General features: G+C 40.6%; 4 protein-coding genes across 5 annotated transcripts; 2 read left to right on the forward strand and 2 right to left on the reverse strand.

Annotated features, from left to right (window-relative positions):
- Positions 1-7,442: 7,442 nt before the first annotated feature.
- On the reverse strand, positions 7,443-42,155 carry plcxd3 (phosphatidylinositol-specific phospholipase C, X domain containing 3). The gene is made up of 6 exons (XM_079686433.1): positions 41,880-42,155; positions 17,995-18,251; positions 17,625-17,798; positions 16,297-16,472; positions 11,091-11,192; positions 7,443-9,927 (listed from the first exon to the last, which is right to left on the reverse strand). The coding sequence occupies exons 1-6, from the start codon at positions 41,980-41,982 to the stop codon at positions 9,771-9,773; spliced, it is 969 nt and encodes a 322-aa protein (XP_079542559.1). The 5' UTR covers positions 41,983-42,155; the 3' UTR covers positions 7,443-9,770.
- Positions 42,156-44,043: 1,888 nt separating this feature from the next.
- Positions 44,044-83,859, reverse strand: oxct1a (3-oxoacid CoA transferase 1a). The gene is made up of 17 exons (XM_079686431.1): positions 83,588-83,859; positions 81,973-82,081; positions 81,387-81,477; positions 77,146-77,281; positions 76,912-77,061; positions 75,940-76,046; positions 73,871-73,931; positions 61,147-61,254; positions 60,719-60,833; positions 60,144-60,238; positions 59,450-59,498; positions 58,910-58,982; positions 57,529-57,604; positions 51,708-51,797; positions 50,767-50,847; positions 44,795-44,896; positions 44,044-44,697 (listed from the first exon to the last, which is right to left on the reverse strand). Exons 1-17 carry the CDS (start codon positions 83,690-83,692, stop codon positions 44,662-44,664), a joined length of 1,584 nt encoding a protein of 527 aa, XP_079542557.1. The 5' UTR covers positions 83,693-83,859; the 3' UTR covers positions 44,044-44,661.
- A 153-nt stretch (positions 83,860-84,012) lies between these two features.
- rimoc1 (rab7a interacting mon1-ccz1 complex subunit 1) lies at positions 84,013-88,018 on the forward strand. Of its 2 annotated transcripts, XM_079686434.1 has the most exons (6): positions 84,013-84,248; positions 84,918-85,027; positions 86,511-86,657; positions 86,864-86,995; positions 87,158-87,272; positions 87,361-88,018. In XM_079686434.1, exons 1-6 carry the CDS (start codon positions 84,155-84,157, stop codon positions 87,594-87,596), a joined length of 834 nt encoding a protein of 277 aa, XP_079542560.1. In that variant the 5' UTR covers positions 84,013-84,154; the 3' UTR covers positions 87,597-88,018. The 2 variants fall into 2 exon arrangements, with proteins under 2 accessions (XP_079542560.1, XP_079542561.1); XM_079686435.1 differs by lacking the exon at positions 86,511-86,657.
- A 154-nt stretch (positions 88,019-88,172) lies between these two features.
- Positions 88,173-92,521, forward strand: fbxo4 (F-box protein 4). Its single transcript, XM_079686432.1, has 7 exons — positions 88,173-88,773; positions 89,611-89,885; positions 89,978-90,198; positions 90,674-90,749; positions 90,860-91,032; positions 91,119-91,345; positions 91,452-92,521. The coding sequence occupies exons 1-7, from the start codon at positions 88,609-88,611 to the stop codon at positions 91,542-91,544; spliced, it is 1,230 nt and encodes a 409-aa protein (XP_079542558.1). The 5' UTR covers positions 88,173-88,608; the 3' UTR covers positions 91,545-92,521.
- The last annotated feature ends 10,906 nt before the right edge of the window (positions 92,522-103,427 follow it).

A 103,427-nucleotide genomic window follows, 5' to 3' on the forward strand; every position in this document is an offset into this window, starting at 1 on the left:
TGTTAATTAACATGCTTATTAGCAGTATATTGGCTCTTTATTAGTCATTATAAAACACTTATTAATGCCTTATTCTACATGAACATATTCTACAAGTAATAGGCCATTAGTTGAGAGTTTTTCCTCAATAACCCTCTAATTGGTGCTTATTTATTGCAAGTAAGGAAGTTGTTTGGTCTTAATATGCCCTGCTCAATATGGGCCTAATAAGGCAGTAGTACCACAAGAATAGTAATTCTCCCATAATAACACTTAACAAATATGATCTATCCTTATGTAACAAGACATGCAACTACAGTATAAGTGTTAATTAAGTCTAAATAATTCAAAATGAGGTATTTATATCTAAGAACGTGTTACCTATTTTAAAGTGAAGTATTGTTCATAACCAATAAGCTATTAGTTTGACTCTAATTGACCTGAACAGGTTCCCTATTCTAAAGTTGCCTCCTCTTCACACTTTGTAAATACATTATAGCACACAACTACTGAAATGAACGTCAACCGTATGAACAAAGTAGGCACACGTTGAAATATCTGTTTTTATTAATGAACCACTAAAGAGAGGTTCAGATACCAAAACATGTGAAGTTTCTCCAAGGCTGAGAACACATATGCAGCCTGTATACTTCATAATAAAAACTGATTTTTAACAGAGTTTATCTATTTGTGATCATACTGTGTGACCTGCTTGTATGTACTTACACAATAGGTGTACTGTTCTCTCTATGTGTTGTACTGTCTCAGTGTGAACAAAGATTAAACAGCCAGCCAAACTCTTTTGAGAGCCAGGGAATGAGCAGCCATGCTCCTTTATTGAATTATTTGCAGTCCACTGACATTCAAACGGAGTGAAACTATAAAAAAAGAAGATACAAGGCCCGGTTCTACAGGGGTGCATAAGGGTGCATTGCACCCTCAGTTGAGTCGTTATGCACCCTCATTTGAAAAATTAACAGTGACATCTTTTTTTTTTAAAGTGAAGGGGTTGAATAACATTGTCTGCTGCATTTATTTGGTCAATTTAAACGGTAAATAACGTTATTATGTCAGATGCGCGTGGCGCTGCGCGTTCCTCATCTGCAAGGTGCTTACACAGCAGTCAATGATGGACATCATAAAATGGTTAAAACAACCAGCTATCATAGCCAGCAGTAACACTGCATCTACTGCAGGTAATAACAGTTCAGATCATGGGGACATTACGTTACCCGCGGCCACTTTTGTGGACAGTCCTCCCGCCCGACTCGCCGGCTTTGCCCGCCTCGCCCACGGAGGCGGAGCAGCCGCAGCCGTCTTCGTTGCCCTAGACACCACCACCCCTCAGTGGCCCGCAAGTGCCAGAGGATCTCGGCAAAACAGAGCCTGCCCAGGTATATTTAAAAAGTACCCAACTCTCCTGTACAGTGGGGTAAAGCGCTCATTTTGCAGCTCATGGTTTCAAAACAGAGATTGGCTGGAATATTCATGTAAAAAAAGATGCCATCTTCTGCTATGCATGTAGACATTTCGGTCTTAAAAGGGTAGTGATTTGTAAAATATCCATAAAGATATTGTGTTTACAGTTCTGTTTCATATGGATGTTGAGATGTATCCATAGATCTCTTCATTTTGCTCTCAAAGTGCACCAGATTGATGCTTTTAACTTCAATATTTAAAAACATATTTTAAAAATTATAATATTTCTGAAATCTTCCCGGGGGAGCATGCCCCCGGACCCCCCTAGAGGAGGTGAGGATCCCCCTAGTGCAGGGGTCTGCAACCTTTTTGACCAAAAGAGCCATTTTGCTCCTTTTTCCAAAACATTTTTTTGTCTGGAGCCGCAAAACATATTTCATAGCTAATAAAGTTGTATTTATTGTTATGTCAGACAAAAACTACAGTTTTTTTTGCATTTATTAGGCTATTTATTACATTATATAAAACTGTTAACCTCTAATAAGAAACAAAAAACTCCTATAAGGAGAATTAAAAAATAATACACAGGCCTACCTTAAAATAAATTAAAAACACAGCACTTGGGGAGTCCTCTGCACATTTGAAGGAAACATTTTTTTTTAAATGGGCCCACTTTGAAATAAATAAAACATATAGCTGCACCCTAAAAAGAGTTAAAGGTAGGGTTGGTAAGAATGGAGAAACCAGCTTGAGTGCGCTAGAATTTGAAAATACACAACCGGAACAAATATGCCTCTTCCTTCAGACTTTCTTACAGAGTCCCTCCTCCAACATACACGAACGTTCATCATCAATGAGGCCACGAGATAAATTTGTGCACAGATCGAAGGCTGACAGGCAGTTAGGCCATCCAGTTATTTTAGCCGGGCCAGCTAAAATGATTGGTCGTACTTATTACAGCGCTACGGCTTCCAGAGATTAATTTTAGTATGTATTTATTGTCAAAGCATTTAATATATTCATTGCTATCGGGACGTTAAGAACATTCCATGGAATATAACAAAAAGTGTTTTCTGAAATAAATTACATACCCCATTGAATTATGACTGAAGATCGTCAGCTGTCTTCCTCTCCCGTGTTGTTCTTCAATGCGTAAAGGCTGCAGCACAACTTCTCTCTACATATCAAACATACCGGTAAACAAGCATCGTTTACTGTGAAAGCATATAACTCTGTCCACACAGAATTAAATCCTGTGTTCCTCCGGTACTTTTCTTTGATTTATCCATAGTTCGCTCATCGAGCCGGGGGTCAGGTTATTCGCCTCCAAGAAATCTAATTAAAACCGTTTTGTTTTTTATTTATGTGTCACAGTATCACCTCAAAATACAAGATATGAAACATTTTCAACCATGCAACAAAATATAAATAGTCCTACAAATACTTTTATTTTATTCCCTTCTTATTTTTGTCTAAACTCAAGGGAGCCAGAGCAGAGGGCTTAAAGGGCCGCATGCGGCTGGGCCGCGGGTTGCCGACCCCTGCCCTAGTGTGTTAGGTCCACTCCCCACTTATAAAAATAGCACTTTACCACTAATCTCTCTCTAATCTCAGATGCACCGTGACCCTGAGTCATTTTTTTCTGGAACCGGGCCTGAGCATATCCCTCCGAAATGTGGTCGTAGACTTTACCGATGATTTAGAATTGATTGAAACTCCAGAGTCAACGTAAGAGCTATAAAGACACAAAAATAACAAATACATTTCGGCCCAATCCGTATTAGAATCACTTTAGCATAGTACCAAAAGTTAGAACAGACAGCAAAGCTACAAAACAGCTTATAAACGAATTAGGACACAACCTACAATTTTATATAAATACCAACCTTGTGCCTCTTCGGGGGTTGCTAACATTTAAACATACACTTTATTCTTTACTTTCTCCGTCTTTATATGTAGAAGATATTTATTTTCGCCGTCATGTTGTTTCCATAACAACAACAACTTCCTGTCAACAGCGTAAACTCGCCTTCAAAATAAAAGCATCTAAATAAAACAGGAAATTAACCTAAATTACATTTAAGACGTATATAAAACTGCAACGAAAGCAACACAAACAATGCAACATCCCCTTCAGTCTCACAGAACACAAATGGGGTTATTTAGACTATCTGTGCAATAAGCATTGTTACGTTCCCTACTGGACTAGGGGAACCAAAGGGAAGTAACAAAATACAAAACAACCGGGCAAGAGAAAAAAGGAGAGGAAAACGGTTTGTGAAGCCACAAGATGGTCTTTTAATTAATCAAAGAAAAAGGGCTCACCAGCCAACTGGCAAAGTAAACTAAGATAAACTAGAACAACTTTCTTCCAACAGGAGCACGTAACAATAGGAAACATTAGGACTAGTCTACTGCGGGCGGTGTCCGTCAAACGAAAAACCTAGAGCAAATCAGGAACTGAGAATTTAGTCCAACTTCCTTTTCAATCATACTCTCTCACACTCATAACTATTCTTATATACACATCCCATCATTCAGTTTTATACACAAACCTATAGTCATTCATATAAGCTATTATTCGGCCTTTCATTCACTGCTAATCTGTTTTACGACTATTGTTATTAACATGAAATACTATTCCCTCTTACATAGGTTATTATTCTGTCTTACATAGGCCTACATTGTTTACCGATTACACACATACTACTATCCTCTTTCGCATACACTATTATAATGTAGGCCTATATAACGATAGTGGTGTGTGTACGAGAGTATGATGGTGCCTTTACATTTTGTTTTTGTGTGTGAGAGAGAATAGTTATTTATGTATGATAGTAAATGAAGGAAGGAATGACAGTATGTTAAATACGGTATGATACTTTGTGTGAAAGAGTCTGGTGGTGTACATGTGAGATTCTGATATTGTTTGTAAGACCAAGTATGAGTTGTGAGCTAGACGGCCTCTCATATCAAGACAATGGTACTTGCGTACCATGCTGCGAATGGTTCTGGCCCTTCCTACATCCAGGACATGGTTAAACCATACACTCCAGCACGTGCACTCCGCTCTGCATCAGCCAAACGGCTCGCTGCACCCGCACTGCGAGGGGGACCCAAGTTCCCGTCAGCAAAAACACGTGGGTTTGCTATCCTGGCTCCAAAATGGTGGAATGAGCTCCCCATTGACATCAGGACAGCAGAAAGCTTACACATCTTCCGGCGCAGACTGAAAACTAATCTCTTTCGACTCCACTTCGAGCGATAGAATTACTAACAAAGCACTTGTATACTAATAAAGGACTGGCTTATCTAAAGCCAGTTGAGTAGCACTTGAAATGTTTGGCTCTATGAAACCTGATGTACTTATATGATTCTGTTTTCTTCAAGTTTGTATCTTCTTGTTCGAATGCACTTATTGTACGTCGCTTTGGATAAAAGCGTCAGCTAAATTAAATGTAATGTAATGTAATTGTCTGTTAATAACGTACTGACAAAAAGAATAATTACAACTCCCAGTTTCCCCTCTGCCCCTGATAATGACTCCAACTGTGTTGTTGACTTTGTTTAATTTTCTGTGTCCCAGCCTGTTATGTTGCTTTTTATGTCTCTAACTTGAAAATTGTATTTTGTGGTGAAGCTTCTCATCCGACAAGAGCCACCTGTTGTGTCGTGTAGCCCCCATCACTAGACACTGGAGTGGCTGGTGAATAAACTCTTCCTCCTCCTCACACTCCAAACTTTTCTAAAGCTTTGCATCTCGTTACTGCCCTTGTTTAAACCGTCTGAATGCCATCATCCATCTCTACCTCCCACACATCTTCCTCCTCGTTATCTGTGTGTTTGCCTGTGTGTGTGTGTTTGCCTGTGTGTGTGTGTGTGTGTGTGTGTGTGTGTGTGTGTGTGTGTGTGTGTGTGTGTGTATGTGTGTGTGTGTGTGTGTGTGTGTGTGTGTGTGTGTGTGTGTGTGTGTGTGTGTGTGTGTGTGTGTTTCAGAGTGACAGAGATAGTTTGAAAGACACAAACATGCACACACGCTTAGGCACACAATAAATATGGGCATTTGCATTTTTTTCATTCCTCCATTGAATGACTGTTTCAATCAAATCCAAAGTGTATTAGTGCCGCTGCACTTTCCCTTGGACAGCCTTAATAATGACATGTAGTCCATTAGGAAACGGAATAAGGCACATCAATATAGAAACAAAATACAACGCACATGACAAGAAAATGTAAAGAAATATCACATCATGATCAAAATTATCTACAGGAAGAAATCATGATTTACGACTTTTCCTTCGCATAACTACTTCGATGTGCAGCTAGTTTATGTGTACCACCATAACACTGAAGTTGTATTAGGCAGCTCGCAGATGTACTGTACAGAATATTATGGTGGCATGATGTCAATAAGCCCTGTGTTTATACGCAGTAGCGTGGCGTGGGGAAAAAATTAGGGGAAGCCAATAATACGTCCTTTCTTTTGGGGTTGGGGGGGGGGGGGGGTGGTCAATGTAATAACGTAACCAGATGAGTGATTACAGCGCCCGGTATCATTTTACACACATTTGTATCATACAGATGCAGGACTTACACACGCCTGTTATCTGACCGATAGGTCCGCGCGCACTCTCCAGCCGAAACTCTAATAAGCATTCATTCACAAACTAAATCAGGAGACCTTTAAGGTTTTACGTCTGATTCGCTCCTTTGTTCCTCGCTGTACACAGCTCCAGTTTGGGCATTGGCCTGTCATCAGATTGTATTTGTTGTTGCTGCTGCAGCGGAAGTTTAGTCCAATTATTTTTGATGAAATACTCCAAATCTCCACCCTCCATAATTGCTCTTGCTTCAGTTGCTTGCTACTTTCTAACTGCGGTGAGAGTGGTGCAGTGACGCTATCTATCTTCTATCGATTAGATTTATGATTCGAAAATTATAAAAGTAGGGTAGACATGTGGATATTATCCGACTGAACAAAACGTGCATTTACCTAACAGGTTCGTTTTCCACTGACCTTTTTTCGAGCTATTTTCCAAAATCCTATGGAGAAATCCCATTGCTATTTTGTCGAGGGAAACCGAGCGCAGCTTACTTCCGCTTTTTGGGACGCGTCACTGCACCCCTAAGTTGATGCGATTTGATTGGATTGTGAGGCAAGGGAAGCCAGCCGCCTCTGGCTTCCCTTGCCATGGCCCTGACCAATCACAGGTTGGCAGGGGCATGACGTAAGCCTCATCTGATTGGTCAATCCCTCCATTTCTTTTCACCAAGGGAAGCAAATTTCGGCTGGCCTCCTCTCGCAACAGAGAGTGCAATCTGCTGTTTCACCATAACATCTAGAGGGGCGCTGTTTCAATATTTGTCAAATACTCAATGAGAATGGGGGAGAGACGGGCCGGCAGCAACACACAACAAAGAATTTCCGAAACTAAACGAAGTGTTTTTATTTATTTATCAAAATTATAACTAAAATCCGAAAAAACAGGGGAAGCTTGGCTTCCCTTGGCCTCCAGGAGAAAACGCCACTGTTTATACGTGTAAAACAACATTTCCATTCAGTGATTTGTTTGAGCATCTGCATGGTTATCGCGTGAGATCCTTGACAGAAGGTCAGAATAACTCAACAAAATACTTTTTTTTTAATCTACAGTGAGATACTCACAAATAATAGGCCACTCTTCACTGAGCATTTCTGTTTCCTCTCCATGAGCAACACCTGGCAGCAGGAGGACAGATGTTGAATAACAAAGCAGTCTGAGCAAGGTCACCCTGGGTGCCGCTTCCCACCCACCTCCATCCTCATCACCCTGGAAACTGGATGATTTTAGGATGCTTTTCTGCGCAGATAGGCAATGAAGCACGGTTATGTTCGATTAAAAGCCACACATCTACTTTAGAATTAGAGTACTGTCATTTGGTGATTGAATTCAATCACAATTGTATTATAATGGCTTTAATAATGATTTTGTTTGTCAAGCGTCTAACCAACCAATCAACACTCAGCAAGCCAGTAAATGGTCATAAAATGATACTCCACATCGTCAATCTTTAGGCAGAGAAGCTTTATTTGATTTGCCGTTTTCACTGAGAACAGAGTCACTTTTGAATAAAAGCTTTTGATTTTAACAACAGCAAAGGACTCGTTAGACACCAGAACATAAAGGCAATGACAACAGTTTGGACCAGGGAAGACACAAATGTCCGTACAACACAATTGAAGCCTTTTCAAGTTGGAAAATGTGTGTTGCTTTATTCTTAATCTGTATGGAGTAGTGGAAGTGCAACATTTAAAAAGTAATTGTTTTCTGTGTAACTAAGATGCACCCATGCTCTGGAGAACAATAATGCAGAAAATAACAGAGCTAAACAACAATAGGTAAATGTAGAACTGTTTGGTTCATGCACAAATCTGGAAAAAAAAAAGAAGTTTTTATATAGTATGATAGCTTAGTTTAGGTCAAAGTTAAGAAGTTATTAGCAATGATTTTGCAATACTTTAAAGAATTTGCAATTTAACGGCAGGATACTATTTGCAATTACAGTATGTACAGACTTATTTTCACAATATAAAACATTTTAACATGAAAACACACTGAAGTAAAGAAGTACTATTTAAACTCTAAAACTGGAACTCAGCTCCACATTGAAGCATACAATACAAAAAGGACTTTCTAGCTGGGACTCAGTCTCTCGATCACATGTACTTTTTAGAAATGGCACAGTTACTCACATGACATACATTCACAAATCCAAAGAGTTGAGTTTTCTGTTTTGGTTGTGCATTATCAAACTAGTAACAGTGTCCTGACAGAATACATTCTCAGCAGAAAGCGCAACACTGATCATAGGCTGTGTGGATGTTTGACTTGTATGTGATTGTTTTCATGCATAATGTGTAAAACCTCGCAATAAAAATATTATTTTTATCTTTCTGGGTGCAATTTCAAGGTATTTTTCCATCTTAGTAAAATACTGCAAGTTAAATATTGAAAGCAATTCAAGACAAATGAAACATAATGGTGTGCTAAATGATATAGCACAAAACAGATGATTCAGTAACATTCAGAAACATGAAACACCTAATTAGGTAGACATCAAAGAGTTACAGCTAGATATTAAACCAAACATTGATTGTGTTATTTAACAAGTGTCAATAGACACTGATGTGGCATCAAGACCCCCTGACTCCGTGAATCCTTTTCTGACTTCAAATGAATCTTGACTCTGAGTTAGAGTCAATAAACCTTATCACATGTTATTATGAAAGGAACAACACTGTGATACATTGTATGATGACTCACATATACTGCACTACAGCAGTAATTAAAGGTGCACACACAGACAGCGGATGAAAGCTCATACCCAGATTTACTGTATTTTTATACTTGGCTATCACGACTCAGCACCCACCACGAAATGCCATAAATATGTCATGTTGGATTCCTTACTGTTAGAGGTGACTAGTAACATAGAAAGCATTACTAGCTATCTTAAATACATATTTTTTTAAGTCACCTTGCACAATGACATGTTACAATTATTGTTTGGTTTTGATGCACCATATGTAAAGTACACATGTTGTGAAAGGGACTTTTTTCTTGGCTGACAAAGCTTCACTCTCGTTCTCTATTTCTCTGTGTTTATTAATTAGTGAAACATGACTTACGAAGTCAAAAAATGGTGTCTGATCAATGTCAAGGCTGCAAGCTTATTTCAGATGAAACTAAAAGAAAAAAGCCAATGTGAGATAACTGCTGAGGAAACATAAAAAAGGTTGCTTTCTTTTCTAACACTTAAAATAATTCTGCTGTGTAGGCCTATATGCTTTTCAGAAACACTCGCAGTGATCTGACTTAGAATGCTTATTGTAAAAATAACGTCTACAAATGTAGTGGTTTAAGTTTCTCAACACCAATTTCTGCAAAAAAAACTTTTACTAGAATAAAACAAATTATGTACCAATACATTTAGCAGAATTTTGAAATGCTGAGAGCAATCTACCCCAGGTGAAGTGCTTTGCCTGAAAACAGTGCATTTAATCAGTGGAGAACACTGTTCTTTTTTATAGCACAGTAAGTAAAGAACATCTCACTTGAAAAAACTATTTTGATCCCCAATATAGGAAACAAACAAAACCTCTTTCTCTTTGTGCTCCAACCAAACACCATTGTTGTTCCTCCCAATCCCAACTTCCCTTACCTCAACGTCCTTCTGTCAATTGAGCTCGCACACCACTATAGCCCTAAATAAATTCAAAGGAGCAGTGCAGCTCCCCTCCTGAAATAAATGCCAAAGAGAGAAGAGTGAGAGCACAGACAAAGCCTCTAGTGATAGTGGTGACTGTGCTCCCTAACGCCCACTGTGGGCTCTCAGGTGGCGTAATCATCCTCGTCGTCCAGGTGATAGTTGAGGGTGATGACAGCGCTGATGAATTCTCCAAGCTCTACAAAGTCAGCTGTGATAATGTTGATGCCACTCTCCCCGGGTCTCTGTGACCTGATCCACTGCATCATGGCTGGTAAGGCCCTGGGAGGACGCATGAAAACACACACAGGCACACGTTAGGAGAAAGAGGAAGAGGGGGAAACAAAGTCACAAAAGATAAAGAGAGGGAGTGAAGAAGGGATGATTCTCGGTTGGCTGGTTGAACACGGAGAGGGAAACGCTGTGATAAAAGATCTCTGTGACGCAGCATGGGATGTCTGTGAGCCAGAAAGCAGCTGTGAGGATGACACTTGCTGGACATGATCATGTGTGCCGTGCACCAGGGGGAGGGTGTTACTCCTGCAGATGCCTCACCCAGCTTTCTGCGCTACAAAATTCACCAGATGTCTCCTCCCAACCCGCTCGCTTTCTTTGCTCTGTCTGTGTGGCTAAAGGAATAGATGACATTTTGAAGGATGCCTACATCAAAGTAACCTAATGCCTGGTGAGAATGACTTATAGTGGAGTTATCAAATTAATAATTCATGCCCGGGAAACTGGTGGCTCTGCTGCTGAGGCTTTTAACAAACTTGTGACATTAAGATAAAAATGATATACACACAGACCCCCTTATAAATCAGAAAAAGACAACTTTAACAAGAACTGAGAAGAGGCAGTTTAGAAAGAGGGAGGAGGTGGTAAAGAAGCATCGCCTTAGGTTTGTGGCAGCTGTCTGTTCAAAAAAAATCAAATGAGGTCAATGTCAAACGTAGAAAGCAACACGCCAATGGATTATTAAATTATATGATGACTCAAATATGAGTCACAGTTATGTGAGTGTGTGTACACATGTATGCGCCTGAGGTGTTGCTTGATGTTTGGTTGCCTGTGTATAAATTGAATATTTGTATGTGTTGCTTACCCTGCATCTAATTCAATCCTAGTGCTGTATAACACATAATTGTCTCTCTTTCTGTCATATATCAGTTGCACACCTATTATGATATACTTTTCCTATTCCATATTTTAGACAATAAACACAACTGTGTTCACGTTTTTTCTGCCGCACAATCCCCTACTCCACACTGTGTCTCATGCAAACATCATAAAAATGCCCACACAATTAATTTATGAATCTAGTCTAATTTCCATTCTCTGACTTATCATTTCATCACATACGTCATCATTGTTAGAGCTTTATGTTTTGTTATGTTTATTTTTTGTGATATTTCACCACTAAAGAAACATAGAAACATCGTCCACACCTTTCTGTGATTGTCTCTCTCAGTCCGCTCGCCATGCCCTTCATCACGGTGCTGGCCTTCGGTGTCAGGACCACCTGGGAGACAAAGAAGGTCCCCTTCCTCCTGCAAAAGACACATCAAGTATTTACAATGTATTTTGGATTTATTTGACCTTTTGTGTAGTTTTGTAGTTTTACGTGAAGCCCCTTATGAGATCAGCAGCAGAGAGGTGCTGCTGTGCATAAATAAATAAAACATTTATTTTCTTTAGATTAAAGGTACATTTGAGAAACCGGCTCGAGATCGCTAGAATTTGAAAATACACGACCGGAGAAAATCTGCCACTTCCTTATAGAGCCCCTCCTCCAACACACACGAACGCGCCCATGACCAATCAACATACTCTCACTCCATAATCGTCCAGGAGCGACGTTTGGTCAGGGTCCCGTGGCGTGCAGTTGTGACGCTCCTAGGCTCCTTCAGCTTCATAAAGGGACGCAAATAGCTTTCAACTGATTGCAATGTATTCCCATCTGCTGCGGGATTTGACGCTCATGGAAGCACGGCATTCGTTTGTGTCGGCTGCCCTTAAATGTGAGAAAATGTGAGCGTCCATTCCCATTGGATAACGGAGAATTGTACACCCGGAAGTAAGTATTCCCCTTACTGTCGATTGATTTTACCGTGATATCTGCACTACTCATCGACTAAAAAACACCAGATTATCCTTGTTAATTACACAACATTGATTGGTTTAAATTGTGTGCAATGCTTTTGTATTTTTTCCCTTCGATTCGGAGAAACAAATATTTTTTCGGAGTAAAAAATCCCCAGCTATCGTTTAGGACTACACCATCTGCTCTGTTTGACAAACCCCGTGATTAGTTCTCAAGCTCTGTGATTGGTTGACCTCCAACTGCATTCCATATGAAAAAAAACCTTTCGTAAAAGATAAAATCATACTTTATTCAGCAGGTGCTTGCTTTACTCTTTGAAAGTCATCACATGAATGCTTTGTAATAAATGGTTTGGCTGCATTAAATATATTACACATCTGTCGTAGTTCTTTATTTTATTTATCTACAGAGATCGGGCTCAGAATAGACCGTGAACTATTCTATTACCGTTCAGTTTGAATTTCACAATACAGTTAGTAGTAATATTTTGTTTTGATATTATTGTTTTTTATTAACTACTAGACCGCTGGGTCATGTTAAGACCATATTTTCTGTGTTACTGTGGGTTTTTTCCATCGCTTTTGTGTTAAAAATATCAAAACAATAACTAAATATATCCGTCATAAACTAAACCAGAAACAGAAGTATATTTTATTTTGTTAACACTGTAAACTTGACAGCTTTTTAACCCAAACCACCTACTGGTTAAAGCACGTTATTACACGTTTAGAGTAATGCAATGCAGGTAGATTGTGCTACCTGCTTGAAATGGGATGGAACCACAGCAGAATGTCCAAAACTGGATTTGAACGGGTCCACCGCGTCGTCCCCTCCCCCACCCCGTCCCCAGAACTACACATGCTGGCTATTGTGTTTCGCAACATGTTCTCTATCTATGGCACGTCTCTACTGGGAGTTGTAGTTTTAAAAGACGTTTTCGTATTTCCCATAATAAGAAGTTACTAGTATTAAACTGTGTACATCCCTGGAGGTTTAGGGGATAGGAAACACTCAAATTTAAAACATATAATTAATAAATGGGTGAAAATTGCTTGTGACCATAATGGGCAGCATTAATATATATACCCACATGCCAGCTATGTCAGAAGAGCTTTTATTTACCAGCTGGTCTTATGTTTGTGACCCCTCCTGTTGTTAATTGATAACATTACATTACATTAATTGATAAGCCTGAAACATGTACTTGTCAAGGTTCAGAGGCACATTTTGCAAATATGGCAGTAGCCATCGATCATCTTAAGATAAGATTTATTGATCCCAAGTTGGAAACATTTGCGTTACATCAGCATGTGTAGCAGTTGTAAATATGCAGTGGTGTTTATTTGTAAATCATTTAGTATAATCACACAAATTCTGTGTTTTATATTTAATAATTCTGTGTTCTTTATTTATTGATTGTTCAATACCTGACAAGGCCGGAGATGAAATATCTATATACATCCTATAAGAGTATAGTATAATATCAGTTAAAATAAGTGCTTCAACATAGTTAACATTGTTGTAATGCACTATTGAGGAACCTGCGACCCAAGTTTTTCATTCATTGCATAACTACACCGTTTGTGTATATATGTCAATAAACCTTAGAAAATCTTGAAATCTTGAAAGAGATGTATAAAATAGTCATTATATACAGTCTTTAATTAACTATTAGTAGAGAATAACGAGTAATGAATATACTTTATAGGGATCCTATTAATATCTAATAATAAAAATAATGAAATTCAATAACATGCTTTAACCACCAGGTGTCCCTTTATATCAGCAGTGAACCTTTATGGTGTAAATACAGCCTATCTACCAATTTGATCAAATATAAAAGTCAGCCGAATTAGTGTTGATCCTGCAAGGAGACGTATTGTGTGAAAATAAATGTAAGTGTTTGTTGTTTAATTGCTGATATATTTATGATCCACGTCACGTTTTCAGTGTTGGCGGCAGTTCCTCATGTTTGTCTAGAAGTCTTCTCATCAGGGCTCTATAAATAGAGAACTACGGCAGATACAGATCTGTATGTAATATTTAATGCAGCCGAACCGTGTATTACAATGCCGTTATGTGATGACTTTCAAAGAGAAAAGCAAGCACACTCGGAATAAAGTATTATTATTTTTTTTTTTAATGTTTTCGGTCTGTTTCCGGTATTTGTTAATGACGATGTGATGTGAGATGTGAGACTGAAATTGCACAGGGGAAAATAACGTATCTTTAGATGCGGATTTTGTTAAACTAATACGTTTGCGCTGTGGACCAACACTATACATTGACGGGGAAAGGGGTAGCAATAAAGATAACACCATTAAACAGTTACACAACATAACAGAAATAATATCGATAGCAGCGTCCCTAGCCACCACCTTGGTAACAATGAAAACGTTCTATGGACGCAATTTCCTGAAGTAATCTTCGTAATAACTAGCAAACTAAAGATCATGTACATCCACTGCACACATAATCTGAAATAACAACTCATATTTCTCGCATCAAATGACATCAAAATGCATTTTAATGGCCAAACTAACTTTAAAATAGGCATTTTCCACCGAGAATAAAACGAAGTTCGGCCATGTTTTTTTTTTCTGCAGGGAGAAATTTGAAGATCACGTGACATAGATGCCAGCCATTGGAATGAATGGTAGACCCTCCAGAAAAACGCGGGCAAAAATCCTTGATTATGCGGGCTAAAATACTTGATTATGCGGGCTAAAATCCTTGATTATGCGATTAAACATGCGGGGTTTTTATGTGATTTTATGCGGTGAAATTGCGGGAAGTTGCGAAATATGCGGAAAGTTGCGAAATATGCTAAATATGCGGGAAAAAAACAAACAATTTTTTTAATATTGGGCTGTCTTATTTATTCTCTCTCACACACAACCTGCCACACATTCAATGTTTATTTATTGTAAAAGCAATTGGGCTATTTTAATCTCACACACACACACTCTCCAACACACAGTTACACAGGGTGCAGAATAGTTTCCTCCCACCTTTTGCCCGGTCTTTAGTAGAAATGTTCGTCGGTGAATGAGATGGATTAGATTTTTTAATCTTGGTGTTTTCTCTATCGTGTGGGCTCCACACGTTCACTCTATACAGTGTTGTTTACATTCTGTGATGACGTCAACACGAGTCAACTTTTTTTCCCCTCAACTTTGTGTGGAAAAATGCGGGGATTATGCGGTCTTTTGATAAATATGCGGCCTTTTAAAAATCTGCGCCATTTTGCTGATTTAGCGGTAAATTCTGTGATCACAGAATCGCGTTTTTCTGGAGGGTCTAGAATGGGGTTTGTCAAACAGAGCAGATGGTGTAGTGCTAAACGATAGCTGGGGATTCTGGGTAGTGTAGTGTCTTCTGCCATCCTTTACTCCGAAAAAATATTTGTTTCTCCGAATCGAAGGGGAAAAATACAAAAGCATTGCACACAATTTAAACCAATCAATGTTGTGTAATTAACAAGGATAATCTGGTGTTTTTTAGTCGATGAGTAGTGCAGATATCACTGTAAAATCAATCGACAGCAAGGGGAATACTTACTTCCGGGTGTACAATTCTCCGTTATCCAATGGGAATGGACGCTCACATTGCCTTTAAGGGCAGCCGACACAAACGAATGCCGTGCTTCCATGAGCGTCAAATCTCGCAGCAGATGGGAATACATTGCAATCAGTTGAAAGCTATTTGCGTCCCTTTATGAAGCCGAAGGAGCCTAGGAGCGTCACAACTGCACGCCACGGGACCCTGACCAAACGTCGCTCCTGGACGATTATGGAGTGAGAGTGTGTTGGACCAATGAGGGCACGAGATAAGTTTGTGCACAGATGGAAGGCTGACAGTTAGGTAGGCCATCCAGTTATTTTAGCCGGGTCGGCTAAAATGATTGGTCGTACTTTTTACAGTATTACGGCTTCCACAGATGACATTTTATTATTGATTTTTTGTCAAAAGCACTTAAGATATTCATTGCAAATTTATACCAGCTTCTAAGAACATGTTAGCCCATTACTGTCAGCAGTTTCATTTAATAGCACAGTATGTAATTGTCTACCACTAGGGCTCTCTTATCAAAACATTTAAAAAAGAGAGGGTTTGATGGAGTTCATTACTGTCATTAAGGACAGCTCTTCCTGGTTAGGATTATTGTATTGTTCATGGTTGAGGCGATTTCTAATTTCTAAAACACGAAAACTAGGTGATTAAAACAGGTAAGATCACTGAACAAAGCAGTTTGATAGTGGTCCTCAGATGCTTCTCTGTGGAGCTCCTGGACACCTGTTGTCTCTGTGGAAAACATATGTTTAGAGCGGGCTTCAAGCTGAGTAGCCAGTGATGTTTGCTCAGCCTGTTTCTCTGATAACTTAAAACCCACCTAAAGCCAAATCATTTTCCCAGGTTTCAAAACAAATAGAACCCAAATAGGTAAAAACACTGAGTCACATAGAGCTCCTCAAAGGTTTGCAGAAGTTCCTCCCATTTAACGTCATGCATTAGGATGCCCTCTTAGTGTAATAAAGGTAAAGGCTGACCTCCGATCAGTAACTGACGCCTGGAGAAACTGAATCAGCTTCTCTGGGTCGGTGGTGTTGGCCCATGGGGAGGGCATCATCTGCCCGGGCCACAGGAAGGGCACCTCGAGGGCCATGGGGTGATGGTAGAAGACCAGCACCTGGTACTCCTTCTCCCATAGATACTGCAGAGACACCTGGGATGGAGGCATGTATTCAGCGCAGCAGGAGGTATATAAAGAGCGGGCATTTTGAGATTCGAAGAAAAGAAGAAAATATGATGGGATAAGTTATTGTAAACACATAAGAGCAACTTCTGTGCTGAGTGACATTTAAAACAGGTAGCTAAGATGTACCTGGAAGTTTTTTAGAAAGCTTTGTGTTCATTTAAAAGAAGCAAATAAAATAAGTGGATATAATTGCCTGATGTGATGCCTATTTCTGCAACGCTGTTCAATATTCAGTGTTGATTGTTCAGAAATTGTATTTCAGACGACAACTGCTATTTTATGTCTAATCAGAGTGTATTGCTTAATACTAAAATGACTAAAGAGAACTGGTGGAGTTACAGGCTATTCAAGAGGAAAACGTATTATGAAAACATTTCTCAGAATTACTGAGACTGAAACCTGCCAGAATTGAAATATTCCAAAAAAGATAAATGTTACACGTTGGTGCAGTTCTACTTGTAGTTTCTGTTTTATTAATTAAAGAAGGAAAACATTCAACTTTTTTGCACAATATTATAGTGTAAACCACAATATTGTATAAGCATTGCTTTAGTTGCAGTACTTTTACAGTGTATGATAATGAAAGAATAAAAAAACTCAGAGAAAAGCCCTAGTTAGACATTACCTATTCAACTTCTATGCAAAAGGGAATATGTGGAAAAACATGATAATACTCATTCTGTTTCACAAGAGATCAAAACACAATGATCACGGCTATGCAAGGCTGATAAAACAAGCGTTTTGAACACACACACTCTCAGACCCCGCCCCCACACCCACACACATACACAAAACACACACTGACAATAACAATATGTGCCTACTTTTTATTTCTCTTAATCAAGAATGGCTGAGGTAAAAAAAGAAGCATAGTTTTGTTCAGCTTCTAGGTCACTTAATTGCTTTAAGTCCTACTCAATACAATACAATAGAAAAGGGCTTTATTGGCATGACTACATTTTGAACATTAATGCCAAAGCATTCTGCACAAGGAGTTATAAAAGAACAAAGACTAAAAAGAAACACTAAACATAAATGTCAACAATACATGTGGCACAACAGGAAAACACAAAACATGATTCACTGTGAAGTGTCTAGTGTATCTGAATAGGACAGTACCTCCTGAGCGAAGATGACCGGGCAGAGTTTGTCTCCGAACACCTCTCTTAACATGGACACCAGTTTTTCATGGTGCATGTTCTGCACGCCGTAGAAGTGGTTAAAATCCAGGAACACAACCTCTCTGGCATGAGCTGACAGGAAACCGCTGATCTGCTCTAGACCTTCTCGGACCTAAAAGACACAAATATGAACAACACAGGTATTAACAATTTATTTTAACACATAATGAGATTAAATATAGGCACTTGTTGATAAAACTCACATTAATATGCTGCCAAATACACAGATATGTACAAACATTACTTAGCAGCCACATGCATTGGAAAAATATTCATCGCATTAGAAAACTTCAGAGTTGTATGCTGACCGTGGCGCTGAATAGCCCGTGGGCGAAGAACAGCTCGTTGTCAGGGTCACGGGGCTTGGTGGAGATGCGCAGGTCAAAGAAGCGGACCCCAGCCTCCAGTTGGCTCGTGAAGTTCATGGTCTGTGTAGCCAACCACTTTCTCATTAGCTTCTTGGCCACCGTGCCAAAAACAGACACAAAGTTCTGCACAGTGTCCGGCTGCTCGGGGCCAACTGGAGACGCCTCGTCAATGTAAAAACTAAAGGAATCATGGGAACCTGGAGGAGACACAAACATGAGTCTTAATGCAGGTTTTCAACACAACAGGTTTTGTTTCTGTGCTGACACAGCTTTGAGAGTGAGGTCAAAGCTGAAAAATATCCCGGTACCATGGCAACAACACTGACTGAGAATAATAGCATTTTACGTCGTAAAGTTATGAAATTGTATGACTTGAAAAGTTGTGCTCATATGCTCTTATTTATTCATCCAGACCAGAGATCCGAGAGCTTTGATTATTAGGATTTTTTCTTTAGCTTTCAGAGCATTATTCTCTATAGTGAATATAAAGTGCAATTGTCTGTGTTTACCTTTTGTTTTGTCAGTTGGTGTTGTCATTGGTCTTTTTCCAACCACACAGATCAATTACTTAAAACACAATAATCATATATTGAGTCTTACCGGTTTGTCCAACTATCATGTTGTTACCAAATATTTTAACAACATCTTGTGGTCTTCCTCAGTAGATTAAGTAGTCGTATTCATTTTATGTAGAGAAAATCTTTTGCTAGATCTGTTGCCGGTTTTTTGCTCTGCCTCTGTAAGTAATATGCCTTTAGAATCCAGTCTTGTCTCATCCTTAATGACTAAATTTGCAATTTCCTATCCTTGGTGATCTTCTAGTCCCCACAGTAAGGCTAATTTCCTTCAGAATTGCAAAGGTATATTATATTTTCTTGTAGATTATAGGATACCCTTTCATACTGTAGATCTTGACAAAACACTAACACCCAAGTAATTGCTTTTTGCAGGTGTTTTTTTACACACAATTTCAAATCTTATTTCAGACCAATGTTTTTTCAAAAGTCACTTTCAGTATGATCTGAACGTTTTAAAGCATTTTCAATAAATAGGATAATATATTGCAGGGACAAAGAAAGAAAAATAACTAATTCTGGCTTTGACTCATGTTTCTCAGTTAGATCACAGCAGTTTCATCAAATCTGAATAAATAAAGGCCACTTGGCTTTAGACGCAACTTGGGTTGACCTCTATCAAACATATAAGTGAACTACTGCTTGTATACTGCTTGTCTGGGCTTTGATCAAACTGACCTACCATAACATCTCAAATATTCATAAATGTATTTCTTATGCAGAAAGTAGTCCTGATGAAAGTTGTAGCTTATACTAAGAAACTGAGAACATAAATGCTGATACATATTTAAAATGTAATTTCTCAGTGGCCTGAGCATCACAAACACATTTCCATTTACTGCCATGGTTTTGGAGTGGATTCAGACATGCCAGGGGTAAGATATCTCATATGAATACATATATATAAATGTACTAAGCCATTGATCACAAATCTCATTCTAATTTTATTGTCCGGCTAATATAATTGTTATACTGGGAGCTGCATCAAAAGAATAATCCAAGATCCTATCCCGTTACTGGCAGTAAAATAACACTTGACGGATTGTGAAGGTCTGTCAATGTATTGATGCTTTCCTAGGTGACACTTAAGCATTGCCTTGCAATCGATGCATGGTGAATTCTGCTAGTGAGGTCTCAAGGTCATGTGTCCTCTATGTCTGTTTGAAAATAAGATAAGAGTAAGAGTGTGTTTATGTGGGTTTATGCACATTGTATGCAAATTAGGCTGACAGTAATTATGTTATATGCCTCCTGCTCTAATCACTGGACTTGATTTTTCATCGACTTTTGGTCTCCTCATCGCTCAATCATAACAAATACACCCTCCTCCACCAACACACACAGGCACGCAGGCATGCACAGACAGAGCCTGGATTGACCTTCAGCTATTATCCAGTGCCAGGTCTATGCAGAGGGCCCAGAGAATGACTATAAGCAGGATAGACAGCTAAATCCTAGGGCGGGGGGAAGGAAATAACATCCCTGCAGGCTGATAGTAGCAACAGGGTCACATCGAAACATAGTATGACCTTAACCAGTCACAGCCGCTCGATAGGCTGCAACTACAGAGAAAGATTATTCTTTTGCTTTAAAGGTAATGCAACATAATGTAATAATAATCACACAATTGTTTTCTTCATTTTCCAACCAAATATGCTCCATTCATTGAATAAAATGGTTACAATTACGATGTCTTAAAGCCCAAGGCGGTATTTTTTATTTGCTTTTTTAGTCTAAACAGTCCAAAATGTAAAATAATTGAAAAATTGTTCCATTATCTAGATAGTCACTGGATCAACGATTTGTGAGAACATCCATGTCAATAGTGAAAATGCAAAGAATATGACAAAATACCTATAACAATGGTGCTGAGCTTGCATGTGAACTTTAGGAACTTGTCTTTCCCATAAATCAGCAAAATAATGATATTACAGGGGTGAAGAAGAAAGTGGAAAGAGACAATGAGCCTGACTGCAGAAGAGAAACAGAAAAAGGCTGAAACAAGCAGAGATGATTATAAGACAATTATTTGATGATGATGATGATGATGATGTTGATGATGATGATGATGATGATGATGATGATGATGATGATGATGATGATGATGATGATGATGATGATGATGATGATGATGTCGATGATGTTGATGATGTCGATGATGATGATCTTTTAGATTTGAGCTGTCTCTATTGTGTCATTTTGTCTGAATGAAAACAGCACATTGAAGAAAACCGCTGGTGGTTTACGCCCATTTCATGACGATTCATTATTGCTCCCCATGGACTCTATTTTAGAATGGAAAGAGGAGAGGAGTGGGGAGTAAATGAGAAAATGACTATATACCAAAAGTTGCTGTGCTCATGATTCCCCATTTTCTCTCCACTACATTTTCCATGTGTGGTTCTTTACACAAACTTGCTGCAGGCGTGTAACGTTCATGTAGTGCCTGCAAAATATGAAAAATGTGTTACCGTAATACCTCAATTGGAGAGTTTTAATCTTGTACGATTGTAGAGTAAAAGTGTTGTTGTTTCACCCTGTCTCACACCTCTTCCATTTTGTTAGAGTAGCAATGCGCACAAAGCATATATTTCACATGAGGCTCTATTATCTGACTTTTTGAATCAAGATAAATGTTCTCCTGCTGGAAAACTCAATTACCTGCCACTGTTCAAGCCAAAGCAGCCTGTGGAGAATCCAAACCTAATCATTTCTGCCTACTTCTGAGATATTTTCACAAAAGATTAAGTCAAGCAACTTTTAAAATTGAAAAGGTGTGTAATGAGCATCAGTAAACCACCAGGCTTTGCTGTCAGTTATACAATCCAGAGAACAGTGTAAGCAGATTGATATCCAAGCTATTTTAACACTAGAACCGCCAGAGGTCGCCGTATACCTAAAACCGCCAACGGGTAAAATGTACCCGCTATCGATTTTTAAGGTACAATGTTCTTTTATTTATCATACAGAACAGTGAGTTTTGATCGCATAGGGATGAAACGTATACCAATAGAATCTGTGGACTCTCAGCTTTAAATATGATATAGTTTGTGCAGATAGCATGAAGTATAACATATCGCTACCAGTGCGGATTTAAACGCTTGGTGTTAGACTTGTGTTTTGTTCAGGTACAAATCTCTCTCTCTCTCGATCTATATATAACTATCTATCTGTAATCTTCTGTTCTATGGACATATAATTGTCTACATAAACAGACGACGTGGACTACTTCTCTCATTCCGAGTGTCCATCTTTATTCAATAGGCACGTAACATGCACACATGCATGCGTGAGCTCAGTCATCCAAGATCTTGTATTCTCCAAGATGTTACACTATAAGTATCCATCTGTCTCTCTCTCTCTCTCTCTCTCTCTCTCTCTCTGTCTCAATATATCTATCTATCTCTCTAATAAGGAAACGCAGTAGACAAAAGGCGTTGCTAGCAACACGTCATGTTTACGCTGCATTTTCTATGAGGTAAATATTACCCGCTGGCGGATATAGGTATACATTTTTTCAATCTGACTTCATATTGACCATTTTTAACAACATAGGGTGCTACATAACACACTTTCAGAAAAAGTCACAGACTGGGAGACTTTAATATTTTATTGAAAAAAATCAAAAAATCTAATCAAACAGCTGCGGGTAAAATGTACCCGTTGGCGGTTCTAGTGTTAAAGTCTTTGTCTAAAGTCATGAAGCACCTGGTCAAGCACGAAGGCTTTGGCAAACCAACCATTACAGAAATAGCTTTACTTTTCCTGCCTCCTTATAAATCTGCTTTATTTACTGGGACAAATACTCTCTTTCTTTGTCTTTCTCATGACCAAAATATTTTCCATCCGTTGTATTTTTTGAATTTTTACATCTTCTGTTTATCAATGGCTTTTAAGCTGTCTGATTTCCTTGCCTCCAAGCATCTCGGTGCCCTACCAGTGTTTATCCTGGCATCTGATATCATCCATCCTCCCTTTTCAGCGGCTTAAGTGGCAGCACAATTGTCAAGGGACTGATCGACCGATTTACAGCTGAAAGTGCTGGGTCTGTCGTTCCCTCTGCCCTGAGGGAGCAAAGCAAGACTGAGGAGGCCTATCTTGCAATGGATTTGTACTTATTGCCTGCGAACCATCTTAATATAATACAATTGCCCTGATCCTTTATCTCTGGCCTATACGCTATTCATTAATTTCCTCCACTAAAGCCATAAGCTATACAGTCAGCCATTGAAGAGGATGGCTCCCTTGAGCCTTCTCATGTGAATCTGATACTTTTAGGTCTATTTGGGCATTTTTCTGTGAGGTATCTAATCCGTACCATTGTTTATATTGACATAGAAACAAATCGCTCTGTGCTTGTAAAATTTGCCAACACATTCATTTAAATATCCCCCCACCCAAGGTGGATGTGGATTTTTCGATGACCCAAATACTGGAGAGTAAATGTAAACATTTTGGCCTGTTAACATAGGCAGAGCTTAGTTAATTGATATACATAACATAGACCTGGAGTAATCTAAATGTACATTTACTGTAGTGATTGTGCACACTTGTGGGAAGCGATACATGCACGTTCCAGTAAGTATATTGGTTTTGTATTGAACTGATACTGAAAATCCAAATATATCTGGCAACACACCTTTGCTGACCACCTCAGGCAGACTGCAGCCTGCAGCACTCACCCAGAAGATCTAACAATAGCCACACTGATCATCTTTGGGAAAGGAAAAGTTCTCCATGCCTCTTTCCCTCCTTCTCCACCTTTATTGAACACCATCTTTAATCTGCCATCACTCCCTCTTGCTTTCCTCTTATGCTCATTGCCTTACCCTTTGCCACATTAGAAATAGAGAAGAACTGGCTCATCTAACTAGTAGTCTCCATAGGTGTCATGTCTCAGAAACTTATCATGAAAGGCTATTCTTTATATTAGTTTTGTCATGTCCCTTTGTTCTGTGCCCTCTGTCTTATTGTAATAAGTATTCCTCCTCTCATTTCAGAACTCCATGCTCCCCGCCCCTATGTGTCTCCTGTGTTTGTGATTAGTTTCCCCGCCCTGATTGTTTCCACCTGTTCCCCTCACCTTGGGTATATATTGTGTTAGCCCTCACCTGTCCAGTGCCAGTTCGTTTCTTATTCATGACCACGTTCAAGCCTGCTCCATGGTCGTATCCCGTTTTCTCATGCTCACGATTATTGCATTTAGTTTTTCCTCGGAAGAGTGATTTTCTGTTTCTTGTTTTTGTTCCTGTGTAACTTCCAGTAAAGTCTTTATTTCTGAATACCACCCGAGTCTGAGTCTGAGTTGTGCATTTGAATTCATGCCTCAGAGTTCACCCCTTGACAATAGGTGGGCACAGAGTGATGCAAATGTGGTATGTGGGGCCAAACATGGAGAATTTAGTTATTTCTAAAAGCAACCCTGTTTTACCTTCCAAACAAAGTGGCTCTGACTAGCAGAGGACCATCTGTATCTGTAATCTGTAATATGTAAAATCAATTTGTTTTATAGCCCAACATCACAAATTAGCATCTGGGGGTTAACCTGTTAAGCCCCAAGCCTGTTTTTCAGGCCTCAGGCTTGAAAATGACATTTCCAGAATAAATTACCATAACTTCACTTCTAAAAGGGGTAAATTAATTATCTTTTTTCTCAAAGCAATAATAAACCTGTGAGTTGGATGTAGAAAAGTCAGAATCAATATAGAATTGTTTCATTTTAAAGTAAATTCAGATTGAACATAGTAAAAAAAAAAAACATTACTTATAGTGAAAACCACCCTTGAATGATGGGATAGTAGACTAAAAGCTTTAGGAATCCAAACTATAACATAATAAGTCAACACGTTCTCACTCCCAACACGTCACATGTTGACGGTTGGTCAGGGCCCCTCCCCGTCACGGAATTACGGACAGGGTACCCCTTGAGAGTCAGTTTTCAACGGGCAGGGCGTCCCATTGACTTGCATAAAGCTCCCTGAACATTGGTAATAGACGAGTTGAGATCGCGGCGAAATGCTGTCCGCAGATCCATTCTCACAGCATTTATCAACATTTTTCTTACTCAATATCAAACCACACTTATTGTTTTTACTTCTCTATTTTAATTGAATAATGTAGGACTTTTGTTGCTGTCAGTTAGGGGGAGAGTAGGGTATCTGTATCTGTATTGTTTCATCGTTTTTTCCTTCTAATTTTGTATTATTTTCTAAACCACAAACTGTTATTTACTCAATAACACATAATTATCCTTGTGTTTATTTATTTGTTTGATTAATAAACACAAGTTGGAGTCCGTCAGGACCGAGGGTCGGAGCAGCTCATAGTAGTTGCTTTAGAGAATTTTACACCCGGAAGTAAGTATTATCTCCGCTTCGCTTGACAAACCCCGTGATAGTCCTCAAGCTCTGTGATTGGACGTTTGAGTGTGCGCCGAGGGTTATGCCGAGAGTCGAACAACACTTTGAAATGGGATGGAACCACGGCAGACTGTCCAAAACTGGATTTGAACGGGTCCACCCCGTCGCCCCCTCCCCCAACCCGTCCCCAGAACTACGCATGCTGGCTATTGTGTGTTTTGCAACATGCTCTATGGCACGTCTCTACTGGGAATTGTAGTTTTAAAAGACGTTTTCGTATTTCCCATAATAAGAAGTTGCCAGTGTTAAACTGTGTACATCCCTGGAGGTTTAGGGGATAGGAAACACTCAAATTTAAAACATAATAAATGGGTGAAAATTGCTTGTGCCCATAATGGGCAGCATTAATATATACCCACATGACAGCTAAGGTCAGAAGAGCTTTATTTAACAGCTGGCCTTATGTCTCTGACCCCTCCAGTTGTTAATTGATAAGCCTGAAAAATGCACTTGTCAAGGTTCAGAGGCAAATATGGCAGTAGCCATCGATCATCTTAAGATAAGATATACTTTATTGATCCTAAGTTGGAAACATTTGCATTACATCAGCATATGTAATAGTTGTAAATATGCAGTGGTGTTTATTTGTAAATCATTTAGTATAATCACACAAATTCTGTGTTTTATATTTAATAATTCTGTGTTCTTTATTTATTGAATATTCAATACCTGACAAGGTCGGAGATGAAAAACTTGGGTCGCAGGTTCCTCAACAGTGCATTACAAGACATCTATCAATATGTGTGTATACCTCCACCATTAAACTGTCGTATTCTGCACATTTATTTTACTATCTACATACATCTTATAAGAGTATAATACATATGTATAATATCAGTTAAAATAAGTGCTTAAACATACAATAGTTAACATTGCAGGAAAGCAATATATTAGTACTTTGTCAGGCTTAATATTTATACCCCCAAAGCTTTTTTCTTACTCAAAGTAAGACCTTAACTTAAAGTATTCTTTAATGTTTAAATAAAGCCTTATTAGTTTGTCTGTTTGTGTCTCCTATTAATATCTAATAATAAAAATAATACATTTCAATAACTTGCTTTAACCACCTGTGTCCCTTTCTATCAGCTGTACACCGTTATGGTGTAAATATACCAATATACAGATTGGATCAAATATAAAAGTCAGCCGAATTAGTATTGATACTGCAAGGAGACTTATATTGTGAAGAGAAATTGAAGATTTTGTTTAATTGATATATTTATGATCCACGTCACATATTCAGTTTCAGCGGCAGTTCTTCCTATTTGTCTAGAGGTCTTCTCACCAGGGCTCTATAAATAGGAAACTACGGCAGATATGTAATATTTAATGCAGCCGAACCGTGTATTACAATGCCGTTATGTGATGACCTCTAAAGAGAAAAGCAAGCAAACTCGGAATAAGTATTATTATTTTTTTTTTTAAATGTTTTCTGATTTCACATCAACAGGAAGTCTGGTTAACTAAAATGTTTGTGCGGAACAATACCCCAACCCATAGATCCGTGGGTGAATAATGTCAATCACCACATTACACACATCCGTTCACATTAAATTTAAATTTGCATTAAAATATTTCGTGAGGCCTTCTAAAATGTTTTAAAAATATAATTAGGGTTGTATTTTACTGTTTGTTGTTTATGTGCCTCCCAGCGGCAGAGCGTCACTGGCGGCCGGCTCCATCGCTGACTGTGTTCACGAGCTGCAACTCAGCCACCCCGATGCACCGGCAATAGTGCTCGGGGACATGAACCAATGTCGCCTAGAGACTGTGCTACCTGGGTTCCAACAGTATGTTAAGGATCACACCAGAAAAGACAATATCCTGGACAAATGCTTCGTAAATGTTAAAGGACCCTATGTGACTAATTGTAGACCACCAATACTGAACTCTGATCATAATGTTGTGAATATGATACCAGTGTATAAGACCAAACTGAAGAGAAGTAAACCGGAAAAGAAAGTAATAAGGACATGGACAAATGAAAGTAGGGAACAGTTGAAAGCCTGTTTTGATTGGACAGATTGGGACATTTTTCAGGAAGGTTCACTAGATGAAATAACTACTGTTACCAATGACTATATTAACTTCTGTGTAGAACTAGTTGTTTCCACTAAAGAAATACAAATCTATCCAAATAATAAATCTTATGTGACTAAGGACATTAAAACCGTTATAAATACCAGGAAAATAGCTTTCAAAAACAAAGACTATGGAGCACTTAAACAGACAGAGAAAGAACTGAAAGTCAAATTGAGGGAATCAAAACTGGCACACAGAGAGCTTTTGGAAAATGCTTTTAAAGCCAAAAACCCCCAAAAGGTATGGGACACCATGAAAACCATGACAGGAATGTCCTCCTCAGCTAAACCTATTGTGACAAACAATGAATTTTGTTTAGCTAACGAACTAAACACGTTCTTTACCCGTTTTGAGTCACTGGATAATTCTGCGTAGTGTACTGAAATGCTCGAAACTATAATACCTGCTTCCTCTGACAAAATTACCATCATTGTCGAAGATGTCAGAAAAACATTTCAGTGCACCAACACCAAGAAAGCGGCTGAGCCAGATGGGTGCAGCGGTTTTCTGCTGAAAAACGTTGCTACTGAGCTGGCTCCAGTGTGGCAACCCATCTTTCAGGCTTCTATTGAAATGCACACCATCCCTCTGTCATGGAAAACTTCACACATCAAACCGCTACCCAAAATTCCATGCCCAAAAGAACATAAGGACTACAGACCAATAGCCCTCACCTCAGTGATTATGAAATCACTAGAAAGAATTCTGCTCCGATTTCTTATCAGTACAACACAAGACAAACTGGATCCATACCAATTTGCCTATAAACAAGGGTGCGGTACGGAAGATGCTGTGGCCACTCTGGTTCACATCATCACTAAACATTTAGACAAACGCAACACCTATGCAAGAGCCCTCTTCCTTGACTTCTCATCAGCATTCAACACAATACAAGCAGACATCTTGGTGTCAAAAATGGCTAAAATGGAAGTAAATCCGTACCTGATTTACTGGTATGCTGCTTTCCTCACTAGTAGAGAGCAACTTGTGAAGGTTAACAAAACCCTATCATCTGCCATCACAACCAATGTAGGGGCCCCCCAGGGCTGTGTGAGTTCAGCTGTGCTCTTTACTCTACACTGATGATTGTCGTATCAACACACAAAATCAAGTCATCATTAAGTACTCTGATGATACTGCAATAATATCTCTGCTAAGTAATACAGACGACCCTGAGCTGCACCAACAGGCTGTAAATCAGGTCGTTGAGTGGACTGATAACAATGCTCTTGAGATCAACACCAAGAAAACTGAGGAAATCATTTTTGGCTCACCATCTGACTCCTATAGAGTCCCCATTGTCATCCATACAGATGACATCAAGCAGGGAGTTTCATACAAATACTTTGGTGTAATGATTGACCATCTGCTGTCATGGAAGGATCACATTGAATATCTGTGCAAAAGGACAAAACAAAGAATTTATTTTCTCCGCCTTCTTAGGTCTTTTGGGGCGAGCAGAGAAATTCTTCTGTTGTTCTTTACATCTGTGATCATGTTTATTCTGCAGTACTGCAATACTACCTGATACAAATGTTTGTCAGCAGCATTAAAATCAAAACTGCTCCACCTGTTAAAAATCTGCTCAAAGATTGTTGGTCAACCCTGTCAGAGACTCAGCCTATCATAACAACCTAGTGAGGCTGTCCAACAACATCATCTCTGACCCAAACCATGTTCTGAACAGTGAATATGAACTGCTACCATCTAATCGGAGATACAGGGTCCCACGATTCAATAAAGTCAGACCGAAGCACTCCTTTGTGCATCAGTCAATCCTCACAGTAAATACAGAGCTAAATCCCAGATCAAATGCATGCTGAAGGCTCTTGAGCATGTTTTCTCTCACTGATTGTGCTGTTACGTTAAATGTTTGTTGTTTGTGTTTCATGTATTGGTTCTGGATACTTGTCTGTTGATGTTGGACATGGAGCTGCTGTGACGCAAGTCAAATTTCAGACTTGATCTGACAAATAAAGTATTATCGTATCGTATCGTATTGTAGTTGAAGAGTTTGTAAAGGACAACAGCACGTCCATTAATTCCATTAATGTAGCCTTTGTTTCTGCTAAAAGTAGCCTTTGTTTCTGCTAAAAGAGGTGTGGACCAGCTGGGGCAAAAAGAAAATTGGCGAAATCGAGTGTGACTATTAAAAAATAAATAATTATTATATTAATATTGACAATAACAACCGACCGTCGAGGAGCGTTCTCATGGCGTCTATTGTCAACGCTATGGTAGGTCTATGAAGGTCTATGGGACGCCCTACCCGTTGAAAACTGACTCTCAAGGGGTACCCTGTCCGTAATAGAGTGACGGGGAGGGGCCCTGACTGTCCGTCAACGTGTGACGGGTTGGGAGTGAGAATGTGTTGAATAAGTACCCTGTATCAAGATTATGCAAAACAAGTGACATTAGACCCTTTTAGAGAGGTTTAGCAAAACAAAAAAAATACCTTTGGTGTCATTCGGGTGGATTTGGGTGTATTTGCCGTTTCTTTGGAACCCGTTGGTCGACTTTGGTGATTGACACCATCCCTCCCCCTGTAATGGCCTCCCATTCTAATTAAATAAATAATCTTATTTTAAGATGTATTCTTTTAAAGGCACTGTTTCCAATCCATTCCGAACTCCCAGAAAAATCCAACCGTGATTAGGGATGTCCCACTCTTTCATTTTCATTTCATTTCATCGTTTATTTAGCAGGGACAATGCACATTAATGAACACTTAAAACAAAAAAATGCAAATAATGTAAATATGCCGGATTTTAGCTTGGAGCTAATTTCCATCCGCAGTCCCTCACATAAAACATTTAAGAACATGACAATTATACGGAGCCTATAAAGGGACATGGAAAAAAAAAAAAAGGGAGAGAGAAAAAAAATAAAGTCAGGAAAACGGATTCGTTTCTCATGCGCACGAGAAACAAATCCGTTTTCCTGACTTTATTTTTTGAGAAAGTTACCGATGCACCAAGGAGGAAGTGGGAAACACAGACAACCATTTCATTGCAGACTGTTATGTTTACGTGGGGAAATGACAGAGCATACATTATTTGAGATAGACTATATTTTGAATTCAGACTTAATTTTATGGACAGTTCGGCCAGGGGTCTAGAGCTATTGGTTTAAGCACCGGATCGGCAAAACAGGAGAGTCTGTAAACCAGTCTGCTTTGATCTATGAATTCATGTCCGTGACTCGCAGAGTACCTTCTTCCCCCGCAGCTGTTTTATAGGGAAACAAACACTCAGAACACACACACAGAGCGGACTGCCCCCCCCCCCCCCCCAACGATGCCCCCCCTTCCTTTAGAGGCTCCGTATTTACTGAACATCATGCATACTGTTTTTTTTTTACGTTTAACTGTAAGCAAAGGTTGTTCAGCCAGTGTTGAACCTTGTCCAATGCATTAGAGAGACAATATGAAATTATTTCAGTGTTTTTCCCGTGTATAAAGATGTCCGCATCATCGGCATACATTGGCACATTCAACTCAGGACATACATAAGGCAAGTCATTTATGTACAGGGAAAAAAGTCCAAGGTCCAAGAATGGAACCTTGTGGAACCCCAACAGGGTTGACGAGGTAGGGCGATTTGGCACCGTTGACCAGAACACACTGTTCTGTTCGATAAGTAGAACTTTAGCCAATGTATAGAAACTGCAGAACAATTGAAATAAGTCAGCTTTGTAAGGAGCACTTTGTGATCAACAGTGTCAGATGCCTTTCTGAGATCAAGGAAGACAGCACCTACATATGGGCTCGTGTCCAACATATATTTAACCTTTTCCACAAAGACACAGTTAGCTGTCTCAGTGGAGTGGTGAGCACGGAAACCAAACTGCATTGGGTGGAGTCGAGCGAAACCTTTGCCTAAATGTTTGGTGATTAGTTTTGACACCCATTTCTCAACTATCTTAGAGACACAGGGGAGGAAGCTGATAGGTCTATAATTGGACATCATTGCCTTATCCCCAGATTTAAAGATCCGTGTCACCGTAGTCACCTTCCAGGATGATGGAACTTCCCTCGTGCTGATGCTGGTGTCGAAATCATATGCATCCCTAGCCTTAGAACCTCTTAACCCTGAGATTATATTTTTTACCTCAACCTCTGTGATTTCCTCCAGGTCAAAAACGGGTGTGTATCCACACCTGGGCTAGGTGAAACCTCAGATGGGGGGAAGAACTTTGTAATGTCCAGAGCACTATTTATGAAATACTCATTGAGAGAGCTGGCCAACACTGCAGGGTTTTTTATCAGGGCATCATTGATTTTTTAATTCTAGTACATTATTTTCCTGTTTGGTATATGTTTACCTAATAGTTTATTTAAAGGTCCCATGTCATGGCCATTTCTACTGATCATAATTCCATTGTTGAGGTTTACTAAAATAGATTTATATCGTGCAATTTTCCAAACTCACATTGGTTTCTCATAAAGCATCTCTGTATAGTATGTATATTCACTCTCTGTCCTAAACGGTTACTCGTGAACTACAACAACAGTTGTAGTTCCCCCCCTCCCTGTGAGCCCAGTGGTCGCCTGCAAGACAGTGAAACATAGCTAAACCCAGCCTGAAACCAGCCCGAAACCAGCCCGAAACCAGCCCGAGCACACACACACACACACCCGCAGCCTGGCTGGGAGTTTGTGTGTGTGCTCACACACAGACTCACAGCCTCGCCGTGTCCCGCCGTCTCAGGCGGAGAAATCCGCAGAGCTGCAGCTGAGAAAATATTGAGTGTATATGAGTTACGTCACTATACCCAAATAGTATTTGGCAAATACGTCACTGTACCCAGGAAGAAAAAGAGAAATCTCCAACGAGGCATTTTGGGGCAGTATAGACAGGTCTTTTCTATGTTAGAGTTTTACACGCTACAGGGTGTACTTTGAGCGTTTGTGACTCAGCAGACCGTTTACATGCATAAAAAGCTACATAACACAAAAAGGGACGGGTAATAACCAGAAAAGCATGACATGGGACCTTTAAGGTTTGCCAAACTTTGTTACAGTTACACCTTTACACAATTATATTGATGAAAAAGTTAGCTTTTGCCTGTCTTATTGTTTGTGTTACCTTGTTACGAGCATGAGTGAATTTCTGTCTATCAGTGGAAAGTCCGGATTTCAAGCTCTGCTTCAATAGTTGGTCTCTAGATTTAATTAGATTCCTGCATTGTAGATTCAGCCAGGGAAGATGATGTTATATCTCTCACAGGCTCCACCCTCTACTGGACTATATGGGTACTACCTTATCATGCAAGCATTCACCTACTGAGACTTCTATAGACGTAGCCGGCCCCGGGGCGGTCCTACCTGAATGCGTGCGCATCTCACCGTATAAAAGGAGGCCTCGCCTCCTGACCGTCATCCCTTTCTCTTCAGCGAGACTGAGCAAGACTTGAAAGAGAAAGAGATCGATTGAACAAACATGGAACCACTCCTAGAGCACCGAACCTGCCCGACATGCCCTAGCCTGATTGCAGGGGCTGACCCGCACCGCCTGTGCTTCCAGTGCCTGGGGCCGAACCACGCCGAAGAGGGCCTAGGCCAGTCGCCGGCCTGTAATGCCTGCCGCATGATCCCGCAGCTAAGCCGCCGTAATCGTGGCGAGCATTTCCGGGTGAAGCTCGGCCTGCAGGTGGAGGTGGAGGATCAGGACCTCGAGGTGGTCGACATGGATGATCTCGATGAGGTTCCATTCGAGTTCACCCTCCCGAGGGGCCGGGTGGTCGCATTCGCGGAGGGGGAGGACACCTCGTTGTCCGACACCTTCGTTTCCGGCGGCCAGGAGGGTCCAGCACACAGGTCTGCGCGTCTGGACTTCCCGGCGGTGATGACCCTGGGGGCGGAGCGTGTGGGCTTACCGCTCACCCCACCGCTGCCACCGAGGCCTGTAAGCCGCCTTGGGCAGGGTTTTCACAGCCCGGTGCTTCCGGCGCAGCCGGCCTTCGTCTCGGCCTCGTTGCCAGATATCTGGCAGTGTGTGGAAGCGACGTGGCGGCGGCCATTGAGGAAGAAGGCCCCAGTAGCAGCCATGACGGGTGTCATCAGGGTGCAGGGCCGCTCGGTGTGCCCCCCCTCGATGAAAGCCTGGCGGCCCATCTGCTTCCGCATGCAGCTGCTGGTTGGGCGGAGGGGAAGGAACCACTGCCCCCGCCGCGGGACCGAGACACCCTGGAATATTTAGACAAAATGTTCAGGCTCGGTGCACAGATGGCGGCTGCGGCCAATAATTTTGGCGTGTTGGTCGTCTCCTTGATTACCCCTCAAGCAGATGCCCCCGCCTTCCCGCCTCAGGACGGGAGCAATTATCCAGATTGCTGCATAGGTAAGATGAACAATCTGATCCATGGAGTGGCCGCCGCAGCGGGGCGGGTGATGTCCTTGGCCACAGTGGCGTCGCATCACATGTGGCTAGGACTCATCGCCCTACCCAAGAAGGACCGAGAGGATCTCCTTGGAGCCCCGGTGTCCACGGAAGGGCTCTTTGGATCGATAACCTCGGTCACCCAGCGCCTAGAGGAGGAGAGAGTGCATGCTACCGCTGGCTCCTCCTCAGCAATAGACTTTAGTTGACGAGTGGCAATAACTGTCCTTACCAGCAGGCAGCGGTAGTGTGTATTCGTCATTCAAAAGAAGCAACAGCTGGAAGACAGACTATACACCGAGAGAAGAAGAACAGGCATAGGCGGCGCGTGACGCTCATGTTTGGGAAGGCTAAATAACTTGTTTTACCTGACGCTGCCCGCCTCCTGCGCGTCTATAGAAAAGAGATCAACTCAGTGAAACCGCCTGCTGACCAATCAGAGCTCAGTGTGAGGAGTTTAAATCTATCAAGTCATATCACAGGATAAAGGAAATACATTTTAAACTGACGATGCAGAGAAGACGCCGACGTGTCGCACCATATAATATCATAATATATCACATTTCCTTACCTGAGTCAGCTTCTCGAGCAGTATCTGGCCGTGCATCACCTACATTGTCACATAGGCTACTGAATGCAGAAGTATTATTTTAAGCAACACATTAAGTTGACTAAACACTCAACTCAAATGTAATTAAAGTCAGATCCACTCGTGTCTTGGATGGGGCAGTGATATCATAAAACTGTTGTACGCTTTCAAACACTCGGTAGTTATTTTTTAACCAGTTGTTCTATATTCACCTTGCAGGTGCAACTATGTAGCTTGTATCCTGGATTATATGTTTAAGTCATGGATGTTTAAAGTTCATATTTGTCTAATATTAGTTTACTTTTCATTAATGAAGTATGACGCTGCGCTGTCCCTATTTGTGATTGGTCAAATGTTGCTAACCCCGCCCCTTTCACGTGAACGCGCTCTCAGCTGGAGAGAGAAACCCTGGCTTGATTTACCGACTTGATAACCAGCGTCATAGGACCGCTTAGCGAGATCTCGTTTGTTAGGGTTAGTATTAGATAACTCAAACATATGGGTATGTTGAACTGGCTTCGTAGTACAGGGCAGAGGTGGCTGCATAGCAGCGCTAATGTCAAAGACACAAACATTATACATTATATTTTTATTTTACCAGGGTGCAGTGACACAAATATTTGGGAAGGCTTAGCCTTCCCTAGCCTACTGTACCCGCCGCCCCTGAGAACAGGCCGCGTGATATGAACAAACAACAAATAGCGTCTGGGTTCCATTTTCACTCTCTCTCGTCGATCGAAAACATGTAAACATAAAAAAGAAACTCATGCGGCCAGGTGAGATGAAAATGAAAAAGATTAACCGTCTGTGTGTGCCTTCTTAATAGTTTGTTTTGGTCCCTCATTTCCGCTTCGCTTCTCATGCACTTACTCGCTAAGCTGAACAGCCAATCAGAGGGATTTCTTTGTCCCGACTTTCTTTGGCCTCCCGCGGCCGATTCAACATGCGGGAGGTGTGAAAATGTGCCGTAAAGAGACGACCGGGCAGGACACACCAACCTGAGTAGGGCGCCGCGAAGGCCTCTGACTCCCAAAATCGGGTTGGTGTGTAGCGGCCTTTAGGGAGGTAGCTAGTGGGCATGCACTGATGAGAGTGATAAACCGCAGGAAGTGCTATCAGGGCGCGATGCGGGTATAGGGGCATTATGGCCGGTGTATTACTGTATTACAGGGAACACACTACGCCTAGAGTAAAGACTCCGATGAATGCGCTTTACCGTAGTGGTAAAGGGAACATTATGGTGGAGTGCGCGGCGGTGTGTTCAAGGACCTCAGTAAAAAATCGTCCCTTTCTGTGTCGACCCTCCATGGGCAAAACTTCCCTCTCCAGAGAATATCACAGCTTCATAGCTGGGGCCCCACAACTGAGAGCTTGTCCCCTAACACAATGTTATGGGGAATGGAAACTCAGAAGTGTGTTAACAGTGGATGGACAGGACGCTGAAACGGGGTTATTCACTCCAGTTTCGCATCATACCACCTCCATTCAAAAGGCATGCGAGAGGTAAATCTGTCATCCCAGGAGGAGATGGGTTTCCTCTCAGCAGAGATTCAGGCTCTGGTGCAAAAACAGGCAGTGTCTGTTGTGCACCCTCAGCACAGAGAAAAGGGTCTTTATTCCACGTATTTCCTGGTTCTCAAGAAGACAGGGGAATTCAGACCTATTCTAGATCTCCGTAGCCTGAATCGCCATATTGCCTACAGAATATTCTGCATGTTAACTATAAAACAGTTAATGGGGCTTGTGCATACGGGCGATTGGTTCACCACCATCGACCTGAAAGACGCATACTTTCATGTGGAAATTGCTCCGGAGCACAGAAAGTATTTGCGTTTTGCCTTCCAGGGGATAGCCTATGAGTATAACAGATTACAGTTCGGCTACTACCTATCCCCACGCACGTTCAGCAAATGTGTGGCCACTGCACTCAAACTGCTGTGCGTCCACGGCATGAGAGTTTTATTTCACCTAGATGACCTCATAGTCATGGCCAGGTCCAGGGAACAGGCAATGCTCTGCACAGCACAATTGATCCTACACCTAACCAAGTTGAGCTTTGCGGTCAATTGGAAAAAGAGCACCCCCATACCTCACCAACAGGCGTTGTATTTGGGAGTGGTGCTCGATGCAGGCGCACTGCACGCCACCTTGTCTGAGAGCAGACGTGCCTCCCTGCTTCGGGCGGTTTGAAGCCTGCGACAGGGGGCGACAGTGACAGCTCTAACTGTCATGCAGACTCTGGGTCTCATGGCGGCTGCTCACGTTGTGGTCCCGCTCGGGTTACTGCATATGCGCCGCCTGCAGAGGTGGTTCTCCAGCCTGTGTTTGGATCCCAAGAGACACAAACGACATCTGGTGACCATCCCTCCCTCAGTGGAGGGCAACCTCTGGTTCTGGGGGTCCCCGGATCACCTCCGGAGGGGGTCTCCACTGGGACGGGTGACCTCCTACATCACAGTGTGGGGAGGGACCTGCCTGAAGAGGGCTGGTCTCTCACAGAGACACGGCACAGCAACCTCCTAGAGCTATCGGGCGGTAGTGTTGGTCCTCCAGCATCTCATGCCCCTAATTCAGGGGAGACATGTACTGGTCAGGAGCGACAACAGCACCACAGTGGCATACATCAACAGGCAGGGCGGAGTCTGCTCCGCCGCCTTGTTGACCACAGCGGAGAAGCTGTGGTTATGGGCTTCAGAGGTGGTGTTATCTCTGAGAGCCCTCCACATCCCGGGACTGGAGAACAGGAGGGCCGACCTCATGTCGAGGGGCGGCCCCCTGCCATTCGAGTGGGCACTTCACCCGGAGGTGGTGAAGCAGATCTGGGCCCAGTTCTGGACAGCAGAGGTGGATCTGTGGCTGGGATTCCAGCGATGGTGTGAGGAGCGGAGAATAGAGCCCCTATCCTGTGAGTTGGGCTCTATTTTATCCTTCATACAGTTACTGGTGGACAGAGGGCGTGCTCATTCTACAGTGAAAGTGTATGCAGCAGCAATCTCGTCCTGCCATGAGGGATTTGACGGCTGGTCAGCTTTTTCTCAGTCACTGATGTTGCGGTTTTTACAGGGGGTCAGGAGGCTGCGCCCAGTAGTGCACGCCTCCGCCCCGCAGTGGGACCTGCCGTTGGTGCTCGAGGCTCTGATCACAGAACCATTTGAGCCTCTAGAGCTCTCCTCCCTGAAAGCACTGTCGTGGAAGACAGCATTGCTACTTACCTGAACGTCAGCCAAAAGAGTGTCACAGTTAACCGCTCTGTCGGTGCACCCGAGTTGCTTGTTGAAGCTAAATTGCACCTCCTCTGCCCGGTGCATGCGCTAGTATGTTATGTGGAGCGCACAGTTGCCCTTAGACGCACTGAACGGCTGTCTGTACCTTTGCAACTAAATCAATATATATATGCCGTTAATAACTGTGTCATTTATACTTGGCTGCTAAACCCTTGTTACTGTTACAAGGTATATATCTTGTATTTTGTAAATTGTTTAACTTGCTGCTGTTAAATACCGTCAAACTATGTGCAATATGTGCTTTATGTGCAATATATACTTTATATACATAGGCCATCTTTAACTGTAATATATACCGGGCTGCTAAATCCTATGAACTGTTACAGGATTTGATTTGTAGATTTGATTCGTTTTTTATCTGTATTTTTGAAAATTGTTTAACTTTTTAATCTTTTTTTGTTTAGCATATTGTTTATTATATTATAACTTAGTACTTTTTTAGCATATTGTTTATTATATTATAACTTAGTACTTTTTTAACGCATGTAAGATATGCAACACTAAGCTGTCTGTGGCTCTTTCCTGCTGTAACGCTGCAAATTTCCCCTCTGTGGGACTAATAAAGGTATTCTGATTCTGATTTGTGTGCTCCGGGGGCGGGGTGACCGGGAAAGCTCTGTCCAATAAATGCCTGGCATGCTGGCTCTGCAAAGGCATTGCACACGCCTACGGACAGGCGGGGAGAACCTGCCTCGCGGGGGTCCGTGCACACTCCACACGGGCTGTAGCTGTGTCAACAGCCTTATTCAACGGTGTGAGTGTGGAGAATATATGCACGGCGGCGTCTTGGTCAACGCCAGGCCCCTTCATAAGGTTTTATCTCTTGGACATGTCTGGCTCTTTCTCCTCGTCTGTGCTTGCTGGGGCAACACAGGACTGGTGAGGAGGGGGGGGGGGGGCTGTGGGTCAGTGGGCATCTGACCCCCTCCCTGGGCGTAAATGCGCTTACATTTTTTTCCGGGCCCCCTGGAGGGTCGCGGGGGGACATAGTGCGCACTGGGCCCTTACGGGGCTGGAGGGCTCGTCTGGCCTGCCTGGGTGCAGGAGGGGAGAGCCCTCCACACTATAGTCTGCACACACTCTGTACGGGTCAGTGTCTGAGTGTGGGGGACATGGGGGCACTTGCGCTCTCCCCGTGCTCCTTAGGACAGGTGGTGCATAGTGAAACCATGCAGGGGTGGGGACTTTCCCTCTCTGCTTATAGGCGGACGGGGGGGGGGACCCTCAGCACTGTTTCCGAGCACACACATTTCGCGAGGTAAGCGCGTCAGGGTGTGCTCTATCAGCCGCAGCCCGGACTTCTCCACAGTTACAACCGAGGGAGAGGTGAGTGAGGCGCAGCGACTGCTAAAGCCTGTCAGGGACAGTGAGGTGGAACGGTGTTGTTGGACGACAGTGCGTATATACATCGGGCCGCCCACTGTACCCATAGAGTTCAGTAGAGGGCGGAGCCTGTCAGAGATATAACAAGGGGTTACGTATGGTAACCCTTGTTATATAAGCACAGGCGGAGCCCTCTACTCGGGGCACTGTCTGTCCTATACCGCTCGCTGAAGAGAGGTGTAGGATGACGGTCAGGAGGCGAGGCCTCATTTTATACGGTGAGATACGCGCGCATTCAGGTAGGCCCGCCCCGGCCCGACCCGGGGCCGGCTACGTCTATAGAAGTCTCAGTAGGTGAATGCTTGCATGATAAGGTAGTACTCATAGAGTCCAGTAGAGGGCTCTGCCTGTGCTTATATAACAAGGGTTACCATACGTAACCCCTCGTTATATCTCTGACAGTCTCCGCCCTCTACTGGACTCCCCTCGTTCCTTCCTGTCCCTAAGGCGCCCTCTTCTTGAGAAGGAAGACATCGTATCATTCATTTTAGATATAAACAGATTACTGTTTTCACCAATATCTTCAGAGGACAGAGTGTCCCCCAATCAATAATTGTCACTGCATCAACAAAACGTTGATGAAGCGAGGGCCCAAGGCAGGGGTGTGGCTATGAACCTGAACTTTGTGAGTTTCCTGGTGAACATAATAGGATTATGGTCAGAAAGACCAGTCAGTAAGTTGTAGGTTTGAACTATTCTGTCAGCTTTGTTTGTAAACAATAAATCTATCATAGTCTTAGAGGTTTTGGCTAACTAGTCGGTTGATCCATTAGTTATATTAAGTTGTGGTTATCCATGATCCGTTTTAAGCTCTTTCTATTTTGTTTGTCATTCCGGTTGATATTAAAGTCTCCTAGAATAATTAGCTCTTTGTTGAAGTCACAGGAATTCAGCATGAGTTTTACCTGATCATAGAAATCCATCTTAGCGGTGGGATGTCGATACAGGAAAATCATGGTGAGGGACATTTCCTCAGATAGTGTGATTTCCACATCAACACTTGACTGAATAAAATGTCCCCCTTCGCTATGAAGCTCATGCTTTCAAGTCAAAATATACAGGTGCACTTTGCTTTCCATACCTTAACATTATTCATTATTTAAAATGTTTACCTTTCTGTAAAGCACTTTGGTCACCAATTGTTTTTTGTATTTTCTGTACATGAAATGTCTTGAGTGTAATTGAGTGTGGATGAAATTAACAGTATGTTAAATACCTGTATGGAGGTACAGTAGCTAATCATTGGCACTTCACCATTAGAGACGCATACGTCATTCCACATGATGGACTGAGCCAATATCCCTGGGGATATTAACCCCTATAGCTTTGTGAGTGAAATGTAATTTGCTTTGATTGCCTTTTCAAATACACAATACAACTAACACATAAACTCACTAACAATTTACAGTATTTTCCTATGCATTCTGACTGCATTAGCTCATTATCCAATTATTTGAAGCATACAAATGCCATTCAAAAAATATTAAATTAGATAATAATTAAGTATTTTCTATCACTGTGAAACCTTTTAAAATTCACTCCCAATCATACAGATTATGTATATTAATGAGTACAGCTGTGGAATGCCGGCAATACAGACACAGTGGGGGCTTTTGGCAACAGCAGAGCACAACGCCATCACATCACCCACGCATGGTAGATTACTCCAAACTGCCAAAACACTTGGCCCTGAATCATTGAGACTGTCGGCTGGATAACTTTCTTTTTTTTCTTCTTGAAAATAAATTGCATCACTGAATTACAGGCAACAGTGTGTGGATGATAAGGAGTGTATGTCAGGAAACTTTATGATGAACATAATATTCTTTAACTAAAAGGAAAAGTGAAACTAAGATAAAACAGATGTCTCTTTTGTCTGTCCCGGGTTTCAATTCTGCTTGAACAAAGGCTGCATTCTTAGATGAGACAAAAGGAAGTGATATAGACTCACTTCCAGACATACACTCCAATAAGAACACATGGGTGTTGCTGAAACAATTGATAAAAATGTTTTTTAAGTAACCTTATGCCAGATGGGTAAACACAAACACAAGAAAGTGCAAAGAATCTGAGGATGTTAACAGAATCTGTCTCCAAACGGATGAAAGACAAAGAAAAGCTGATCTGCAGGCCGCAGGGCCAATAAGAAGTGATGATACCTAATTAAATGGGACAGGCAGTGTTTACATGCTGGCTTGGCAAGAATGAACATGTCCTGTGATTCAGCCAAAATACATGAGGTCATATGTCATGCTGCTTCTGTATAACAGTCAGTATTTGATTAAATCTAGGATGTATTGCATGTGTCTATTTGTCATGCCTCATTGGACACCACATGGACCAAGCTATCTGCATCTGAAAACCCATCATTGCACATGCCACCCCTAAATATACCAGGTATCTAGTGCAACAGCATAAAAGTGAGGAGAGATATGGAGAGTGGGGGGCGGAGGTTTAAAGATTAAAACTGGAAAATTAGAAAATTAAGAATGAAAAAGCTTTGTGTAATGTTTTCATAATCACCACGCAGCAGATATACAATTCTTCTAATATGCCATTCCATCATTCAGAGGTGTGCTTTACAACCAGAGTGTCATACTTTATTGGAGTTTAAGGAATCCTAAACACTGATTGGCTAAAGGTAAAACAGATCATCTGAGTGAATCCACCACCCCAGTACAGACGCCAAAAGTCTTACACAAAACAGAGCAGCATGGTCATCTGTCTATCATTCATCTTTATATAATGTGTCAGAGCTTCTCATCGTTAAGTTAGATAGGCAAGCAATACATAATGTAGGTATTATTGATCACCTTGAGAAAAAGGACAATTACAGGAGAAAGCCGAACTATTGAAAATAAAGGACATTTATTATGTTGCGCAACAGGTCTCACCCTAACGAGGTACAATGAAACTAAAGCCGAGTTGCACGGGGTATATAGTAAAACATCAACGTTTGAAAGCAGATATACATGTTTAATGTTAAAACTCATGGTCTAACATATTTATTTAGTTCCCACCTACCAGGATACAGGCAGTGCGCGCGGATAGAAAGAGAAGAACATATTCCTCATCACATGATTACATTTGATCAACATGATAGAAACACTTACCGGGAATAGCCAGGTTGGTGAGCGGAAGAGTGTGCATGCTCTGCGGTAAACTTGACATCCAGTCAGCGAACCGCATGTCGTTTCTCCCGTGAGACGAAGCCATGCTGCCACCGTGCACAACGCTCCGTTCTCCCGGACCGGTGCCTGCGCCAACCTGGATAGCGCTCGCTCTCTCTTTCTCTATACACACACGCACACACACACAAACACACACACATATAATCTTACTGTCGTGCACAGTCTTTCTCTCTCTCTCTCACACTCTCTCTCTCACACACACACACACACACACACACACACACACACACACACACACACACACACACACACACACACACACACACACACACACACACACACACACACACACACACACACACACAGACACACACACACACACACACACACACACACACACACACACACACACACACACACACACACACAGACACACACACACACACACACACACACACACACACACACGCACACACACACACACACACACACACACACACACACACACACACACACACACACACACACACGAGAGACAGAGAGACAGTCCACACCCCCTGAACAGCTCTCCGCGGCTGATGTCACAATTATGAAATGCGGTTCGTACAGCTTTCCAATATTACGCAGCAGCAATAATACTCTAACGAGTACGTTTAATTTTTGAAGTGATATCATCTGAAACTTTAGTACCATTCATTATTTCATTGTTATTCTTCCAAAAGAGGCGACTACCCAAAATTCAGGCGTTAATAAGGTTTATTGAAAGCGTCAGAAAACCCACCAATGGCAGCATGATAAACCGTAGTCTGGGACAATGTACATTAGTATATCGATACATCCTCAAAGCTTATGAATACATCGTTTTTTAACTGGAGGATGGAATATTTTTAACATTTAGTACAGTTTTGGAGACTAGCATTAGGTCTTTATTTCTCTACAAAAGGATAAGGAATCAGCAAAAAAATCCTTTTAGCTCTAAATACACAAATACTGAAAACCAATTATAATGTTTGAGGTCATGCAATTTCAGGACAGAGCCATATGATTAATTATCACTGCAGTTGAAACGGAAATGACAATGAATAACTGACATAAGCAATGTGGTGATACTCAGCTGGCTAGCCACCTTAGTTATTCAGGTGTCACGGCATGAAGCTGGAAAACATTCGAAGAATTTAATAATTAGAATGTATGCATCTGTGCTGAGCATCGCATAGGCACGCTGCATGTTAGACCTGGGTCCAGTGAAAACTCGAGAGCATGTTATGCTTTAATTGCCTCTGTAACTACTATGCTCATAAGAAATCAGTATTTACACCAAACTGCATAAAGAGAAATTCCTCAGGTGTATAGGCTGTCAAATATGTTTTTCCTAGATATAGACAGAATATCACTATGTTCATTATTGATGATCATTTTTCATGGTTGGGGGCTACATCCATATATGACGCATTGTGAAAATCATTAAAAGAACAATTACTTTCTCTGGGGATGCCACAAGCAAACTTGCTCCCATATGTCCCAAAACATCAAAAACCAACTCTGATTGCTTTCCACCAACCTCAGCCCAAAACAGCCACCATATACAATAAAATTACTTACACGCAATTTTTACATTTGTGATGAATAAAAATCAAGTTAATGGTTTTTGTTTGTGTTAAAGCCGCTTCTTACGATTAATTATAATTGCACCTCAGTTCACGTATGAGAAATAGGTTTCTAAATGTAGACTAGGGTACCACTTCTGTTTGACTCATGAAGGGATGCGCTGGATTAACATCAACAGCCGGTGGCAAAAGCTCCTGTCACTTTCTTCCATTTTTCTGCTTGATGATCCAATCCAGTTGATCTTCTTGAACCCAAAAGCCCAGAGGCTGATTTCTCCAGTTATGTAACGACCCTCAGGTAATGGCAGCGCCTTTACTCGACTGGAGAAATAACATTAAGGATGTCAATGCAAGCATACCACCCATATATAGAAAGCACTAACCTGTAGAGTGTCAGAAACAATCACTCTCAAAGCACTCATAATGCTTTTAATCATTGTGTGATTTGATGACTAATTTCAACAAACAATCCAACTATTGTTGGTTTTCCAGATACTGTTATACAGAAATGAAGATTTAGAGAAAAACAAATACATGTGTTACGCTGAGCAAAAAACATTTTATTTTAAATAAGTAATTGCACACCAACTTTGAAATATGTCAGATAAAATACAGTCTATAAAACAGTTTGACAATGCGACAGTTTGTTATGACACATGTCATTATTGCATCTTCTTTCTCAATCAAATGGAGAATAAATAATATTCTATCTTACATTAGATGATATAATCCAAAGACTCATTTGTTACTTGGTGTATTACCACAAATACAGTACAATCATATTCCCTTTTGTGCATGCAAATCCTCTAAACTACAGTCTACAGTAATCTTCAAGTATTTGTATATTTTTATTCATAGCACTGGTAAATTAGCATTTTTCTCCCTGAGCATATAAAGAGTATTCCAGATGTCAATTCAGATGGATTATATGGTAATACCTAATCATACACACTGGTAAAAAAGAAAGAAAATAATAACTTAATGGTCAAAGTAGTTCACAAAAAAGATGTTTTATATGCTAACTACCAGGGAACTGCACCTAACATTTGAGTTTAAACAGTATTTGACATTTCTCTGGCTGCTAAAACACTCTTGTGACCAAGGAGAAACTAAATGAGTGTCACACAAACCAAAACACATATCCATTGCACGTTCCTCTAGATTTGCTGCATGGACCTCAGGTTGGGAGACACCTAAAAAGACAGTAGACCGTTAATAAGGAAGGAAGATGTCACATGGTTATGATACTAAGTTAGAAAATTGAATATAATGCTAGCAATCAATACTTGCCTCAAAATCTGTGCCAGTGCATGCTTTGATATCTTCAGCAGTGAGTCCCTCCCATACTTCTATCAGAGTCAGGCCTTTTGTCGTATCCACATCAAACACAGCCTGGGGAACAGAAGCAGGATGAGATGTTAAGAGAGAGATGAGAGTGGGTGGGTGATGAGACACAAAGACAAAATGAGTATTTCCTTAAAAGATGGGTTTGAACCCTATTTTTGTGTGGTCACAGACAAGGATGTGGAGGCCTCAATTATCAGTGACCTTAAATGAGATGATCACCTCCCACCCCCCCCCACCCAACACCCAACACACACACAACAAAATCAGTGGGGGCAGAGAACCACTCCAACCATAGATGATAAAATAGTGCCATTATTCACAAAGTGGTCCTCAACTCTCTGAGGGTCGATCACTATAAAGTGGCACTTCTTTTAACAATTGGAACATAAAAGAATCACTGATTTAATAAAGAATAATGTAGTTCAAGTGTAACAGTTAATCATTGATGCAGAAAGAAAACATCAGTCGGAGGCATTGCTAGGAGGAAGTAAGAAAGGTCAATGTGACTGAACTCCAGACTAAACAACATTTCCTTGTTCTCGTTAGAATGCTAATATAGTTAAATATGGCATTGTGAGTTTGTCTGTACAACTTTACTTTTTATAATACTTTACAACACCACAATAAGGGGTTATTGCACATACTTTGTGAGGAGTTGTTCTGATTATACAAACATTCGTAAGCAAAATTGTATAAATATGATTCCAAGATGAGCTTACAATGGTTGGTCTGCGAGATTCTTAACAAAAGGCCCCTGGAGATTATATCATCTCTAAAGCTAATGAAATGCAGTATACGGCAAAAGGCATCACACCTGTAGAAGAGAGGAAGTTGGAGATCTTGTGTAAATTACCATAAATAATCTTCCAATTACAAGGCCAGAGTAGAACAAATGCTGGATGTATATCTAAAGACTGAGTACTGAAAAAAAGCAATTGTATACAACAATGTTTTTGAAGATTTTTCAGGCAACAGACCTGTTCAAGCCTTTATGAGCCAAGCTAATTCAATATATGAGCCATATACTGTATGTGTGTACAACAGATTGATTTGTTAGTAAGTTCTCCAATTCCCCCTGAAACACATTTTCACTTCGGGTGTGATTCTCTTCTTGCTTGGACTCAATCTCATTTAGTTAATAATGATCCTAAATATTGTAACTTTATATTAGTACGTTTACATTTTCATTGGTTGGTCAACAATTGGGCATAATCATCACCCATTAGTTTTTTTTAAACTTACTTTAGACAGCTGAGAAAAAAACAGATTCCTGAAGTATCTTCTAAATGTTAATTCCTTTCTTGAATATCTATCCGTAATCTTTTTATTTGGCCTCACCAAAGATATCCGTTACTGTTAACATCTTCGATTAAATTAGAACATTTCAACTTCGACAGACTGCTGCTTCTCAACACACGTCTGACATCAAGTCAGTTATGTGTGCATATAAGATAAGATAAGATGGATCTTTATTCATCTCTGTGGTGAAATTCAGTAGTTCAACAGCAACAGGGTAAAATTGAAAAACAGGACGGCACATGTTCACACAGATTAATCAAATTAACGATCAAATCAAAGATACAAATTAAATATGATAAATAACTATAAAATAAGAAATGAATTCAAATGACCATACATATTTGGTCATGTGTGCATATTATGTGCATGTGAAAACAGTGTGTATGTTATGTCCAGTCATTGTGTCACATTTTTGATATAGTACATGGTGTACACCAGCCCTTTTAAACTTTACCTTTAAAACTAAACCTGGAGCCGTATTATTCTACATATTCATGCAAAACATTGTTTCAAAAGACAGGCCAGGTGCACTCAGCTGAGCCACTTCCTGTTGCTCCTCTCAGCAGGACTGACGGGCTGAGCCACAGACACATCCCTGCAGAGCCTGTCAGGACTCTCCGCTCATTAGAGGCCCACACAGTGACAGGGCAGGAGGCAAATATCTCACTCCAATATAGCAAGACAGATGGAATGTCAGGAGGAGCAAGGGTCTATGTATTACAGAGACAGTGACATCCATCTCTAATCTTGACAAGTTTCCCAAGTGATTAAGGAAAATAAAAGATTTGTGAAATCTGTCAATATATGTGCAACAAGAGTTTACAGCTTTAGCAGGGGCTATTTATACACAATGTGGGCTCACGGTTTGGCATACTCTGATGTACAATTCAGAAGACATTGACACACAATGGTCATTAACAATCAGTTGACCTTGTTTCTGATCGCCACACTTTTTTACTGAATAACAAAATGTACCTCAATTTGCCTTTTTATTGACTCTTATTGAGTCTTTCTCACATCTTTCGGAGTCACCATCATTAACCAGATTGATGCACGTTAGTCCTTAAGAAGCTGCTAGTCTACCCCTTGTGTTGTCTGAATGTCATGAAACAACAATAAGCCAACATCGCTCAGCCCACAGCCCACACTAGACAAATGGGATGTAACAAAGAGCTGGGAGTAAAACATGACATTTTACCCTTCAATAAGTGAACTTCTTAAAGATCATCCCGTATCCTGTCAACGCACGACAGCAATTTAAAGGAGCATATTTTAAGATGTGTTTGGACAAGAAGTACAAGAAGATTATTTAAATTTGGTTTCTGGAGTTATAATTGCTGTCATTGGCCCTGTTGTCTTAACGCAGAATGCCACCCTTTTCTGGGATCATTAAAACTAATGGATATCAGGAGTCATTCTGCTTCATCACTGCATGAATGGGCAATTGTTTTTTAAATGTTTAAAACAGGCAATTATTCCCTAAATCACAGTTGAAAAGGGTTAAAATGACACAGAAACCTGTGTGTATACCATTGTCATTGCAGCAATTTAAGCACCAGAAGCTAGGGAAGTGGTGATTTACCCACTGCCTGTGATTAACTCAGAAATGATCGCAATGCTACATGCGAGATGGCTCTTAAACAGGGGAACTGTGCTTAAGAGAAAAATAAATGGCAACATGGTGTATAAAATGGTGCAAACCACATCGAGCAGAGATGCTGCCTGAGGCAATAGGTTTCCCATCACCCTGGGTCTCAATTCATAGCAACACTATTTAGGGACAACGCTTGAATCACCGTCCCTCCAGGCTATCAGAACCAGGGAGCATGCTGGGTCGGTGAGAATACATTGTGTATGTCAGCATCTGTGCATGTGTATGTGAGGGGGAAAAAATATATGTATTGTCAGGTTTAGAAGGCCCAAGTCTCTGCTCTCATTTTAGTAACACATTGTAGCAGAGATTTTAATCATGGATAGCAAATAGTAAGAAACCAATTTGGAATTACCATTATCAGGCTTATAAAGCACTGTTCGCCGCCGGGCTTTATAGCTCCCCAATCTCTACTGCTGGAAGTTTCCTCTGGTGATCACCACAGTTTTTTTTCACAATTGGTTTTGTTCCCGAATCTTTAATAAGTTCTTATTCCCCCACCACATCCTGTGTTATTATTATGAACAATTGTATGTGATTCAAATGTCTTTGCAATAATGTCACTGAGGCTTTTAGCAGGCTTTAAAGATTTGGAAATCATTATTTTGATCACCAAACAGCAATAACAGACAATAGTTTTTATTCTGTCTTCATGGTAGCAGAGTTTTTTTTAGGTTGTACTTTCGTTAGTATTCTCCATTCCTGCGGCTGTAATTGTTGTCTAGTTCACTACACTGTTTTTCAAAAGAAGCACTCACAGCCAGCGCTAAATAGAACCAAAAGTCAGCTTCTTAACACTGCTTAATGCCAATTAGACTAGAAGCTTTCAAGCTATTTATTTGTTTTTCATTCATACCACTGCTGCCAGGCAGGAGTATTGTGGCAATATCTGAGAGGCTGACAAGCTGACAGTCATTTGTCAATTTTTGAAAAGCTCACCTTTCCCTGTCCAAACTACAAAAGCAGACTGTCATTGTCCATGAACGGGTATTTTCTAAATGTGGACATATATACGGCTGGACAATACTTGTGGATTGTGGATGGGGGGCCAAGTGGAAGGAAAAATAACATTAGGTGTGTATGTGGAATGTGTTGAAAGAGATGGAAGGAAATAAAAAAAAAAAGGTTATAAATTAAAGAATGCAAGAAATTTGAGACATTTCAAAAAAAGTAAAAAGCTAGGGATTTAATAAGAGAATAAATACCAAATGAATATTGAGGAAGAGAAAACAGCAGGAGGGGAAATGAAGACAGGTGGAAAGGATGAGGAGGTGGTAGCAGTGCTATGATGGCAGCAGAAGGAGCTTTAACCTTTATAAATATTGACAGAAATCTGCTCCCTGAGAAATGTTGGGCCATCACAGCAAAAGCCAGTCGAGCAGGAAAAAACTGATGGGGTGGAAAAAAGATCCACGGACACTGTCAAGGCCAGGTCTCACTTTGCTGCTTACAGGTCGTGTTTTCAATGAGTTCCAAAGGCAGGAGCCACCAGAGGGTCACAGGGAATTGACAAAAGCACAATAGTACAAAAGAAACCTAATCAGCACTAGGAGCTTCTAGTCGCTTTTCTCTCTAACCTGCCCCCACTTTCATCCCTTTTTACTGGCATCTACCATTTATCCCTACTTCTCTTTATTTTTTCGCAACCATGTAGATGTGCTTACTGTAGCACTATTTTGAAAAGAGAACTGTTTTCTCTACTTGTGTGTTGGTCATTAAAACCCAGCTTGCCTGAAGCATAACATAATATTCATGCTGCTAGACCCCCTACCCTCTCTATCACCACATGGGCTACCAAGTAAGGCAACTTGAATGTAAATGGCATCTATATCCAAATGTGTCCACCTTCTTCCCATACACCAGAGAACACTCAAACTGTGGGGAGCTGAGGAAATTCTAAATTATGAAGATGGAGATTTGCCTTCCTGCTAAGACCCATATGCTTTGAGAGCTTGAGCAGTACGTTTTTCCAGAGTTTCCATATTGGAACCAGTCAGCATGTCCCAAGTGCATGAAACACTCAAAGGGTGTGTCAACCAAGACTACCCAACAATATCCTAAGTGAATATCTTCCATATACAGATGAGCTTCTTGACTAATTGAGTCTGCTTCCAACTCGGTTTCATTCAGTGTTTTTTCTTTATAAAATAACCGAAAAACAGTCAAAAACACACAGCTGCAGATCAGCTATGACTTCAATCATTGCACAAGCATCAACATCATTAGAAGGAGGCCTTGAGGCACGGATGGGAGCATCAACAGAATACATAATAAAGGGAAACCCAACCCTAACCATGAAAATTAACAAACCACGAAAGAATCAATAAGAAGCCTCCTCACAACTAATTGAATTACTGTTAATGGAATAAATACAATTTCCCTCTAACCATGTCACTCTATTGCTTCATACTAATTTATCAGTTGCAGTGTGATTGTTTTTGTTAGTGTAATGCAAGCAATGGAACTGAGAGATACAGATACAATGTGGGACCTTATTGCTAAATAATGCTGAGATAATATAAAAAACCAACCAAAACATTTTGGTTTCAATATTTCCCTACTGCAATGTGGGAAACTGTAGCACTTGTAGCTACTAAAACAAATTAATCAAGATGCTTTATTAAAGAAACAAAAAAGGCTTAAGCTAGTTGTGGAGGGAGAACAGGTTCAAGGCTTCGTATCTGTATGTAGGCAGCAGTTGGTTGTTTTAAGCCTAAATGTTTTAGTATTTGTTGTGTTCACGATTTACAAGAGGGTATGTGTGTGTTTCTTTGGTTTTACGCTTGTAAAGCTGCAGTGACAGCATTTTTCCCCTAAATTTGTTTGCTCCTTAAGTAAGTATGCCAGGAGATACCAGTGCGTTGCTGCTGTTTTATAATAAAGGGCTCCTTACCGAAGTCTGGGAAATCCCCCCATTCATCCATTTCGCTCTAAATGGAAGATAATGAAAAAAATGGAAACGCACCTTTTCTGTGATGATCCGATCTACACACTGCTTCCCTGTTAAAGGCAGGTTGCATGTTTCCAATATCTTGTGTTTTCCTCCCTGAAAGACAAAGGGCAGTTGGTTAAAACATAAACTTAGGTAGAAACAGTCACCCTCGGAATGTGGGTTGATACCTTCAGTGATGCAGCTCCAATTTAAATATATCCAGAGATGCAGCTGGTTATATAAACTCTTATTTCTTCCAAAATATTTACAGCACAAAATCCATGCAAGACTGTCATTTTAAGGAAGGGACACATTCAAATGCCTCTGATGCTGCCTGAGATGCACACTTCATCAACCTTCCCCCCACCTTGCAGACTTCAGGGCAGTAGGTGTATGTGTAAGTGTATGCTCACCTGCTGCACCATCTGGAAAACAGCTAGGCGCCAGAAAAGATAACATTAGCAAGAACAGTATGCTTCTGTGAATGCTATGTTACGCTGCCCTTGCGTCATATCGGTGTGGACTTTCCCATATGAAAAAATAAGTGGATCAGTTTGGTCACCTACTGCTTTTGTCAAAATCCCAGTTGGATTACTCACCCCTAGCTATAGAACCAGTCTAACTAATCAGCTGTTTCCAATGCATTAAGTATTGTCAAAATAGCCACAGATGAAACAAACAGGACATGGTTCGTGTGCAAAAACCTCATCAGTATGAGCAGCGCTCTCTTGTAAAGAGGCATTAAGAAATCCATTAACAGAATAATCCTTAATCAGTAATAACACTCACACTCATTATCGTAGGAAGCAGATACAAAGTACTCTAGTGACGGTGCCAACATGGGAAAAGAAAATTGCCAATGTAATTTGACGTGGATACCTGGCAAAGGAAATTAGCCAGTTTAGGGTAATTTGTAAAGGTCATGTTGAAAGCACACACACATAACACACACACACTCCTACATGCACACATACCTTAGCTGAGTGCTCCATGGTGACCACCACCTTGGTTCCAGCGCTAGCGACCAAATCCATGGCTCCTCCCATACCCTTCACCATTTTACCCTAAATTGGAAAATAACATGGATTAAGGTTTCAGTCATCACATTTATTTAAGGTAGAACAATCACAATTCAGTTGTTATCTCCCGTTAGCAATGGCCTTAAAATGACCATGATGTAAATTTCAACACAATCATTAAAAAAAAACAGGAAACAAAAGCATTCATTTAGAAAGGTGAAAAGAAATGACAACACTTTTTTCACTTCCGCTGCACCTATTCAAGTAGATGGCTCTCTCAACACAAAACCACATCCATGGCAAATATATAAAGGTTTGCAAGCTGCTAGTTGTTGGTTTGTCTTCAATGGAAGAAAATATTTTAAGCTCTATTCTTGGTATACAGTACTTTTCTTCCTTCAGTAGCAAGACCTTGAAAACAAATCACAGAATAAGACGGTGAACAAGAGAAGGAAGCAAAAATAATTAAACTAAAGTATTAGAAAAATGTCGTGAGGTTACAGTGGCAACACCACAAACGCTATTTAATTAAATATTATAAAACATATGATTTCTTTCCCAACAATTCGTAAAATAAAATGTAATGCAAAGCGAAATGCACAGTGTAACTAATCTAAACACTTAAATATTAGATATCCACTGTCTTCTTCAGAAACCCACTGCCCTCTAATACTGAACAAAACCTCCATTCACTGTGTTTGTATTGGAGCACCAGCAGGAATGTCACAGATGAATTTATCAAAATCTGAGCAAGTGAAACCAAAGCTATCTGCATGAATAGATACAAATGGTGGTGAGTGAGAAGATATGCTTTTGTAATTGCCGTGAGCAATGTGCTCATAACTCATGTTTCATGGTACAATTTCAGCAGCAGCATTTTGAGTGTGAATTGTTATGGTCTTTATTCCATTTACTGTATTTCATCAATGGTCCTGAAAGATGCAGCATCAACAGTACTTCGGTATTGAGTATTGTGATGAATTCAGTAGTGTATAGTAATGTAGTATAAGATTAACCTTAATTGGGCCTAGCTGGGTGTTAACTGAATTTAACGGTGCTTACTCTCCTTAACTGCAACATTTGACTAAATACAGAATAAAAAGTTTGGGGAAATTTGATCATAGCCCACTGTTTCCTTTAAAGATTACAAACCTAACATTCAACAATATCCAGGGACCACCAAATCTTATTTATGCTGCAAAAAAGAGTTATACATTCACAGAAATGTGAGCAAAGCACAGAGCTAGCACCCACAGATCAGTCTAAAAATGTATTGTATCTTTTAAATAGGTTCCCTTGCTTATATGGTTAAACATGGTGCTTTAAACCATGGTTGTATGCTCCTATGTGCACTGAATTGCATTGCCTTTATTTACAATTGACAATTGAAATGTTCCTTAAAAATGAACATTTAAATAAAGTTGGTTTTAATTTAAACCGGGAGATGAGAAAGTACATAAAGAAATCTGAATGATCATCACAGCAACAGATATGAGGACCAGGTGAAAAATTGTCTTCAGTTCCCGTCATTATTCCCAATAAAGATGTTTCCAAATAAGGATGGCTGACATGCAGAAATGGCCACAGGGTGACAGCTGAGTAACTTAATTAAAATCCCATTTGCTCATCAATCATGTGAAGCTTCGCTCTCTGCTAAGCTATAACCAGAGAATCTATATGCCAAGTGCGGTTGGGATGCTGTCTGCCTTCGGGGAAGCCAGCTGGGTGGAGAAGATATCAACAAAGAGCAAAGGGAGGGTTGGAAAAGAGGAGGAGGTTTACAGGAAGTACGGGAAAACTGAGGATATGGGAGAGGCTGCATTTAATTTAATTTACGTTATTATCTTATAGAACTCCTGAATATGGCTTTACACTACGTCATAAAATAAAATGACCAACATCTATGCTATTAAAAGACTATCCATTCTGAACTTTAGCCTTCAAGCACAATCTCTCCACCTTTGTATTCTGTCAGTGTTTCAATTAAACATACAGCGATACTCCAGATGATAACTGTATCCTTTTTCACATGATCAATGTTAATGCAATTTCTGACAGTCAAAGGGCTAGGTGGTGTGAGCAAATGCCCGAGGGGATAACACCATCTGATCTGACAGCAGCAGGTCTGGATTTACAGCTGCTACTGCACCCATCAACTAGGCTGTAGTTAACCAGAGAGAGCAGTTGCTTTTCAAATGTAACATTGGTGTTGAACAAAAGTACTCTGGAGGTTATAATCAATAAAGAGATACAAATATATATTTTAAAGATAAATTACTTTTTTTTTGGTTGGGCAAATTAAACTTCAACTGGAGCCACAATTTAATACAAAATAATCATTAGTTGTGTGTTTCGTGCAAGACAATACTAGGAATCAAGTGGCCTTGTTAATTTCTAGCGTTAAAGACCATTTATTTAGCTTTGAAATGATGCAGCCTCAGTGCCTGTGTTGCATCACCGTGACAGCAGCCAAGCACACAGAAGAAACAGTTCAGCTTGTGTGTGTGCATGTGGTCTCAATAATGCTTATGACCTTGTTTAATAGAAAACACTTTGATTGAAATACATTGTTAGCGAGATAGACAGGTGTGAGGTTATTGTCCATTACCGATATTGCTTGGAGGATCAGCATTACCTTGCCCTAAAAACCTTTTAACCTCCTGCTAAAGTGATGTTATTCAATCAAATCAAGCCTCAACTTTTGGCTGGCTTTTTGTTAGACTTGTTTTGTCTGACTAGTAGAAAGCTAGCTGAAATACAATATCAGGGACACATTCTTACATACTGTTTAGGGGGAAAAGGTGTAGTATAACAGTATACCCTTTTACTGGCTTTTTGAACTATATCATGACATGTAACATAACATGGTCGGAGTCGTGTGTGTGTGTGTGTGTGTGTGTGTGTGTGTGTGTGTGTGTGTGTGTGTGTGTGTGTGTGTGTGTGTGTGTGTGTGTGTGTGTATTCTCACCGTGCAGACTGTCCATTTTACCTAGACGTTGGATTACTCTGTGACTACCTCCGCTTAGGCTATTTATAGATAAAAGGCCTCTACCACATTTAATAATAGTTAGCATGGAACAATGGTGAAACTGCCGTATAAACATAGTCTGTATAAGAGTCAAATGCTTTCATACTGCAAGTTCTTAAAACAACACTGTTTGTGCATCTGTCAAGGAAGGCAGGTGCAGCATTTTTTTAAATAATAAGAATAATTAATACTCTGTAAAAAATAAATTGTGTTCAAAGGATTTTTTTTGTGACATACTGTGGGATTGTGCTCCAAATATGAGCCACTAATGCATAGGAAAACCTTCACAGGAAACATGCTTTGACTAGCACTGTGTTTGTCATGCTAGGCTTATGGGGTGGCTTGCATTTTCTGTGTTACCATGACAACAAAATTGGATTTCCTCATACTCTGTGCAAGTGTTCACTTTTCAGTCAGCGCCACAAACACCAAAGAAAATGACCCCTTTCCCTATCCAAGAGTTCCCACTTACCAACTGGCTTCCTCTCTCTCATCCACAAATTATCTGAGTGTCTCCGCTGTCTGATACCAATAGTTCTCTATTTAATAACATGGTGACGGACAGCCACAAGCCTTCGTTACCCAGACAACTATTGACATCAATCCGAGGGAGATGTGGGACTTAATGAAAGGACAATGGACACCTTGTTAAAGAAATCGGAATTCATAACTATTTATAGCATAAAGCTGGTGAATATGGTGCTTCCGTAGACATTCACATACATGTTATAACAAAAACGGAATATTTAGTATACAAAAACATGTACGTTTGAGTAACATCAGTGTTTCTTTATTCACTACAAAGATTTAAAGGGGCAAGAGAACTGCTCAGGCATCCAATATCTATTTAACTAAAATCTGGTTCACAAAGACGGTGTATTGCTGACTGTTAGAAATGTGTGGGGAGGTACTTATGATATGAAACAGTGTCTGCAAGATCCCTATGTTGAGGACAGATTGATAAAGCTTTTTTTTGGCAGATTGATAAATCAGCTCAATCATAAAATAGTACACCCAGTCCAAAATGCCCTCCTTTTTTCTATTACCCCTTTCTTTCCCCATTCATTGTTTTTCAAGATGGTTAAGGCTGAGAAGAGATGTAAAAGCATTTCAAAGCCCTCAACTGGAAAATGTTCCATCTGCATTTTGCATAATTTTAAAGCGTTCGAAAATCAACATAATCACGCTGAGAGTACTGCGTCCCAGACTCCTACGTAAAACATTTTCAATTTCACGCTATGTACCCATCTTAGATAGTGAATAATTTCCATTATCCTAGAAGGTGGGAAATGTAATTCTCTTCATCAATCCATTTAAAAGAGGGGATAATGAAGATTGAATGGGTAGGTGAGGACAGAGGTGTTATCTGTGTTGCTGCATTGTTTCGCTGTTCAAACTGTCCAACACTCAAATGCCCAAATAAGATAAAATCCCTTCAGCTGAATAACAGCTCTATCGCAGGCATTCAATAATGCACAACACGTTTAATCAAGCACTGCTTAATAAGCAATTACCATGGACAGACAAGTACAACTGGAGCTGCAAAGAGAAAATAAATTACTTTGCACATTTTAGAGATCACCATCGACAACAGTGTTGTTGTGCGGACTCGCATATATCACATTTGAATATACATGTATCTTTCTCAATGTCTCTACATGAAATCATCTTCAACACTCTTGGCTGTTTAGATGAGACACAGCTATAAAAGGATGCACTAGCTAAGGCAGCAGTGGTAGTACACTTCAGTCAAGCAGAAAACCACTGTGTGCCATGGGGCATTTCTGGTTGAGCCCTCCCACATTGTGAACATTCTTTTAATGGTTTCTTGACCTTAGTAATCACTGAGGAGCATTGAGGCCACTGTGGTCTTAAGACCAATTGACCTGATGAAACGTCTAGAAATAATGTCAGCCATCCATTATATTGTGGCTCTCACAAAGAACTCCCACCACTTCATCTCCTGACAGGCATAAACATGTGCTCTTAAATAACAATAACCAAACCCGCACTTTAGTGACTATCAAATACATCGCCTATTGTGAAAAATGCTTAATGCTGAAGTCAACTGAAGAGGTTACAATTAAAGGGGTCAGTTTCAGGATTATATTTACATTTTGGGTTATAACCAGTGCATGGGTATGTGTTGGCATGCTCAGATACCGAAATGTATGAACACAAGCACCAACAAAAAGTGTTTTTCATGATGTGTCGCCTTAAGGTCTTAACTTTTAAAACATAAACAATAAAACCACCAAAACTGAATATATGTTTGGACTGATGGCCAAACAAAACCAGTACTTTCGGCTCTTGGAAAATGTGGTTAAATTTGACCAATGTTATGTTATAAAACAAACCCTAAGACATGTTTATTGTTCATTGAACGTCAAATAAATATGAACGTTTATGATTTAAGTGGTATTATATCAGTATTACAGAGTTTTCGTATATTCTTACCTGTGACAATCAGCTGTTCCAAATGTATAGAGCAAGTAAAAAGAGGCAGAAATATGTAGATACAACATGTATACCAGTACAATATCATACAAACTAATCAAACAGCATTACAAGCTTTGTATTACCAGATAATCAACACCATAGAATAGAAAAGACTATTATAGGCCTACCAAAGCAGCATTTGGAGCATGTATATTGTACTGATGCTGGGGGGGGGGTTGACCCCTACCAGAATGAGCAGAAAGCATGAATTTGGAGAAAGGTCATGTGTGTAATCAAAACCACACTTACTGGGATCATCCAGTTGGCTAGGTCTCCATGTTTTGACACCTGCATGGCTCCCAGCATTGTCAGGTTGATGTGACCCCTGAAGAGAAAGACACAACAGAAGAAGACAGCTGTCAACTTCTGAATCACTTCAACTAATGAACACACTCATATGTTCCCCTCGTCAAAAAATGCATGTGCCTCCGTTGATTTGTGACAGGACACACAACACAAATACTTGATATGACAGATTTTTACAAATAACAAACTTCTTCACTATAATAGAGATCATCCCATATCTGCTGTTATCTTGATTGTACTTGCATTCCTTAAAAAAGCAGGTGACCTGGTTTTATTTTACTACCTGCTGTATCTTTTCTATTTACCACCACTTTGTTTAAAAAATATATAATTTGTATTTTTGCACATTTCGTCTCTCTGCTTGTTGTTAAGGTCTTATCTGGTCCAGCTGCGACATTTAATGTCATTATACAGTACATACTATAAGCAGAACAAATTAAAGTCTGATTCTGAAGTTATGCTGGTTATTTAATCTTTCTTATAAGATGCCTTTTCCTGTTACTTCTAAATATTAAAAGTGAGGTATCCAACAATGCCGATAGAGCAGGAGGGAGCAGCGTTAGGTAGCTTGCATTGATTAAAACTGGGATATACGACGCTGCTGCCTGCAGTAAATTATTGATTGTTTCTCAAATGCATGTGGCCACACATAGCAGGGGTTGAGGTTAGACAAACACAAACAAAGACAAATAAGTGAATAAGGTATTTTATAAAGACGTACAGGTCCTGATGTTATTCACTAATGAGAAGTAGCAGAAGTAGATGTCTATACCACGTTGTCTTAGCTACTCAGGACTCTTAACTGTGTGTTTGCACAAAAGCAGACAAGTGCACACACACACGCACACACGCGCGATTGGTCCCCGCCAGTGTGACTGAACAGTGCTATTTATGAGCAATATTGGATTTCCACTGGGTGGACAAACAGAACTGATGCTGCAGGGTGTGCGGGTGGGCATACTCAGACAGCTGGCAAATCAATAAGAACCAGGGACCATGGTAATATTGGCAAGGCTGCTGTCTAGGTGCACTGGGTGTCACACACCTAGTTGTTGAATCCAGTGCGGCAAATTGTGGCTACTGCCCGTAGCCAAATCCATTGGCTATAGCTTGCATATTGTGCATGTGATAAACTATTGAATTAAGGAAATGTATGAGAAATTGTAAGAGTGCATTTGTTTAACATGTTTTCAATAAAACTGCACCACAAACGTCATAGTCAAATACATTTAAGTATTAATACGCTGTCTATATGTTAATCCATAAATGTCATCTACTTTTGAGAGATTAAATACGTTTTTGAAGCTTATTAGTTATGGCCTACCCTCGGATCATGGCAAATGACTCATCACTGGAGAAATACGCGGCCCCTGGCAGCACGGTGACCGTCTCCTTCCCTGCAGAACAAAGAGATATCTTTGAGAGGTTTTGTTGGCAAAATGAAATATTGCGAAGTTTAAAACCCACTCATCTAGAAGCAAACAAAAACAACCATAATCACAGAGACAGTACATTAAACTACAAAAGAAAGTTAAATATACAGCAAGATAAATAGAAAAATGAAAGAGAGTGTGCATCCATTAATTATTGATTGGAACCACAGATGACAACAATATGCTAATATCACTTTAAAAGTGCATCTGAACAAACTCTGAATGATCTTTACAAAGACTCCTTTGTATTAAGCATTGATCCAAGTATGATAATACAGGAGAGTCAGAAAAAATATATACCGATTCACATTTTAGCTGAAAAGCTCTCTTAATCAATTCATAATTCAACCAATGATTCCAAAGATTAATATATATATTTTACATATACATACATTTATTATTGGGAAGCATTTAGGAAGATTAATTCTCACCGGCATTAATCAGGTCTGCATCCACGGCGTCCTCAGTGGGATATGGGCCCTATACAAAAAGAGAATAAGATAAAACCGAGTGTGTGCACAGGTCACACATACATTCACACGTCACTCAGCCTCACTGACCAAGATCTTTCAGGGGAGAGACACAATCACATTTTAGTGATTTGATGAGACATTGACATTCTCTGTGCTCAACAAAGAGACCAAAACATTTGGGTGTAGAGGAAAGGAGAGCAGAATCTCTTTTAAAACTCTTAATTCAAAGAAACTTTTACAAATAAGACATTAGCATAGGCGCCTACATTCTTCTGTTAACACAACTGATTTGAAAGTCATTCCATAGCAGCAGCAGCAGCAGCAGCAGCAGCAGCAGCTTTTGTTTAAAGCTCAGCCAGAAAATAATGATTGTGCGAAAGAAAAATGGAAGAGAAAGTGTCAAACCAGCACAATCTGTTACATAACAAACCCAGCACATTTCCACTAGCTCAAGGGGCAAAACTAGGAATGATGCTGCTCAAATTAGTGACTATTCATCCTGCTACATGCTCAGAGAACAATTCAGTTCTAAAAGGTTTCTCCCACTTAAAACAACAGTCCACAAACAGGACAGAAAATATGCTGCTCATGGGCTTTGAGATTGAAAGCACTGAAGCCTGAGGGGGAACAAAGCTCTCTGTAGGTGTCTTACCAGTCCCAAAATCCCATTTTCACTTTGAAGGTTCACTGTGATGTCTGGTTTTATAAAGTTGCTGGCCAGCATGGGGATACCAATACCAAGGTTTGCTGATTGACTCTGTTAAAGATGGTGACTATTACATTTGTAATTCTGAAATGGAAAGCAGGTATAGAGATCAAGAGAAAAATATACAGGATTGATTGAAAGCTGCTTCAACATAATCTACCTATCACTCCACATCCCACATAATGTAAATAACTAAAAGATTTAGTTGTGTGGACAATTCTCAAATCTATAAAACTATTAAGTTGTAATAGATGCAAGTTACCAAAACTGCTTGAATAAAAGGGTATTATTAATAAAAAAAAAAAATGTATGACTGTGTTCATAAGGAGGAATGCTATTCAATGAATATGGAAATGTGAAATTCTTGGAAAAAAAAGAACGTGCATAATTTGCCATTGTAATCAACCTTGTGAAGAGCAAACAAGTGTGTAATTACAATTGGGCAGCACATATTTATTAATTACACCTGGATTGGTTTTACTCATGGTAATTTTTTTATATGTATTGTTTTCAAAGGATACCATACATTCCATCCTCGAACTCCAGTGCAGCCCGTCGAATGATCCTTTCCCGAACAATGTCGGAGTCCTTCTTTGGTTTGGGCTTCTCGTCTTGACTTTTCTGTACTGTGCGTTTCTGGAAGCATACGGAAATATATGAGGAACAGGGAGACAGTATGTTGAGAGGCTATTTCTGGCCAGGTACTGTACAAGGACACACACAGATAAGAGCTGGTTTGTGTGTTTCTGAACAATGATGGCAATAAAATAAAAATAAAATAATGTTAGCTTCACGTTATAGCATCAATCATTTATCCTTTTTAATTAATGTAGCCAATTGTATTGAACTGGATTTTCAAGAAAGTGACCAATGCTACACATGACTGAAGAATTTTGATATGTACATAGTCTTTTCATTCATCACTGCTTTGCAAAGTCTTCTTCTGTACCTCAATCCTTTTCTCGTAGCCGGTTCCGTGGACCACCCTGTGGACATAGATGCTAGGTATGTGGATGTCCTCTTCAGCAAAGGTCCCAACATCCACCACCTCCTCCACCTACACAAAGACACAGGGACATAACTGAAATCCACCTTCCCTTGTAAAATGTCTCAGCACCATTGAGAGTTCAGTTAAGGAAACCACGCACTGATGGAACGGTGGTATAAGAAGATAACATCTACTGCTCCCAGCTGTGAAATAAAACAGATTAAATGATAAAGACCTGGGGCCTCATTTATAAAGGGATATACACTCAAAAAATGGGGTACGGCCGTTTCTACGCAATGTTTGCGATTTATAAAATACTAACTTGACGGGAAAACGTGCGGTCCTCCACGCAAACTCTAACCCAGGGGTCGGCAACCCGCGGCACACAGGACGCATGCGGCCCTTTAAGCCCTCTGCTCTGGCTCCCTTGAGTTTAGACAAAAATAAGAAGGAAATAAAATAAAAGTATTTGTAGGACTATTTATATTTTGTTCCATGGTTGAAATGTTTTCGTATATTGTATTTTGAGGTGATACTGTGACACATAAATAAAAAACAAAACGGTTTTAATTAGATCAACAAAAATATGCGTCACATACTGCTACGGTCCCGCGCCAGCGCCTTTTCCTGCGGGTGAATAACCTGACCCACGGCTCGATGAGCGAACTATGGCTAAATCAAGGAAAAGTACCGGAGGAACACAGGATTTAATTCTGTGTGGACAGAGTTATCTGCTTTCACAGCAAACGATGCCGGTTTACCGGTATGTTTGATATGTAGAGAGAAGTTGTCAACGGTGCTGCAGCCTTTACGTATCGAGGAACAACAAGGGAGAGGGAGACCGCTGACAATCTTCAGTCATAATTCAATGGGGTATGTAATTTATTTCAGAAAACACTTTTTTTTATATTCCATGGAATGTTCTTAACGTCACGATAGCAATGAATATATTGAATGCTTTGACAATAAATACATACAAAAATTAATCTCTGGAAGCCGTAGCGCTGTAAAAAGCACGACTAATCATTTTAGCCGGCCTACCTGCCTGTCAGCCTTCCATCTGTGCACAAATGTATCTCGTGGCCTGATACGCGTTCGTGTGTTGGAGGAGGGGCTCTGTAAGGAAGTCTGAAGGAAGAGGCATATTTTTTCCGGTTGTGTACTTTCAAATTCTAGCGCACTCGAGCTGGTTTCTCCATTCTTACCTACCCTACCGTTAACTCTTTTTAGGGTGCAGCTATATGTTTTATTTATTTCAAAGTGGGCACATTTTAATTATATATTTTTTTCCTTCAAATGTGCAGAGGACTCCCCAAGTGCTGTGTTTAATTTATTTTAAAGTAGGCCTGTGTATTATTTTTAATTCTCCTTTATAGGAGTTCTTTGTTTCTTATTAGAGGTTAACAGTTTTATATAACGTAATAAATAGCCTAATAAATGAAAAAAAACTGTAGTTTTTGTCTGATATAACAATAAATACAACTTTTTTAGCTATCAAACTATGAAATATGTTTTGCGGCTCCAGACAAAAAGATTTGGGGGGAAAAGGAGCAAAATGGCTCTTTTGTTCAAAAAGGTTGCAGACCCCTGCTCTAACCCATGCGTACGCACTAAGCACAAAAACTGGAGAGATGAGAAACTGCGACACCGTTGGCAGAAGGAAGAATGGAGAGAAATATGTGGAAATAATACCATAAATAAAATGTTACCTCTCATTTATCATATATGAAGAATTCATTTTCAAACATTGATTAAAGCCAATCTTAAAATGATTTAACAAACGCCTGTTTGAGACTCCTCAGTGTACACAAAAATATAACTTGGAGAAATAAATAAATACGGATATGTTATTTAAAACCACCTTGAATATGTTTGAATATGTTGAAATGTTTTCTCATAAATGATGCGGTAAGCAAGAGGACAGAATTACGTCTAAACTGACGCCGTTTTGCATTTCTATAGGTTGTATAGATACGAGCATGGTTTTATATACTATCATGATTAATCGTGTTTTATGCCGTTTGCCAAGACTTGATAAGTCGCTCGTAAAACACAGGAGGTATGGAAACTAAGAGCACCATATGTGGTAAATTGAACAGCTAATATAACACAACACATTAGTTGTATTTCCTTTAACTGGTGGATATAGAGTTGCTGCGGAGGGGGGGTTTGAGATGCACAGGCTGCAGTGGAGACGCTGCGCACAGCTGATCGACAGCTGGGACACAAACCACCAAATACAAAAACATAATTCAGATCCAGTCGTCAGCATGACTCCACTCCGGAGGGATTCCCCGATCATTTCTTACAGTTTCTCATCAGGGGAAGGTCTCCTGTCCCCGGTACAAACACACTGCCTTAGGAAGGCTATGTGTATTTTTTTTGTCATTAACCTTTTTCGGACCACTTATTTATTTATTTTGGTGGCGATCCGACCTCCATGCTGCTACTCTGGTTCAAACTGCATCCACCAAACAATATGATTTATCTCGACCTCCCCAAAATAACCAAAATCTGACACGGTGTGAGATGTCTTTTTTAGCTGTTCTGTCGTCATTTCCTGCGATCTTCTCCATGCAGTCAGTCAAAATGAATGAAAGAATGGTCGTCTTTGACTATTTATAGGCAAATATGGGCGTTACGTGAAGCCCGCAAAAGCTGCACCGCATTTCGAGTCGGTTGTGATTTATAAAAGGGAAACAGGCGTAGGAAGTGCCATACGCACTTTCCTCTCCGGTACGCAATGTTTGGTGAATCGAAAAGTGGCGGAACATTTAAGGACCTATTTTTTTGATTTCTACTACGTAAGCAACCTTCCCACGTCAATCCTACGCACGGCGTTATACATGAGGCCCCAGAAGAGATTTGTAATATTTTTTAGGCAATTCCTGATAGAAAAAAAATGTTGTATTCAATTCTAAGGTGACGCACAAGCAGATATTTGCCCTCCAAATAAGATCTCCGGTTTAAAAATGATGTTACTGGCGTGATTTTCATGGGGGAAGGAAGGGTAAATATTTATCGGAGAAAGTGTTACTTTTTTTCTTCCTGCAAATACACTGAATCAACAAAGCGGTCTGTGTACCAAAAAACAGCTCAGCTGACTAAAAACAGAAGAGGATCATCTGACAACTTAAGCCCAGGGAACATAGTTTGGTTCAGGGATCAAAGGCGATGAACAGTATATGTGCGTCGTGAAGATTTGTTGGTGTTTTTGGGGGGGAAATGGAAAGACGGTTAAAGGAAACTTTGCTTGGCTATATATTTTCTATTTAGGTATAGTCCAGTCTCAAGACTTTTGCAAGGTTTACATTTAAGCTCAGCCTATTCTTGGGATTTCAGTAGAGAAAATATAAAATTGGCAACATATAATGTCTAAATATTCTCAAAACACTTATGTTATGTTTAATGGTATATTAGAAAAGGTCTGTTTTCCAGGTAACTCAATGTAACAATGTATTCCTGACAGAGACAGGGGTGCGTCACCTAAGTGTCTCGCAGCAGAGAATAAAGGGTTATTTCTGTCTGACTAACACAACACAGGAGGAAAAGGCTATTGATTTAAGAAGAGCTGGGTGAACTGAACATGACTTTGATAGAAATCCCAGAATGAAGGTAACATCAGGAAGTGCTATAAACTTATTCTACAGCCTCCACTTGTACAGGTGTTCAGGCACAGCATGTGTGGGCTCACCTCAATCTCACTGCCCATTTTAACCAGATCTAGCTCCTAAGACTCAGAAGCCATGCTCCTCTTCGTAGGATGTTTTTAAACACCTCAAATGATATGTCAATGCTGGAATTTAACTAGGCCGGGAAAAGATAGTGTGGGCATTTTTTTTAGAGAGCTGGTTTTTCTCTATCAAATATAATTGACTATTCCTCAAGGGGGAAAGCACTTGAAAAGAACGGAGATCATTACATATTTGGGTACCCAAAGGGGACTTAACCATGACAACATTATTTATTCTCGCCCTTCCCTTTTTCTTTTTTGTGCTTCACTCTTGTGTAGCTCAGTGTGTAACCTACTTATTCCATCTCCATGAGGGGGCAAGCAGGCGTTCAGACCAAATTGAATTGAATCTCTCCTTATCTCCACTTCCTCCCTCAGCTCTCAGCTCTGACTGAGAGGAGTCGATGGCTAAGAGTGGATCCCATCTTAGCGTTGTCATGGATACGCAGGCTTTTGTCTGTAGTAAGTTAAGGCCACTCTGGGCTGTATAGTGATTTTAGACTTCTGATACATTTGGATGTTTTATGGTAAATCTGTAATATTCCACATTGAAAACGAGGCCATGGAAGAGGAGATTGATAGCGCGAGGGAATTGATACAGCAGTCCCACACATCCACCCACATCTTTCTCTGGGGGCTTCATCTTTTGCTTTTGTGATAATTTCCGTAGACATCTTTATCAAGGAAGCCTTAGATCATCACATAATAAAACAGTTGCAGTATGAAATAGGGAAGAGGGGTGCCGGACGGGAATTGCATCGAATATTTGATGGCTTATATTACAGTTTATGATTCATTGAATTAAGTGTATCCATCCCTAATTGTGTCTCCTCAACCAAAAAGTGTCAAACAGTGAGACTCTCAAAAACAGAAATCACTTCTCGGAGATGTATTTCTCTATGTCTGTGTGTTTGTCTCTCAATCATATGCAAGAAGACCATGTATTCAGCCAGATTTTCAATTAGCCTTCCAAAGCTAACTCAAAGCATAATGACAAGCTCATACAATTTAAATAATGCTGTGCACATAAAAAAGCCTCCTGCTCCTTTTATCTGGGTGATGTGTTCCGCCTGCACCGGTGCTCAGATGCAGTTCAGACGGAAGGTTCAATGTATAAAGCATTACAATTAAATACTAACAAACACACAAGAATAACACATACTAAAAACAAATGAGCAGGTGTGTGGATCAAGCAGACAGGCACACGCACAGACACACACATTGATATTCCTGTATCTGTAAAACGATTTTCACATCAATGAGAGCAGAGCAAGGCATGAAGTGAGCTGGCAGGAGGGTAGAGGGAATCAAAGTGCCCTCTGGGGACACACACAAAAAGCCTTTTTCCAGGGTTTGTGCTTTTTTAGGCTGTGAGGTTGGTCGAACCTTGTTAATCTCAAACTGATTGGATCACAATGCTACCAGATTCCTAGAATAAACCACTAGCAGTGGTGTTGCATCCTGTGTTTTCCCTGAGGTTAATAAACAATGCCAGAAATATACCAGGCTTATCACTAATGTTAGCTCGACCAAAATAAACAACAAACAGCTCTACATTAGTACCATATTTTCAAGTACATGGAACTGAATCCAATTATCAATCATAAATGACAAACACCACTATGCTGACATAAATTCAGAAGCAGCACAACAACCGTTGAGCACTTAACAACCTCAAAGCTCTGAGGGAAGGTATTCGTTTGAGATGATAACTCATTATGACCATCTGGCCTACGTGACAATCCCAAAATGATCAGGATCAGGCATTTTTGTGTTCACATAATATGTCAATAATAATTCTGACAGTCCTAACAAAAGATAATAGGATAACATCTTGTATGTTTATTACACCTTTGATTACACTGGGCTCACTAATGAGGAACATTCTTTATTTTACACTTTTAAAAGCCGTCCAAGAGGAGAACATTTGGAGTCAACAACAACTCTGATTACCATTTATACAGCACATTAAAATAAATAATTATATTCATCATCAGTTTACTCAATGGAGAACATAGCTTTTTCTTAGTGGGCACACTTAACATGTATGGAACTATGAATATTTACCTGAGATTTTATGTCATTCTCGAAGTAGTTCTGGGCTATTTTATTTTGGAAATGTTTGGGAGGTTTGACATTACTCCTCATAAAGTCTATAATTAGCAAGGTTAAATGTTATATTACATGGATGTTAAACATTAATGGGACTTATTTAACTGACAAACAATATCTTAATTAATACATTTTCTTTATATCTGGAGTAGTCCATTTCTTTTTGTTTTTAGTATTTTACAGACTTTCAAAGCTTAGTGACCAACACGTTGATTACAAGGCATCCTTAGTTAATCATCCATCACATCTGCGTGTTGTCTATGCGTCTTTGTGCGCACACTGAGATGCAACAGTCAGGAGACGGAGACGGTGTGGCTACGGGCGACAGCATGTGGATGACAGCGACACCACACTCTCATTACTCTGTGTATTTATAGCCCCTCTATCTTCCTCCCAGTGTGCGTACGTGTGCTTGTGTATGTGGGCACTTGGCCATGCTCTGCTGCCACTTTCGGGGCTCAGCTCCTGCTTTATCCTCTAACCCAGAATAGTGACACCATGAGCAATCTGTTTCCTCTCAGTGGAAACTTGCCTTGCCTATGGCAGCCTGCATGGTATCCGGAAAATGGGAGATAGCCAATGCAAACACATCAAACTCAAATATTTACATTTCGAAGAACACTTAAGCCTCTGTGCAATGTGCTTCAGATTCAGATGATAGGCAGTCATCAGGAAACTTTGAACTTATATAGAGAGCGCATAGCATGCAAATGTTCCATTTCAAACATCCAGGCCCTGCATATGTTTAGCAAATCTGTCTTTCCTTTCTCCTGTCTCCTTTCATCTCTTTATCTGGACTGTTTGCGCTTTTATGTGTTGAACCGATACTATCAGACCCACAGTACAAATGAATATTAAACCCTTTGCCCTACCCTACACTCTGTCGCTGGCTTTAGTGTCAATCAGTAAATGTTAGCATTGCACAAGTACATGCGAAAATTGACAAGTCAATGCCAAAATGCTCTGCATGTCCTCCTACGTTCAGAATAAGGTAATATAAAGTGTAGCGATGCTTTAGCACCAATATTCCTTAAAAGGTAAGCAGTTGAGATTGACTGGTTATAAAATATTCCTCAGCTCAACATGAGAGTGTATCTTCAAATGTTTGAATTAATACGGAGCCCTTGAGGTTCATAGAGAGAAAAATAAATAAAACGAGGCCACGTTTTACCTTCTCGTGCGCACAAGTTAATAAAGTGTGGCCACGTTTAATTTATTTTTCTTTCTATGAAACCTCCAGGGCTCCGTAAATTAATGCTGGAGAGATCTAACCTGAGTGGCTGAAAGCCCAAAGACTACATTCAGTTATCTACTCTAATCAGACGACAGAAGGAAGTTTATTATGTGCATAAATGTATGCACCAGTTCAGAAATGAACATAGAAAAAAGACAACCATACATTTTCACAAGGGGCTGGACACATAAATGTAGAAGACTTATCCCTTGCCTTAGAAATTAGTTCAATCATGAGGTCACGTCTTGGTGTGAATGTACGTCTATTGACTTCCATTATGGTGAAGGTCATGACCAATTCAAATCTCAAAATAGTCTCTACTGAGGGGATATGTATATGATGAAAATGTCAGGGTCATCGTGACATATTCTCTTTCGTTACATGCATAAACACGAGCATATGCACTGTTGAAGGGGAAGAAGCATGTCAAAGGCTTTTATAGCCATCTGTCCATTGTTATTACAGCAATTGTCTGTAGTTGTAGTCTAGACCTGCAATTACCCCCCATTTGCTTTAGAGAGGTTTTAGCTCAAACTCAAAAAAATGTGACAATACTGAAGACGATGCAAACTTTGCTGATGTCAAATACTAGTATTAATAAAAAAAAAAAAAAAAGGATTCAGCAGTGTGGAAATAAGGAATTTGATATCATTTTGCATTAAAGGAAGGCACATTTGATCCTTTAAAAAATAAAACAAGATGGTCATTTTCGCATTATTGTGGTAATGATTTCAAGAAGGGATACAAACTGGATAGATAACAAGTCGATACCCCAAACACCCTTCACCACGGCTTTAAATGATTACATTAATTGCCCATCTTATGGACACAAACGCTGAACCTCTTAAGGCAGGAAATGATTGGGAAAATGTGTGGATTTATAACAATTGGCCAACAGTTGCTGGAGTAATGGAATTAATCAGGGGCACATTTAGATCAAGGCAAGAAACTCAACAAGGCATTATCAGTGCTGTCAAATAGCATGAAAATTGTGGGCTGTGATAAATGATTAAAATCCCAGCAGGAGGCAAACAAAGCTTTAGCCCGTACAACGATGATACCAACTATATTATTCCAAGGACAAAGTTGCAAAAGGAACAACATAAAACATTAACTATCATATAGTCTAATTCTTAATTCAAAACATCATGTAACTGAGATTGCCTGTGTTTTGCAAAATCTGTAGGTCTTTTGCTATTTATGTTTTAACACAATGTTAAGGGGGAGGCTAAGTTAATTAGTACTCTAGCTGGGTTAAAAGAACAACAAATACTGACAAAAACATTCGTCCAATTCATGCATGACTGGTCGTGCACACCAACACCCACGCCACCACAACGCACTGCCACAGTAACAGAATACAGTTGAGTCATTTACTGTGACTGATGGTAGAAAAACAGCAGAAACCACTGCTTTGGTTCAGTCTTGGATGTATTGTTTCCCACAATGCAATGCGGCCCTTTCACTGCGACTGCGATAAGGGAATAACTGGACCAGTCGGATACCGTGGAACATTCAAAGATTGAATAGCAGGATTTGGTTGCCTAGTAACCTTGGCAGGAGCCAGTGATGATCTGGTAATTTTCAAAGTGCTTTTGTGTTATCTCGTTTTCTGACACAATTTCTGCTTGTTGAAGTTCAGAAGAAAATAGTCGAAGATTTTATAAAAATGTGGACTACAGTGAGTAGCCAGTGGTTATTTACCATGAAGGCATAAAGGTGGTTATTGTCTAATCTGTTCAAAATGACCCATGTACAATAAGAGCTTAATCATGATGTTATGTATAATATAATTCTTCTTCTTCGTTGAATGTGCATAAATGTCATACAGAGGTCGAGACAGAAAGGTAACATACCTACACTTCTGTTAGCCCCTAATGGTTTTAATGGATTACACACAATTACTGAGCCTTAGGTGAAGGAGTTGCTCAGCATTCTAATTAAAATTGGTACTTAGATGAAGGACAATCAGTGTGTACTTTTCTTAATTGAAAATGCAAATAGAACAAAGCTGTACAAATGTGAGACGCCTATTAAGTACAAGTGGAGAAAAAAGAAATGGAGACTGCCATCTCGTTCTGCAAGTTAGGAGATCAAGCACAGGTGATTCAAACACACATTAGAGAAGAGTGGGATGGCTAAACAAAATTATATTCAAGAGGCTAACGGGCACCATGGTTATCGTCAAGGGGAAGCTCTTTAGTATGTATTGAAATCCCCTTTACACACCTTACTGTGATGGTATTTTATTAACAGATGACAAAAAGGAAAAGGCATGTTCTTTTCTCCAATAAAAAGTTAATTACTTTCACAACTGAGAAAATATTTTAAAGACATAGTTTAAACTATTCTAATCTGAACTTAATCTACTAAATAAATAGTTAATAAGGGCATGTTATAATTTGACTGAAACTGAGAAGTCTATCATCTTCATTCTACCCAATGTTTAGTAGTCTCCCACCTCAATTTCCTGACATATTTTGCCCTTTGATAACAATGAATTGCTTAGCCCCTGAACAGCGTGAGCCTCACTGGCTGTGTACAGGCTGCAGAGAAAGAAATCAGTTCGGCATCTTACTGTGCAACATGATGCTCAGAAAGCTTTCCACACACTGGCCTGAGCTGCCAAGCGAGTTAAATATATAGCTTAAAAAACATCTAACCTTGTCCATTGGTTCCTCTTCCAGCCTTTAGCAGTGCACCAAGACGTCAGGGTCAATATTGACAGCAACTCAACAGATTTATTACTGCGCATGCACTGACTCCTAAATATACATGTATTCTCAGAGAGACAGTAATTGCTTCAGTATCAGATTTAAAAGGCTCTTAATGGGTTTAACAACACAGGCCTATCATTTTATTGTCACCAATAAGTAGGCTTGTCATAGATACATGCTCATTATGCTACTGCACTGCCATAAAAAAGGCATTATAAAATCACTTGATAGGAGGATAAGAAAAAGTGTGCAGGCAGTTATATGTGATACACACCTAATGAATATCATATACACATTTGAAAGATATACTCATGTTATATTAAGATGCGTGTATCCATTATTAGAAAGTGAGAGACCTCCCTTTTCAGCCGGTACATTTTCAAAAAGTAAGATATCAAAAAACACTAACCACAGAGAGTAAGAAATACATGCACTGAAACACACTGAACTTTAACTTAACATTTGGAAATCCTGTTGGATATAATTCGTCAGACTGCAGCACAATTGAATGCCCCACAAGAGAGAACCATTTAGTTGATCTCTGGATGACAAGTGTTTGAAAGGACAATGTGTTATTAGAGCATGACATAAAAAAAGGAGTGACATGGAAAATCTTCAAAGACTAGAGTGACGTGACACAGTAGTCTGAAACTATCTGGTTTTAGTGCTGGAAAATAAAATGAAATTTATAATGGATTTATTCACGTTCAGAAGCCGATGCCGAGCTTTCCTTTCCCCAAATTTGAAAATCTGTGTCAGGGTCTGGACTGGGTCTTGGGTGAGTTAATTGACAAAGACATTATTTTTCTTAAATAGGCAACTTAAAAAAACATTTCTCATCACGTCACACCAAATAAAAGGCTTTTTATACTGTGTCCATGTTTAAAAATTAATCCAAACAATTATTTCTAAAATCATTAGACATTGCAGAAGATGTTTGTGTTCATAACTTTCCTGATTCCTCTGAAGTATGGCAGGTGCCTCCTGGAAGCTTGCGATATGGGGAAATTTAAATCTTGCTTTTAACTTGTCATGTCATTTCCTCTCTTGACTATAATTCCTGCCACTCTATATGAGAGTAGTAATGCCACAAAAACAATCTTGAAAACGCACCTGGATAGTGAACAAAACAAACACTTATGTGTCTCAGTCAAATTAAAAGCCGCCTCTGTCGTCTCTAAACCCAATAAGAATTGTTTCATCCTATTACCTCTGCAAAAAATACCCTGAGCAGTTGATTCTGTGTGCACAATGGTTCGAGCTGACAGTTCACTGTTGAATCTACCCGATTAAGCTTGCATCTCATGAAGCAGTTTTGAAAGCATTAGTATTCATGTCACTACTTTATACGTCACAACTCCAGCAGACGTCACAGAGACGCATTTGTGGCATTGATGCTGTCAGAGTGAATAGCTTTTTAATCCAATTTAGAAGAAAATGTAGCAATTTATTTTCTTTCCCTGGCACTAGTTTGCATTAATTTATGATATGCATCATTGGCAACATGGCCCCCTCATCTGGGTTAAACATGACGCAAAACACTGTTATGAAACTCAATGAATGCATGTGCCATTTACCGCTTTAAACCAAATTTGAGTGGTAATTCGAAGATATAGTCTCATTGTGAGAAAATATACTTTTGCCATTTAGTCAGAGACATTTATATTCAGCAGAAGACTATATCTCACATCCAGCAACCGTGGAATAATTGAAAATGTGCTTTGTGAAACGCAGTTAGATTTACGAGTGACCCTTCGCTACCCATTTATTTTCAGAAGGCGCCTTTGTTTTATGGTTTTCACACACAGCTTTTCTCCCTGCTGCTCTCTAAATCAAGATGTGTCTATATGGGAGGTGTGAAGCTGTTTCTGTGTTGGAGGGGCTTAGAGGGAGATATAGATGCACACATACTTAATACACACACACATACAGGGAAGAGATGAGCGATCATATTCCTATATAAGTGGGTACCCAGACGGATAGAATGACAGTCGGTATAACACAGATATCCCAGAGAAAGCAGGACATCCTCACTTGGTTTTTGGCCGTACTGGTTGAGGAAAACATTTTTTGTAAAGTACTTTAAAGTGCTATCTAAAAATGATATTCAGAGGAATATAAACCATTCCCAATTCAAGGTCAAATTTAAATTCATGATTATAAAACACATGGCCTTAAACCAGTAAAAGGCCTGTTTCACATTTCCGCTCCCATCCTTGAGGTACACAATGGATTTTCTTTTTTATCTACTTCATCCTTTGAGGGATGGCATCTGCTGACTATATTCTGTTGCTTAACTGCTATGGGTTCTATGGAAGACTATTAGCTTTGTGTGGTTGGGTTCAAAAGTGAAACAGCGGTTTTATTGTATTGATTTCTTTATCGTACACACATTATAGTGGTCAAAATAATTCATAAATACATTATTGTGATATCACCCTCTTACCCCCAAATTATTTAGTAGGAAGTGAGGAAATGTTTTACATCACTTTATCTAATGGCTATTATAAGGACAAAATCAATATTTTATTTAAGAATATCACAGTTGCGATTGTAGTTAGTTTAGACTCTAGTTTAGACTCTAAACTAATTACAATCTCTAAACTTTCGAGATGAATTTGCATATTTTTCGTGCTCATTCCAGATGATTTTCAGGAGGTGCTTTAGTTTAAGAATGGCTTTAACTAAGGATTTCGAAATCATGCTGTATGAGGTATATGGAGATGCATATCTACTCCAGCGATTTTGAAATGAAAGTCTACATAATGCATGAAAGCTGTTAAAACCAAAGCTGAGATTGTGAATAGACTGATAGATATGTGACAGTTTACATGTTCCTGGCAGACATCAGGAGTGAAAGCAAGTCATTAGGTAGTTTGAAATTGATACCTCAACTATGGTGATTTTGGCTGCCTTGCACATTGGTTGATTGAAGTTCCTGGCCGTTTTCCTGAGGGGAAGGAGCAAGAAAGAGGTGATTTCAAAACAATTAGAAGTAATACAAAGAAAACAAAGGAGATAAGCAAGTAAACACAAGAATGTTCAGTATAACATCCAATAATGAATATTCAGTGTTAGTTTACTGGACGAGGTTGCTACCTTGTGGAGAAAGGCTGTACTACATCCTCTGATTTCAATCATTCTCACAAATCAGGTTGGTGCAAATTACCTCATTGGTGCTTGACAAAGGGTCAAAACTACATTTTTGATTGTCTTATAAATAAACACAATATTATAGAATATTCATGAACAGGTCATATGAGTGATATACAGTATATTTGAGTGTTATCTGACAGTGGGCAGCACCCATGAACATGGTTAAACTGGAACTAAATTAGTATTATCAGTGATGTAACAGTTTCCTTAAATTGGTTAATAAATAAATACTACGATTTTATCAAACATTTAGAGCAACCAAATAAAACCATTTAGCTAAAACAGACAAAAAATGGGCTGATCAGAATCATCCCCTGCAGTATATCCCTATGGTCAACATTAGAATGATTGATTTCCCATTGATATGGCCATCTAAGAAAAACATATTCAACCTTTCTTTAATAATAATAATAATAATAATAATAATAATAATGGGTTTCATTTATAAAGCACTTCATATTTGACTTCAAATCCCGAAGTGCTACAAGCAGTGAGCATGAACAGTATAAAAACATTACACAATACGGTAAAATTAATAAAAAGCAATAAAAACAAAAAATATAAATAAAATAAAATAAAAGGGGGGTAATAAATAAATAAATAAGAGGTCTAGGGAAAGGCTCTATTGAACAGATCCACGGTCTGTGGTGCTCTCATGTGGTCGGGGAGAGCGTTCCACAGACTGGGGGCAGCTGAGCAGAAGGCCCGTTCTCCCATAGTACGGAGCTTAGTCCTGGGGGGTTTGAGGAGGTCGGAGTTGCTGGAGCGGGTGGTCCGCAAGGAGGTATGGGGGGTGAGGAGTTCCTTTAGGTAGGGAGGGGCAGTTCCATGGATACACTGGTGGGTGAGGACGGAGACCTTGAATTCGATCCTCAGTTCCACAGGGAGCCAGTGTCGTGCTTTAAGGATGGGGGTGATGTGATCGTAATTGCGCACCCTCATCAGGATCCTAGCAGCGCTGTTCTGAATGTATTGGAGCCTCTGGATGCTTTTGTTAGGGATCCTGATGAGGAGTGCATTGCAGTAGTCCAGCCTGGAGGAGACAAAGGCGTGGACTAGCTTTTCGGCGTCAGACAGAGTGAGTGTGGGGCGGAGTTTGGCAATGTTCCTGAGGTGATAAAAGGAGTTCTTGCACAGCTGTTTAATGTGAGCCTCAAAGGTGAGATGGGCGTCCATTTTCACACCCAGGTTGGTGACTGTTGAGGAGAGGGTAATGTCCTGGCCGGAGAAGGTGATGGTGGTGATGGTGGATGACCGAACCTGGTGTGGGGTGCCAACTATAATGGCTTCGGTCTTGGTGCTGTTGAGTTTCAGGAAGTTTTGCTTCATCCACGCCTGTATCTCCTCCAGGCAGGCAGTGAGTGTGGGTGAAGGCAGGGTTGCAAAGGAGGTAGGGTTGATCCTGAGGTAGAGTTGGGTGTCATCAGCGTAACAATTGAACAATACTCCATGTCGGCTGATGATAGAGCCAAGGGGGAGCATGTAGGGTGGGGCCGAGAACTGATCCTTGAGGGACACCACAGGTGACGTCGTGGGTACCCGAATCTGCCTCGCCCAAGGAGACATACTCTGTTCTCCCGGTGAGGTATGATCTGAATTACTGTTTGACTCTCACCTCATGACATCAGCAGTGTGAGCAGATTGTTGTGCAAACATACCAGAGGTGATTAAGTCTTGTATAATGTGCCTCGAACCAGGAGGCTGAATCCTTTCCTAAATAAATATGGCTATTGCCATAACACTACAGGTCTGTTATGCTGGTGTGTGACCATCACTATATTCCTGTCCAGTTCATCAGTTACCTGAATATAATGTTTCCAGCCTTGTCAGCTTTCCATGCCTTGATCAGTGCAAAGTCTCCAGTGATGGCCTGCTCCATGATATAGTTCCTGCCATTGAACTCCCGCACCTGTACAATGACAACACAATTTAATAAGTGAGTGGCGCTGGATGCAGGGGAGGATGAAGATTGTGTGTTTTGTAGCATTTACAGACAGAAATTTGAGTCCAGACCTAGATTACCGTAATTTTCGGACTATAAGCCGCACCTGAATATAAGCCGCAGCAGCGGCATACCACTCTCGGTTCCACTTTTACTTTTGCGCGCTACCTGTCTCACTCTTTTCCGGCCTCCAGCTTTTCCTGCTGGAACCCGCCGCTTAAAGGTGGGGGTCCGCGAACCGGCCATAGAGCCCATAGAGTTAAAGGTGTTGGCCGTTAGCTGTAAAAATCCATAGATTAGCCGCACCGTTATATAAACCGCAGCGTCGAAAAATAGGGAAAAAGGCGCGGCTTATAGTCCGAAAATTACGGTAGTAAATACTGCTGTGCTTTTGTCCTCCACACAAGAAAATCCATAGCATAGCAAAGATTCTTTGCAAAGCCCTTGGGCATGCTGCAACACTAAAATCAAACAAGACAAACAAGTTCTTTTGAAATGTTCTTCAAAATGCACGCCCTGCCCAGACATGACTTTGTGCTCGGAATGCAAATTAAAATTACAAACTTGAACTCATTGCAGTGGCCAGTTCTCAATTGTTTTAATTGTAATGTAAAGCCTTTACAGAGGAATTGTTGGACCCATGCTCTTATGTATCCTCCTCTGTACAGAGAAGTTTGCTTTCTTTCTAGAAAGAACTACAATGCAAAAGCTAATAATGGTAGGGTCATTATGAACATTATTCATGGCCATAGCTGCAGGCTGCAGTTCTTAACCCCACCAAACAAGGCATACAAAAGATAATGGACTTTTTGGCACAACTGCAACATCTCACCTCTCTCTTCTCACTGGAGATGGCAATGCTGCCATCTTTGTTGTACTTAATGGGAGAGCCTCCCTCCTGGATCAGTGTGCCATATCCAGTGGCTGTGAAAAAGGCAGGAACCCCGGCCCCCCCAGCCCTGATCCTCTCTGCAAGAGTTCCCTGTCAGGAAAAGAGAAAAATATGAATATCTTGTAGCAAGATTCATGTATTGTTGTATATATTTCCACATGTGTTCTGACCAACCTGTGGCGTTAGTTCCACTTCTAACTCCCCTGTCAGATACTGTCGTTCAAACTCAGCATTCTCCCCGACGTATGAAGAGATCATCCGCTTGATTTGCTTAGTATTCAGCAGCAGGCCCAGGCCGAAGTTATCCACTCTGAAGAAAGCATACACAAAGCATCATGAACCGTTAAATGGGTAGGATAAGCTGCAGTATATTAAAGATATATATATATATATATATATATATATATATATATATTAAAGATATATATATATGTCAAGACAATCTTCAATATTTAAAAAGAATCAAACGCTTCACAAATTAAAAAGAAGAAAATGGGGAACATAAACACGGTAAACCTCGTTTATACAAAAATTGTATAACTTCAATGCAACATTTAAACGTCCGAGTCAAGCCCAACTCCATGCAACCTGTCAAAGCTTTCAGCAGTATGACAAATAATAATGGGGACAAATTGTAGTTTTCAGATGTGTATAACTGGTGTATAGACTACTTTTTTTTTCATATATGTAGCTTGTAGAGATTTTATTCACTTGGACAAGAAGTATTCTTCTGTTGATTTGTCCAAAAATAAATCTGATGTTATTTGATGCAGTACCCTCCACTGTCTGAGACTAGATTAGTGCCCACTTCTTACATTCATAGTTTATATGACCCAATATGTATATATGCTCATTTTTATTTTTTAGTCATTTCTAATTTCATAGTTTTTCATTATTAAATTGTATTATTATGTTTATCTTTGATTTTATTTTTGATTTTATTCATCTGTGCTGTCCTGTTTTTCACCCTTACCCTGTTGCTGTTTGAACTACTGAATTTCCCCACAGGGATTAATAAAGGTCCATCTTATCTTATCACTCCTTTCTTTTGTTTTACAGTTTTTAACATAGTTTAAGTTACAACAAATTCCCAGAGAGGTTATTCAAGGTTGTAACTGGGCCCAGCAAAGTGATACGGCTCTTTTCTGGCAGTTCTGCTACTTAAAGACACAGCTGCAATAAAAGATCATACGCAGCTGCAGGCCTGGAGTACCACTGCCAGCACCTCTTTGTTTATTGACTGAAATATTGCACTACAATGTTTCATTGCTAGGGGGGACAGACAATCAAACCTGGACAAACAATAATTTGACAGCAAGAAAAGTCATTCTTAAGCAAAGTATTGTAATACTTGCAAGTTTTCTATGACAAAGGAAGGTTATTGTATAAGTAGGATTGTTGAAATACTGATGGAATCGGTCAGCAGCTATGAGAGAACTGATTTCCTGGAGCTTGTCATTCATTACCCTATGCAAGTTAAGTCTTCATAAAACTTTATGATAACATATAGACATTTTGAGAAAGGTATTGTCTTGTGATAGAGGAGCATAGTAAAATCCTATCCAACAACTCATGGTCTTTTATTTCCAACTTTGTCTTGCAATATTAATCGGAGAATACTGTGCAATCAAATCAAGTCAATTGCAACAAGCAATGTAATAGAACTTGAAAACAGTTTACAGCATGGAAGTGTAAAATCATGTTTCCACAATATGGTCTCTCTCTATTGCTTTCTCCCTCCTACTCTTCAGAGCCAAGACAAAAGCTGGACTTTGCCAAGAGTGGATTTTCCTTTTATTCTTTAAAGAAGTTGGGAAGGCAGAACTAATGCTTTGTCCTCAATTCACATCAGCTGACAAGATAACTAGGCCATGTGCACCCAGAATACCAAAAACAGATGCATGTGAAAAGCACCCTGTCACACACACAACGCTAGTGTTATAAGACCTCAAAGGTCCTCTATGTATAGACGTTTAGCAATTTGTAGTATTGTTTATGAAGTTTGTATGTATGTATGCATGTATGTATGTATGTATGTATGTATGTACAAACACCTTGGTGACTAATGGGCTGACTCTCCCTTTAGAGGCAAACAATATAATCTGTCCTAGGTAAAGGCTCACTGATCAGAGCACCTTCCAGCTCAGAACTCAAGTTCTACCTTTCACACAGACTCAATGTGGTTTGGGCAACATTACTGAAGTAGCTTATTAAAGAATGAACATAAGGCTGCACTTGTGTCACGGCCTAATAATATCTTCTGGTGTACAGCTGAATCTCTCTCGTCTAGTATTAGAGTGCATAAAAAGCCTTCTGTGTCAGAGTTCTGCAAAGTTTCCCATAAGGCTGCACATTTCAAAAAGAGCAGACCTTCACCAGTAGCCAATGGTACTATTAATGATTACTGTATAGAGACCAAAATACACAAACCATATAGATGACCTTTCTTTATCTGGTGAGAGATGCATATCTATTTTCCAGGTGGATATTTTCTCAGCTTGTGGCAGGTAAAGACTTGTATAAATGAAAATGCAACTAGGCAGCTTTTCCAAAACGAAACTTAAAGGAAGGGTGCACTTTGTGTGTGTCAGGGCCTTGTGCTGCATACTGCCAGAACGGAGCGGATTCCTACTGTTGGCGTAGGTAACGCACCTTTATTCTTTAAATGGTGTTAAGTTTCTGTCAGTACCTTTTAACATATAATCTCGGGACCCCCTTGACAATGACATGGTGAATCTCAAGGGGTTTATCATAATAAATACACTTCAAATTATAAACCATCAAGATGAACACTTTACTCATTTAGCAATACCAATCCATGTAGACCTGTGCTAACAAGTTAATAGAAGGTAACAAAAGATGCAATACAAGTTCTCAAGAAATATTTCTTAATCCATGTTAGTGGAATTTTGTGTTGTGGAGAGAGCAGAGTTCCAAAGAAAATAAACCATAGGTGTGTATCTTTCTGAATTATAAAAAGTTTTAAAGGGTGGAAAAGTAACTGAACAGACTAGATCAATTAGTTCAACAATGAGAGTCTACATCTGCAAAGGAAATTAAGAAAAATGCATGCTTTAGCAGACTGAAGTCAGGGGAAAAGCATTATGTTTGGATAATCTCTTTCATATTTAAGTAGCTAGGATCAGATTTTGGTCACTGTCTAAAGTTTCAATGTTGTTATGTAAACAGTTCAGATGAAGCCAAGTTTACTGCGTTGCAGCACATCGGGATTTAATTACAAAAAAGGACTGCAACGTGACAACTGACAAGACAAAGACTGTTTCCTAGTCTGCAAGAGAGACTTCAACATTATGCTAAACAATGTCTAGGATCAGTGAAAGGCTCAGTGGCCGGTGTCTTAATGATGTAGCTTATCCTGTCTGGTACTGCACTGGTAGTAAACACTTTATTTATGGGATTTAACCTTACATAAAGATTAGCTCCCTCTTTGTTTTTGCAATTTGTATTCCTTTAAAAGTTAAATAGTTTTTTTTCCTAGGATTATCGTCATGTAGATAACCTCTTAAAATATTCTGCTCTGAACCCAGTTATGTCAGAATATATTCCTACATCTCCAGCTCAGGATAGTGGATTATAAGGAAGGCAGTAACAAGACAGAATAAAGGGCATTCGGGTCAGAAGCTTTTTTCTAGCACCAGAAGGGCTAACTGAAAGTATAGTGTAACCCACTGAGAGCAACGACACACATCACACACAATATACCCTGACTGCTGAAGGAGTGACAGACCGACAACACCTTTTCCTTGTGCCTGCAAATAAATGATAACTTATCATAAGCAAACTTCTTGGCATCTCTCCAGGTCAACAATACCTGTTTGAGGATACGGCAACAAGGTCACAATACCGCTACAATACGAGTTTAAAAGCACTCTGCAAGGAGACAAAACAACAGACTCCTTTTTGAGGCCAATCGAGGGTCCACGTTCAACGGTTGAAGGGCTAAACACGACGGAGGAGGGGGAGTCCCACTTCCCGACCTTGTGAACTTTTATTACTACAAAATATAACTTGGACTTTCTCAAAAACTGGTTAAAGAGTTGACCCCTTTTATATTATTTACGATATGAAAGCAACAAGAATCAGACTTCTGTATTAACTCACAGCTTGAACTGAAACAGAAAGGATGCATAACTTCACAAATGACACTTCAAACTTTTCTGGATTCAAATGTGAATCCAAACAAATGCGAATTAGCAACATCTTCTGCATCAACCGATTCACTCCAGAAACAGGTTGGGATTTTTAAATGGTTGTGATGGTGTCAAACGATACTCAAAATCAAGCACCACCATGGAACGCACTGCATGGTTTAAGCACATGTTTACGCAGGCACCTGTGCGTGCAAAGTATGCATTTACTGTACCCACATTCTTCCTTCCTGCACACGCACTTACCCTGCATTGTTGCTAACTGCAGTGAGACCGTTAACTCCGGTCTTCAGTAAACTGTTGATCAGATTCTCTGGGATGCCACACAATCCAAAGCCTGTGTGAAACACATGAAAAAAAGGTTATACAAAGTAAACCAATACAAATTAAATAAATGCAAGCAACCAATAAATCATTTGAAAAAAGTGTTAATATATAAACATGGTATGGTGGCACTTAAAGAGGAGATCAGGGACATGGCATATTTGGAAAAGAAAAAACAATGACCTCTACAGCTATTACAAACCACTCAAGTGAGATAACATTGTTCACCTTGGATCAAGCCCCAGGTCATTCTAGTCATGCGTGTAATAGGGTGTTACTAATATTATACTGAGTGAGGCAGACTTCTGTTTGTGCTTTCGACACAATGGAAAAGTGTCACCTCAAAACATGACTATAAATAAGAGCAGTGGAATTTGTGTGTGATATCATCCACACACTCTCAACCACACTGCAGAGTAAAGGAAGAGGCTATTTGCTAGCACTGTCACTAAGGTGTGTGTCCTACAATATGAAAAAGTCTGTTTGTGAAAGTATTGTTTATCTTTACCTCCGACAAGAATAGTAGCTCCATTTGGGATATCTTTGACTGCCTCTGAAGAATCTTTGTAGAATTTTGACCTTCTTTGGCTAGAAGTAGAGAAGTAACAACCACAGGTCTGTAGAAAAAGAAGAACAAGAGATGCTAAAACTTTACAATACGCTTTGAATTTTTTTCTACAACCAGCAACAGACACTAACTATTAGTATAATCATAAGCTGTGTATTCTGTATACAAGTTTACTGCTGAAAAGAAAGCTTGTTAAAACAAAACTGAGCAAAGCCTGAGGGCAGCTCATATGATTGTATTACAGCTAATCCAGTTTATTCAGTTGAGGAAGGGAAAGATAAGCAAAACTGGGAATACATCCTACAAGAAAAGGAGTTGAGCTTTAGGGTAGCCCACAGAAACAAATCCCAACGGGACAGATACTGTAGCTAAGGACTCAAACTTTAAATTATTTGTGTCAACACTGACCTATACAATTTTGACCTATGGTGCAAACAAAGACCAATTTTATAATGAAGAAATATCATATATTGTTGTGTTTCACTAGAAGGTGGCTACAATAAATAAAAACCATGATGTGCTTTTCAATACAGATTATAATACACTATAGGCCTAATGACTTTGGTGTTATGGTAAACATTTGTAATTTCTGTCTAACCTTTAAATACTGAACTAATGAGAACACTTTCTGTCAGACTCCACCCTGCTTGTTACATTCTTAGTCACTTCATAATTTATAAATTCCCTTCATCTATAAACACAATTAACATATAAACAATGGTGTACAAACTGTTAACTTTAAACAAGTAACAAGTACGTATCTAGTTTAATTTATGTTCTGTATGAATTCAAGAATAAACGGCATTGAACAATTTATAGAGCCAGTTATTGCCCCCCAGTGTGTTTAAAACTGGTCTGGAGATTCATGTTTCGATATCAACTGCATTAACTACTAAGTAACACTCTTGAGCATTTTCTAAATGTGCTCTCAGTCTCCACATGAGTTCTAACTTCAGACATATGTGAATTTCTGAAACCACACTATTTATAGACATGGTGACTACCTTCTACAATGTACAGACTATATGCTTTGACATAAAATAAACATGATGGAAACATTGTAATGAGTTTGTGTAAATGCATGCGGGCAGGGGGGGTCGTTTGTACAAGCACGTGTGATTATTCCACCTACAACACACACACGCACATTGGTATTAGGCTGCTTTATCATATATGTTGCATGTAAAGCTGCGGGTTTGATTTATCTTTATAATGTGTTTAAATCACTTACCAAAAACAAATGCAAATTGTGCATCGCTGGGTTATAATTCTGTTTGTAACGTGGTTGCAAACTGTTAACGAAAATCCCCGCAATTACGCAGTTTGAGGTTAGTTCACGATCTATTCGAAGAGTAAATAAACAAAACAAATAAACAAAATGAACATACGGACAGGATTCTAATTACTCAATTCAGTTTGATCCGAAATGTCGAACGAATAAGGAAATGAAATATTCACAATATTATGACCTTGTAATCTTGCTCAGGCATTTGCAACAATCTCATTTGCACCTTTTTTTTTCTACAACCAATCACCGTATCCGTTAAATACCAACCTTGCTTAATTGGAGATTAGCGAAATTTAATCTGGTTCTGCAGGGACCTGAGAGGTTTTTGAAGAATAAATGATCCGCTCTGCACAAAGCTTTGAGGGCCGCCATGTTTTGGAGTTAAACACGGGCGATGAGTCGAGGAGTGAGGGCTCCAGCCGGTGGAAGACAGATGATGTAGCCTGAAAGGTCGCACACAGTGGCTATCAGAAGTGCTAGCTTACACCATAGGCTCACGATGACATTAGCTGCTGCCTCAGTGATTGGGCTGGACAAGTGGGCTGGACTGGGGGGGAGATACAGAGAGGCTTGGCAAACTAATTTACATGTAACCCTTTCACCACCACTACTATTACTGGGACGGCAAGATTATATCACTTTCCTGTTATTTCAACACGCATCAAGTAATACATTTAAAAATGGCGATAATTACGCGGTACAAATTGTTGTTAAGGATTACCCAGGCGCGCGCACAAGCAGAAACACTGTTGTATTAATGAATTGGAAACAGACGAGACCGTCTATGTGAGCACGTGAGTAATCCCTTGCTCACGTGACGCACACTCTTTAGTCATGGCCGACGACTACAGGCGACAAGGTTTCGAGTTGGAGAGAAGGATATTTGAGTTAGACATCAAGTGTTCCAGTCTCAGAGCTGAAAAGCAAGGTATCGATGAGACGTTTGTGTTTATTTTCTGTATTGTGGCCAGTCTTGGCACATCGTGTGCGTGGCTACAATTTTTGATCAGTGTATCAGCCAACTAGCAAGCTGGCTAACGTTACCTAGCATAGCCTGTAACGATAACAACAGCTGTTTTCTGATGACATGTTTCATATTGTGAAATAATACACACCATGCCGTTAACTAACAGGTGATAACGTGTTATTTGAGTTACCTTTGAGTAAAGTGTAATACATGACGATGGTTGAATTTGAATACCTGCGTGTTCGATGTAAAGGTTAGCGTACGTTGGCTAACGTTAGCTAAAATGCGTTATTGTTGACAAACGTTTAGCTGGACAAAAACACGCTGCTGCGTTATAGCTAAATAACTTCAGCTGATACTTGATTTTCAAAGCATTGGTGTTATTATTTTTATGTTGAAATGTACCGTTTTGTATTGGCAATCATTACATTTAAACCGTGTTAAACTCTTGAATGCTGTCTCATAGGCATATTCTTGTACCGTTAAAATGTGTTCCACCTCTGTCACAAACGTGTGTAACCTAACCGTGCCATTTATATAAAACAATACTGAAATGTGTTAAGTTGGGGAAAACTGTGCTTGAGTTCAGATATGTAAATGGTAACATGTTGACATATCGTTCTTCCATAGATGATGACTATTTACAGAATGCGTCTGCCATACTAGACAAGTTGAAAAGCTATTACAGGCAAGGAGGGGAGAGTAGCAACCTTTCCAAGGTGCTTCAGGATTACACACAGGTACCTCATTGCATTACACTTCTTTGAACGTCAAAAACTGCAATTAATGATGTTTACATTAGTGGTTAATTTTCCGGAGCGTTTTTAATTGAATAATCTATTCTAGTTGATAAGACTAGTCCGAGAACGGGGCAAAATGCCAATTACATGTCCCTACATTCAAATCATCATACTTTATTTTTTTGTGGACTCATGGACAGGTTTGAGTGTGCTGATTTATATAAAATGGAAAAATAATGCCGAGATTGGGATTAATCAACCAAAATTGCTGTGGGTTATTTGTCCTTTTGCCCCTATACTGTAAATGTCAAACAAAGGACGCTCATTTTGTATTATGCATGTAAAACATGCATGTACTCAAACAACTGGTTCCTAAGGAATTCTCATTATTTCAGAAAAGTAAACTAACTAGATGTTAGGGATGACAGTGTTTCCCCTAGGATGGAGTCATAGCAGTGGTGCAAAGGCAAAATGTGAGTGTGGAACGCGTGGAATTTTTTTGTGCTTGCGAAGTGCGCCCCACCAATATGTTTCTTTGTGTCTGCCAGCACAAGAAAGGCTCTTGTGGCTCTACAGGTGTATTTAGCTAAATCACCTTTATTGAACATACAGGGAATTAAATACAACACAAATACTACAAATAACAAACAATCAAAATAAAATGTATGCATTTAAATTAACCTGCTTTATTTGGGGGTGGACCTCACATCCCCTAGAGGGGTCCGGGGGTATGCACCCCCCGGAAGATTTGTTTTTAAATGTTGAAGTGAAATGCATCAATCTGGTGCACTTTGAGCACAAAGTGAATTTACGAATATATCTCTCAACACTCATATGAAAGGGAGCTGTATACTTTTCAATGATCAAAAAATCTTTAGAATATGATCACAACCAATAACAAATCATTTAAACTTGTTTATTCTTATCTTATGTTACCTAGTTAGCATTCTTTCTTTTTATTTATGCATATTTTACTAATCACTCTCCTTTTAAACTGTTTTTTTTTTTTTTTTTTACTGTCCTATAGTAGACATTGGAATGATTTCTTAATTTATTTTTTACAACTATATTAAATAGATAAAGGTGTGCTCTGTCTCGCTGGCTCACAGGCTGTGTGCTCCTTCGTGGCGATGACGCGAGCGCCACATATTATTATTTGAATGTATAAAAAATCAGCAGCAGTGAATGTATATAGGGAAAACACTGGATGATACTCAGAGCACACATTTGCTTTTGAAAAGGGGCTTTAAAAGAGTTTTGGGGATTGTACGCCGTGCCTACCACTCCCTGGTTGGTATTATACGTTTTATCCCTAATTTGACCTCGATATTTAGGAAGAACTCAGTAGTGACATTAAGTGAGAGGAGTGAGCTAATTATATCGGATTATGTTTACAGATTTTTGTTATCTTTAAAATGTTCCATGTTTTCTTACACGTTGTATTCAATGTCTGGTGTGGATTTGTTTGTTTTTCATCTTTAAGGTTATCCTTGACATCACATTTTATGAAGAGAATAAGCTGGTTGACCAGGAGTTCCCTGAGGACTGTTCACCATTTAAAATCCAGCAGCTGCTGCAAGACCTGACTGAGCCAGAGGTTTTGGCGGGGAGGCTAGCACCAGCGCAAGAAGTGTGTATATATATATATATATATATATGTCTCAAAAGGATTTTGTATGCATGTTCTGTACATGTTTTGTATTCCCAGTAAGAAATATATTAAGAGATGTATTAGTTGGAATGTAATGTTGTCTTAGGTTTATAGTTTTGCAAAATACACTTTCCCAGATTGACTTGCATGACATTGTCTAACACTACTATTGATGTTTATTATAGGTGCAGTCTGTGTTGGGCCTAGAGCTGTTAGAATGCCTCTATTGGAGACGTGGAGCTCTGCTGTACATGTACTGCCACACCCTTCATCAACGAAAACAGTGGATTAAGAAAAACAAGGACACGTTCCTTAAGGTACCAAAGTGTGAACAATCTAAGTACATTCACTAAATGCATTTCTGGACAGGATGTGGGCTTAACTGAATCTTCATTACAAATCAAGTGGTGGTTTTGTTGAAAAAAGGTATTTCAGGTTTCTTGTTGGTAGAGATTATTCACATTCATATTTGAATCCAGTGTATTCAGGAAGGGGTGCGCTACTTAATGCGGATGCTGCAGGTGAGGAACTCTGTAAAGCTCAACGATGGGGTGGTGCTCCATGATACTGCTACGGCAAACTTCCTATCTGAAGGTAAATATGTCATCACTTATCTTTGTGGTCCATTGTAGGATAATTATTGAGAACATTCTTGAATTGTATGATTTTGTTGTTTCCACAGGCATCTTCTCGGACACACACCTGCTGACAATGATGTACATCGGGGAAATGTGTTTCTGGGCAGTGAAGTATGAGGACTGCAGCGCTGAAACTATGGATCGCAAAGATGATCGCCTCCAGTTTCGGGACATTGGCACACAGATCCTCAACAAATACGTGCTTGCCTGTGAGGGCCCGCTTCAGGGCCAGGGCTGGAACACTGAGAATGCCAAGGAAATCCTTAGTATTTTACAGTGAGCCAAGCTGCTCTTATATTGAAGTTGCCCTCAGGCACAGATCTTAGTTCAGTATTCAAATGTGTCAACCCCAAATAAAAATGGAAGCCATCAGGTGGGGTGTAATGTTGTGGAAGGTAAAGAGGAAGCATGGGGAGAAAGTGTATGGGGAGAAAGTCTTTGGATCAGTGTCTTCAGGCAACCTCATCCCATGCCAAACGGCCCAGGCCAAAGCAGGTCAGACAGAATAGGATAGGTGGTGTAAAACTGGCAGGGGTTGCAGTCAGAGGTGGAGGTTGAATAACTTATGGCCCTGTCCTGCTGGAAAAGCAGTTATCATCTTGATTCTAGACTGTTGACTGGGGCACTTATTTTGCTCTGAGAATGTGTTATAATAACATTAATATAAAAAGGTTATTAATAAAATGTACCTTTTTTTTCTTCTTTCATTTGTTAAGATTGTTACAAGTTTGAAGATAATCCAGCTGGAAATGAGACATTGCACAGTAACATTTTATTTATTGTTTTGTTGCCATTTTGGTATGCTTTTAATATATTATAATTGCATATACAATATATATTTTGTGTATTAAAATATACACACTAAAGGCAAGAAAAGGTGTTCAAAAACAGTTTGACAATGATGTATTCATGACTATTTGAAGTATGCTCATATTTATTCATACCAGCTTTGTAATGCACCACTTGTATTCCCATCAATTGCAAGTAAACATTTTCTGCCACTTCAATAACCTTGATAGTATAACTATTACTAGATAATCTGTGTTTGGACAAAAATCATTTTTCTGTTTTTTATGTCCTCGTTGACAATAAACACGCGCGTTGTTTTAAAAAAGAAAACACCTTTATTTTCCATTGCAACTTTTTCAGATCCGTATTTAGCAGCACGTTTAGAAATACATTACCCACAATGCCCCGCTGCCGCCAGCAACAAGGAAGTGTCAAAATCAACCCTGAAGTCTCTCCTTAGTCCATATTAAAGTGTGGGGAGCTACACGCGTACATCTGGAGTCATGGCAGGTAATATCCAGCAGCTCAACGAGTCGGCAGTGATCCGCAGCCTCAGGCGCTTCCGAGACACATATTTTACAAACAGAGCTAAAGTTGTTCAAGACGAACTAGTGCCTGTCGTTGAAACGAATGCACAGCCACAACCCGGATTTCTGGACAGTTCACCGGTGAGTCCAAACGTTCATGGAAACGTCTTTCAACTGTCCCACCCACCATTGCGGTAACAGTGATTTTGTTATGCCTGTGTATATTCAGTTGGAGTAAAGAAAGGGGCAATTCCAGTTTGAAATCTGTAAAGAGAAACCCTACTTTTTTTTAAAGCAATCAAGATGTTATTTAAGTACACATTTTGAACTTTGCCCAAGTAGCATAATTCTACTTACTACTGTCTGCACTGCTTTTCATATGGTCAAGTTATGAGCAGTGTTCACCTGCAGATTCTGATTTTACACATAGCATGATGTTATAGAACTATATCATATATTTTTATAATAACTGGCAGGGCTCATGATTACTTTTGACTTTTGATGGAATCCTTTCCCATAATAATATGTGGTTGAAATTCAGTTTTTCTTTATTATATTAGGATTAAACAGCCATGTGTAGCCTCCTTTTATGTTATTGTATTTAAACAAGAGTTCTTGGTAAATCTATTTTCTAAAAGACAGATTTATCTATAAAATGTGACTTAATTTAGGGGTATGTTGTCTTATCAAGACATGACGTGCATGTAAAACACTTAAATAAACCTCTGAAAGACACTTGCTTGCTTTAATTCAATTTATTACAGATATTTCTACAACATGATGCCTATATTCTTTTGCTAAGGTAACATTTTAGATGCCAGGCTTCTCATATTCATTTGTGTATTTTCAATAATAATAGATTTGCTGCTGAATACTGGTGTTCGGGATCGACCCCCATTTTGTCCCTGTCATCTTTTCTTGTCTTGTACTGTTGAAATCCTCATTACATCAATCCTAGTATCCTCCCTCCTTATTAAGGTGGATGTTCAGTTCCTGATTATGACCTTTCTGTGTCCTGCGGATATCTGCTGTCTGGGAGCCACCAGTCGGTACTGGAGGGCCATGGTTAAAGATCCATTACTGTGGAGGTACTTCCTGCTCAGGGACATGCTACACTGGCCCTCCATTGATCATGTGAGCATGCCCCAACTGGAGTTTTTGGATGCACCCCTCATCAATGAAGAGGAGAGCCTGGATGATAGAGAAGAGGATGGCGACAGAGGTATGGTTTCAACATTTGACTACATGTCAGAGTAAGTATCTTTTTCTGTTGTTTAGTTTAATGGTCCGTTGGTAACCATTTATTTGACTGGAATGTTTTGATAAAATTATTTTCTCTGGACAGATACCTGAAAGGCTGCCCATCCTGCAGACAACAGTGGCTTCCTTCACGGCCGGCATATGAGGTCTTTACCTCCTTTCTTCAGTCTTTGGTGCCCTCTTCTGAACCACGCTATGCAATGTTTGGCCCTGGCATGGAGCAGCTTGATGTGTCTTTAGTCACAAGGCTCATGAATGCCCCAGATGTGCTACCTGTGTCGGGCACTCCTCAGAGACAGATAAATGGTGAGATTACATTGATATTGACTGATTGATTGATTGGTCAGTGATTAAACAAACAAAAGTACCTCTGGAATCTGTTTCAAAGTACAACTTCCTCCTAAACCAATGGCAGCTGATTTCTGTTTCCTACAATGCTGTTGTTATACAAATGTACATATTATTTAATCACAATTGTTTTAAAAATCACATTGTTGTCAAATGTGTCACTTTTTTTATTATTATTTCTTTTTTATCTTTAGTACTTTTTATGCATGCTTGCGTAACATTAAGCTGTCTCTGGCTCTTTTCTGCTGTAACAATGTACATTCCCCCTCTGTGGGACTAATAAAGGTATTCTGATTCTGATTGATTATCGTATCTAATGTAGTTCTATTTATCTACCACTAGGTGGCATAATTGCCTCAACATTGTTATCCCATTAGTCACTTATAGCTCAGATGCCAAAATAACAAAACTGATCTTTTTATTTTCATTTTAGGAATTGGTTCTGGGATCAGTTACATTTTCAACAACCAACACAAATTCAATATCTTGACTCTGTACTCAACCAATAGGTAAGCACTTTGTTATTACAATGACCATGAGAGTTGCAATTCTTATCTTTATCATTATATATTTGTGAAGACAGCCACCGTCATTAAACTGTGTGTGTTTGTGTGTGCAGGGCAGAGAGGGAAAGAGCCAGAGTGCAGCAGCAGAGTGTCAGTAATAAACTGTTTACCTTAGAAGGAACAGATGAATCAGGATGTCCAGTCTACAGCCCTGCGCCTCAGGTCCAGCAGGTGTGCCAGGTTGTGGATGGTTTCATCTATGTAGCTAATGCAGAGCTTGGGAGAGGTTTGTCTTAGAAGCTTTTTACAAATGTTTTTCTTACATATTAATCATAAGCACAGAACATTTGCATAACAATATTTCTTTAATAGGTGGGGAAGAGTGTGAGGTGGCTCAGATTCGGGCTGTGCTGAGTTCTGCTGAAAGTTCAGCATCCAAGCCTCTGCTGGTGCTTTCCTGTGTCTCCAGAGACGACCCAGAAGAGGATAGAATAACTAACCTGCAAAAGGTCACCAGCAGAAACAGGGCCAGGTGTCGGACTCCCTGTGTTGACATGGCAAAGAGACTTGAACTACCGCAACTGGCTAACCCCTGGATGGTAATTCCCTGATAGTTGATCAACTGAAAGGCTTTCACTATGTTTATATGCATCCAGTATCAATTTGAGGAGATGTATAATCTGTGTTGGTGTTTCACTATCTCAGGTGCAGGATACAGTGGCAGAATCTCTGTCAGGTCTCCTGAATGGCATTTCCTGGTTGCTGAGATGTTCTGGAGTCAAACTCTATGGGGGTTAGTTATCTAACTACTGCTGCTGCTGATGAATGGAAACAACAAACTGTATTGCTGCAGCTTCCAGACAAGGTATGCTACATGTGCATAAAATGTAGCGTTGCCTGTGGGACTTCAACTGCATCAGCAACAGATGTGATGGGTTTCTATTTGTTATTGAACTGAGAGAAGAGAAAGAGCCTTATGAATGAGTCATAGCAAAACCAGGGTTACACATGAGACTTTGTTAGTTGAACACTATATTCTTTCGAGCAGAAGTGAAGTACATAACTTACTTGAATTTACGGAATAGTTGTTGTGGATGAAGGAACACTGCTAGTGCAATTCTAAATAACAGACGGACAAAGATAAACACACTCACCAGCAGATGGAAAAGAAACCTACACATGTAATATAGGGAATTGTTTTTATAAAGAAATACAAATATCACAATATATTTTGCAAATACCTGGATATTGATATTGTGGGGTTGATTTAAGAAGCTGAAAAATGACAGCTTTTTACTGTAATACAGCCTTGAAAAACAGATGTTTTGCCCTTTTAGGATATCCAAAATACAAAACAGAATCTAGTCTGCACCATATCATGACACAGTTCTAACTTTGGTCAGCTGCTAACTCAACAGGTGGCCAGCTGTTTGGTTTAAAATGTGATAGTGATTATACATGTTTGACATTACATGTGTGTATGATTTATTAAAGGCTATTAAAATGTATTAAAGTTAAAAATGTCTGCCAACAACCCTCCTGCAAAAAGCCATACACCTGAAAATATGCCTTTTAGGGCTAAACTAGAATACAAGCAATGATATGTATGTACTGTGTTTTAAATAGTTGAGGTTGTTTATATTGACAAATACTTTTCCAATTCATGTGTTTTCATGTTATTTGTTGCACAATTTTAAAAGGTTTCAGATTTGTATTCATGTCATGAGTCACATTTTCAGTCTTTTACAATATCGATAACGTTATTAAATGTCTGTAAAAAAATTGTCTTCTTCTTTCTTTCTTTCTTTCTTTCCTGCATTCGTCTTTTAGTACTCTTGCACATGTTCACAAGTTCAATCTTGTAAGCAGTGGAAAGTATTTATCTTTCTTCCCCTTCCTTTCCTCTCCTCTGAGGTCAGCTCTGGCATGAAGAGTTGAGTCTTCATCTGTATGTCAGTAAGCAAGGAACACTATCCTGTTTTTGCCACCAGGATGCGCTACTGGTAGCTGGTGGATTCAGTGTTTCGTAACTGGAAGCGCTGCCTTTATAACTGCCCTTAGCATTGCCTGTTTGACTTGCAAGTGAAAGGCTTTTGTGACAATAGAGATATGACCTGTAAGAAGTCATCTTTAAACATAGTTGTGAAATATTCACAGCAGGAGTACGGAACGTTTCTTTTGCATTCTGCAGTAGGTCATTCAGATGCAAAGTTGGACCTGAAAATCAATCTGCCTCTGACTGCAGCATGGAACATTCACAATAATTTCTTCTAAAAATTGAAATGTAGGTTCAAACCCACAAGCAGACATTTCAAAAGAAGAAATTCAATAACACACTCCATGTGTATTTTTGACCATGATTAAAATTATCATCTATTCAGAGTCCTTACCCCAAGTGAAGGAGTTCAAGTATCTCGGGGTCTTGTTCTCGAGTGAGGGAACAATGGAGCGTGAGATGGGTCAGAGAATCGGAGCAGCGGGAGCGGTACTGCAGTCGCTTTACTGCACCGTTATAACGAAAAGAGAGCTGAGCCAGAAGGCAAAGCTCTCTGTCTATGGCGCCATTTTCGTTCCTACCCTCACCTATGGTCATGAAGGATGGGTCATGACCGAAAGAACGAGATCGTGGGTACAAGCGGCCGAGATGGGTTTTCTCCGCAGGGTGGCTGGTGTCTCCCTTAGGGATAAGGTGAGAAGTTCGGTCATCCGGGAGGGACTCGGAGTTGAACCGCTCCTCCTTCGCGTCGAAAGGAGCCAGTTGAGGTGGTTCGGGCACCTAGTTAGGATGCCACCTGGGCGCCTCCCTAGGGAGGTGTTCCAGGCACGTCCAGCTGGAAAGAGACCAAGGGGTAGACCTAGAACCAGATGGAGGGATTATATCTCTTCGCTGGCCTGGGAGCGCCTTGGGATCCCCCAGTCAGAGCTGGTTGATGTGGCCAGGGAAAAGAAAGTTTGGGGCTCTCTGCTGGAACTGCTACCTCCGTGACCCGACCACGGATAAGCGGGAGAAGATGGATGGATGGATGGATCTATTCAGTGTCCCGGCTGGCAGCGGTGTTCACATGTTGTTATGGCATCCTTTAGGGCATGACAAGATAATGCGCCTCACTGGTGGTCTTTTGTTTTAGTCCCCTAGGTAACCGCAAGTCTTTGGTAAAGGTATGTTCCCCTAAGCAGCCCTTTTTAGCAAAAGGTTTTTTTTCTCTCAACAATCATTTTCAAAGACATACAGATTTCGAATTGGACCATGATTGGTGCAATCTAGGTACATTAAGCTGCTGAATACTGGTGAAGCGGAGATTGATTCCGTTTTTTTCCCTTGGTGAAATTTAAAGGGAAATTATGGAGCAGGCAGCTGTGTGTGTGTTCCTGTGAGAGAGAGAACATCTCTGTTCTCTGTAAACAGGATGTCTATCTCTTACGTCCTCATTTCACAGTTATTTGAACACATTGCATGTTTATGTCCACGTCTTGTGTGTATACATGCTCATGCTTACAAAGACTGTCCAAAAATGAAGGTACACCAACAAAAATTAAAAGAAGCATATGAACCATGGGAAACTGTTTTCAGGGCAGGTATGTTGGGGATAACTGCTTAATCCTTTGTTATTGCTCTGATCCTGATGGGGCTAATTTAAGTAAAGACCTTCCACTGAGCAGGCACTGGCCCTGTCAGTGTGGATGAATAACTAAGGTAGTCTCAGTCTGAATGCATGCAGAAGGGAACTAAGCTGAACCACTCTTATGTGAATATGGGCTAAAGAAAATAATCTAAAAATGAAGTGAACGCTGTTTGCAGTCAGCATGTGTTGGATCCTTTGTTGAGACTTACTTACATAGCATATTTTTAAAGTCTGTTTATCCACAATGCAGACTGTGGACCATTAGCACAGGGTCCTACAGAATGGTGGCTTGGGTTTTGTGGGGGAGGATCCTGGGCCATGTTTTGGAGTTCTGAATGAATGAGTTCCAGACCTCCAGCTGCCTCTTGTCTTCAAAAATCAAAAGGGGCCCTCTGGGATATGATGTCACTAAGAAGAAACCCCGCTTTTACTGACCCAAAACAGAGTTTGCAACAACATGCAGACAATTAAAGCATACATACCATGCATGTCCATTGTGTAAGGAGACCGCAGGATTAAGCGTGTGTATAGAAAATAGTATGTATAAAAGGAAAAAGTCAGGGCCCAATAAAACTGCCTTGTGTCTGTTCTTTACAACGAAGATTTAAGCTAAGTAACACAAGATCTATGTGCCTGTGTTCGTGGAACATAGTTTAATGCGGTTCAGTTTTATAGTGCTCTTTTTACAGCCTGAGGCAACTGACAAAAACACATCAGCAGTATTGCACAGACAGTCTGTTTACTTATGTAATATGAAGAATGTTTTGGCAGAGGTACTTCCCATATATTCCCGCAGGTTTACCCCCTGCTCAATGAAGCTTAATATGTCTTGCTTTTGGACTTGTATAGTATAGTATCTCCTTTTATGCCAGCATTGACCTGGATTACAGCTTTAAAGCTTCAAATATTGATTTTGGAAATCATATTTACCAAGTAAAATAATATGTGGTACATGATGATCTTTTCTAAAAATGCTTTCTGTTGAGTACATTTAATTAAAACAATATCTTTGTTGCAACTATAATATTGGTGGTGGTTGTAGGGCTCAAAGCAACACCTGTACAATATAAATCTAGAAGTGTGTGGTGGTGTGGAATTGTGTATTGATCAAGCATCAATACAGTATTTTACAACTGCTTACACACGTTTTTGAATACATGGGTCATTTTCTCAAAACGCTTAACACAATTCACCAAACCACACACCCAAAGTGCAAAACATATTCTGCAGAATGAAGCACTGCACAACATAAACACTTATCAAAACCCAACTTTTGCACCAGATGGCACACACTTTATTTTTAGTACAAGACACTTTTTCCAACTAACTACACACTGTAATGCTCAATCAAAAGCACACTCACTTTTGTGGGCTTTGTTCTGTATGTCAATAATTCTACACTTACAGTTTTTCTCGATTGCTAACACACTTTTTTTTTTAAATTGCTCAGTTTCTCAGAACACTTAACACAATTCACAAAACCACACACCCAAAGTGCAAAACACCTAATTTATCCTGCTAAATGAAGAAGTGCACTCAAAACTATAGGTTACTTACGTAACCCCAGTTCTCAGAGTAACATGAAGTGAGATGTCTCACTATGGGATGCGCTTCAACGCGTATGCAAACAGAAGCATCAATCTCATAGATACGTAGACGTCAAGATCACTAGCTAATCAGGATTGGCGTACAATCCTGATTGGCTGGTGATCTTGACGTCTACGTCAGGGAATCCACCCACCCTATAAGTAGCTTGCGCTACGACGCAGCGTCATTCAAAAATAAGCACCTCTTCTCGCTTTGCCTTAGCAAGAAGGGCCGTCTGGTGAGACATCTCACTTCATGTTACTCTGAGAACTGGGGTTACGTAAGTAACCTATAGTTCTCATTCATAACACTCCGTTCGATGTCTCACTATGGGATATTGAAACTCCCGTATTGCTAGACATGCTTATCTCGAAAATCACCAAAACAACCAGAACTTAACAGGTAGAACCCTGTCTCAACACGGGGCCCAGCACTGAGCGGGCAACACTTGGAGCAGAGACATCTAGCCTGTAAAAGTGGACAAAAGTGAGCGGTGAGGACCAGCTCGCTGCTGCACAAATGTCTTGAATGGAAACACCCTTGAACAAAGCACAGGATGTAGCCAGTCCACGAGTAGAATGAGCACGCAGGCCCATAGGTGCCTGCATACCCTGAGTCGTATAAGCCAGAGCAATCGCTTCCACAATCCAGTGGGAGAGCCGTTGCCTGGTAACAGGCTTGCCCTTATGAGGGTTAGCCCAGGATATAAAGAGTTGGTCATTGCAACAAAACTCTTTTGACCTGTCCATATAGGTGCATAAAGCACGAACTGGACACAGCAAATTCGGCCGCTGTTCTTCAGAGGAACACAGCGGCAGAGGAAATGCCACAATGTCAATGGGGGTACATGAGCCAACCACCTTAGGTATAAAGGCAGGGTTGGGCTTCAGCAACACCCTCGTTTGCCCAGGGGCAAACTGAGTGCATGAAGGATGTACAGAGAGCGCATGAATGTCACTGACTTGCTTGGCAGATGCCAGAGCCAGTAACAGCACTGTCTTCAGTGACAGGTGTTTCATGTCAGCTTTTTCCAGGGGTTCAAATGGAGGTCGAGTGAGCCCATCTAAAACCACTGCCAAGTCCCATAAGGGCACCAGTGACCTGGAAACAGGGAGGAGCCTGCGAGCCCCTTTCATAAAACGGCAGACCAAAGGATGTTGGCTAGCCGTCTTTCCCTCAAAGCCCACATGGCATGCAGCAACTGCAGCCAGGTACACTTTGATCGTAGAGAAAGCTCTGTGTTTATCAATTAGGTCCTGTAGAAATGATAGAATCACCCCGACAGGACATTGAAAAGAGATGTGTCCCTTTTGGAGGCACCACTCCTCAAACACCCTCCACTTACAGTCATAGAGAGACCTGGTGGAGGAAGCTCTTGCACTCTGAATAGTGTTTATCACCTTCTGAGGGAGCCCCACTGTATTCAGATTGTACCACTCACGGGCCAGGCCCATAGTGCCAAGCGCTCTGGGTGTGGGTGAAAGATCGTCCCCCCCCGCCTGAGACAGTATGTCCCTGCGTAGTGGGAGCTGCCACGGCTGCCCGCAAAGCAGCTGATATATCTCCGCCAGCCAGTACATTGCAGGCCAGTGCGGAGCTATCAGGATCAGTGTGTGGCGTTGTTCTCTAACTCTGGCCAGAGTTGGGGGTATCAGAGCCAGGGGGGGAACGCATACAGAAGGACCGGAGGCCAAACATGCGCGAGCGCGTCCACGCCTAACGGTGCGTTTAAATCGCGCATTGAAAAGAACAGCTGACATTGAGCATTTTCTTTTCATGCAAACAGATCTACCGCGGCTCGGCCGTAGCGCACCCACAGCTGACTCACAACCATTGGATGTAGAGTCCAGTCTGCATATAGTGGTGCACCTCTGGACAGTAAGTCTGCCCCGAGGTTCATCACTCCTGGTACGTGCGTCGCTCTCAGAGAGAGGAGACGTCCGCAGCTCCATAAGATCAGTTTGCGTGCTAGCATGTGTAACTGGAGAGAACGCAAACCCCCTTGGCAGTTTATATAAGATATTGTGGTCGTGTTGTCTGTCCTCACGAGGACATAATGTCCTCTGAGAAAAGGCAGAAAGCGTTTTAGGGTGAGGAACACCGCTAAAAGCTCCAGATAATTTATGTGTGACCGTTGGAGGTCTCTGCTCCAGAGACCCCTCACAGGTTGACCTTCGTATTAGCCCCCCCAGCCCGTCAGACATGCGTCTGTGGTGACCACCTTCCGCGATAGGACAGCACTCATAGGCACGCCCCGTACTAGAAAAGTTGGGTGTAGCCAGTGGCGCAGTGCCATTACGCATTTCATAGTGACCATCACTCTCCGTGCGCCATGACGCGCGGGGTCCAGTCTGAGGGCAGCTACCCAGCGCTGAAACTCCCTCATGTGTAAGCGTCCCAGTCGTACCACCAGGATGGCTGACGCCATGAGCCCCAGTAACCGCAGACATGATCTGAAGAGAACATATTTGCGTAGCCGGAAATGAGCCAGGCAAGCTCTTAAGGCTTTCACTCTTTCTGCTGACAGGCGGGCTGCAAAGGGCACCGAATTCAGGTGTAGGCCCAGGAAGAGTACAGTCTGGGCTGGGGACAACATGCTCTTTTCTGTGTTTATTACGAAACCCAGATCGAGCAGGTGTTTTACGAGGACATTCGTCTGCGTAATAGCCTCCTGCTCCGACTGTGCGAGAAGTAGCCAGTCGTCCAGATAAGTTGCCAAGCGAATACCCTGTTGTCTTAACGGGGCTATCGCGGCTGCCGTACACCGTACAAACACTCGCGGGCTGAGAGACAGACCGAAGGGCAGGACTCTGTACTCGTGACAGACACCCTGAAAGGCGAACCTCAGATATTTCCTGTGTGGGTAATATACTGGGATGTGGAAATACGCATCTTTCAGGTCGACTGATGTGATGGCTGAAAACCTGGGTCGGCTGTGCCTGAGCGGCAGCTGCCGGAACCCGAGATCTTCTTGGCCAGCTCATCCTCGCCTCGTGCCTGGGCTGGGGACCCGGGACGGGCTGTGGTCTCTGCTGCTTCGGTATCTTGAACCGGGCAGGACGTGAGGCAGCTTGAGTGAAGGCCTGCCGCGGGACCGTTGAAGGTGGGGGCTGGACCCTTCGGGGGAGACAGAGCTGGAGAGCCTCCTCTTCCTTCTTTTTTGATTCGCATCTCAGCTGCATCGAAGCTAGAGCGGAGCCAAATATGCCCTCGGGAACAATAGGCATGTCCAGAACATCCTCTTCCTTCTTTTTTGATTCGCATCTCAGCTGCATCGAAGCTAGAGCGGAGCCAAATATGCCCTCGGGAACAATAGGCATGTCCAGAACATCCTCTTTTTCCCGGTCTGGAAGGTTCGTCAGGTTGAGCCACCTGGCTCTATCATGTACCACCATAATTCCCAGTGCTTTGCCCGTGGCTTGGACTGCACAGCGCTGCACACGGAGGCAAATGTCCGTGATCGCTGCGATCTCGTCCCACACGGCAGGCTCAGGTTTGCTCGACAAGTCTTCGCAGAGCTCCGCCTGGTAGGCGGTCAGCAGCGAGGAGACGTTGAGTGCCCTGGCGGACAAAGCTGCGGCTTTATAGGCCCGTTCGGTCATCGCTGACTGAAAACGGTCCGTCTTTGCCGGTAGCGTGGGGTTCCTGCTCGGTGTCGAAGCCAGCCTCGGTTGGAGGTGGGCTGCCACCAGCGGTTCCATGGGCGGCATGCGGAGCAGGCCGAGCCTCTCCATACCGTCACAGTCCAGGGAGGAGGCACCCTGGATTGGGGCCTTGTTGCTGAAAGGGCGGTCTCTCCACGAGACCGACACTTCGTCCAGCATCTCCGGAAAGACTGGAAGGAGCTGCCTCTTGGTCTTCGCTGCTTGGGGCAATTGCTTCTCCTCGTAGCGAGATCTGGAGGTCTCCTTGGCCACTTCAGGCCATGGGATGTCCAGCCTGGACGCAGCGCGTTGACACACGGCCTGCAAGTCCATACTTAGGCAGGGCGGAGCTGGTGTGCTTTTGCCCGGGAGAGCGGCCATCGCTCCCGGCTTTGCAGCCTGAGCCGATGAAACAAAGATGTCATCCTCGTGCTCATCCGAGTCGGACCGGAGGAACTCAGAGGCATCCTCTTCTTCCTCCATATAGTCCAACTCCAGGACATCCTCCGCGGGTGGAACCATGGTGAGGTCCAGTTCTCGCGGCTCTTGCCGCCACCGGACCCCAGCATGACACGGCGCGGGGCTCCGGTTCAGCGGCTGCCGCTGTTATTGAGCCCCAGCCTGACACAGCGCGGGGCTCAAACTCTGCGGCGGACGCCACCATGTCTTGATTGCCGGCCGGCGAATCAGCGGACATGAAGGGGTCCTGTCCCGACAAGCTAGCTTGGCGTGCTAGCCGTCGGCGGAGGCTCTTAATGGTGAAGCGGGCACAATGCCCACACGAGCCGGGGTTATCAATAGCCTCCTGGGCGTGTTCCAGCCCGAGGCAGGACGAGCAGACCTGGTATGAGTCTGTGCCTGAGATGTTAAACCCGCAGCCGCATAGCCGAGTCTCCGAGTCCCTGACTCCTCGTGTGTGAGGGAGAGAAGGGTCCATCTTTGTTCGCCGGGGTGTCGGCGTGGAGTGGACACGCTATTAACAGGTACGTTACTGAGAAAAAAATCCAACCTTGTCGTTAATCCGAAAGGAAAAAGCGACGGCGTAGATCTTATTCTTTAAAGAATATTAACTGGTGTGTTAATACCTTTTGTTTTTATCTCCGTCTCCTCTGGTGTGAGAGAGAAAAGAGAACGTCCTCGCTACCGTGGTGTCGGTGTGGAGGGAAGAAAAGCTTGCAACAGGTATGTTACCAGCTTGAAGAAAAAATCAAACCTTACCGTAATTTTGAAAGAAAGAAACAGCGAGGCAGATTACAATATTAACTGGTGTGTTAATATTGTTCTGTCTTCTTGCAAAGCAAAAAAGTAATGTTAGCTTTGGGTTCAGTCTGTGGACCGTTAAGCTAGCCCGGCTACTGATAATTCGAGATGTGCTCTGAAGCGAGAAGAGGGGTTTGAATGACGCTGCGTCGTAGCGCAAGCTACTTATAGGGTGGGTGGATTCCCTGACGTAGACGTCAAGATCACCAGCCAATCAGGATTGGCGTAATGAGATTGATGCTTCTGTTTGCATACGCGTTGAGGCGCATCCCATAGTGAGACATCGAACGGAGTGTTATGAATGAGAACTTCATGAACACTTATGAAATGCAAACGTTTGCACCAAATATAACACACTTCATTCATAATACTAGATGGTTTGACCACCCAACTACACACTGCTGAGCATAATCTAAAGCACTTTCATCTGTTATGGGCTGTGCTCTGTACATAGAGGTTTCTGCAGAGAAATATTGCTTGAGTATACAGAAATACAGTAAATTAAGAAATACAAATGAGTTGTTGAAATAAATCATATTTTATTCAAAAATAACATTGTGCAACATGCATCTCAGCAAATAGTTACTCTGCTTCGGATCTCTCTAAGTGTGATGGCATTGTTTGCCAAAACCAAGTTTGTAACTGCTGCTACCTGTGCCTCATTCAAAGATCTTTAGCCTTCCACCTGCACCTCTTTGTTTCTCAGTCCTTCAGATAAACAATGAAGATATAGTGGTTGGTCAGTGTCTGTGTTGCAAGTAAGTTTACCACAGTACATTGTGCAGGATTTTTGTACAGTTATAGTATGCAACATGCCAACAATTCAATTACAGTAATGAAGTAAATACGTTTCACAGAACAGATATAAGCACTGTGTAGTGGCCGTTTGTCCTAAACTTAAACTCAAAATAAGTTAAAACCTTCAAACGGATCACTTCTGGCACCCTGGGCAGGTAATGTACGCAGTGTAGAAAGTCAACCAATTTCCAGGCATGGGTTCTGTCGTTGAGGCTGGTTTTATTGTTTTCTCGGTCACAAACAATTCTTTCTCCTTGTACAAACAATCCTCTCTCGTGCTGGTAAAAAACCATGTAATCATTACCCAGGTGCAAAAACAGGTGGTCTGCCACTTCCTGCCTATATACACCCTTACCTGTGCTCACCACTACCCCCAGGTGTCTAAACCAAAAATCACACTAAATAAATTAACCCAAATAAAGACTAACATATAAAGCAAAGAAATTAACTAAACAAATTATTATTAACTTAACAGAATATTACCACAAATATATACTTCTAATGTGAGCAAAATCATAATAAACAAATTAAATGACAAACTACAATTACTATATGCAAAAGACTGTGTAGCTCTAACACACTGATATATCATGAATTATGCAGAGCTAATAACTGGTAAATAACGTGTTTTCAAGTCTAAGTGTCCGGATTACAGAGGCAACAATAAATCGGCTTAAATTAGGCTGAACCCTTTGTCCAGCCTCTCTCATCGTCAAACCATTGTTGATAACATTTCATTTCATAAGAGACTACTCTTCCTCCTCCTCTTGCGTCCATGTTGGCTTCCATTGTTGCTGTAAGAAAGCACTCACCTGTGGTCTTTTTATAGTGGTAACATCCTGATTGATGAGCCAACAATTATGCTATCAGGTGTTCGGTCAGGTGGAACGTGTTTCTTGATCATTGGTCCATGTGTGAGGCATTCTGAATATCAGTGTTTTAAACCAGCTAACACGTGACTTTATGTCAGATTCCTGTGTCTTACGTGGAGAAACGTGTGCAGTGGTTTGCAAAAAGTGCCATGTTGATTTGCAAATTGTGTGAAAAGCTGAAAACGTGTTTAGAGTTTTGGAGATTTGAGCCAATGTTTTGCTCTTTGAGTGTCAGTTAAAATAATTGTGCTTTATGTATCATTTTAGTTTGATTGCAATCGAGAAAAACTGTAAGAAATATGTGCAAAAACACAAATATTCTGTTGAAACAAAACCAATATGCTCCAATTAACTCTTCAATTGACTTCAATGCATCCTCCCTCTCACTCGTATCCTCCTTCTTCCTCTTGCTGCTTTCTCCATTGATCAATTTTTGTTGTAAAAAGTTCTTACATGGAGCCTTTATCTAGTGTTTACATCCTATTTGATGAATCAACAATAACGCAGTATGTTTGGCAAGTTAGCATGTGTATTTGTAAATTGGTTCATGAGTGTAGCATTTTTTAAGCAGTGTTTTGAAAAAGTGACTGCCAGATTTATGTGTCTTGCTTAGTGTGCAGTGTCTTGCAAAAAGGGCCAAGTTGAATTCAAAATTGGGTGAAGAGCTAAAAATGTGTTTAGAGTTTTGAAGACTTGAGCTCAGGTCTTGGTCTTTGAGTGTCAGTTTAATTAATGATGCTTTATGTGTCGTTTTAGTGTGTTAGCAACTGAAAAAAACTGTAATGCTTTGATAATAATTGAGGAAGTATATAAAACAATATGAATAAACCTACACATTGAGAGTTGAGGACAAACTGCCTGCTATACTTTTAATAAAAATGTGTGGCTGTCTCTATA

Source organism: Notothenia rossii, assembly GCF_949606895.1.
Source record: "Notothenia rossii genome assembly, chromosome: 6".
NCBI classification, from domain to species: Eukaryota; Metazoa; Chordata; class Actinopteri; order Perciformes; family Nototheniidae; genus Notothenia; species Notothenia rossii.

Excerpts from the sequence above, each read along its gene's own strand:
- plcxd3 (XM_079686433.1), bottom strand. The coding sequence starts at position 41,982 with ATGGCTTCGTCTCACGGGAGAAACGACATGCGGTTCGCTGACTGGATG. Across the intron at positions 18,252-41,879 it reads CACCAACCTGGCTATTCCCG|GTTCCCATGATTCCTTTAGT; the intron begins GTAAGTGTTTCT and ends TGTCTCCTCCAG. Across the intron at positions 16,473-17,624 it reads CGGTCATCTTCGCTCAGGAG|GTGTCTCTGCAGTATCTATG; the intron begins GTACTGTCCTAT and ends CCTCCATCCCAG.
- oxct1a (XM_079686431.1), bottom strand. The coding sequence starts at position 83,692 with ATGGCGGCCCTCAAAGCTTTGTGCAGAGCGGATCATTTATTCTTCAAA. Across the intron at positions 61,255-73,870 it reads CCAAAATCACCATAGTTGAG|GTGGAGGAGGTGGTGGATGT; the intron begins GTATCAATTTCA and ends GTCTTTGTGTAG. Across the intron at positions 58,983-59,449 it reads TGCAGACCTGATTAATGCCG|GGAAGGAGACGGTCACCGTG; the intron begins GTGAGAATTAAT and ends TTTGTTCTGCAG.
- rimoc1 (XM_079686434.1), top strand. The coding sequence starts at position 84,155 with ATGGCCGACGACTACAGGCGACAAGGTTTCGAGTTGGAGAGAAGGATA. Across the intron at positions 86,658-86,863 it reads GGCTAGCACCAGCGCAAGAA|GTGCAGTCTGTGTTGGGCCT; the intron begins GTGTGTATATAT and ends TGTTTATTATAG. Across the intron at positions 86,996-87,157 it reads ACAAGGACACGTTCCTTAAG|TGTATTCAGGAAGGGGTGCG; the intron begins GTACCAAAGTGT and ends ATTTGAATCCAG.
- fbxo4 (XM_079686432.1), top strand. The coding sequence starts at position 88,609 with ATGGCAGGTAATATCCAGCAGCTCAACGAGTCGGCAGTGATCCGCAGC. Across the intron at positions 88,774-89,610 it reads GATTTCTGGACAGTTCACCG|GTGGATGTTCAGTTCCTGAT; the intron begins GTGAGTCCAAAC and ends CTCCTTATTAAG. Across the intron at positions 90,750-90,859 it reads ACTCTGTACTCAACCAATAG|GGCAGAGAGGGAAAGAGCCA; the intron begins GTAAGCACTTTG and ends TTGTGTGTGCAG.